The sequence below is a fragment of the Balaenoptera ricei genome, chromosome 6 (assembly GCF_028023285.1).
Source record: "Balaenoptera ricei isolate mBalRic1 chromosome 6, mBalRic1.hap2, whole genome shotgun sequence".
In the NCBI taxonomy this organism is placed as follows: domain Eukaryota; kingdom Metazoa; phylum Chordata; class Mammalia; order Artiodactyla; family Balaenopteridae; genus Balaenoptera; species Balaenoptera ricei.
In genome coordinates, this window is record NC_082644.1 from 110,520,509 (window position 1) to 110,643,703 (window position 123,195).

The 123,195-nt window shown below is 44.9% G+C and overlaps 3 protein-coding genes across 5 annotated transcripts in view; 1 reads left to right on the forward strand and 2 right to left on the reverse strand.

Annotated features, from left to right (window-relative positions):
• LHX6 (LIM homeobox 6) overlaps positions 1 to 3,061 on the reverse strand; it is a 22,989-nt gene extending 19,928 nt beyond the window's left edge. For both annotated transcript variants that reach the window (XM_059926560.1, XM_059926559.1), the window contains exons 1-4: positions 2,914 to 3,061; positions 1,688 to 1,759; positions 1,114 to 1,296; positions 637 to 758 (exon numbers count right to left, since the gene is read on the reverse strand). In XM_059926560.1, the coding sequence (XP_059782543.1) occupies positions 637 to 758; positions 1,114 to 1,296; positions 1,688 to 1,759; positions 2,914 to 2,997 (461 nt within the window). In that variant the 5' untranslated portion in view covers positions 2,998 to 3,061. The remainder of the gene's footprint in view (positions 1 to 636; positions 759 to 1,113; positions 1,297 to 1,687; positions 1,760 to 2,913) is intronic.
• An 8,891-nt stretch (positions 3,062 to 11,952) lies between these two features.
• Positions 11,953 to 34,459, reverse strand: RBM18 (RNA binding motif protein 18). The gene is made up of 6 exons (XM_059925541.1): positions 34,251 to 34,459; positions 31,442 to 31,570; positions 24,121 to 24,247; positions 21,079 to 21,165; positions 18,975 to 19,060; positions 11,953 to 15,570 (listed from the first exon to the last, which is right to left on the reverse strand). Exons 2-6 carry the CDS (start codon positions 31,552 to 31,554, stop codon positions 15,411 to 15,413), a joined length of 573 nt encoding a protein of 190 aa, XP_059781524.1. The 5' UTR covers positions 31,555 to 31,570; positions 34,251 to 34,459; the 3' UTR covers positions 11,953 to 15,410.
• Positions 34,213 to 89,978, forward strand: MRRF (mitochondrial ribosome recycling factor). 2 transcript variants are annotated; one of them, XM_059925539.1, is made up of 7 exons: positions 34,213 to 34,472; positions 39,248 to 39,459; positions 45,994 to 46,149; positions 50,129 to 50,247; positions 57,523 to 57,614; positions 80,054 to 80,213; positions 89,409 to 89,978. In XM_059925539.1, the coding sequence occupies exons 2-7, from the start codon at positions 39,276 to 39,278 to the stop codon at positions 89,484 to 89,486; spliced, it is 789 nt and encodes a 262-aa protein (XP_059781522.1). In that variant the 5' UTR covers positions 34,213 to 34,472; positions 39,248 to 39,275; the 3' UTR covers positions 89,487 to 89,978. The 2 variants fall into 2 exon arrangements, with proteins under 2 accessions (XP_059781522.1, XP_059781523.1); XM_059925540.1 differs by lacking the exon at positions 39,248 to 39,459 and having other exon boundaries at positions 34,222 to 34,472.
• The last annotated feature ends 33,217 nt before the right edge of the window (positions 89,979 to 123,195 follow it).

Genomic DNA, 123,195 nt, shown 5'->3' on the forward strand with positions numbered 1-123,195 from the left:
GGGTCTGAGTTGAGGCGGAGCCGGAGACCGAGGTCGGGAGTTAGATCGATGAGCTTGAATATGGGTTCGGATCCGAGACCGATGCGAGGCTAGTGCTTGGGGCCGGACCAGACTCGAATCCAGCCTCGAAGCCGGCCGGGGTCAAAGCCGAGACCAGAGCCAGGGCAAGAGTCTGGAGCCCAGCTCAGGGTCCTGCCCGGGAGAGACGGCGGCTTGGCTGGAGTAGGAGTAGGGTTGGAACCCAGAGCCGGAGCGCACCGGAGATGCAGCCAGGTCGGCTGGGATACGAGCGGATCGGGGCAAGACGGGGACATCAGAGCTCGACCAACGCGCTGGAGGTCGGAACTTGAGCCTGAGACTCGGGCAGGATCCGAGACCGAGCCAGAGACGCGACCAAACCCGAGTGGGCCACAGCAACCGGAGGCGGATCCCCGGCCCGAACCTGTGCTGGCACCCGCGCTCGGCCTGGAGCTCCTGCTTCGTGGCGCCGAGAGCCGGTGGGCTGGGCCCTCGCGGCGCGCCAGAGCATTCGGGACGCGGGGGCTCCGGAGCCAGAGACAGCGCGTCGCAAAGGCGGCCTCCGCGCGCCGGTGGCCCGCCGGCGGCGACATTGCTGGCCCAGCGGCCGCAGCCTACCTGAAGTAGTCCATCTTGCAGAAGATCTCCTTGTTCTTGATGTAGCAGCTGTTCTGCTGCCTCAGCGACGTGCGACACACGGAGCACTCGAGGCACCGCACGTGCCAGATGAGGTTGTTGACCTGGGGAGGGGGCGGAGATGGGGGGGCGGCTCAGCGCGGGCCTCTTTTCACACCCGGCCCCAGCCTCCCCGGGCCCATTTGCAGACAGATACGCCGGAGCTCTGAAGGTACATGGGACTTCCCCACTTTTCCTCTGTAACACAGACTCAGGGAGGTAGAAATCAACTCTGCCCATTTTTCAGACAGGAACCCGGGAGCGCAGAGAGACGCTACGATTTGCCCGAAGCCACGCAGTCAGGCAGGGATGAGCCACGTTTCGAATTTAGTGGACCTGGCGCCGGCGTCGTTTCCCTGCAGTCCTCTGGGTTGCAACCCACACCCCGCCAACACACGCAACACTCCGCCCCTGTCTCACCTTGAGCAGATATCGGTCCAGGATCTCGAGGCCGCAGCTGGAGCAGATGTTCTTGCCGGCAGACGGCACGGAGGAGGCGGCAGAGGGCGGTGAGCAGACAGATGGCGTGCTGGGCGTACAGGGAGAGGCCCGACCCTCGTCCTTGTCCAGAGGGCCTGCCAGGGCCTCAGCGTCCGACTGAGCCTGCAGTGGGGAAAGAGGGAGAGCCGCGCTCTGAGCTGAGGGCTAAGCCAGGTGCCCAGCGTTGCTGCTGCCTCGGAGACAAATCTGGGGCCTCAGTGAACCAACTAACAACGAAATGCCCCCTAAACGACAAGCCACGGACTACAGGACAGCAATAGAAGGGCCTACTGGAGAGGACAGGACGGCGCCAACTTTTAGCACGCGCTTCCTAGGTGCCAGGAGCGGTCAAAGCTCACATTCCCGGCCAGAAAACCGAGGCTCAGAGAGGGGCGGCGCCCTCCGGGAGTCCCCCAGCGCACGGGCAGCTGCTCGGGGCCGGAAAGCCGGGTCAGCTCCCCAGGGCCCGGCCGCCGGGAGACCGGGGGCCGAAAGCAGGGCCGAACGAACTCACCATGGCGGGCGGCGCGGTCCCTTCAAGGCAGCGGGTGGTCGCTTTGCAGCCGGACCCTGGCTGGGCCATCACCTGGGGGAGGGGGGAGGGAACGCAGGCAGCGGCGGCTGCAGAACCGGCTCCGCGCAGCCTGAGCCCAGCGCCTCCCCGCGCCTGTTATATAAACCGGCGCGGAACAATGAGTCCTAACTTTGTAGTGGGCATTTAAAGCCCTTCCCCACAAAAGCGGTGTCTCTCTAATGAAGCAATTTGAATTTGGATTGGATTTTTTTCCCTCTCTCTCCCCCTCTCCCTGCACTTAACCCGTGGCTCTTGAAGTAATCGCTTAGTTCCCTTGCAATACAAGCCTCTGAGGGGGGAAAAAAACACGCGCACACATACAAACTACCTGCAATTAGAAATTGTCGTGAATGCCCAAGATAAGAGGTAGCCAGAGTGTCAATTCCAACTGTCAATCAGTGAGATCCATCAGGCCGCCCAAAGAATTGCAAATTTGATTTTTTAATGGTAGTAATTAAAAATCGAATTTTTTCTCCCTCCACCCACCCCCTTCCTCGCTCCCTTCTCCTCCTCTCGACACAAAATGCAAAAAGGAGAAAAGAGAGAAAGAAAGAAAATAAAAAAGAGGTGGGGGGTGGGCGCTTGAGGAAAATAAAACCGAGAGCGTTGGGAGCATTAGCCCGTCCGCCCCGCGCGCGCGGCGAAATCGGTGCGGCGATACCGACTCGGATTCAGGCGCCTTTCGCGGGCCAGTCGGAGGGAAACCCAGAGCAAAACAGGGGCTAGATCGGGGCCGAAACGGGACCAAAAAGAGAAAACGGAGGCGTCCAAGAAGAGGAAAAAGCACCCTCCAGCCCCTCGGAGCGCCCGGGACCGGCCCCGCGCCGAGATTCTCAGCCTTGCGCCCGCACAACCCCCGGCGCATTGGCGCTATCAGCGCCTATTCAGACGGACAATACCCGCCTCGCCTCCTCTTGATTCGCCTGTGTCTTTGCTAAATCGCTTTTTGAGAAATTCCTTCAACATTTGCATAATGTGTTCCCGCTTTCCGCGACCCCCCCCTCGCGCTCCTGCATGCTCACACACTCACATACACACACTCCCAAGCGCACCCCAGCACCCCTCCGCTCTGCGGCCGCCCGCCACCCGGCCCGGCCCGATTGGGTCTCGGCCCCTGTCCGACCCCGGCCCGGACGGCTCACCCACTCGCTCTCTCGCTCGCTCACCTGGTCGGTGGCGGGGCCGCCCTCGGCCGGCAACCGGCAGCCCTCGGGCAGCGCCGGGGCGGCGTTCTCATGCTTCCAGTACATGGGCCGGGGAGCCGCGGGCTCGGCGGGCGCGCAGCGCGGAGAGCCGCGCCGAGGGGGGCCACGGCCGCAGTGGGAGCAAAGGCTGAAGCAGGAGCAGGAGGAGAGCGGAGGCGCCGGCCCCGCCGCCCCGGGCCCGGTCCCAGCCGCAGCCGCAGCCCCCGCCCCCGCCCCTAGCCCCGGCCCGTGCGCAGCCCTGGCCTCCCTGGCTGCCTCCGCCGCCGTCTCGGAAGAAGGTCCCGACAAACTTGGAGAGGCCCCCGCCCCCTCCTTCTTCTCCTCCTCCCGCTCCTCGTAGTCCTCTCCCTCCTCCTCTCCCTCCTCCTCTCCCTCCTCCTCTCCCTCTTCCTCTCCCTCCTCCTCGTCCTCCTCCTCGTCCTCCTCCCCCTCCAGCTGCGGCGGCGGCTGCCCTGCCGCTGGAGCCCCGCTCGGTTCAAGATGAGTCATGCGTGACCAATCCCCTCCCCGCCAAGGGAGAGTGAGACACAGCGAAGCAGCGACCCAGAGATACACACAGACATATAGACACACAGAAACTCAGAGCTGCTGACGGAGAGACTCAGAGACACGCTGACACACAAAGGCACCCGCAGGCACACACGCACCCAGCTCTCACCACCGCCCCTCCCTCAAGGGGCACCCACAGACCTCAGGCACAGCCCCACTTACTGGTACAAGAGGGACCCATGGTCACACCTTGGGCCGAGTTGAGTTTCATATCAAGTCACACATTATACTCCGTTGATGCAATCCATGCCTCCTACGTTTGTGTACATCTGATGCAAATGATGACCTGTTCGCATCATTTACAGGAGCACAAGACATCTACACATACTCACACACCTGCGCAGCTGCCTCTGCTCCATAACAACTAAAGAGCACACCAGTTCCTCAGGGCTTGGGCTACATCCCATCCTAAATGGGATTGGGCTGGGTTGGGGGGCGTGTTCCCCTGAATTCTCCAGGGAGGGATTGCCTGGGACACCCCCTTCTTTGCAGAATTTGCTGAGCTATCCAGTCTAATGCCATCTCACCTTCTCTAGGGTTCTACTGATAGTGAGAGAAGTGGGGAAAGCAAGGAGGCCCAGGCATTTAGATAGGAGACACAGCCCCCAAAGACTCAGACACAAAAGCCTCAAACTCAAAGACAAGGCCTTACACACACTAACACACTACATACACACACAAGTGGACACTCACAGCCTCAATGCCCTTCCCACACAAACTGAGCTTAGGGAGACATGTAAATATACATCATCTTCTGAAAACAAACATGCACACTTAGATCTGGCCCTACAGACACTACACACCCCACCTCCACCAAGTCGCACATACCAACACCTCCCTAATGGCCCTCATTTACAAATGTAAACACCCCACACAACTGTTCTTACATGTGTACACACATCCATAGTTAAGAGAGCACAGACTCCCATGGAGCTCCATACACATTGAAAACCCCGTGTCCTCGACTCAGACACCCTCAGATATACACACATATCCCTACAGATGGCAAGGTAACCATTTATAGTCAGAAACAGCCTACACACCTCTGCAGACACAGGATTCCCAGTAGTCACGGCTTCAGTCATGCACACACACAGGCACATCCTAACAGACACAGGCAGACAAGGGTATCTGCCCTCCAGTGTAATACTAAAGACTCACACCTGTATCCTCGAAAGAGACAAATATCTGTTTTTTTTACAGACACCAAGGTACACGAAAATGGCCCCAGCCTCAGCCAATGGCATTTCCCACCCACTGCATTTCCAGCCATTTATTGCTCTCCGATACAGACATTCAGAGTGAAAAGCTTCTCTTCGGACCCTAATCATTTTTTTAATATATAAATTTATTTATTTTATTTATCTATTTTTGACTGCATTGGGTCTTCATTGCTGCGCACCAGCTTTCTCTAGTTGCGGCGAGCGGGGGCTACTCATTGTCGTGGCTTATCTTGTTGTGGAGCATGGGCTCTAGGCATGCCTGAGGCATGGTAGTTGTGGCATGAGGGCTCAATAGTTGTGGCTTGCGGGCTCTAGAGCACAGGCTCAGTAGTTGTGGCGCACAGGCTTAGCTGCTCCTGGGCATGTGGGATCTTCCCAGGCCAGGGATCGAACCCGTGTCCCCTGCATTGGCAGGTGGATTCTTAACCACTGTGCCACCAGGGAAGTCCCTGGACCCTAATCTTTTCTACTAAGAGCACAATTGCAATGTGAAAGCTGGTGCATACGCACACACATACACACACATACACACGCACCCTCAAACATCCACATGACCACAGACGAACAACATCCTCCTTCTCAAATATCTTTTTTGAACATAATAAACCCAGCAGCCACTCCTTGGTACTTTACTCCAGGACAGGCTTAACATTTTACAATCATGACCTTTTTTTTTTTTTCATAATAACCCTATGAAGTAGTGTCTCTTATTGTACCCATTTCACTGATGAAGAAACTGAGGTTCAGAGAGATCATGTGATACCTCCAAAATGGTGCCACATGGCTACTAATTGTCAGGTCCAAGAACTCAAAACCAGATTCATCTGACATCAAAGTTTATGCTCTTGATTTCTAGGCTACATACATGACCATGTCCACTCTATGCATACACACGGACACACATGTGCCCACACACACACACACACATTTTCCATATTATCCATCAAAAGACCTGGATATGACTCCTGGCCTCATCAGTTACGGGCTAAGCTTGCTTTGTCATCTTCAAAATGGAAATAATGGTCAGGCGACTTTATCTCCTTGTTCTCCTCCCCTCTGGGTAGCTGGGGGAAGCGGGAGGTCATTGAACATTATATGAAGCTGCACATATGTCAGATGTGTGAGTGCAGAAGGACTCCAGGAAAGAAGAGGCCATGAGGATGGTACTGGCTTTGCAGGCAAGAGGTGCGGAGGAGGCTTGAGCTAAAACGAAAGGGCATATGAAATATGGATGCATTCATGGGAGAGAAGAAAGTATTCCAGGTAGAGAGATGACGGCCAAGATTCAGAGGCTGGACAAACAAGCTGTTGTTGTCCTATGAGAAGGAACGTGAAGGATTCGCTCCCTAAGTGGTGGTGGTGGTAATAATAATAATAATAATAAAACTACTGTTTATTGAGCACTTATGTGCCAAGCACTGTTTTACATGCATTATCCTCTTGACCCCTTGCAATAACTCTGCATGGAGGTTATATTATTATACTTATTTCATAGTTGAGGAAACAAGCTTACAGAAGCCTCATTTCAAGCTCTAGCACTCAGACTCCAGAACCCAAACTCTTACCTACTACGCAATTCTGCTCCTGAATTCTGATATGGCACTCAGAAAATCAAAACTAGAATAACAGGCATTAAACTTAGTAGGGAAGCACAAATACTCTGGAGTCAGACTGCCATGGTGCCAGTCTTGACATTGCCCCTTACTACCTGGAGGACCCTGGACAAGTTATTCAGCCACTCTTCAGTATCAGTTTCTTCATCTGTAAAGTGGGAATGATAGCAGAGTGCACTTCTTATGCTTGTGAAAAGTAAGCAAATGATTCATGTAGAAGGGTTCAGAACCGTGCCTAGCACACAGAAAGCAACCAATAAATATTAGCCATTGTTACTATGGACTGGCTGCCTTTTCCAGTTGTTATTCTAGTAGGTGCCACATCAAAAAAAATTTTTATGGAGGAAGGCAGGGCATAAGTCAACCAAAGAATCAAATATTCTCCTGAATAACTGCAGAACCATTATTCCAACCCAGGGCTTGCCTGACTTCAAAGAGGACAGAAGTGAAATTGATTTGAAAGAGAAATCTCTTCCAGCAACTCCTGACTCCAGCAGGAAAGAGAGTCCGGATAGGAGTGACCTTGGCAAAATCAGGATTAGCAAATTCAGTACATTCTATCAGAATCCTGGGGTTCTTCCTATGGGAGACTGTGGGCAGGTCACTTAGCTTCTCTGAGCCTCAGTTTCCTTACTTGCAAAAAGGGAATAACAGTACTTACCTCTCAGGATTGTGGTGACAATTAGCTGTATATTAAAAACTAATATTTTAAAAGTGTTGCCTCTACTTCTGGCACAGTATAAGCACCTTACGTGTATAACGCCATCAGTAGTCCACATATATAATGTCATCAGCATCCTGCATGTACAACGCCCTAAGCACCCTGCATGTATAATGTCTTCTAGTTCTCACCTCTGTCTTTCTCCTGGTCACTAAATAGGATGTGGTCATCCCATCCCCTGGGGTGAGTTTTGCAATCCTCGTCCACCTGAGTCACGGTCCAAGATTTGGGTTTAAAAAGAGGCTTCATTAGTAACTGGTAAATTCTGTGGGAGCACCCCCAGCAGCGGTTCCGCCCCACCGGGGAGTAATTCTAGGAAGGTAATGTGAGCTGGGGGAGGCTGGAGACCCAACTTCACATTTATTTACTCTGACAGCTAAATTGGTGAGCATGGGGGGACATCAGATGAAAGGCATTTCAGAGTAAATACTAAATACAATATTTAAACATATAGGTTGTGACAAATGGGAGGAGGTGACAGGAAAAGACACGGGCAGCACTCCCCTCCCTGGCTCAGGACCCAGTCCTCACCTGTCACCTTCCTGGGCACTTCCTGTTTGAGTAGAGGAAAGAGCAGAGGATGCGGTACGGACCACATGACCCTAGGCAAGCAATTGACCTCTCCTGGCCTTGGCGTCCTCATCGGTAAAATGTGTGTGTGTTATTTGAATCAGATGATTGTGGAAGTGATGGAGAGACCACTAGCCTTGAAGTCAGGTAGACCTGAGGTCAAATCCCAGCCCAGTCACTTCCTGGCTGGGTGAACTTGGACAAGTCACTTATCAGCTTCCTAAACTATGGGGATAATAACCTCAGAGGGTACGTGAGATAATCAGTGTGCAAGGGCTTTTAGACTTCAAAGTATATTGCAAATGTGAGCAGCTGTGATCACAAAGTCGTTCAGTCCTCTTTCAGTTCTGACGTCCACTGTGTAAATTCAAGTCAGCAGACATTTATGAAGCACTGACTCTGTGCCAGGCTCCAGATGAAGCACAGGAAACAGTAAACCATGAGGAGCCCAGTCTACAGGGTGAGAAGAGAGCCAGCATTTGCAGTGTAGCAGGACAGGTGCTACACAGTGGGGAGCACAGGTGCTAGAGAAGCAAGGAGGAGGGGCATTGAAACTGGCTCATGGGGTAGGGATTAGAAAAGTCATCCTAGAGGGGGTGACCTTTCAGTGAAGTCCTCAGGGATGAGTAAGTCTGAGGCAGGCTAGGGCTGGGAGGGGTCGGATCAGGATGGAGGGTGGGTGCCCAGTCAGTGGTTTGCTGGGGCAATGTTGGGAGATGAGCTGGGGAGGTGGCTAGGAGCCAGATCGGGGAGGCTGAGCGCTGAGCGGAGGAGCTGGGATTCCTCTTGAAAGCTATGGGTCTACGAGTCAACAGTTCTACAGGAAGCAGCATCCTGTCCCTGCAGACGCAGCATGGTGCAGTGGTTAGGGAATCTGGGTTTGGAGTCGGGTCGCCCGAGTTAACACCTGAGTCTATTACACACTGGTTGCGGGACCTAAGGTGGGTGACAAACTCCATGAGCCTGAGTTTCCTCAGCCACAAAATAGGCCTTGGGCTTCCCTGGTGGCGCAGTGGTTGAGAATCTGCCTGCTAATTCAGGGGACACGGGTTCGAGCCCTGGTCTGGGAAGATCCCACATGCCGCGGAGCAACTAGGCCCGTGAGCCACAACTACCGAGCCTGCGCGTCTGGAGCCTGTGCTCCGCAACAAGAGAGGCCAAGATAGTGAGAGGCCCGCGCACCGCGATGAAGAGTGGCCCCCGCTTGCCGCAACTAGAGAAAGCCCTCGCACAGAAACGAAGACCCAACACAGCCTATAAATAAATAAATAAATAAATTAGAAAAAAAAAAAAGGCCTTAACAGAGAACCAATTTACAAGTGCTGTGATGATTCCAAGAGAGCAAGATGAATCTCTGAATTGAGAGGTTGGCACTGGCCTGGCATCCAGTAAGCACTCAGTCACCGAGTGCCATAGTCATTGTAAGAAGAGGGTGTAATGGGGCACAGGAGGCTCTAGCTAAATGGGATGTCCTCAAGGGGCTAGATGTCCCCTCCTCAGAGAATTCTGCCCTGGCCACACTGTTTGAAATGAATCTCTCTTATTAATCTTTTTCCAGCAGAGGGTAGATGAGGCTTAAAAGTAGGCTAGCCTGGGATAAGTCTTGTATAGCATGCTAAGGCATTTCAACTTCAAAATATAAACTGTGAAAGGCCATGGTCAAACTGCGGCCTTGGAAAGATGACTTAAGCAGTGGCTTGAGGATAGATTTGAAGGGGATGAGTCCTTCCCTGAGTCCTGAAGACACTGCAATAATCTAAGGGAGGGGTGATGAGACAGCTTCAGGGACAAGGATGGAAAAAGGGCATATAATGAAAAGTTAATTATTATATGTCACTTTATCATGTTATATATGATCATATATTATATACATTTATAACTATACATATAACAATAACACATCCAGTTTCCTAATCTTTATATATTTAAGCTGTATATGATATTACATAGGATCATATATAAAATATTGATGTAATATATGATTCTATATAACAGCATATATAATTTTAATATATAAAGTTGACTATTTAGGAGACTGGATTTGGGGAGTGGGGGAAAGGAAAATGTCAAAGAAAACTCACAGGTTTCTAATTTTTAATTTATTTTTAATAAACATTATGTTGTTCCCAAAGACAAGGAACACAGGAGCAATTGGGGAGCGGCAAGGGGGAGTAACGAGCTCGGTTTTGGTTCGGGTACCAGGGGAATATTCAGGTGGAGGTGCCCAGGAGTGAACCGGACAGATAGGTCTGTAGCTCAGAAGAGAGGCTGGAACTAGCTCAGAAGAGAGGCTGGAGCTAGCTCAGAAGAGAGAAGGGAACTTCAGAGACATTAGTGCAGGGATGGCAGTTGAAGCCAAAGGAGTTGAACATTTCCAGCATCCAGGATTAACTCCACATACAGAAGAGAGTTGACTGGTGTACTTTCCGAGTTCATGGGGAAGCAGCTTGTCCTCAAGGCTCGTCTATTTTCAGTGAGAATCATTTTTTAAATTATAAATAAATAAATCTCCAGATAGATAGAGCGATGAGTCCTAAAGCAGAACCAGGCACTTAAGAAGCAGAAAGGCAGTGGACTGCCTTGGGGGGTGTGAGGATGGGTAGGGAGGTGTCTGAGAGACAAATGGGTTCGAGGTGCACGGAAGAGACTTTGCAAGTAGAAGGAACATCTTGTACAAGGACACGGGGAACTGGGAGATTGCGTGGCGTTGGGGTGTACAAGCAGTTTTGTCTGGTTGGGGGGAGAACATACATTGGGGCACACTGCAGAAGGCCTTGTACTCCTGGCTTATCCTGTGGGTAGAGGTATTCAGAAGTGTCTTAACTCCTCTTATGATTAGCTCTCGTGATCACTTCACTGGGCTTTGTTCTCCCTCCAACACTCTTCTTAAACCTTTTGCCTGGCTAGTGTTTAAACACCCTTCAGTGCTCAGCTCACCTGCTGCTTCCCCTGGGAAGTCATCTGTGCCCTCACCTCCCTTTCCGGCTTGGTTAAGTGCCCAACTTCTGCGCTTCTGCAGCTCCCAAATCTTCCCTTTCTCAAGGCACACGATAGTGCACAGGGACCATACCTCCTCATCTTTACACCTTCCACGCCTGCCATGTGTAGATGTTTGAGGAATGAACCGCTTTCCTTTTGCTGAGGTCGGTGGCCAGAATTTTTTAATGGGGAGAGGCCTGTTTTCAGCGAAGGTAAACTTAATTTTGTTTTTTAAGGTTAAATTTTAAATTCTATTTCTGCCTTAGAAAGGTCACAGGGCATATCAAAAATAAAATGCCATTCTGTATAATCAGAAATCCTAGCCAAGTAAGACTGAAAGCAGAGGAAGGAAGATGCAGCCCCATGTCCTGGGAGAAATTCTGAGAGGTCTGTTTTTTTTTAACTTGGGATTCAAGTCTCTCTCCAGAGACCATTAAGGAGAGCCTGCCTGAGAACGAAACTAACCCAGAGGAAAACACAATCAAGAGATAGACAGATTCCTGACCATATCATTCGAACACCTGGTCTTTTTAGTTCCCTGAGCCAATAAATTTCCTACCAGAAGGTAGCTGGAGTAGGGTTTTTGTCACTTGAACTGAGTCCTGACTAACCTGCTTGCACAGCTGGGGCTAGAACACCAAAGCTCTTTGGGTCTTAAGTTTCCTCCTGTACAGTGAGGGAATTTAGCCTGCACTTGTATCGTTTTTTTCAGTAGAGATGCTACTAGACTTGGACAGCCAGTTAGGGGGCCAGAGATGTGATAAGGAACTGACACCATTCTCTCGCCTCTGTGCTGCTTTTATTCTCTGCTTTTAACACCGGAACTGTTGACACTGCAAAGGTTTAGAAAGACATTTCCACACATGGAATATACTTTAGAGCAGCGGTTGGCGAATTTTTTCCATGAAGGGCCAGATGGTAAATATTTTAGGCTCTGTGAGCCATACAGTCTTTGTTGCACTAAACTCTGTAACTGTAATGGGAAAATAGCCATGGACAATATGTAAATGAATGGACACGGCTATGTTCCAATACAACTTGTGGATACTGAAATTCAAAATTCATCTAATTTTCATGTGTCACAGAATAGTATTCTTGACTTTTTCCTCAACCATTTAAAAATGTAAAACCCATTCTTAGCTTTGTGGGCTGTATGAAGAGGGCACAGGCCAGTTTGCTGATGCAGCACCGGACTAGGATTCGACCTAATGTTCTTCCATTAACTACATGATCCTGGCCAAGTCACTTTGTCTCTCTTGGTTTGTGTTTTTTCCATCTGGACAGTGACGGGGCTACTTGGGATGGCCTTTCAAGGTCCTTCAGTTCTCAAGTACCACGATTCTGATTTTTCATCAACAAATATTTATTAGGCATCTATACATACCCGGCATTGTTTTCAATGTTGGGGACATAGCAGTGAATAGAAGCTCCTGTTCCCATAGAACTTACATTCTAATGGAAAAAAAAAGAAAAAGAGAGAAAATGAGTTTGTATACGATGTTGGGTAGTGATAAGGGCTATTTAGAAAATAAAGAAGGGGAAAAGGATTAGGAAGTGACAGGGCTGTGCTTTTAGAAAGGGAGGTCAGGTAGCCTCTTGGACATTGACCTTCGAATGGAGACTTGAACAAATGAGGGAGTGTGGGCTCTGTGAACAGCCAATGCCAAGGCCTCGTGGCAGGAGCTCCCTGTACTCAAAGAATAGCAAGGCCAGTGTGGCTGGAGCACAGTGAACAAAAGGGATAAATAGGCTGTAGGGTCAGGTAGGTTGTCAGCGACAGGTCATTTAGGGCCTTTGGATTTAGGTCTTTGGATTTTATTCTAGGTGTGATGGAAAGCCCTTGAGAAGGGAATGGCACACTCAGATTTGGAGAGGATAGCTTTGGCTACTGTGGAGGCAGGGAGATAATTAGGAAGGTACTGCAACAGCCCAGGCAAGAGATGACAATGGCTTGAACAAAAATGGTAGCGCTGAAACGTGGTGAAAGTGCTTGGATTCAAGACTTTTTCTTTGTTTTTTCAAGACGTATTTTGAAAGTAGACTTGGCAGGATTTGTTGGAGGACTGGGTAGGAGGAGCAGAAGAGAAAAAGAGAAATCAAGGATAAATATGATGGAATCAAATCATGTTTTAGGAACATAATGATTACATAAAGGAAATATTTAACATTAACTTGTAAGGTAAGAATTAATCCTATTCTTTTATATAGTAGTATTAAAAAAACACAGATGTATTTGGTGATTTAGAAATTAACTGTACATACCTTAATAGACAAGGGACAGCTCTAGAATACCTGGTTTTAAAAACTTTGGCTGTTGATTTTTGATATGCTTTGAAAAATCTTTCCTCATGTGATTCTTTTCCCTAATACTGAGATGCCAATTACAGAAAATCAGCTGGGTAGGGTTATAGTTTGCATTTGATAAAATAGGAGCTGAGATTAAGAAGATATTTCCCTCAGTTCTTCACTCTTGTATAAATCAAAATTGTGACTTAATTTTAGCAAAACAGTAAACCAATAAATAATTTTAAAGTACAGGTAACTTCATAACAGTTGACCAAGTTAACACTTATATTTTACAAGCGTTTCATCAAACCGCTTTCAGCATATTTATGACACACACATTTATTCTTTTGAAACCCCTACTGTGAAAGAGGGCCTAAGCACATTATGATACTTCAGGGGACTTCCATTAACAACTTCTTTTCAAATAGATTTATAGTGAGAACAGCTAGTCTCTTTTCTCATCTCTAACAGAAGTAGGCAGGCAGAAAAGGTGGACAGAACTGCCTCTGAGGTCTGAGAAGGCACTTAGAAACAGCACCCCGCCTGGACACACTGGCCCACGTCCTGAGGGGAAACAAGCCTCCCCGAGAGCCGTGGTCTTCACTGCAGGAGATGGACGAGAGAAGACACAGCCGCAGACACTGTCTTGCATTTATTCACACAGAGGAATAAGAATCGGTACAAATAACAAACATTGCTTTAAATACAAATAAATAGCTCTGGTTTCTAAAGGAAACAATTCTAGATAATTCAAAGTTAAGTATTTTCTAAGTTCCTATTAAAAATAGAAGACTATTTTGCATTAAATAAGTCCTACTCCACCATAACTCTCTGAGGACTTAAGGATAAAACGGTGAATTCTATGCTCTCAGAAGTCACCAGAAAAATGGGAGATAATGCTCCTACCTCCCTGACCTATCCCCCAAATGGAAAGAGAGTTACTTGCATCTTAGACTGAGCTCATAAACGCAGGAGGTATTTAACATTTAAAGATATCTGAAAAGTTTTACCTTGGGAAAGGTGATAAGAATTTCTCTGAACCAGTTCTGTGAATTCTGAAACCTCACTATGCTGAAGTTTTGGTTCAAGTGTCTTAAATTCATTTATGCTCATAGGAAGACTTAAGTTCCTATAATGAAAGCTTCCTCTTGCTAGGAAAAATGACGGTAAACAGTCTGTACTCACTAAGAGTGGCACGTTGGGTAACAAAATGATTTACCTGGTAAAGAAGCAACGGTGCTGCCCAATGAAACAGTCTGTCAACCTTGCACCAAAATGACCAACCAACACTGCTGACAGAAACACACTCCCAAATCTGTTGATTTCTTTTTCTTTCTCTATTGTTATATTTAAAATGTTCACAGAGGCAAAAAATATCCGGGGAGAAGTAGGTTCTACACATGAAGAATCGTTTTAAAGTCATGCAGTCTTTCAAGCCTTTAAAAACCACATAAAACATGAGGTCATTACAATCTCGGTGCCAGAGCAGTGCCTGCTCCATTGACTTTCTGTGTCCACTGCATGTCCCCACCTCACTCCGCATAAGAGAATTTGATTTCTTCTACTCAGACCTCTACACAATTATTAATAAATAATATGTCTGTTAGAGATCAATATAGCAATGTTTAAGTTTTCAAAGAAATTTTGCTTTTCTATTTAGACTGACCATGATACAATTCCAAATAGAACATCCTCATGCTATTAAAAACAATCTCATGCAATAAATGCAATTTTAAAAGTCCCATATTCATAATGACATTTGGTATTATAGAGGCAGGATTATTTAGATTCTTAAAAAATGATTCCAGTAGAAAAACTGGATTTCCAAACAGAACTTCCACTGTGGTATAAAATGCTAAATTTCATTCTACAGTTTTGTCAATGCAAACAATTTTTTAAGATACACACGTTTTCTGAGTTGGGATTTTGAAACAATAAGCATAATTCTTAAACAATTACCCCAACATTTGCTCAGAGAAACAGCTCTTTTTGCCAAGAACCTTTTCTTTTAGTCCAGTTGGAGGGATTTCCATAGAGAATTCTGGAACAGCAGTTCTGAACATGATTCAAAAATCTCTCACTTCCTTCCCTGTCTTTTACTTCTTCTTTATGTTGTAAAGACACTTGAGTACAGAAAAATGTTTTTTTTTTTTTAAGATGGATATTAATAACTTAAGTTTCCTGATTTAAATAGTAACATTTTTTATGTTTGCCTTTCTCTCTGGCATACTATATAATGTTTCTGGAGTTACAAATCCAAACAAACCAGTCAACTAGAGCATCCCAGTGTTCAAATCACAGTTTTGGATACAATCCTATTTATTCTGGATGATGCTCAATTCCACACATACTTCAGGGGAGAAACATCCATAAGAACATCCAAAGACGTTATGTTACCAAATTCTAACATGTGACTGTGCTCTGTCGGATAGTACCATTCACAGCTACAAGCACAAAGGCAGAGGATTTCAGGTGTGGAGACCAATTTGCTTTTGCTGTTATGGTAATTCATAACCATCATCTTCGAGATTTCCAAGCTGTTCTAGAATAAGGCATAGTCCTTTTTTTATCTGGTGGCTTGAAGTAGGAATAAACAGGTGCTGCTGGATACTCTGCATCTGGGTTTTCTGCCATCATTTTCAGCTTTGCTTCAATGGCTTTTATCTTTGCAGTGACACTGGAAAAAGGACAGCAGAGGATCAGAGTGCGTACATTCAGAGAATACCTGTGTCTTTCATCTTCTTTGTGCCTCTTAAGCATATCAGAGTAGCAACAAGATATTCAAACACAAACATGCAAGCATTTCCTAGAAAACACATATAAAAACAATTAATGTTCTCATTTCAGGAAAGAGATCAAGTCTGGTCCCTCTATTAAGTTTTTTCTGTAAGACACTGTTAGAAGTACTTTGCATATTGCTACATTTAAACCTCAGACACCAACACTGATCAGCATCTTAGTGTCTGTAGATAGTAGGCACTCAAAAATAATTCGTGTAGGAATTCAAAGCAGAGTCTGGAAGAGATGTGTACACTCATGTTCATGGTAGCATTGTTTTTTTCATGGTAGCATTATTCACAATAGATAAACTGTGGAAGCAACCCAAGTGTCCATTGAAGTATGAATGGATAAGCAAAATGTGGTATATACATATGCTACAATGTGGATGAACCTGGAGGACATTACGCTAAGTTAAACAAGCGTTAAAAAGTTAAATACTGTATGATTCCATTTACATGAGGTACTTAAATGAGTAGTCAAAATCACAGAGACACAAAGTGGAATGGTGGTTGCCAGGTGCTTGGGGGAGGTGGGAATGGGGAGTTAATGTTTAATGGGTGTAGAGCTTCAGTTTTACAAGAGGAAAAGAATTATGGAGACAGATGGTGGTGCTGGTTGTAAATTATGAATGTATTTAATACCGTTGAACTGTACACTTAAAAATGGTTAAGATGGTAAATGTTATATTATGCGTATTTTACCACAATTAGAAAAAATGGAAGAAATGATTCACGTAGGTTATATTCTTCACTTTGCAGATAAAGAAAACAAGGCATAGAAAGGTTAACTTGCCCAGTGTTATACTGCTAGTGAGTGGCAGAGTTGAGATTTGAATACAATTGGACTCCAGAGCCATACTATGAGCTATTATACTGTACCACCTTCTGAATCACTAAATAATAATGGAAAAAAAATCCTGGAACTCCTACAAAGTCCCTGTTTACTGACAAATGTGTGTTTAGGCTATCATTTACAGAGTGCTTACAATGAGCCAGGCAGTGGCCCAGTATTTTACTTATATTGTTTCTAATTCTTGCAACAATATTGCAAGGGTTTTGATCCACATTTTACAGGTAAACAAATGCATAAAGGTAGGGATTCACCCAAGGTTCACACAGCTAAGAAATTCTGGAGCCAGGATTCAAGCCCAGTTTATCATCAAAGCCCTTGCTTTTTCCTCTCCATTAGGTTGGGAGCTGCGTAGCCATGTATTAGAGAGAAGGGGTGAGGAGACATTGCAGAAGTTGTGAGGAATTCCCTTCTGATCAAGGTCACTGCTATCCCTGGACCAGAATGCAAAGCACTTAGGCAGAGTATTTTTTGGCCCACGGCTCCCTTTATTTTCCATTCTGATGCTGTCAATGGTCTACAGCCCGGGACAGAAACTTGGGAGGGAACGTGCACATGGCCTTTTAGAGATCCTCAAAAGGCATACATCTGCACATACTCATGATTTTACACCGGCAATGTAAAATTAAAAAACTAAGTTGCAATAAAAAAAGAACCCTGAGGTCGCACTGAGATGCATTCCAGCACCTTTTTCCATTAATGGAAAATTAACAGCCAGCCATTCATTCTGTATGAGTCACAGGGAAAACAACCTTCTCTAATTAGGCATAGATGTTAATCGAAAGATGTAAACTGAGGTTCTCTGGATTAAAAAATAAATGGAAAACACCAGGCTAGATTATCTAGTAAAAAGAGCAAACAGTGAAAATAAGAAACTAAAGACATGTTCACTGTACCATGGAGATCACCAAGCATAAATGCAGTCGTCCCTTCCTAACAGGAGTTAGATTTATGAAAACCTCCATGAAACCAATCTGTGATCAAGGAGGTTTAATCTCATGGGGAAAATAGGATAGCCAAAATAAGTTCCCAGTGAATCTACAGAAGTCATTGGTTAGGGGAAAAAAAAAAAAAAAAAATTGGGAGTATAAAATAAAGCAGCACAAAATTAAGAAATATCAATGATATTAGACAAATTAGTTGACTATAAAATTAATTTTAATTTACCAATTTTATCGCTCCTGAAAACATTTCAGGATCACCTTCCCCTGCAGTTTAATGAGATGCTTGTACATCTGTTTTGTTTGGTGCAAATATACAGGAATGTTTTTTTTTTCCCTGTCTGGCCTTCTGTCCAAATAGGCATCACTTTCCTGACTTCGTGACATTGTTGATTTCTTTTTTTTTTTTTTTTTCATTTTTATTGGGGTATAATTGATTTACAATATTGTGTTACTTTCAGGTGTACAGCAAAGTGAATCTGTTATACAAATATATATATATCCACTCTTTTTTAGATTCTTTCCCCATATAGACATGTTGATTTCTGACCCTTATGGAACACTGATGCTCTTTCACATATCTTCTTCCCCTCCCCTGGAACACGCTTTAGAACAGTAGTCCTGCATTTACAGCCTGGAGTTTCTTTGAAGCAGTAATTAAAAGACTGAATTTTGAAGTCCAGTAAACCTGTCTTTGAATCTGGACTCTGCTATTTGCTGAGTGATCTTGGCCAAGATATTTTACCTCTCTAAACTTCAGTTTCCTCATTTGCAAAATGAGTACAACTGTACTTTTACCAGAAGTTTTATAATTCAATGACATACGGCATGTAAAGTGTTTAGCACAGAGCCTGCTTCATAGTAAGCTCAACAAATCCTGGCTTTTGTGATTGTTACCATTTCTCCCTCGGCTACGATGCAAGGTAAACCCCTCTACTTCTGCTCACCCATCTACTTAACTTCCGCTTTCTCTACTCAACCCTCAATTCCTTCTGTTTTGAATTAACTCCAAGGAAGGAAATGATAATTTGTACTTACTAGAACCAAAACTGTTATATTTGCTGAAATGGTAGATAAAATTAAAGTGCTACAAACCCGAATTGTGTATAAAGGAACTCATAGGTGGGGAGGAATTTGTGTATAATGACAAACGCTGAAGATAATCAAGGCCTTATTAAAATGCCTGTTTTGATGGCAAGGACTGAATCTGATTTACCTCTGTATTCCCAGTGCCAAGTATAATGGCCGGTACATGGTAAGTACACCCAGCCTCTTTTGAGTGTATGAATTCTGTAAATGGCTGGTACACACTCTTAGGGGTGTGGGAGGAGGTGAAATGTATACATTCTGGAGACTAACTGAACACACTTCTCAGCGTGTCAAAAGTTAGTAGATTCCACTCTAAATTAAGAGTCCGAAGGTTTACTAGAACCGGAATGAAGGTTAGAATGAAGAGATGGCTCAAGCTCTTGCATACCTGCTTGCGTCTTCCTATAGTACACCTCCTTACCTTAGGTTAGACTGAGCGGGCTCAGTGCTTGAGGATGGCTCAAGACTAATTGGAAGGACCTTATCATTCTTGTTATGATCGTATCTCTGCAAGTAAGAAAAAGGCCAATTACTTCACCTGGGCAGAAACCAGCCCTCTACTGCAGGGCATGTGTTCAGAAATCCTAATCCCATCAGTGTATCGTTAGATTATTTTTCGACAATCTTAGGACTGCTTTATGCTTAGAATTAATGTAGACGTCCAGACAGTTTTGGCCTAAAAATTATAAACTGAGAAATTTAGAAGAGGCTTCCCATCTAGCCATTAGTCCTCCTTATTTGGTAGGGAAAGAATTTCAGTCTTTAAATTCAGATGGTACAGATACACAGCAGGATTGCCCTCTCACATTCTTATTCTGTCATACATCACCTCTTACAATATTTATTATGCTTTATTCCAAGCACTTTAAAATTTTGCTAGATTTTTGCAAAGTACCAACCATAGCATTCAACTCTTAACAGATCTAAGTGGAGAAGAAAAGTAGTAACAGCTTTCAGCCACTGATATAGAAAACATTCTCCAGGAAGAGTAGTTTATTTGATGTCAGATAATTACATACTTCTTTTAAAAGGTAAATACAGGGCTTCCCTGGTGGCGCAGTGGTTGAGAATCTGCCTGCTAATGCAGGGGACACGGGTTCGAGCCCTGGTCTGGGAAGATCCCACATGCCGCGGAGCAACTAGGCCCGTGAGCCACAACTACTGAGCCTGCGCGTCTGGAGCCTGTGCTCCATAACAAGAGAGGCCGCGATAGTGAGAGGCCCACGCACCGCGATGAAGAGTGGCCCCCGCTTGCCACAACTAGAGAAAGCCCTCGCACAGAAACAAAGACCCAACACAGCCAAAAATAAGTAAATAAATTAATTAATTTTAAAAAAAGAGTAAAAAAAAAAAAAGGTAAATACAATATTAAAGAGCAATCGGGAGCCTCTGGTGGAAAAGACGTGTAAGAGAAGAGAACGGCAGGGCACAGAGATTCTCAAATGAAAGAACGAGGGATGATTTATTTCTCTTGCATGTCTTTTCAATGAGATGCAGAATGAGAAAATGACAGCCAGTCTGGCAAATGAGACTTGATTTTCTTTTGAGTAAAAAAGCATTTGGTAATTCTCTTTGCTGTTTCTATTTTTAAAGGCAATGGGTCCTAGAAATTGAGAAGGCTCTGTGATTACCTGGAATACTCATAAAGATCCAAAGTGTCTGAGCTCTGTTTTTCAGCTTGGACACTGAACTCAAATGTCTTATTTCTGTGACGCTTTACTGGGAAGCTTGTTGGGTACAGTCTCTGATCAAAACTCATGCTCATTGAGCTAAAGACTGAGGCTCCAAATCTAGTTGTCACAAATCTTTTTGCAGGCAGCTCTGTAAAGACCACACTGCAGGAGGAAAAGAATCAACTTTCGGGATTGCTCCAGTGCACATACTTCACCTGTGCTGGCTGTAACAGAAGACTGTTCTTTTTTTTTTTTTTTTTAAAGCGGTTGTAGCTTTTCCAGTGCATTTTCCCAAGAGAACAACTAGGAGATGAACACGGCAGTTCACCACTGCTTGGGCCTTGGAGTCAATACAGACACTGCAAAGTCCCACAAATAACTCTTAAAATCTCTGGAGTAAGGAAATGTCAGTGCTTTAAGCACTCTTACAAACTACCCATTTCGCAAGCATTTAGAATAAACAATTCAAACTCTCCACAGAACTGAGAGGCTGGGAAGAGTCTAACAACGCCTAAAGCAACTAATTTTAAAAATAAATACATTTTTTCCTCCAAAGAACAACCCCCACCAAAAAAATGATAGAGGTCTGAGTATACATATCAGTCACATGGAAGAATCAATCAAAAACAGAATCTGTGGGTATGCGGAGAGAAACGACGAAGGAACTTAATCCCTCCTGAGATGTTTCTCAAAAGAAAAATCTGGCAACACACATGGTAAATACAAGTAGGAGACCAGAGTATGGCTGTTCCAGATGTGCAGAGGCTCGGATGCAAATGGGCAAGTGGACAACTGTCTTTCGGAAGCTTCAGTTAGGACGAGCTGGTGGTCTTTCTAGCCTGTTAGACTTACCTTCACTTGCGCGTGTGCCCATCGCACCACCAGCTTCTTGGACAGAGCCAGCTTGCCATTGAGACACTGGATGGCTTGTTCTGCTTCCTGTTCGGGAAAGGGATTAATGTTAGTCAAAGATTCAAATGCCTCACTAGCTTTGATGGCTGAGTTTCTAACTGTTTTGTTAAACAAGTGGCAAAGGGTTGACAAGAAAAAAAAAAAGGCAGAATAGTAAAAAGGGTATGAGTTTTTGTAATCTCAGTCATACAAAAATTCAAATCCTGGCTCTGCCACTTACTGGCAGCGTAATATTTAGCAGGTCAGTTAATCTCTCTGGATATGATCTTTTTCACCTGTAAAATACGGACATTGCTTGTTCCTCAGTGGTCATGAGGAGTCAAAGAGCGCATGTAGAGCACGGAGCATATGGTAAGCACTCAACCAACGTCAGCTTATTAGCTGACTATTGTGTTGCCTGTTGGGTGATACCTTTCTACATACTTCTGTTAGTTACAGTAGCACCTACTATGTCAAGAAACTGTACTCCCCCAGGGACTCTGAAACTATATCCTGGACTAGGGCTTATACTCCCTGAATCCAAAGTGAGAAACAGTAATGGCTTCAAAGGATATAGGAGTGAAGGAAACCAGGCCGGAAAAAGCAGGAGTGAGTCAAAGAGACTACGAGCAAGGTATCTCTGTGGGCCAATCTCTGCACCTGGTTTTCAGAGCCAGAACTTCCCTGACCCTTTCCCCATCAGATATAGGAGCAACAAAGTTGAAAGGAATTCCTGAGGCTGGGTAATAGGCACTCTAGGACATTCCCAGGAAGCCTGGCTGTACTTTTCCATCCTGCCAAGCCTTCTCTGCTCCATTTGTATCCATGAGGCATTCGGCCAAGCGTAATCCACGTTTACTGGGAGTGAAGAAGCCCTTAAGGAACAGGAAGAGGAACAAGGAGAGTCCGAGGCTCAGTGTAGGACATTCCAGTCTCGTTTTCCCAGTGACTCTCTTATTCCTCTGGATCCTGCCAGCATGACATCCAACAAATATCTGAGTACCTACTATGTGTCAAATATTCATCACTGGCATCCTTGCCTCACTATGGCACGCAAAGTTAGAAGGACAGATGAGACATTTTATTCTTAAGTTTCACTTAGTGAATTAGAATTTACATGACACTCTCCATTAATTCTGTAGCATCAACAGTCATAAGATGCCAGCAGGTGATAAATGTTTTAAAAAATAATTTCCCGTCTCTGTAACTTGTTTCAAAATTCATGTTTCCAACAATATTATTAAATGCCAAATGTGTTTTCATATAAATTCTCACCTATTCTCTCAACTTCCTAAAAGGTAAGGAGGGTGTGTGTTTTTAATCCCCATTTTTAGATGAAAACTGGGTCAAAATAAGTTAAAGAGACTTGCCCAAAGTTAATAAATAAAAGAGTCAGAAATAACAGGCTTTGTGACTTCGAGTTTAGTGTTTTTAAACCAGCATCTATCCTCAACATGACCACTGATTTTAGTTGTCTGTAAACATCCTCAACGTGCTCTATCATTAGGAAAGAATAAAGTATTCTAAAATGCTAACTATATAGAGCACATTTTCAGTTCCCTCAAAAAAAACCTTGAACAATTAGAACAATAATGAATCACTTACTGCCTATCACATTTGCAAAAATAAGGGGAAATTAAAAAAAAAAAAATCCCCAGCACTGTTAAGGACAAATGACACTCTCAGACAGTCTCAGAACATACTGATACATCATTTCTTGAAGGCAATTTGGCAGTCATATTACGAAGAAAAATTGTGGCCTTTGTTGACACCACTCCATTTCCATGAATATAGTAAATATGTACATAGAGCTAAAGAGATGTTCACTGCACTGCTGACACATGTGGAGATTAGTTAAGTAACTTACCATATGTTCACAGAATAAAATATTATGCAGTCATCAAAGATGACACTGGTTAGTTTTTAAACTGAGGTCTAAATAATAAAATGTATTATAGATATAGATCAGTGAATTTTTACATATATCTACAGCTACACCAGTGAAACCACAATATGACACAGAATGTTATCTTGATGTGTATTAGATGACAGAAAAAATTTTAATTTACTTTCAGTGGTAAATAGGATATATGATTCTGTTTGTGTGTTATAAGCTGCACGTTTTTTAAAAAATTGTGTACCTGTGTTTGTGTGCGTGTGTATGTGTATGTGTGTATGAATGTGAAGAAAGAAGAAGGGACTACAAAGATATACAACTAAATATTAAAAACAGTGATTATTTCTGGGTTTTAGGCTGATAAATGAAGTTACTTATCTATATTTTCATCTGTAAGAAACAGGTATCACTTTTACAGTAAGAAAAACATCCAAATACAATTATTATTAATAAAACAGTAACTAGGCAATGTTCTCACACATGACTAATAAAGTTATAGAGTTATAAGCAGCGTCTCCATATTTAATAACATTCAAATTCAATTCCTTTATCAATGCATGTCCTCTCCAAGGACTAAATTTTAATCCGGATACATGGATACATCACGGTTGAAGCTGGACGTTCTCTTTCTCCGTATATATTCAGATTTGTCCACATTTATTCTGAGACATTGAGAAGAAGCATACATTTTTAAGAAATAAAAATAAAAGAGAGTTTGTGGGCGGCTCTCCACAGACAGGGAGGGCTTCTGCACCACGGGGCAAAACTACTGAAAGAAAAGGAGGCTTTGTTGGCCAGCCACTAAAGGAACAAACACAAGAGAACAGGGAGGATCACGTCCATGTGCTTAATGTGGGCATCCCGAAGCATCTGGTCAGAAAAGTAGGTCAGCTGCCTGAGACTGCCAGCCTGGGGACGGGAGACTTTGAAAGCTGTTCACTAATTCAGTTTTTACCGAGGATCTCCTTTAGGACTCAGAGCACAGCACACAGAGATGAATCAGACATGGCTCCTGCCCACAAGGAACTGCTATTCTAGTAGTCAAGAGGGATGCACAGATAATTATGAGAGTATAAGTCCTGGGAAAGGGGGAGAAGTTCAATTACCTGCTTAGTTTCAAAGTTAACGAAACAGTACCCTCGAGGCTGTCCCTCCAAAGCACCTGACTTGTGGAAGAGGAAGTCGAACTGCTTCACCGTGCCAAACCTCTGCAGGAGCTTGAGAAGGTGGTATCTATGGAGAAAGAACAGCCCCTGAGACACTCTGGGAATTTGGTCAGCCTGCGAGATAAAAGCAGGAGATAATTTACCCCAGGGATAAAATCTCACATCACTGCCCCCTGCCTTCCTCCAAACTGCCGTGTTAGTTTATTTGGCAAACAGAGTTGTTTGCCTCTATTTGGAATGGGAACTAGAATTGTCATGGCTATGCGTCTGTCCAACACAAAAATACCAAACAAAAAAACCACACCTAGCAAACAGCTGTCTGGCCCACAAGCACCATTTGTTTTTCTTTTGGAGAACAGCTCAAAAATAGTGTCGATTTATTTATTTTCAATTTCCTGGCAATGAAATAGTATTTGTGAATAACTACAACTCCATCAGAAACACACACCCACACTCCAAATGCAAAAGCCAACCCTACCTCAAAAATAAACAAAGTAACACATATACATTCACACAAACAAAAAAACAATCCTGGAAGACTTCCCCATTAGCTTTCACAGTTAATCATTAGCCCCAAATTGCACTTGAGACAAATTCTGCCAAAAGCCAAACCACAGCTAGTGGCACTTCCGTAAGTGCTTGAGAGTTTCCATCCCTGATGTGACCGAATGACAGGACAATGTGGAACCGCAACGTGATGGAGGCTGGTGTCACACAAGGCAGGGGAACCTGGCCGGTCCTATAAATCATCCCACTGCAGGTAACTACCCAACCTCAGTTGCTTCAATATGATTTATGTTCTGGAGTGTGGCTGAATAAAGAATCTAGCTGGCCAAGGAAGGCATTTACTCCTGGCAGGAGGTTTACCCCAAGCTCTTGCTTGCCACTCTGCCCCTCACCCTCTTCTTGGATTCCTTTCTCTAAAACTTACTTGGTTTCTATAGAGCTTTTAAGTTATTCAAACAGATGTGGCCTTAACAGGTTGCTGTGGCCAATCTCAATTCCGACTTCGTCATCTGATGTGAGGGTGAGACAAACCAACAGCTCTCCCGTTTCCTTTTCCTTTGGCCTTCCTCCTGGCATCCTCCACGCTATTCAAATGGAGTCAAGGCTTTCTCTAAACAATGCTGTCCCTGTGATACTAAAAAGGTATCAGCCCACATGCTAAAACTGTTATTACTGGGAATTCTACCCCACAGGGAGTCAGTAAAGCTGTCTTCACAGCCACATTTATATTCACATTGTTTTCTAGAAGAAAACTCATCAAGATTTTATTCTTGAGTAAGGATCTCCTTTGGGAGGCAGAAAGATATGAAATGGAGCATAAGCTACACTAAATTTGAGACTAATGCACATCAACAAGCAAGCCCATTATCCTGGATCAGGTCCTGACACAGTGGAGCAAGGAAGACATAACACAGGTCTTATACTGGGGCAGGGTGCAAGGATCCCAAGGCATACAGTGGATATTAATCTGGTCTTTAGATCCGTTTTGAAAGAGAAAACAACCATAACGCTCTAGTTTCCGAACTCTCAATTCCTATCACGATACCTCAACTGCTGGTGAGAATGAATGAGGTGATTCTTCAGGGGAAAGGGAGACACCTAAAGTGCAAATTTCTGGTTTTACTTAGTTTTCTGAATATGCTTACAGCAAGGGTGGGTCTCTCAAGTGCACAGACAGATGGGCTAGAAGAATCTCTCTCAGGGTCTTTAATTCACAGCTGCATCTTCCACTTAGTATACCCATTCAAACCTCAACACTGCACCAGTTGCCATAAATGGTGGGTCAAATCTGTTTTTTAAAAAACAACCTAAGGGCTACTGTGGGCCGGTCATCTTTTCATTAACTCCATTCTGCTTAATAGCAGGAAGGTAAGGCGATCGGCATTTCCTAGGAAATGAATTTTAATTTACTCAGGGAAAGAAAAAAAAAAAAACTCCGACAGATTATTCTTTGAAAAGCTAACAAATGCGTTCTGCCCGAGAAGTGCGACCTTAAGATTCCAGGAACATCTGCTTAGGTCCGTGTCTTTCAACTGCTCCAGGATTTCTTTCCTTGTTTGATAATTTCTTGAAATTATCGGAACACCGAAACAAAAGGAATGAAATGTTTACTATTTTGCTTCCTGGAGATGGGGACTGCAAGCTCTGATAGTGAAAAAAGCCTGAAGAATCTTGCTTTCACATCTGCAAGCACTTTCATCTGCTGCTGAAGTATGGGAGAGCTCACTACTCATCAGAGCCTTGCTTCACTTAATGAAAATGTGGGCCCTGCAGCCTGCGGGAGCCGGAGAATTAGTACACCAGTCCCATACATATTTCTGCAACATAGTCAGTGTTTTCTGTAATGGGTCTTTAAAATGGCCTTCCTGCCTAATGGCACAGAGGGAATTAGTCTATATGAATTAGATTAGGTTAAGACAGACACTTACAAATGTGTCAAGAATTGTAATATTAGGCACTTGGACTATCCAAATGAATACAATTAAGTCTCTGTCTTCAGAGACCTGACATTCTGGTTCGAGGAGAGAGAGATGTAATCAAACAATTTTAAAACAGTGTGAAGCTTGCACACAGAGGTATGTACGTGAGCACACAGATGAAGAGGACCAACTGCGCAGGGAAGGTGGCAGTTAGTGAATACCCTGTGTAAAGACATAAAGGTGAAGACGACGGATCCATCGGCAGACAGTGGGGGCTCTTAGACAGTAAGAGAAGAGGCTGAAAGGCAGGCAGGGGACAGGCTGTGAAAGATGTTGTGTGCAGGAGGGAATCTTAATGTGATGTTGTAGGTACTAGGAAGCCAACGAAATGACATCTAAGATTCTTTTTAATGCACAATTTGTTTCAGAGAAAATTTTTTTTCATAAACTTACAGAAATTATTATGTGGTGGGTCTTTATGTTCTATGCCTTATATGTTTTTAAATGGTCTTACTTTGTTTCAAATTTAAATAAGCAAAGAGTAAAGGCTGTTTTATGCAAATCAATGCATGAGAAGCAGCACAGGTCATGGAGGAAAAACAAGGAATGGGCTGAGAGGGAAGCGGGGGTGTCTTCAGGGGGAAACACTCTGTTCTTACATGTTCATGCATTTATAATCCCTTGAGTTTAGCTCTGAAAGTCTGCATCAGAAGGACATTTCCCCCCAGGTGGCTCTCCACTGCTTTTAAGTTTACTTAATACACGCCAGTCCTGACCTCCTCCTCTCCACAAACTATGCCTCTTTCCAGCTATTCCGCTGGACGGTGTGGACATGATTCTTTTCCATTTCTCAGGCAAGAGACATCAGGATCATCTTTAGCTCTCCACTCCTCTTCAGTCACCTTCTTCATCTCGCAGACTCCACCCAGTGGCCTCCAAGTTCACTGTCTCTATCTAGGTGACGTTAATGGCAGGTCCGCAGCTAATCTTCATCTTTAGTCTTTGCCCCTCCTGTTCATCCTAAATACTGATGTCTGATTTTCCTACTAAAACATCACTTTCATGATGTTGGTCTCCGGCCAAATACCCACGAGTCTCTTCTATGTGAAATTCAAACTTGTCTGAATAAATTTTATAGATCCTGTCTTAATCTGATAGCATTCTCTCTCTCCAACTACTATTTTCATTATCGTTTAGTACTCAACCTCCCCTTCAGTCAAAAAGGTCTTCCCGATATTCGACTCATCCATAACAATACTTCTTATTCCTACTTATATTCCTTTATTTATGATTCACCCTCCATCTAGAATGTTCTTTCTTTTAGAATTTCTACTGGCTTTGTTCTCTCTCATACTTCTCCTTATGCATAACGCAGTGGCTATTAATTTGGCTTTCTATACAGCACATTTAATATTTAAAAAAGAAAGCAGTACTAACCCTTTCAGAAGAAACCATGGTATGGAAAATAGATGTCTAAAGACATTAATTTGTTCAGCTTCTCTATTGACGGCACTAGTAATGATATTTAAAGTTGTTGTTTTTACTCTTACAGTTAGACTGGGTCCCATAACATTTAAAGGAAGTCCTTACAATGAAAAATTTAGAATAGAATACTTCAGGTTATGACTGTCCAGTTGCATGGATTGTTAGAATATTTGTGCAAAGAGCCCTATATTAGGTGCCAGGAACTTAGTCCTATCATTAACTACTTAAGTGAACTGAGTCAACTCCCTTTACCTTTCTTTACTTATAAAATAGGGAAATGTTGTCTGTTCTACTTGCCTCACAAGATTGTTACAAGCTTAAATAAGAGGAACTGATGAAATATTAGAGCTAGAAGACATTTCCAGAGCATTTAGTTGAACAGTCTCACTTTATAGGTAAGAATTATGAGGTACAGTATAGTTGAAAGGAATCCAAATATAGTGGAAAGAACACAGGCTTGGAATCTGCTACCTCCATAAATAAGAGCATGTCATCATTCCCTTAAATCCAGCTCTCTAAGATCTATTTAGTTATACAGGAACTTAGTCCTATCATTAACTACTTAAGTGAACTGAGTCAACTCCCTTTACCTTTCTTTACTTATAAAATAGGGAAATGTTGTCTGTTCTACTTGCCTCACAAGATTGTTACAAGCTTAAATAAGAGGAACTAATGAAATATTAGAGCTAGAAGACATTTCCAGAGCATTTAGTTGAACAGTCTCACTTTATAGGTAAGAATTATGAGGTACAATATAGTTGAAAGGAATCCAAATATAGTGGAAAGAACACAGGCTTGGAATCTGCTACCTCCATAAATAAGAGCATGTCATCATGCCCTTAAATGCAGCTCTCTAAGATCTATTTAGTTATACAGGTAGTCCCGGCACGTCACATGGTCCTAAAGCGGTCAGTATTGCAACTACAAACTGAACAGAGTGCCAGGGCGCTAGGCAGTCCGTCAGCGATGCGTATTCTGTTGAGAAGAGGCTGATGGACATCCTACTATAACTTGAGCACAACTCAGATTAGTAACAGGCACACACACACATAAGATGAATAGAATTATTAGGAAATAAACTTTGAAAAACTGAGTGGAAAAGGTTTTTTTCTTTAAAAAACTTCTGTCAAGAGTCATTAGAACTTTAGAGATTTGGATTCAAATATTTTCTGAGATTGGACTACAAGCTGGGTACACATGTTCACACAAGTTTCATCATGTAGCCCTTCAATGTTTGGGAATGACTGTATTTTAATAATTAGTCTAGGTCCATCGTTACCTACATCTTGAAAGGAACAGGATCCAGAAGTTTATGTACTTCAAAAACTTGGAAGAAAATCACATATTTCTACAAGATGAGACCTACCTTACTATAATGTTAGGTTTCTTTGCTGTAATTAAGTAAATTCAATGAAGTAACACTATGCATTTCATGCTAACCGTAAGCTACAATTGGTAGTTATGTCATTAAGAAGAAATTTAATAAATCAGTTTGTTTATCGAGAAAATATTTTAAGACAAGGAATCCATAGATGAACTACAGCAGAAATGACCTCTGGTGACACAGAGGTGGGAAGTCACAGGTGGAGCCAGCAAGGCCCTGATCTGTAGTCTAGTACTGGATGTCCACCTTTGTCCTGGTATGAGAAGAGCAGAGATACCAGTGGGAGAGTTTTTGATTCCATGTTCCTGTTAATGCTCTAACTAAAGAAAACATTCACATACTCCCACTTATGACATAAACTGAGGTGGCAGATGCCCATGTGAGCCTTCCTGTCAAGCAGCAGGATACAATTATAACACGAGTATCATTACAGGGCACCGCAGCTACAACAATGAGCATTGTTTCCACGCTCCAGATTTCCATTCAGACAAGAAGCGGTGGGAATGGAAGCCACTCTTGGGAGCATCCTCTCACAGCCCGGGTTTTAGATGATGGAAACAGCTTCTCTGTTTAAGTCCCTCATTAACTGAGAGCTTGGGCAGGTTCACACATTCATCCTCAAAGCCGTAAGTCATAAAGAGAGCCAAAATAAATGCACAGTCTATATTTAAGGGCCCTCGTGACCAAGGTAACATAATTAGGGGGCAACACACCTTAAATACCATCATAATTTCTAGAGGGACCCAACAGTGTCTGCACTTAGCCAATTTGAGCTTGAGCAGGTTTAAGGAACTGAACATTCTGTCATGATCCTGATATGTTAGTTTACATCTCTTTCCTCTCTCATAATCCCAACCCTGTTATACACCTCCTCTCACCCCAGACTCCAACAAGCAGATTCCCTTCTTTCCTCTCTCCTTGCTTTTAACACTATTCCACAGGGAATAACTTCTAGGACCGAGGCTGTAACCCATGCTTGCTTTAAGCATTGACCCCAAATGGCTCAATCCACTCACGGTTGGCTATCCTGCCACCAACCACCACCTGCCCCTACCGAACGACTGGGGGAAGGAAAAACCTCTCAATTCTCTCTGCTAAGGAATTTCATTCCACTATAATATCCACAAAGGAAAGAGTGGGGAGTCAAGACAATTCAATTAGCTTTGTCACCATGGACAAGGCACTTCCATCTCTTGGGCTTCAGTTTCCTCTGCTGTAGGACAAAACAGCTGGAATATATCAGAGTCTTTCAAGGGTGCTCCACGAGTCCTATAAGTGATTGCCAAAGAAAGGGTGACTGCTGCCCAAAGGCACTGGGTACACCTTGTCCTCCCTTTAATCAGAGCAACTCTGAGCTTTTATTTTATATCTAGGTTCTGTACTTTAATAAGACAAGGCTCCTCAGATTTAGAAACTTTGAAAACTGCCTAGCATGGCACTTGGCACACAGTAGGCACTCAAATCATTTAACAAGTGAATGAAAACCAAAGTGACTGGTGTATCTCTAAGATTCCTTCTGACTTTCCTTGGTTCCATGGCTGCTTAACATGAATTAGAGTCAAGTGGTACCTCTCTGCCTTTTGTGAAAATACTGATACTTCTTCTGCTTGTTCCTTCATTTTGGGGAACGAAAGTATGCCCATGGCTGGTTTTAGGAAATAATTTCCTAGTCACTGGGTACAAGGATTCGAAATAGTTGAAAATTAGGAGAACATCTTAGGCAAGCAGGAAAAACAAGTAATACATGGTTTAAAGGGTATCCAAGTCTGTGTCTGTGCAGTAGAAGAGTCCAAATGTAAGAAAAATGACAAGATGACAGGCTAAAACAACATATTCCCTTCAAAGATAATTAAAACATAAATAAAAGGGCCAAAATATAGCCTATATCCCTTGAAAATGCTTCTGAACGTCCTCAGCACAAGCATCCCAATTTTGTAGGTAATGAATTAAAATATCTTAGACTCACTCTGTGATTTTGGGGTCCAGGTTGCCAATCCATAACCGGTGCCCTTCCTGTAGGGAACCCTCCGAAAGGATGGACGCATTCTCCAGGGGAAGAGTTTTGGTTTCTGCTTCCATCAATCTCTACGAAATACTAAAGGAAATGTGAACATTCAGACAGGAAAGGAGCAACATGTTGTGAACATGAGACTTCAAATTCAATTCAACAAACATTTATTCAAGGAGGGCATGCCCTGGGCAGTCCTTCAGAGGCTTCAGTTATTCCACAAACAGGGCCCCAGCACCAGTTCCCTTGGGACAGCTCCTCCGGCAGCCAGAGAGCAAAAGCTTCCATTTAAGGTGAAAGGGGCGTGGTTCTGTGTGTAGAAACTAGTTTTTCTCTTCTGAAGCCAGAGGCGGACTGGGCAGGAGGCCAAAGTCTCTACTACTACATGATACTCCAGTTCAACAACCGTCACCCAAAATAAGCCTTGGAAACCACCAGAAAGTGAGTCTTAATGACACTTAAGGGTATGGGTGGGGAAGAACAATAGTAAGTAATCAATTAGCTATTATCATGTCTAATATTTTGGGAGACACTGGGAAGAAGAGACTAACTTGCTCCGTAGTTATTCCAGTTCCATTATTTACTAGTTCTGTAACGGTGGGCAAGTTACGTAACCACTCTGTGTCTCAGTTTCCTCATTTGTAAAATGGGGATAATAAACAGCTATGCAGATTCACTGAGTTAACACACCAAAAACATTAAGAACAATAAACGCATGGCACCTAAGAAGCATTCAATTAACTTTAGCTTAAACTATTACCGACTTAGTTCCTGAAATGTCTCATCTCACAGCCACAAAAGGAGGATGAGGGTTACGATGGAGACAGTAATGTAACGAGCAAAAACCTTGCGGTCAGAAGGCCTGGTTTCAGATTTTGGCATTTCCATTGGCAGTCACTTCACTCTTAGCTTCAGTCTCCTCACCTCTACATAATAAACTTTGCCCTACTTATAACTCAGAGTTGCTGAGAAGACCAAAAGTGACACAACAGATGTAAAATAAAGCTTTAATGTATAATGTGGTAGAGGAAGAAAACTAAAAGGGCTGGGAAGATGGCAGGCTGTGACAGACTTTAGAACTCCCTGCTAGAGAAAACATGTCCTGTAAAACCAGAAGTGCCTCCGAGATCAGTGTTGCAGGAACTGTGTCTTAGTAACAACAGCTGACATACTGAACACTGCCATTACCTCTTATTCAACTCAGCGCAGCTTACACAGGCTAGCACATAGCAGCCCCTAAGGTAATTGTTTGTTAAATGTGTTTATCTACCTCCACACATAAGGGTATTTTTCTTCCTCTCTCATTCACATGTTCAATCTGTTCCATAACGTGAGACAAGCAACTAATAACTGCTAAACCCTGGGCTATGTGCTGAAAATAGAGAGATGAACAAGCCATAGCTCTTGCTCCTACTTCCTGGGACAAAGGTAAAACAGGCATAAATAGAATCCCAGGTGTGAAAACTGGAGAGGAGAAATATTTTGTCCTTTCCTTTCCTTCTACTTACAGATCATTCATTCAAAAAATGTTTATAGAGCCTCTATTTTCCAGGCAGTGTCTAGGTACTGGGGACTGAGCAGTGAACAAGCAAGGTCTCTGCCCTCTGGATGCTTATATTTGGAAGAGGGGCAGGACAAGACAAAAGCAAAATAAATAATCAAGATGTAATTTGTGATAAGTGCTGCAAACACAGTTAAGCAAGGGGATTTGACAAAGTCTAGGGATGGACTACTTTAGAATTAGTGGAATGGGAAGACCTCTATAGGAGATGACATTTGAGATGAGACTTGAATGATAGAACCTTCTGATACTAATACCAACAGGAAATAGTATCACACGAGGGAACCATTTTTAGTGGGAAGAGTGCAGGATATGGGGCCAAAAGATAGGCACTCAAATCCTGGCTTTTGCACCCAGTTATTTTGTGACTTTAGAAAGTCATGATTGACCCTTAAGTGTCCCGTCCTCAGAAAAGCTTTCCCTAATAGAGCAGAGCATCTGGTTAGTCTCTATGACAGCTACCTTTTTCTTTCCACATAATACTAGCTCAATGTGTCACATACTATTTTATCTTCTGTTTCCCTCACTAGAATGTAAGTTACTGGAGGGCAGGGCCTTACCTATTTTGATGATTCTATTCCCGGCACTTAGTACACTGCCTGGCTCCTGGCTGGTACTCAGTATTTACTGAATGAATGAATGAAACAAGCCACTTCCCCACTCGGAGCCTCAGTTTCTTCCTCCTTCCTACAAAAGGCGTAATTATCCCTATCTCAAGGGTTGTTATGAGGCTTAAATATGACAATACACGTGACAGCTCGGCACAGCACTTTTTGAGGAACGGTAAAGTGTGGTAAGTGATCAAGATGCCATACGACAATCAAAATCCTTTGGGTTCGCAATGGCGACAACCTCTTATATTCACAGAATTCACAAAACGCTCCCGCCCACCCCCCCCTCCCCCGCTGAGCTACAACGACCCTGGAAGCCACGAACAGTCATTTGGGGAAACTGAAGAGCAGAGAAGCAGGCGCTTGTTCCTAAAAGCTAATGGTAACGGTGGGGTCAAGCCTGGAATCCCGGCTTCCCGATCCCCGGCCGCGAATTCCCAGATGCGATGGGTCATTACTCGGATTGTTATTTCCGGGCCAGCAGCGGGACAATCCGGGGCGGGGCCTGAGAAGCCGTCTCTCTAGGGCAGCCTCCTCTGGGAGCCCCTCGCGGGGCCGGGGCTAAGGTGCAGGGGCTCGTCGCGGCCGGACTCACCTCGTCACCTCGGCGTAGTCCCCTCGGCTCATGCCCCCAAAGCAAGCCCCGACTCCGCGGTCAGATTGCCCTCTAGACGCGTCCACTTCTGCGCCGCCAGCTGCCAGGCCGCCCGTGACGCACTACGCCTGCGCCGCCGGCCCGCCCCGTGACGTCACGACGCCCGCGCCGCCGCCGTCGCCGTCGTCGTGCGAGTCTTCCTAGTAGACTGGGCGCTAGCTGGTGAGTGGCCTCGGCACGGCCTCGAGGCGCGCGCGGGGCCCGGGTGCCAGAGATCTCTACTCAAGGACCTCTGGGGGACTGAACACTCGGACGCGTTCCATTCGAATCCGGCTTGACCTTTACGGCTGGGGGCGGGACCTGCTGATCAGAGCGAGTCTGGGGGCGGGGCTCATCTCATCAGCTAGGAACTTCCAGGGTGGGAGGCGGGGCTTACTAAATAGTGGCAGCTACTTAGTAGCTTGCTACCTGGCTGGAGCATTTAATTTTCATAACAATCTTTTGGGGGTAGGTTTTTCTTTTTTTATAGAATTAAGTCCAGACCCTTTATTTATTTATTTTTTTGGCCGCGTGGCATGTGGGATCTTTTCCCCAACCAAGTATCGAACCCGCGCCCCTTACTCCCAGGGGAGTAGGTATTTTTAATCCCCCATGCTGGAGAAAGGGAAGCTCAGAGAAATAACTTCATCAGGGTCACGTGGCTAGTGAGTGATGGCGCCCAAATTCCAAAGCCTCAACTTTTAACCATTACTCTGTGCGGCCCAGTGGCAAAACAGTTGTCATTTGAATAGCCCTTCTGTATCTACAAAGTGCTTCTGCATCTCTTATTCGATCGTCCTGATAACCCTGATAAATATTATTGTCATCTACAGATGAAATTGAGGCCCAGAGATTTTGACCTATCGAAGGTCACATACCTAGGAAGTGCTGGAACCAGCACTCTTTCCCAGGTCTTCTCTAAGTTTGATGCCTTTTTCCTGTCACCCCACTCTCTTGCATTCTCAGAATCTTGGAGAGCTTTATAGTTAGAAAGAATGAAAACCTAGTCTGACCCTTCGTTTTATAGTTGAGGAAAGAAAACCTAGGTAGAAGAAATGACTTGATACAAGTCTCAGGTCATCAGCAGAGCTTCCACAAGTGCTTTTTGAATACAGGGTAGTTATGAGTCTAAAAAGGATGGCTGGCAGGGAGTGATGAGATAGGAATATTGGAATGCAGCCCTCCTAGCTCTTAGGCAAAAGCTCTTTCTCCACTTGTTAAAGTGTCTCATCCTTCCTTTGGCTGTGCCAGGGACATGATCCTGCATAGAGTCAGATACTATAAATGCCTTCATATGGCACTGAATTTAGAGAACATGCCCTATTATCTCTAAGTGAAAAATCTGGCAAACCAAGAGATAATGGAAGCAGTGGGAAGTAGAGCCTAGGACCTACTGTCTGAGGCTTAGATTTCAGTTTTGGTGCCAGCATCGTGACCTGGAGGAAGGACTTAATCTTTATAGACTTTGGCTCATGGATTCTTCACATTTATTCAGTGTCTCCTGTGTTCAGGACTGTGGTAGGGACTGGGGATGCAGCCATGAACAAGACAACCATAGATTAGTCCTTGTACTGCCTATAGTCTTACGAAGGGAATTAGACAATGATCAAATAACTACACAAATATTAACTGATATTGTTAAAGTAAGTGCTATGAAAAAGTACAGGGTGCTATGAAAGTGGGCTATAGGACGTTTGACCTGTTGGGCTAGAGGAGATAGCCAAGGAAGGCATCCTGTGAGGAAGTGATGCTTAAGCTGAAATCTGAAAGGAAAGTGTGCGGTAGTTCATTAAAGAGGTGAGGGAAGATCATTCCAAGCAGATTCAACAGTATTTCTGAAGACCCTGGAGCAGGAAGAGTATTCAAGGAAATGAAATATCAATTTGCTTATTTGTAAAATGTGGGTGATTATCACAACCCTGGTTACTGTGAGAACCAGGTAACACGTGAAAGTATTTTATATAAAACAAGGGCCTGCGTGTGTGCACACCCACATTTATAAAAGTCTACGTATCATAAACTAATATACAGCTGGATTGGTAGAGGTTGCTGGGACAGTGGATAAACCAGGACTTTGTGTTCCTCATCTATTTCTTTACAAAATTAAAGTGCACCTTCTATGAAAAAACAGGAAAATTCAAGTTTTGAGAACTTCGACTTTGGATAAAGAACATGTGCTTCAAGTAGTTTTTAAAAATGTTTCAACAGTTGGAAAAATAATGCCAGTAATTATACTGCCTTATGTACACAACCTAGGATAGTGGTTAAGAGCACAGACTCTGGAACAAAAGTGCCTGAAATAAAATCTTGGGCAAATTATTTATCTTGTGCCTCTGTTTCTTTATCCGTAAGATGGTTATAATAATAAGTACTTATCTCCTAGGTTATCATGAAGCTCAAATGAGTTAATATATACAATATATCACTTAGAATTGTTTCTGGCACATAGTTATCACTATATGATTATAAGCTATTGTTTCATTATTATTGTTATAATTACCTTTTTAAAGGCTCATTAATATCACCATGAGAAAGTTGCAGTGGAAACTGTAGCTCAGAGAGGCTGATGATCTCCCTAAGGTCACACAGCTAGTAAATGGGCAGACTGAGATTACAGTTTAAGACCGCATCCAAAGGTCAGATATTTCCTGCTGCATTTTTTTTTCTGAGTGTAGGTTAATTTTGTTGTATAATACTTGGGCTCCCATAATGGTTCCTTTCCTCGACCTTACTTCTCTGCTGAACTGAGTGTTAATATGCATGTTCTTAAGGTAAAGGGTCCAAGGGATTGCCTTTATTGACCTTCCACTTTGAAGTTTCCTGACTTCTGTGCAATTAAAATCTACGCCTTAAGCATTTCAGCAGTGTGGTTTATTTATAGAGTCGTCTTCCGGTTCACGTGTACCGGGTCTGCTTTTGGGTGCGTTTTCTGTCAAAGGTTGTTTATTTCTAAACCATTTTGATTTCCTGTTGCTTTGTGGATTGGTATTGTGACCTGCAACAGGAACACCAGGAAACCTGTCTTAGTGAAACAGCCAGATTGAGACCCTGTAGATTAAAAAAAAACACACTATATTATACAGCCATATTTGGATATAAGTGTGGGTTAGGCATTGGCTATATTAGGCAAAAACCTAGATATAGAAACCTCACTTAGAGGCACATTTCTGTGAACAGTTTTGCTGCTACAGGGCAGAACTATTAGCTCCATGCCCTTGGTCAGTGACAGTCTCTTTGAGCCTCAGCTTCTACATCTATAAAAAGGAGATTATTATACTATCTTTGTGGCATTTTTGAGAGGATTAAATGAATAATATGGGTAAAGCAGGCAGCCCAGGCCTGACCTCCATTAATAGTAGGCATTAATAATGTAAAAGGGGAAGATTTTTTATTTTTTTATCTAGCTTTGTCTTTACTGACGTCCACACACTCATCACTGACATCTAGCATCTCTTGCTATTAAAAATTCCATCGGGAGAAGTTATTTGCCTTTGTGCAACTCATTTGCTTTTCTTTAAAAAAATAGTGGTAATGATAGCCAGCTTTTATTAAACAGGTACTATATTCCCGGCACTCTACTAGGTTTTTAATATGCATTCACTATCTCATTTTGCTTTAAGAGCAGGATTATTTTTCTCATTTTGCAAAGGGGGAACGTGATGCCCAGTAAGTGGAATCAATTGCCCAAAGTTGAAATTTATATCCAGATGTGACTGACTCTAGGCTTCCTTGTACTTTAGTAATGACATGTACGATTTCTTTGTTGTGTCTGACCCTGGCATGGAAGTCTTTGAAAGGAAAGGTGACAGCGGTCAATAGGTACCCTTTTGGGGAACTCCTGCTGTCTGCTAGAGACTGTGCCAAGTGTTTTACTTACATTAACCTATTTATTCTTCCCAAACCTAGGAAATAACTATAATTATCTCCATTTTACAGTTGAGGAAATCAAGGTGCGGAGAGGTTCAGGGGCATTTAGTCACCATTTAGTGGTGGAGATGGGATTGGATTCCAAGTCTTCTGGCTGCAAAACCCATGCTCTTATTCAGTCTGTTATACTGCATCAAAATTCTAGGATGAGATTTGTTATTTTTTTAATGAGATTTGGGGCTGTTTTTCAAAGATGGTAGCTTCCAAGTATTTGATGCTAATTGTGCTTAATTTTTAGCTGAGTAATAATAGCCAGATTCCTGGCAGAAGCTATTAATGCTACATTTGCCAGTAAGCTAGAACTGTGTTCTATCCCAGAGGTAGCTGTAGGCTCTAGCATCTTTTCCATGGTCAAAGCCCTCAGAAGTATAATGTGTAACTTGTGTTAACACCAAGGAGGGTGGCATTTCCCAGAGCTTTAGTTCTATAACATGGAAGACCTCAAACCTCAGCCATGCTTCAGACTCACAGTCAAGTGCGTTCTAATTGGTAATCAGTGCATAAGGAACCAAAGAAAATTTTAATTAAATGCTGTTGTGTGAATTTTCCAGTCATTTTATGCCTGTTGAAATGATTTTATTTAGTTTAAAGTCTTCTTCCAGTGATCTGCCCTTCCTCTTTATAGTATAACTGTATCAAGATTTTGTGCCTTTTCTCCTATAAAGGTTTAATTACCATCATTAAGGATTTAGTCTGCTGCGCATTTACTTAACTCTGTTCCCTGTGTGCTAAGGGGCATTTGCTGTAGTGGAAAGAGCATGGCGATTTGGAGTCCTACAGACTGTGAGCAAGTTGCTTAAATCTCCATGAGCCTCAGTTTCTTCGTAGTATAAAATAGGGCTAATCATATTAAGTTGTACAGATGTTGGGAGGATGATTAGGGATAATGTATTTAAGTTACCTAGCACATACTCAAAACTGATTGATAGACTCTGCTGATAGGATTTGCTTGCTAACTGGTACAGATTATTTTCTGAAGTTGTAATAGGGTCTGTTTTACTTTGATCTCCTTTTTGTCTTGTTATTTTTAGTGGGTGTTCACAAGAATTGTCTTCAGTCATGGCCTTGGGTTTAAGGTGCTTCCGCTTGGTCCACCCTGCCTTTTGCAACTCCCTTGCAGCCTTGACCAGACCTGTTTCAGAAGTTATGCTGAAGACAGTGAGTGGAAGACAGAATGACCACGGCCAATACCTGGCCTATCCAGCTGTACCAATCCGTCATTTCGCTACCAAGAAAGCCAAAGGTAGAGGCATGACCTCCTCACCCCTGTCTTATATTTAGCCCTTGAATTATCATAGCTGGAAGGGATCTCAGAGATGTTCTGAATTTCTCCCCATGCCTCATGAGGAAATGGTATCTCAGGTGGTTCCGTTGATTAGCTTAAAAGGTCACAGGGACAGAGATGGTATTAGAACCTGTTTTCTCATTGCCATGCTGCCTCTTTTGTTATTATGGCTCAGAAAATGCCTAATTTCTTTTAGATTTAGAATTAGAGGTATAAGTGCCAAGCAAATCAGAATACTTGTGGCAGGGATCAACATGCCTTCTCCTGATAGGAAGATCTACTTTGGAAATAATATTAAAAGCAGAAGGTTGTTGGGTGAGGAGATATTAGAGCCGTGGATTTAGATGGTTGATCTTAATGGCTTGTGTCATCCAAGAATGAGACCTTGATACAACTCAGGTCTTAGCTTAAATGTCGCTTCCTCAGGGAAGCCTTCCCTGACCTCTTAGGCTGGGTCAGGTCCCTTGTTACATGCATTTGTGCACACTGTCACTTTACCTTTGATGTACTTAAGCACAGCACTCATTAATTAGTTAATTATTGTTTGTTATGTCTTCCATACTGGACCCTGTGAGGTCTATGACTTTCTTGTTTAGCAACTAACAGGGCCTGACACATAGTATGTATCAAAAAATTTTGTTGAAGGAATGAATGAGTGACAGAAAATTGTCAAGCAGACCTGCTATTTGCAGTGGTGGGTCAGGGAGTCCACTCCTAAGGATGGTGCTTGAAATACCCTACTGCATATTTTTCCCACTGCTTTTCTTTTACGGTTTCATGCAGACCTTTTCCTTTTCTGTTAATAGGAAAATTAACAAGTTGCCAAAAGAGCTTTAATGCATAGAAGCCTTATATTCAGTTAATAACTTTTGATCTATAGGTTGCATTATATTGTTTTAAATTCACATACATTTAATAATTTAATTTGATCCTTATAATTATCCATTGAAGGAATTGTAATTATCCAGTGAAGAAATTCTTCTAATTACCTAGTGAAGCACAGATCTCACCGTTTTGCAAATGAGGAAACTGAGGTCCGTATGTAAGACGTTTGCCCATGGTCATATCGAGGTAGTGGCAGAACTGGAATCCAGGTCTCCTGACGCCCACAGCATTGCAGTCTTCTAGTGCGCTAGATGTTAGCTGCAGCGCGTAAGCAGCATCTTTTCATATTTCATTGGCTCTTCAGTTTTTGTCTTCTTTGATTGCCTCTTCAAAAGTTGGTTGTTTGATGTTTTCCTTTAGATTTATTGGATTCTTTCTATATTAGGAATGCTAATCCTTTGTTGACTGTATATGTTGCAAGTATCTACTTTGCCTTTTTACTTTATGATGTCTTTCATTGAACATAAGTTTCAATGTAGTCATATTTTTCAGTTCTTTTATCATTTTTGCTTTTTCTGTCTTACTTAACAAACCCTCAGCTATCTGAAAGTCATAAAGCTATTCTTCTGTATTTTCTTCTAAATCTTTTAAAGGTTTTTACTTTCCACATTTGGGTTTTTAATCCATATGGAATTTATTTCTGAATATGATGTGAGGTAGGGAATCTAATTTTATTTCTTTTTAAAATGGGTAATAAGTGTGTCAACCTCACTTATTGAGTGGCCTTCTTTACTCCCAGATTTGTAATGCTTCCTCTGTCATATGTCAGGTTTCTTTATATGTATGATTTATATCTGAGTTCTTGATGTGTTGAACTACTCATCTCTCCCTGCACTAAATTCCTTAGTGCCTGAATCACAAGTCTTGAATCTAGTGGTACAAATCTTTCCCCTCAGAACACGCTAGCTTTTTCTTTTTCTTCTTCTTGGCCTTTTGCTCTTCTCTATGAAACTTATATTGTCAGGTTTTCTCCATAAAGGTCTTGCACAGTTCTTTAATCAGGTTTATTTCTAGGCTATCATCATTTTTGTCACTTTTGTATATGATGTTTTTTAAAGTAAATTGAGTGATGTACACAGAAAAGTACGTACATAAATTGTAAGTGTATGGCTCAGTGAATTTTCACAAAGTGAACACAACCATGTAACCATCACCCAGATTAAGATATAGAACGTCACTTGTACTCTGGAAGTTTCCCTCATGTCCTTTTCTGTTGTCACCCTTCAAAAGACAGCCCCCTCTCTTGACTTTACCACCACAGATTTGTTTTGCCCTTTTTGAACTCAAGATGTATTCTTTCATGCCTGGCTTCTTTTGATAGCAATCTACATGTGAGATTTGTCCATGTTGTTGCCTGTAGTAGTTGTTGGTACATTTTTATTTCTTTATTGTACCCCAGTGAATGCGTACCACGATTTATGTGTGTTTTCTATAGTTGATGGATATTTGAATTGCTTCCAGTTTTGAGCTAAAATAAATAATGCTGCTATGAACATGCATTTTGGTGCCCATATGTATGCCTTTCTGTTGGGTGTATACCAAGAGGAGGATTGCTGAGCCTTCGGTTATGCATATATTCAGTTTCAGTTCAGTTTCAGAACATACAATTCTCCAAAGTAGTCATGTCAGGTTACACTCCTTCCCAGAGTGTTTTAGCTTTCTATTTGCTAAATACCCACTGTATCCTTGTGAGCACTTGGTATGGTCAGCCTTTTTAATTTTAGCCATCCTGATGGGTGTGCAGTTATATCTCATTATGGTTTTAATTTATATTTCGTTGATGAATAATGATGGTGAGCACCTTTTATTTGTTTATTGGTTATTTGGATATCCTCTTTCCAGTCTTTTGCCCATTTTAAAAAATTGACTTGTAAGAATTTTAATGTATTCTAAAGATAAGACTTCTGCATATATATATGTATTGCTGATAACAATTGCCTTTTCACAGTGTGTTTTTAGTGAACAGAAGTTCTTAATTTTAATGTAGACCAGTATATCAATCTTTTTCGAGTAGTGCTCTTTTTTTTCCTTTTCAAGAAATTTTCCCCTACCTTAAGGTCATAAATATATTCTGTATTATCTTATAGAAGATTCATTGTTTTAAGTTTATATCTTTTTAAAAATTGTGTGTTCTATTTGGTTGCTGGTGAATAGGAATACTTTTTTTTTTCTTTTTTGGCCACGCCATGCAGCTTTCAGGGTCTCAGTTCCCTGACCAGGGATTGAACCCAGGCCACGGCAGTGAAAGCCCAGAATCCTAACCACTAGGCCACCAGGGAACTCCCCGATTTTCTTTTTGTTCTTGAGTTAGTTTTAGTAAATTATATGTTTATAGGAAGTTCTTGGCATAAAGTTGTCCATAATAGTCTCTTAAGATTATTAAAATCTCTACTGTTTTGGTGACTGTGTCCCCTTTTTCTTTCTTAGTATTATTTATTTGTGTCTACTTCCCTTTTTTAAAATAATTAATTAATTTATTTATTTTTGGCTGACTTGGGTCTTCGTTGCTGCACGCGGGCTTCCTCTAGTTGCATCGAGTGGGGGCTACTCTTCCTTGCAGTGTTCAGGCTTCTCATCTTCACTTGTTGCAGAGCATGGGCTCTAGGTGCGCGGGCTTCAATAGTTGTGGCCCGTGGGCTCAGTAGTTGTGGCTTGTGGGCCCTAGAGCGCAGGCTCAGTAGTTGTGGCGCATGGGTTTAGTTGCTCTGCAGCATGTGGGATCTTCCCAGACCAGGGATCGAACCTGTGTCCCCTGCATTGGCAGGCAGATTCTTAACCACTGCGCCACCAGGGAAGTCCCTACTTCCCTTTTTTAATCAATTATTTTTGACAGAAGTTTGTCAATTTTATACACCTTTTTAGTAAAAGAGCTTTTAATTTTTTTGATCTCTCTTTTTAAAAACTTCATTGACTTCTGTTCTATATTGTTTACTTCCTCCCATGTTCTTGTTCTTTTTATATCCTTTGAGCTGGACAGTTAGTTCATTAATTTTCGACTTTTGTTCTTTTCTTGTAAGCATATAAGGCTGTAAATTTATAAATACAACTTTAGGTACTTCCTACAAGTTTTTTATGTATAGTATTTTTATTATTGTCATTTAAAATATTTTAAAATTCCACTGTGCATTTTTCTTCAGTCCATAAGTAGTTTTGAAGCTCAGAATTGTTATATCTTTCTGGTGAATTTTTTCTCTTTTTATGAAGTGCTCCTCATTGTTTCTAATAATGCATTTTGTTGTAAAATCGATTTTGTCTTATATTAATATAACTACACCAACCTTCTTTTGATTAATATTTGCTAGGGTTATAATTTTCTCATGCCCATACATTAAACTTTCTGTGATCTTATATTTTTGTAAAATCTCTTGTATATATTATATATGACTAGATTAAAAAAAATCTTACTGAGAATCTCTAACTTTTAACTGGTTCTTTGGTCTGAGTACTTGTATTTCTATTATTTTGTACTACCTCTTTATTGAGGTTTTCTTTGTTTCTTCTTTTCTCCTTTCTATTGGATTAATCAAGTTTCTTTATTCTTCTTTTTTCATCTCTGCTGATTTGGAAGGTATACATTCTATTTCTTATTGTTTTGGTGGTTACTTTTAATTTCTTTTTTATGTTTTTATAAAAATAAAGCACCTATGGAAAAGTGCAGCTATCATAAGAAAATAGCTTGATAATTTTCACTTATATAATTTTTACTTATGTAATCAGCACCCAAACCAAAAACCAGAGCATTCCCAGCATGTCAAAAGTGCCCTTTTGCTCCCTTTTAGTAACTTACCACCTTCTACCCTTTGCAGGTAACTATTATTCTAACTACTAATGATATACTGTTTATTTGTTTATCTGTTATACTGTTTAGTATATGTTATTGTATCTGGATTTTGCACTGTACAGTCTGGATTCTTGTGTCTAGCCTCTTTGCTTAACATCATGTTTGTGAGATTCATTTAAATTCTTCTTTGTAGTTATAGATCTTTTCTTCTTACGGTTGTATAGTATTTCATTCATAAAGAATATTTATCCATTCTAATATTGATAGGCAGAACTTAAAATTTTTAACATGCATACTTGGTTTAACACTAAAGTTGATGTTATTTCCATTGTTTCTAGCTTCTGTTGTTGCTCTTGGAAATTATTTCTAGCTTCTATTGTCGCTATTATTCTAAATTTTGATCCTTTATGGATAATTTGTCTTTTCTCTGGCTGTTTTCACAATCTCTTTGTCCTTGGTTTTCTGCATTCACAAAATGTAGGTATGAATTTACTTTTATTATCCTGTTTGGAACTTGTGTTTCTAAATCTGAAGATTCACCTCTTTCATCAGTTCTGACAATTCTAAGCCATTAGCCTGTTAACTTAAGACCAGTGAGATTTCAAGCAAGATGGTGATACAAGCAAATAAATGTTCAAAAAAAAAATCACTCTGCTGCTAACTGGTTGGTTACTTTGGGCAAAACATTTAAATGGCTTGTGCCTCAAATTTCTCATCTGTAAAACGGGGACAATAATAATCTCTGTTCTTCCTACATCAGAGAGCTGCTTTGAATATCTAAAAGAAGAATGTACTTGAAATTGCATTGCAAACTGTAATATGGTATACAAATAGCTCAGGATCTAGCTCACTGTAGATGTTCAATAAAATTTGTTGTATACTTAATAAATAAACTAGTATAGGATAATATTATTTAAATATTTTTATTCTTTTTCTCCTTCCCACACCCTCCTTAAAGAAATGCAAGACTATTTGTAATACTCACGGGAGTGATCTATGCATATACACATTATAGATGCATATGAAAAATCGCTATGATGGTTTAGATATAAATTAGAATTTTATTCAGTTCTCAGTATTGTTGCTTTCTAAAATATAAGCCATTGTCACTACTACCGGCGGTGTTTAATGTTGCTAAACTACTGTTGTTTTTTTTGTCTGTACCAGCCATCAGATACTTTGCATATCCTTGTCTTAGGATTCATTTTTAAATGAATTAATATATTTTATGTATCTCCAATTACATTTTATGAAGACAATTTAATGGAAAGTTCATGGGTTTAAAATTAGGCACATCTGGGACCAAACCTTGTCTTTACTATTTCATGACCTTGTGACATTAGGCAAAGTCACTCTACCTTTCTCATCTTCTGTTTATTTTTCTGAAAAATAAGGAATTCATTCACTTATGGAGTGTCTGCCATGTGGATAGTGCTCTTTCAGGTATTTGAATTACTTAATTTGTATCCTTGCAGCAACCTGGCAGTATAGATATTATTCCTGTTTCATAGGAAAGGAACCTGATATCAGAGAAGTAGAGTAACTTGCTCAAGGTCATAAAGGTCGTATGCATTATAGCCCATATTTTCACCTGGATGTCTCATTATAAAATGTGTGCCTTCACTAATATCTGAGAAAGTGCTTTGTATGATGCTGGGTCCCAGGTTGACAGTAAGTGTAGGCTCTTTTTTAGGGCAGTGACAATGTTCTGTAATTTTCCAGCACTTGGCTTTTTTCCCTGCACATAGTAGGTACTTCTTAACTCATTGTTTATTGTCTCTGTTTATGCTGCTGTTTTTTTAATTCATTGAATGTTGACTTTCTAGCCAAAGGGAAAGGACAGTCCCAAACCAGAATGAATCTTAACACTACCTTGGTTGAGGATATAATCAGCTTGGAAGAGGTGGATGAAGAAATGAAGTCGGTGATAGAAGCGCTCAAGGATAATTTCAATAAGACTGTCAATATAAGGACCTCACCAGGTTAGTGACTGAACCTGTGTTTTGGAGAGGGGCATAGTGGCAAAAACATTGCTTTGGCACAGCTGGATTTTAGTCCTAGCTTTGTCACTTACTAATTGGTGACCATGGGCAGTTACTTTACTTCTCTGGTTTTCAGTTTCCTCGTCTAATTCCTACCTTCTAGCTTTGGGACGGGTAGATAAATGAGGTAACATGTGCAATGGTTCTAGCACAGTGCCCAGCACATATTAACACTACATTTATCCATTTAGCAAATACTTGCCTACTATGAACTAGGCATTGTGCTGGTATACAGTGAACAAAATAGGTATGGTCTTTGCTCTCATGGAATAATACTCTCAAAAAATGGGAATTTTATTATTGCTGTACTCTATACACTTGTAGGTATTTAGTCTCATAGTAACTGACATCTTTGGTCTGATTTTTCCAATTTGTCCTATTTGGCCGTTCTTATCGCTTACTGGGAACTAACTGGCTGCAGACCTGCCCACCTGAGGCATTTCTGTACCCCTGAGTTTGACCAGGAAGATTCCGTTTGGGTTAATAACTTCCTGAAAGTGGCTTTCCTAAGTGGGAAATGTCAGAACTGTCTAGGAGAACTGTTTGCAGATGTGATGGAAGAAGTGAGTTGTCAGCTAATGGTGCAGGCAGGCAGGAAAAATCCAATTGCTGTTAAATTGGCCTTTTGGAAATTGTCATCATCCTAGAGTCAAGCCTGGGACCCCCTCGGAAAGTATCTATGGGAGCTTGCACTGCTCCCACTCACATCTTGCTTGGGGTAGTTCACAAGGAAACTAGAAAGTATTTCATGAACTTGTTCTTAAGAAAACCAAGTGAAAAGTATACGGCTTCATTTATAAACACCAGCAGAAACAGAGTTCAGAGACGAGATCCAGTGTGAAACCAGAAGACCATTCCGTCATTTGTCAGCCCTGGACTGGGGCATTTCTGCCTTTGCTGACAGTAGAGCGTGCCATTCAATCTCTCCCAACTGTTTATTTTAAACTTGCTTATTATTTTAGGTATGAAGCTGATAAAGTGCTTTGTCTCCCCTGTGCTTTCTGGCCTGTTAACATTCTGCAGCCGAAACCAGAGAGCAGTTTGAGAGGAGCTCAGGGAGAAATGTGATACTTAAAATTAGCCAGCAAGCTCCACTCTTGTTGAACTTAAAAAGATGATGGGCCTGGAAAGAGGTTGGGAGTGTAATTTGTTAAATGTTAACCTCTGCGAAAATGAGGGGCAGGAATGAGGCTGAGGGAGATTCTCGCTGGGGACAGATTGAGGGAAAAGGATTTGATGCATTATGTCGATACGGATTTAGGGAGTGGGAACCACCACAAGTGCGTACTGAAAAGCCCATGTTGGGACTTCTGTGGCAAAGGATCTTTTGGCAAATCAGGAAGGCTGAATTAAGATCCGTTTTCAGAAGGCCTCCCATTGGTATTTCCTCTTTGCTTCTTTCTCTTCAGGGTTATGTCTGTGCAATGTTCTGTGTAGAAATCTGGGCCATGAAGAGACTAGGTGAAACAGGCTAAAGACTTAGCCAGTCTTTTATTTTATTTTGTTTTATTTTTTTGCCAGATTCTTTCATACCATCTTTCATTACTATCTGAACCAGCAGGCACTTTTCCTCTTACACGTCCATCTACCAGCAATTTCTGTCTCCAAGATAGTTGATTGCTTTTAATAGTTGTCTAAAATACAGGTTTATTTCTTTGTTCATTCTTGTCCTCTCATTCATTCATCCATCCATCCATACATTGATTTATTCATCAAAGCATTATTGAGCACTTATTCTGTGCTGATTAATAGATGCTGTAGATACAAAGAGAAAAGACATTGTCCCCACCTTCCAAGAGCCTAGATCCTAATGTGAAGGGATAGACAAGTAAACCAACATGTGTAAAACCATATAGCAAAGCAGAGTGGTGAAGACCATGGCTTTGGAGTTGATCAGACCTGGGTTTGAATTCAGGCTCTATTATTAAGAGCTTTTGTGACCTTGGACAAGTTATACTCTGTGCCTCAGTTTCCACATCTGTAAAATGGTGGAGCTGTCTCATAGGGTTATTGTGATAATGAAAGCAAATAAATTACAGAAAGCATTTAGCACCATGTCTTGCCATGGGAAGTGTTCAGTAAATATTGGTTGCCATTATTGTAGAAGTGTGCATAGGATCCTCAGGAGCTCATAAAGGGTTTGTAATCCAGCCTAGGAGGTCAGACAGGATTTCTGAGATTAGATACAATCATAGCTGAGTGTTAAAGAGTGAGCAGGAGTTATCTGAGCAGAGAAGGGCATCCTCAGTAGAAGGATCCTGAGGCAAGAGAGAACAGGCTGTATTAGAGAAATTGTAAGTAGGTTAGTTTGGTTAAAATACAGGAGAAAGTTGAGAAGTAATAATAATAGCATTTATTGGGCACTTACATATGCCAGGACACAATTATAAGTGCTTTCCATAAACTCTTTCATTTAACCCTCATAACAACTCTGTGAGAGAAGTATGATTTTAATGCCCCATTTAGAAATCAGGAAACAGACGCCCAAAAGGTTGAAGGGACCTTCCTAAGGTCACACAGTCAGGAAGTGGCGGGGTTGGTATTTGAACCCAGGTCACTGGTTTTCAGAATCATGGACTTTTCCAGATTGAAGCCAGTGGTGTCAACAGCCTTCTATCTTGTGATGGTGAATTGAGTACTGTGCTTCAAATCAGATCTTTGGGCCATGGTATGGTACTGCATTATTCTAACAACAATTTGCTGGGACAACTCCCAGTTTGTTTAAAAAATTGACCTCCAGCCCCCGACCCTTTACTCTTTGTGTATCAGAATGAGCCATCTGTGAGTGGTTCTTAACGTGAATGGTAAGGTTTCCTTTTAGTTTTCATTTGCATAGGAAATCAGGGAGTTTGAATAACACCCCTTTTCCATCTGTAACTATATACTTGCCTTCTTGACAAGAAAATTTTGCCCAGGGTTTTCCATAATTCAGATAGAGACAAAGATCAGATCCAGGATAACAGTGAAGTGGTAATAGTTGGTGGGGTTTTTTTTTTGTTTTATGTTTTTTGTTTGTTTTTCTTCCTAAAAGGGAATCTAAGTGCCAAAATCAAGGTGGTATCAGGGAACAGTTCCAAACCTGGCTGCATGTCAGAATCATGTGGTGATCTTTAGAAAAACTACAAGCTCCCCAAAATCACAGGCTCCCAAGCCCCTGCAGAATCAGGCTCTCTGGGGGTGGGACCCAGGAATCTACGTGAAAAAGCTCCCTGGGGATTCTGATGCACAACCAAATTTGAATTCCACTGATAAGGGAAAGAGCCTTGATTAGAATTGGAAGTAAGCACACCTGAGTTGGAGCTTGGCTCTTGCGCTTTTTCCTTTGGTTAGCTCTGTGATTTGGCCCATTTAACCTCCCCAAGTCTCTTTCTCCGGTGTCAAGTGGAGACAGTGATAGTGTTACAGACTAGTTGTGAAAACTAAAAGGCCTAATAAGTGGTAACTATTTTTATGTTTATTTTTTGGTGCCTATGGTATACTTGCTTGTTTATATTTAGTTATATTCCTCACTTTAATCCTGTAAAGTATTTTTTAATTGAATTGGAAACCGAGGTACCGAGAACATGACTAACTTGCCTGAGGTTTCATGTTAGTAAATGGCAGTGTTGCTGGAGGGGTGACCAGCTCTTTCCAGTCTCAGCTCTCAAAGTCACGTGTCACAGGAAACCGCTCAGGGCCAGGCAGACCAGGACTGTTGGCTACCCTGGTGCTGGTAAGCAGTTGCAACCTAGTTTTGTCAACATTTCAAAGCCCTTTCCATCACATGACACCACTGCTCCTGTGGAAGCCCCTTGAACCATCTTGCCACATTAGTAAGGGATCCCTAAACATTAGCCAAATCTGAATTGATAGAGACTTAGATGTGGGGCTACCGAAGTCCTTCTGAATTTGAAGACCCTTTATTTCATTTTTCTTTTAGGATCCCTTGATCATATCACTGTGGTAACTGCTGATGGGAAACTTGCTCTAAACCAGATTGGCCAGATCTCCATGAAGTCACCACAGCTGATTTTGGTGAATATGGCCAGCTTCCCAGAGGTAAGGTGGCCTTGCTAAAGGGGTCCCTCTCCATGGTCTCTTTTGGAATGCAGGAGGCTGAGTCGAGTCAGGAGAAAGTGTTCCCTCTAGTTTGGGATGAAACAAGAGAGAAGGCATAATAATGGGAACTTAAGGATAAGAAAAGCTCTCTTCCTGTTTGTAAATTCCTTTTCTGTTTAACTCAAAACACTATAGAGGCCAGGCAAGTAATTTGAATACTGACACGGGCCCCATCTAAGACAAACAGTAGTGGCAGCGCAGTGATGGGAAGGGCTGGGGTAAACTGTGGCTGCTGTGCCCTGTCTGAAGGGAGCAGCCTTTGCCCAGCTCCTGCTGATGCAGAAGTGCAGGCCGGGGAATTAGATATTACCAGGTGTTAAGACGTTTGTTTACAGAAGAAGCCAGTGACCCAAATTTTTATGTAAGATCTTTGTTAAATGTTGATAACTAATTCCCTTTTTTGTGTGTTTTGTTTTAAGACTATGACAAAACCTAATGGGCCATGTTTGGTCTGTGGGCCACCAGTCTGTGACTTTTGCATTAGTATTTGGAGCAAACCTTCCAGGAATTCACATTCCTTTCAAACTGGACTGACCATTGCAGAATATTGCACAGAGCACAGTGCTTCCAAGGCTGGACGGTGGGTTGCATTAGATCATTGCAACCCAGAGGCTATGATTTTAAGTCTGGTTGAGGAAGGTAAACGGGTTTTTCCTTACTGGTCCAGTAAGAATTGACCTGGATCGGGAATCACTGAGGACCTGGAATCTGGTCCCACCTGTCTCGCCAGCTGGCTGTTTGCCCTTGTGTAGGTTGCGTTGCTCTCTGGGTCTCCATTTCCTCATCTGTTAATATGAGGTAAAGGAATCTGAAGTCTCTCCCTATTCCGATGGTCTGTTTCAGCAGTTCTAGCCCAAAGACAGAGACCAAAGTTGAAACTGCTGGATTTGACAAACTGGGTTAGAGATATGAGTAAGAGAAAGCCCTTGCTGTCAGCAGGCTGTTTCAAATAGGAGGGCTCTTGTAGCTGATGTGCTAGGTACATTTGTGAGGGGTATTACTCACTACTCCACCAATCTATTCTCTATACTGCAGCCTGAGCGAACTTGTAAAGATACCAACTGGATTATGTCATTCCCAGGCACCGAGTTTATCAGTGGCTTCACGTAATCTTTAAGTAAGAGATGACTGTGGCCTAGAAGGCTTTGCATGAAATGGCCCCTGCCTGTCTCTGCAGACTCTCCAGTCTTGTGCCACTGTCGCCCTTGCACACGGCTCTAGCCACACTAGCCTTTCAACTCCTCAAACCCTTTGCATCCTCAGGGCCTTTGCGTATGCTCTTTCCTTTGCTCGGAACACTCTTGTCTGGCTAATTGCTACTCATATTTTGGATCATAGCTTACATATTACTTTCTCAGGGAGGTCTTCCCCAATCTACCCAATCTCAATTATTCCTCCACATTTACCACTTTTATACAGCACAGTTCTTTTTCTTCATTGTACTTGTCATTATCAATAGTTATACAGTTATTTACATCTTAATTTTCCAGCTCACTTTCACTAGATTGTAAGCTTGGAATGTAGGAATCATATCTAACTTGCTCTAACTTACACCTAACACTGTGCCTGACACATGGATGCACTCAGTAAATTTTCCTCAAATGGGTGAATACTTGTCTTTAGGTTGATGGAAGGGAGACACTCATTCCTGGTGTTACCGAGGAGCAGAGTAATGGACAAAAAGGGAACTGTCAGCTCTTTCCCTTTCTGGCCCCTCTGAACCACTGAGGCCTCTCTGCCTTGTTCATCTAATCCCACAGGCACTGCGGGCCAATTTAGGGAATAGCCTCCTAATTACACAGTTTGAAGACCTCATCAGGCAGATTGCTTTTCAGAGCCAGCCACTTCTGTTATTAAATAGCAAATGGCATTCACAGAAGAAGCACCTGATTGGCCACCAGAGCATCTTATGAGGCAGGAGGAGGTATTAACAGCTTAATTTTTTCTTAGGAAGTTGGAGTATATCTTAATTTTTCAAGCAAAGCATCTTTGCCATTTCTCCAAGTTGAAATTCTGTGGGTTTTGGAAAAAAAACATTTACAGTCATCTCACTAGAGAGGTTCTTTACAAGGACAGAGTGAGGAAGTGTGAGTTACATTGTCTTTTGAATTCCTTTATCTCATCTGGTGTATATATTAAACAAATAGCTCTAACTAAACATTTCCTTCCTCCAGTTTAGAAGCTGTCCATGCAGTACCCAGGTTTATAGCTTCAAAATGCTGAGCTAATCCTCACTGTGTTTATATAATTCCTTTCTGTTTCATATGCCGTTGGCTTTCTTTTCAAACCTGAGCATTTCTGTGTCATGCCGTAGAGACATGATGCAGATTTACATGCAGAATCTTTTCAGATGCATCAAGGACAGAAAACTGCGTTGCATTTGTTAAGCATGTGTCCTGCTTGATAAATGATGCAGTTGCTGCCTTCCATAAACTTGCCTGCAGCTAGAGTTAATGATTGGAAAAAAAGAAGGGAGTAAAAAAACCACAGCATGATTTGAACAAGGCAAATGAAAAAAAATTCTGCAGGCTCCATTATTGCTCTTGTGGCAGTAAGAAAGCAAATGTGCGCTGAGCGTCTACGGTGTGACCAGGCACTGCTTTCTCATGTTTTGCTTCATGTGATCAACACAGATACTCTTTATTTTTTTATTATTATTATTATCTTTATCATTAAAATGTGTTTTTATTTATTTATTTTTTAACATCTTTACTGGAGTATAATTGCTTTACAATGGTGTGTTAGTTTCTGCTTTATAACAAAGTGAATCAGCTATACATATACATATTTTTTTATTATTATTATCTTTATCATTAAAAAGTGTTTCTATTTATTTTTTAACATCTTTACTGGAGTATAATTGCTTTACAATGGTGTGTTAGTTTCTGCTGTATAACAAAGTGAATCAGTTATACATATACATATGTCCCCATATCTCTTCCCTCTTGTGTCTCCCTCCCTCCCACCCTCCCTATCCCACCCCTCTAGGTGGTCACCAAGCACCGAGCTGATCTCCCTGTGCTATGCAGCTGCTTCCCACTAGCTATCTATTCTACATTTGGTAGTGTATATATGTCCATGCCACTCTCTCACTTTGTCCCAGCTTCCCCTTCACCTTCCCCGTGTCCTCAGGTCCATTCTCTAGTAGGTCTGCGTCTTTATTCCTGTCCTGCCCCTAGGTTCTTCATGACCATTTTTTTTTTTTTAGATTCCATATATATGTGTTAGCATACGGTATTTGTTTTTCTCTTTCTGACTTACTTCACTCTGTATGACAGACTCTAGGTCTATCCACCTCACTACAAATAACTCAATTTTGTTTCCTTTTATGGCTGAGTAATATTCCATTGTACATATGTGCCACATCTTCATTATCCATTCATCTGTCGATGGACACTTAGGTTGCTTCCATGTCCTGGCTGTTGTAAATAGAGCTGCAGTGAACATTGTGGTACATGACTCTTTTTGAATTATGGTTTTCTCAGGGTATATGCCCAGTAGTGGGATTGCTGGGTTGTATGGTAGTTCTATTTTTAGTTTTTTAAGGAACCTGCTTACTGTTTTCCATAGTGGCTGTATCAATTTACATTCCCACCAACAGTGCAAGAGGGTTCCCTTTTCTCCACACCCTCTCCAGCATTTATTGTTTGTAGACTTTTTGAGGATGGCCATTCTGACTGGTGTGAGGTGATATCTCACTGTAGTTTTGATTTGCATTTCTCTAATGATTAATGATGTTGAGCATTCTTTCATGTGTTTGTTGGCAATCTGTATATGTTCTTTGGAGAAATGTCAATTTAGGTCTTCGGCCCGTTTTTGGATTGGGTTGTTTGGTTTTTTGATATTGAGCTGCTTGTAAATTTTGGAGATTAATCCTTTGTCAGTTGCTTCATTTGCAAATATTTTCTCCCATTCTGAGGGTTGTCTTTCCATCTTGTTTATGGTTTCCTTTGCTGTACAAAAGCTTTTACGGATGCTCTTTAAAATTAAAGTTTATTCCATTTTATAGATGAGGAAACTGAGGCTCAGAGAAGTAGAATCTCTTCTGCAGGTTCACGCTGTTGTGTTAGAGCCAAGATTTGAGCATGGGTCTGTTGGACTCTAAAGGCTGTGCTCCTTTCACCATCCATTCGTTAATTCCACAAATATTTTTTGAGTCCCTGCAAGTCAGCTGTTGACTGGAACCTGGATTGTCAAGGATTTGTTCACCTGTCTACAAAAGTTTCATCGTCTTTTGTCCTGTAGCGTAGACATGCACATAGACGCGAATGAGTTAGATTTATTAGTTTAAGAACAGTAATAGCAGACATTGCTAATTGATCGCAGCACGCTTGCGTGCCTGACCCCAGGTGGGGTCTGTGATCTTTCTCGACCCAGTACTCCAAGCAGCTGCAACCAGTGAGTCAGTGTTATCACTGGAGAGCAGCCTCCTGGTGGGCAGCCCTTCAGCGAGGGGGTAAAAGCTAGGAGAGGGAAATGCGATAGAAGTATATGCCTTTTTGTCTGAACCACGAGTAGTTCGGAAGTCACGTTGGGAAAATGACTATAATTCCCTGAGTTTCTGTATCCTTCCATATCAAACTAAAATATACATGTTTAGAGTATTTTAGAACTACCTCTTTTAGTAGATTTTTTTGCAAATGAAACCTCTCTTGGTTCACATTTTTTCTGCATGTGAAAGGACACAGAACATGTATAAAATAGTATAAAATAAGGGTTTTTTGTGTGTGTGGGAGAGTTATAAACATGAAGTGAAAGTAAGTAGATGAGTTTTTCTAGCAGGTCTGAGTCAGTGCATTAATATACTCACTCAACCAGCTTTTACTGAGCACTTACCACACACTAGGCCCTGAGCCTGGGACTGGGAATACATAAATACTGAGACATAGTTGCTGCCCAGCTTGGAAGCAGCAGTGGGTACTCCCTTGCTTGCCTGGGAAGGCTGTGTGGCAACACTTGGGTCAGAGTGTGGAAGGAGGGTGGTGGTGGTGGGATGGTCCAGCTGAGTTATCAGTCAGTCAGTGAGAAGCTTCAGAAAAGGAAGGTTAGGAGACTTGAAATCAGGCCGCTCCTTCAAAGTGGTCATTCTCCTTTTATTGTTAACTTTAGAAATCTGTGTTTCATTTTATTATGGAAGATGGCAGTTTTCTTGCAGAGGAAAATTTCATTTCTTCATCCAGCTCTTTTATTTACCTTGGCCATACCCTTTATACACCAGACCTAGTTCCAAATTCTTTTTGACTATTAGAAAAAAATCAAATTCCCTGTGCCACAATTACTGAATACATTGAGCTAGGGGGTCTGGAAGGTAACAGAGACAAAGTAACGTCACTGGATGGAGAGTTGAGGAGCGAAGTCTCCTCTTAACTCTGCCGGTAACCGGAAGCATGACGGGCGAGGTCTTCACTCCCTTGCTTTTGGTTTTCAGGGACTGTATCTCTGTATAAGGGATGTGACCTTTACCAGCAGGTCCCTGCATTCGTAAGGAAGGGACTGTACCTTGTTATGTCCCAGGTCCCTTCCAGCTCCAGTAGTCTATGGTCAGAGGTACATTTTAAGAATTTGCAGTGTTAAGCAGTGGACACACTGTTAAATTCTGTAGCCCGAGGGGATGGTTTGTCTGCATGTGGAATGCCGGTTTGTCTTTTTGACCTTATGATAATATGTCATGTCCCTGTAGAATTCAGGTCATTTAAAAATGAAATGGATGAGGTTTCTAGGCACTCCCTTAAAAAACAAAACAAAACCTGGAAAAGTAAAATAGGTGTGCAACAAACCCCATTTATTTAAACCAGAAAGTCTAGGGAGGAGCTCAAGGCTGGGAATTGGCTCTGTGAATCCAAGCAATGTGGATTGGCTCTGGTCAAACCTAAAATTCTTTTGAAAATGTCAGAGGCCTTGTTTTCATGAATTCCACATTGTCATGCCAGTGAAATTATCTTTCTTCCACACTGCTTTCTTTTATGCTTTAGGATTGCAAGCCAGGTGTGGTTATAATGTTGCTTGAGGTGAGATGAGGCACTTGGGGAAATCAGTGTACCAGTGTGCCACCTGGCACGTTAGAGAGCAAGGCTGTGTCAGAAGAGACCCTGGAGGATGTCAGGACAGCAATGCATCAGGGAATAATATTCAGTATTCTGAAATAAGCCATAATGGAAAAGAATATGAAAAAGAATATGTAGAACTGAATCACTTTGCTGTACAGCAGAAATTAACACAACATTGTAAAACAACTATACTTCAATAAAATAAATTAAAAAAAAAAAAAAAAGTGGGACTTCCCTGGCAGTGCAGTGGTTAAGACTCTGCGTTTCCACTGCAGGGGGCATGGGTTCGATCCCTGTTCGGAGAACTGAGATCCTGCATCCCGCATGCCTCGTGGTGCGGTCACAAAAAAAAAAGACAGCAGTGCATCAGCTAAGTGATGATATCAGCTCATCGTTATTTGGGGGTTTTGTGCGTTCTTCATTTATTGAATACGTTTATATAATAGCACCCCTTGCCTGGGTGTTACAGGCACCCAGGCACAGAACAAGATGCATGGCTCATGTTGCCTCATTTAATCCTCTTTGAGGTACAGTACCGCAGGGTCTCAGATTACAACATGGAGGCTCAGAGAAGTCAAGCTTGTTGCCCAGGGTCACATGGTTAGTAGAGCCGGGATTTGAGCTGAGATCTTTCACGCTACCTTTCTTGGTGCACACACCAGCAGAGATTCATTGCTCATGCCAAAACATGAGTGAGGTTGGTGTGAGCATAGATGCGAATGAGTTAAATTTATTTACTCATTTCAAATCGGCACTGGTATATTTTGAGTGTAAAATGTCAACTGGAATTTTTAATGTATAAAATCTTTCAGCTGTCTTTACACCAGTCTTTGCACAGATCAGCCCTCCTCCCTTGAGGATTTATTGTGGTTTTGATCTGTGTTGCCTCAAACCATTGAAATCTTTTCAAAGAAGCAGAGCTGTTTTCTTTTTCTTTTTTCTTTCTCTTTGCTTTTTCCCTCCCGCGGTACACTAGTACCAGGAGTGGACATAGTTTGCTATTCAGCTTGATCAAAGCACTCTACACCAATGTAACTTCCTGATCTTACTGGTAACAGAACTAAATGTTTCCATGTTCTGCCAAGATGGGTTGCCAGTTATCGATGGAGGGCTTGCATCTGGTAATAATTATTTACTAATTCTGTTTACCTTTTGATCTGGTTTTCAGTGTACAGCTGCAGCTATCAAGGCTATAAGAGAAAGTGGAATGAATCTGAACCCAGAAGTGGAAGGGACGCTAATTCGGGTACCCATTCCCAAGTACGTCTGGCTGAAATTCACATATTTTGACGTAATGGGGCAGTTGTCTTTGGAAGGAAACCAACACTCCATGATCCTGTTAGACTGATAGTGTACTTTACCTTTACGTCTCATCCTGGCAGACTCCAGCATCTTTTGAGATCCGGTTTACTTATTCAGATGCAGCAGTGAATCTGACAAAGTTCTTGTCCTCATGTATTTTACATTCGGATTGGGAAGATAGGACACATAAATAGAGAAAGTCATTCCAAATAATGAAATGCTGTGAGGAAAGAGAAGGCAGTGTGATCCATTAGAGAGTGCCTTGATGAGAGTGATGGTGGCAGGGACAGCTTTAGCTGGGGAGGACTCTAAGGGAAGTCACATTTTGACTGACAGTTGAATGATGAGGAAGAGCCAGCCTAGGGGAAGAGCTTTCCAGGCAGAGTGAACAGATAGCCCAAAGGCCCGGAGTCCGAAAGATCTCGACACTTGTAATCTCTAACCCAAGTTCCTTGAAGAGTCATTTTCCCATTAATCCTCACTTGTTGAAGAATTTTAGGCATAAGAACAGAATATTGTTAATTACGTAAATATATAGAACTTAGAGTTTCAAATGCATAAAATGTATGTTTATTTTTAAATTAAAAAAGCAATGATAAGACCTTGGTGTATTTGATGAAGAGAAAGCCATTGTGTCTGAAACTCAGTGAGGGAGGGAGAGAGTGGGGCTGGGGGTGATGGGCTGGTGAGAGGACGGTGCTCTAGGCATTACAGGCCGTGGTGAGGAGTGGGGGCTGTGCCCTCATTGTAGTGGGCAGCCATTGGAAGCACTTAAGCAGAGGAGTGATATGATCTGATGTTGACTTTTTGGAGGTCTCTCTGGCTGCCAATTAACAAGTGGAATGTAGGGAGACAGGGCAGACGCAGGGAGCATAGTCGGGAGGCCACTGCAGTAGTCCAGGTGAGATATAAATCTTCTCAGATTCCATAGCAGGCAGAATCAGTTTCTCCTTCTGTAATCTCATTTCTTAGTTGTTTCTAAACCCCTCTTCCTACACAGTGCCTCACATCTAGCAAGTCCCAAATAAGTGTTGAATTCATTCATTCAGTCACTCAACAAATATTTATTAAGCACTAACTACATGCCAGGCCCTTTTCTAGTTGTTGAGATAGGGCAGTAAACAAACAACAAGAAGTCCCCATCCTCCCAGGGCTTACTTTATTGTTGAGTAGGCACAGTAAAAAGAGAAACAAATAAATACGTAATGTAATGTTAGGTGATGATAAGGACTATGAAGAAAAATAAGCAGGCTAAGGGGATAGAGAGAGTTGGGGGTTTTATTGTAGGCAGGAAGGTTCAGGAAGGAAGTGATGTTGGAGCAGAGACCTAAGTGAAATGAATGAATGAAGCTTCCAAATAACTAGAAGAGAAGTGGAGTGTGACACTTGCTGAGTCATTATGTGCCACACATCGTCCTGTATTCCTTTATAGAGATTGCCTCATTTGTCACGCAATCTCTGTAAAGTAGGTTTTTCCCCAGGTGTGGAAATTTAGGCTCAGAGAGGTAAAGTAATATCTCTGAGGTCACACAGCTTATGCTGAAGCTGAGACCTAAACCCAGGTTTAGTTGATTCTAACGCCTCATGATGTACCCATGCTAGCAACAAGAATTAATACCAACACTGAGAGTCCAGGAACTTTCCCACTGAACTTGTTTCTTGCTTTATGGCCAGAAAATGGCCTCCTTATTCCATTGTGTACTCGGTACTCTGTAAGTCAGAATTAACACTCTGCTTTGAAATCATGTTAATTGGGAGCAATATAACCTAGGGTTTAAGAAGCAAATAAACCTGAGTTCAAGTCCAGTACCTGTTTGCTTGGTTAGTTCATTGATTCGCTTAGCAAATTTTCTACAAATGTGTTATGTTCCAGCCTCTGTGCTGGGTGCTGGGGATGTATGTGGACCTGATGTTTGCCTTTGTGGAATTCAAGGCTGTGCCGGGCCCCTTGTTTATATTACCGGCAGCTTACTTGTGGAATTTACTCTTACCCATAGTTTATAGATGAAAAAATTGAAATTCAGAGAAATTAAGAGACTTGCTGAAGATCACATGGCCAGTTAGTAGCAGTCAGGACTTGAATCCTGAGTTTTTCTGTTACCATAGTCCGGGCTCTTTCTCCTGCACTCTCTATCTAGATGGGTAATTCTGGAAAGTGCCACGTGTACTCATGGACATCAGAAGCAAGACTTGCAAATGGAATGGATAGTAGTCAGCAGCTTTACTTTTTCGTTCTTGCTCTCCTGTCTGAAATCTTGGAAAAGCCACTTAACCTCCCTGAGCCTCGGGTTCCTGATGCACAGGCTGGAGGGGTTGTTCTCAGTGGTCGGCCAGGTCCCTTCTGGAGCTCCAGAGTGCTGCGATGCTGTGAATTTATGCCGCTAAATGCTCGTTGCTGACTTGGATTCTTCTTAGAGTGGCCCATTGTAGATCATGTGTTTCTTTCAAAGAGCTCGTTGATATAATGTGCGCCTCTGCAGCCCCACACGAGTTAATGATTGCCCTTGTGCCTTGTATATGAGTTTGAAAGATCAGTGAGTTTAACTTGAATTTCCAAAGACACGGGGATCTGTTACATTATATTTTGCATTATTTTATGTTGGTTAATGGGTGTAATCCAAGAGAAAGTTGACGGACCAAAACCGTCTGCTCCTGCAAACCTCATTTTTTATACGCTTTCTTCCCTTTGACAAGGTGGTAAGGTCATGAGGCCCCTCACTGAATTATACGTTTGGTACTTTTCCAGATAAAAAATGAATGATCTGTTCTTTATTATGGAGGCTGTGTCATGTGAGAGGATAAAGGCTGATTTAGATGTAAAGAGGACCAAGGTTTTTATTTGGTTTTGGCAGTGACTTCCATATGACTCTGGGCACGTCACCCTAACAGCTTGCTGCCTTCTAGCTCCGTATTTGTAAAATAAATGAAATAATACATAATGGTAGCTAGAGCTTTGGTGAGATTAGCAGAGAAAATAGATTAAGTAGCGTGATCTCCTTAGAGGAAAGAAGCTATATAAATGTAAGATACTAATACTATTTCAGGAGACGTAAATTTTTCCATATATACATAATTTTACTTTAGGAGAAAAGGAAGGAGTGAGGAAGGGGACTGATATGTTGAGTACCTACTATGTGCCAGGAACTGTTAGGTGCTTGACATATACAGGAAAAGTGGAAAAGTCGAATAACGGTTAAATTTGTGCCTTGGTATCACAAAAGCATGAAATTGAGTTCTGACTCTTCTGCTTTTCAGCTGTGTGACAATGGCAACTGTCTCTACCTCTCTGAATCTCAGAGAGCTCCTCTGTAAAATATTTATGGGACTGGCCTTACATAGTTATTGGGAGATTTCAGTGAGATAATGTGCACAAAGCTTTTGATGTTTATCAGGCACCCAGTTAATGCTAGCAAATGTTCCTTCATTCCTTTTCATAAATAGATAGGCACATCCCTCCCTTCAAAGGATGGGGAAACTGAGATTCCAAGAGGTAAGGCATTGGCTCCAGGTCACACAGCTGGTAATTGGCAAAGCTGCAAGGAGGAAAATAACACACTAAAGCTTATGTTAGGAGTTTGGGAGGTGGGAGGGAATCAGAAGCATAAATTCCCATGATCAGTTTCTGATGATAAAATTTCCAAGTTTAGTTCTATAAAAATTTACCTTTCCTGGTTGATTGTGGTTCTTCCTCTGCCTAATGATAGTCTGCAAGTTTGCTTTTTTGCCTTCACTCTGGATGTTGCCCAGAGCTAAGTTTTATTTTCAGTTGCAACAGATCTCAGCTGGTACCTCACCCTCATCACACTCCTCTGATTCTTATATTCTTATTTAAATGAGTCTACTGAGTACGTGACTCTTCCTATAATCTGCCTCTGATCATTTTGGGAAGTAGGCGGAGAATAAATCCTAAAGCAATAACAGGTCAAACTTGGAGCCTGGGTGGTGCATATCACCAAGCCTTCTTTTCAAAGCCTCTGCGAATCCAGCTGTGTGTGGCTGTGTGCAAGTTTTTTCCTGGCTTTCCTCAGTAAAATGACATTGGACCTCACTGGCTCTGGGTTACATTCGTCCGCAGTGACACTGTGTATAGCTTTTGTTTTCTTCTCTGGCCAGTGTTCTTCCATTTAGAGCAGTCCGTCAACTGGACGGATTCTTTGAACATTCCTGTTAATCAAGATTCACTGAAATAGTTTCTTCTATTTTTCTTTCTTATTTATGTAATCAAGTTCTGGGTCCTATTTATAAACCACCTGCACTACAGGTGTAATGCCTGGAGGTACTGTGCTGAATGCTTGAGGGTTTCTCCCTGAATTCTCACACCACCGCTCTGAGGTTGGGAGACTGCTCTTATGCCCACTTGCCCGATGGAAGACCTGAAGCTCCCAGGAGTCAGTGCCCGCTGTCATAGGGCTACCAAGGGGCAGAAGCACGATGGAACTCAAGTCTTATTTACTGCCTTTTTCCCTGTTTTCTCCGGATAGCAGCTTTTTCTGGTATATCAGTCTTCCACTTCTTAATCAGGGACCCTGAAACGTTTTGAGCAGTTTATTTTGATCAGAGGCCCCACCCCATTCACATCTTCATTATGCCCCCAAACAAACAAACAAATACTCCCTTACTTACTGTTTTACCAAATATTGATGAGAAAACCACACAAAGTAGAATGAGGGTGCTTTGGTTTGAGAGCACTGAGTTCGTGTCTGGCTTTAAAGAAAGCTGTAAGGAATCATGAATTCACCGAAGAAATCAAAGTGCTTAAGGTTGACTCATTCCCCCGCGAAGTTGCATCCTTCCTGTATTGTCCTCCTCTTTCATTATTCTTGTCAGTGTCTGCGTTGGTTTTACTTTAAGTAGGATTAAATAAAAAAGTACCGGGCTTCCCTGGTGGCGCAGTGGTTGAGAATCTGCCTGCCAATGCAGGGGACACGGGTTCGAGCCCTGGTCTGGGAAGATCCCACATGCCGCGGAGCAACTAGGCCCGTGAGCCACAATTACTGAGCCTGCGCGTCTGGAGCCTGTGCTCCACAACAAGAGAGGCCGCGATAATGAGAAGCCTGCGCACCGCGATGAAGAGTGGCCCCCGCTTGCCACAACTAGAGAAAGCCCTCGCACAGAAACGAAGACCCAACACAGCCATAAATAAATAAAAATAAATAAATTTAAGAATCCCTTCTACTTGCTCATTGAATAAAATTTAAAAAAATAAAATAAAAAAAATTAAAAAGTACCTCCATCCTATTCTCCATAGGGCACTACTTTTAGCACGTTGATTTTCCAGATTTTTTTCTGTGCAACTTCAGACACGTGTAAATCTCCTTCTCCATCTTTCTTATAATGGTATGGGATTATATTACACGTACTCTTATGCAGTTTCTTTTCTTTTCTTTAAAAATTTATTTATTTATTTATTTTTGGCTGTGTTGGGTCTTCGTTGCTGCACGCAGGCTTTCTTCTAGTTGCAGTGAACGGGGGCTACTCTTCGTTGCGGTGCGCGGGCTTCTCATTGCAGTGGCTTCTCTTGTTGCAGAGCACAGGCTCTAAGCGCCTGGGCTTCAGTAGTTGCGGCATGTGGGCTCAGTAGTTGTGGCTCGCGGGCTCTAGAGCACAGGCTCAGGAGTTGTGGCGCATGGGCTTAGTTGCTCCACGGCATGTGGGGTCTTCCCAGACCAGGGCTCGAACCATGTCCCCTGCATTGGCAGGCGGATTCTTAACCACTGTGCCACCAGGGAAGTCCCTGCAGTTTCTTTTTTTAACTTAACGTGTCATTGCTCTCTCTGAGGAGAGTTCTTCCTTACTCTTTTTAAGGGATACGTAGTGCTTGCATGTTACGTATAACATTAAAACGTTCTCAATTGTTGAGTATCTTGGTCATTTAAAATTTTTTCTCGTTTACTAACAGTGTCGTAATGATCTCCTAAGGATCTTCCTGTTCTTCTGCTGGGAATGGGAAGTGGTAGAGGCGGGACCGTAATTGGGGAAGAAGTGAATGGAATGTGGGGGGACTTGGTGTAGCTTTTGTTCCTTGATTGTCTCAGTGCTTGTTTGCACCAGTGTGCTGCATATTGCTGAGCTTCTTGGAGACATGGACACTTCAGGGCCAAACAACCATCTGCAACACACCCGAGTGGCCCCTCCAGTGGTCCTCAGACCCAAACCTGACGTCACTCTCTTAGGAAACCCCATGGATATTTGAAGGGCCTTCCTGGCTCACTGCATGGCAATAATAATATTAAGCAAAGTGACTACTTACTGAGTGCACACTGTATTCTAGGCCTTATGCTGTATTACTTAAGTCATTCTGTTATCCCCTGTTTTTTATACATGAGCTAAGTAAGCCTGAGAGATGTTAAATAACTTGTTCAAATTCATTTAGCTAATAAGGATAGAATTGTGCAGGATTTAAATATGGGTCTGCTTGACATCAAAGTCTATTCTTAACGTCTATGGACCTCTGAGAGCACTTTTTCTTTTTGTAATAAGGGGCAGTAATTGGTATTTTAAAATTTAATTATATACCAACCCAAACCATGTGGAGCATAATTGCCAAAGCTCAAATCAGGATGCATAATCTGAAATGAATTTATGTGCCACTTTTTGGTGTGAGAAGCACTCTGGAATATAAAGTATTTGTCTTTTTGTTTTTTAAACTTTGGATTTATTTATTTATTTATTTATTTATGGCTGTGTTGGGTCTTCGTTTCTGTGCGAGGGCTTTCTCTAGTTGCGGCAAGTGGGGGCCACTCTTCATCGCGGTGCGCAGGCTTCTCATTATCGCGGCCTCTCTTGTTGTGGAGCACAGGCTCCAGACGCGCAGGCTCAGTAGTTGTGGCTCACGGGCCTAGTTGCTCCGCGGCATGTGGGATCTTCCCAGACCAGGGCTCGAACCCATGTCCCCTGCATTGGCAGGCAGATTCTCAACCACTGCGCCACCAGGGAAACCCCTTTTTTTTTTTTTTTTTTAGGTAACTTTATTGAAATGTAACTTACATATAAAACATGAACCCATTTCAAGTGTACATGATGATGAATTTTGACAAATATAGGTCAAATATATATCTTGACTGTAACCACCATCTCAGTCAAGATATAGACCAGTTCGGTCATCTTGAAAGTTCCCCATGACCCTTTGCAAGTCATCTGGCCCCAGGTGACCACTTAACTGCGTTTATGAGAATATAAAGTTTTTATGCTGAAATGTGAAACTTCTAGAGTATTTGTAAATTTATTCAGCAGATATTTATTAGCACCTACTATGTGTCAGGCATAGTTCTAGACATGGAGGACACAGCGGTGAATAAGCTAGACAAAGCCTCTGCCTTTGTGGAACTTCTACTGGGGAAATGGACAGTAACACACACATGCAGTGTGTGTGTCAGCTGGCCATATTTTTCTCTCTGTGGAGAAAAAAAATAAAGGATGTCATAGATGGGGGTAGTGAGCCGGTGCAGTTTTAAGTAGTGTGTTCACGGAAGGCTTCGGGGGAAGGTGATAATTGAGCAGAGAGCTGAGGACATGAGAGAGCAGACTAGGCTTATATTCAGCACTAAGGCAGAGGAAGCAGCAATTGTAGAAGCCCTGAGGTGAGGGTCCACCTAGGGTGTTCAAGGAATAGTGAGAGCACTCATGTGTCTGTAGCAGAACAAGGGAGGGGAGAGAAATAGGAGATGAGGTCAGAGTGAAATGGAGAGGCCAGTATCATGTAAAGTCTTTCTATTAGTCAGTGTTCTCCAGAGAAAAAAAACCAACAGGATATATATACATCCATACACACACATGTATATACATACATATATGTAGATAGATTGATGTATGTATGTATATGTGTGTGTGTGTGTATAAAGAGATTTATTATAAAGAATTGGCTCATGTGAATATGGAGGCTGACAAGTCCCAAGATCTGCAGTCTTGGGAGACAAACTGGGGACCCAGGAGAGCTGATGGTGTGGGTCTGATCTGAGCCTGAAGTGCCTGAGAACCAGGAGAACTGATGGTGTAGTTCCAGGCTAAAGGCCAGGAGGCTTGAGACCCAGGAAGTGCCGATGTTTCAGTTTGAGTCGAAGGCAGGAAAAAACCATTGTTCCAGCTTGAAGGCAGTCAGGCAGGAGGAATTCCTTCTTATTCAGGGGAATTCCCTATTATTTTTGTTTTAATGCAGGCCTTCAACTGATTGAATGAGGCCCACCTATATTAGGGAGGGCAGTCTGCTTTACTCAGTCTATTGATTTAAATGTTCAACTCATCCAAAAACACCCTCATAGAAACACCCAGAATAATGTTTGACCAAATATCTGGGCACACTTGTGACATATAAAATTAACCATCATAGTCCTAATAGACCCTTATAAGGATTTTGGCTTCTACTTGGAGTGAAATGGGAAGTCTCTGGAGGATTTTGAGCTAGGGAGGGACATGCTCTGATTTAGGTTTTGAAAGGGTCATTCTGCCTGCTATTTTGAGAATTATACTGTAGGAAGGCGAGGGTGAAAGCAGGGACTGGTTAGGAGCTATTGTAGTAATCTAGGTATGGTGCCTGGACTAGTGTGGTAATGGTGTTGGTTAGAAGTGGTCAGATTCTGGGTACATTTTAAAGGAAAAGCTGCCAGGATTTGCTGACAGATTGGTTGTAAATTTAGGAAGAAGGAACTCAAAGATGACTTCAAGGTTTTTGGCCTGAGCAACTGGAAGGATGGAGTTTCCATTTACTGAGATAGGGCAGATGTGGGAGGACAGGCTGGGTGTGAGGGAAGAGCAGGTTTTGTCCATATTTATTTTGAGATTCTACTAGACATCCAAGTGGAGAGGTCAAGTAGGCTGTTAGGTATGTAAGTTTAGAGTTCTGGTGACAGGTGTGGGCTCAAGAGAGAAATCTGGGAAGCATGAACATGTAGAAGAAGCCATGAAATTAGATGAGATTATTTTAGAGAATAAATACAGATAATGAAGAGAAGGGTTTGGGAACTGAGCCTTGGACAGTCCACATCAAGGTTTATGGGTCAGGGTGATAAGGAGGAACCAGCAAGAGAGACTGAGAATAAGTGACCAGAGAACTAGGAGAGTGTGGGGTCCTGGAAACAAAGGAATTGTTTTAGAGGGGAAGGACTCATCAGCTACACCAGATATTGCTGACGGGTCAAGGAAGAGAAGGTCTAAGAATTGGTCATTGGATTTAGCAACATGATTTATTTATCAGTTAATCTCTGGGTATAAAGGAAAGCACAAGGGCTTTGGGGTAAGACAGACCTAGGTTCAAATCCCTGTTCTCTCATTCTCTGGGTATATCAGCTTGGGTCCTCTGAAAACAGATGCCAGGACAGAATTAGATGTGCAAGAGATTTATGGGCAGAAAGGCCTGTGAAAGAGACAGGGTGCGGGTCTGCCACTGGTGAAGAAAGGAGAAGAGGAGGACTGGGTAGAAGACGCCTCACACTGCAGTGCATTTCTGAGAAGGTCAGCCGGGCTGATGGGGCGTTCCTGAGCAAAGATTGCCCATCAAAGGAGTCTCTGTGCCACGGGTGGCCATTGGCTGACAGAGGCCTGGGGAATGTGCTCACTGTAGTGACCTTGGGCAAGTCATTAAATTTTGGAAACTTCAGCCTCCTTATCTGTAAAATGGGCGTTATTTCTATGATTTTTTTGAAGAATAATGGGATGTTATGTGTGATACTCCTAGAGTGAGGCCTGGTGTGTCATAAACTTTAATTCCTTTTTCTTATAGTATTTGTTATTATCTAATTCTCCTGGTTAAGGAGTTCTTGGAAACATTCTTTTTCTGGTTATTTGGGAGTAAAACCAGCGATATTTTCTTTCTGTTTGTTTGCTGACTGCTCTTTTTCAGTCCTTAACACTCTCTTTCCCTCTCTTCCTCACTAACCCCCTCCCCCAGCCCCATGTTCATTTTTTTTTCCTATCTTTTCCTCCATTTTTAGGGGTGGGAGGAGTTGAGTCATTATGTTGTAATTATCTTGGAATTTAAGTTGCTCAGGAACACTGTAGTTTGTTTGTTAATGAGCACTTGGTTTGTTCTTTGAATATGAATTATGGTGACCAAGACCTCCTGGAAGGTATATCCCAAAGAAGAAAATCCGCTGACTAGTCCTGCCTGTGGTGTGAGATTTGCTTAGTATTTCTGGAAAGGCCAAGGGACCTTGGCTCTTCTTGACACCCTCAGCCCACTGAACTGCTCCCCAAGGCCTCACAAGTGTTGGATAATTGCCATCATTGGCTCCCACTTTTCCTTCAGGCGTTGCTAGTGACGATAGACCTTATGCCTAGGCCAGGCTCCTGCCCTCAGACTTTGTTCCAAGGTGACAGCACGGAGGAGAATTCTCCTTGGGATCGGACCAGGCAGTTTCACCAGATTACAGTTAAAAGCCCTGGGTTGTGGTTCTCCTAGGCTGGATTCTCTTTCTCAGGTGTTTTTTCGCAGCACATGCTGATGTACAGCCTCTCATGGACGGTGACCAGGTTTTTCTAGGGAGGGCAGCTGGTACGGCAGGGTAGCAGGGTCCCCAGGCTGCGTTAACAGGGAGGGGTAGCTGCTCTTCAGCCAGGGAGAGCTGGAATTGATACCTGGGGGAGCCAGGGTTACAGTCAGAACAACCTGAATAAGAGAACCAGTGAAATGAGGTGTGTGACCTCAGGCTAGTTACTTCAACTCTCTGAGTCTCGGTTTCCTCAGCTGTAAAATGCGGTAGTAGCAATATTTACTTTTCTGAAAAGTTATTGGGAGAAACTCTTGTGGGGGATAAAGGGGAGAGGGAGCAGGAGTAGACAAGGAGAGCCTTTAGACCGTGATGCAGGTCTGATACCAGTGAAGAAAGGAAAGAAATTCACTAAATGAGAAATAATGTTATTTTTAAAATCTTCCTTATCAAGTTAACTGTTGTTGCTGAGCGTTCCCGTGACTTTTTCTGCGTGGTGATTGTTAACTGTTATGGGGAAGCAGTTACTGCCATCCCACAGGTGAGGAGATCGAGACATGCTGCCTGCCATTAAGCTTTCCACCTAGGAGACAAGTACTGTTCAATGACGAGAACCAGATAGGCATATGGCATCTTTTAATAGCTTTATTGAGATATAATTCACCCATTTAAAGTGTATAATACAAAGGTTTTTAGTATATTCAGAGTTGTGCAACCATCACCACGTTCAATTTCAGGACATTTTTCATCACCCCACAAAGACACCCTGAACCTACTAGCGGTCACTCCGCACTTCACCCCAAATCACCCTCCTAGGGATTGCTCTAGGCAGCTACTAGTCTGCTTTCTGTCTCTATAGATTTCCCTATTAACATTTTATATGAATGGAATCACACAGTATGTGGTCTTTTGTGACTGGCTTTTTTCACTTAGCATAATATTTTCGGTGTTCATCCATGTTGTAACATGTATCAGTACTTCATTCTTTTTTATTGCCACATAATATTGCATTGTGTGGATATGCCACATTTTATTTATCCTTTCATAAGCTGATGAATATTTGAGTTGTTTCCACTTTTTGGCTATTACGTATAATGCTGCTATGAACATGCTTTCAGTTTTCTTGGGTATATACATATGAGTGGAATTGCTGGGTCATGTGATAACTCTGACTTTCTGAGGATCTGCTAAACTTTTTCACAGGGACCACACATTTTACATTCCTACCACTAATATTTAAGGATTCTAATTTCCCCATCTCCTTGCCAGTACTTATTGTTGTTACTGTTATTGTTATTATTACCATGCTCGTGAGTATGAAGTGGTATCTCATTGTAGTTTTGACTTGCATTTCCCTAATGTTAACAATGTTGAGTATCTTTTCATGTGCTTGTTTGCCATTTGTACATCTTTAGAAAAATGTCTATTCAAGTCCTTCACGCAGTTTTTAAATTGGGTTGTTTGTACTTTTGTTGTCGAGGTGTAGGAGATCTTTATATGTTCTGGATACTAGACTCTTATCAGATATATTATTTTCATCTCTTTAATTATAAAAATAATACACATTTATTGCAAAAATTCAAATCCTACAGAAAAATAAAAAGTTATTTTATTGTTCCCCAAATATTCTTCCCAGAAGTAACTGTTGGTAAGTTTAATATATATCCTTCCAGATTTTAAAAGATGCGCACACACACACACACACACACATACACACACACACACACACGTACATATTTAGTTTACATAAACGGGATTAAGTATCTGCAGTGCCACAACTTGCTTTTTTTGTCTTAACAGAATCTTCTGTACATCTTTTCCTGGTGATCTCATTGTTTTTGTGCCTGCAGAGAAGTACCGTTTTGAGATGGGTATAATACAGATGAAGAAACTGGGGTTCAGAAAGTTAAGTACTTTGTTCAAGGTCACAGATTAGTAAGCAGAGGAGTCATTATTCAAATCGAATCTGTTTCCAAAGCCCACGTTCCTGCCACACTATCACATTGCTCTGCGGGCTGCTGACCTGGAACCTCCCTCCTTCTAGCTCGGTGGCCTCTTTGTCTAGCTGCTGTATCGCTTTGTGGATCTCGTACCAGGGATAGTGTGTATAAGGTGCACATTCTAGGAAATATTGATAATACCGTTTTCTTCCATAACTCGCATACATATAAACCTTTAGTGATGGTGAAAGAAGAATCAGAGGAGACCGCCTAATGACCTCATTCGGGCTGGGGCAGCCACCAACTGCGTTTGAGCAACTGTAGCTGCTTTTCCAGCCCTTTTCATGCCCGCTGCCTGTTCGCCATCGCTGCTTTCCAGGGCCGTTCATTCATTCATTCTGCTGGAGGACTTCCAGTACAGTACGTTGTTTGTCTCGACTTCCAGGCCTGGCGAGCCTCCGTGCAGTTTTAGGATGGCTGCTTTCTCCTCACCCAGCCTGTGGCTTTTTACGAGAGCCTCCTACTATTCAGGTCCCAAGTGTGTGGAATGGGGGCCCCCTCCCTGCACAGATGTTCTGTTTGAAACACACAAGAAAGTGCAATCAGGAATCAAGAGCGGAGCATGGGCTGCGGAGAAAGTTGCCATCAACACCCGTGCAGAAGCTGCGCCCAAAAGGGCAGCCTCCTCCTCCCCCTGCCCGTCTTCTGTTGTCACCCTCTGTGTCCTGCACCTACTTACAGAACCTGGCAGTTGGCCGCTGGAGATCAGCTCACTGTTCTACTGCCCACCTGTAGGGACTCGCTTTCTCCTTTCTCCCCACTGTGCTTAGACTTGTAGGGGAGCCGGAGGAGTAGCCGTGAACTGTGTGTCTAAGCAGGCCTTGGTGACCGAGCAGTGCCCTCCACGTCCCTGCAGCTAGTAAGATTAGCTGCTTAGATTTGTCTAGCACCAGCAGGGAGACCCGGAATTCACGAGTCAGGCTGCACTGGGCTCAGATCCCAGGTCTAGCAGGAACTTGTTGTGTGGCCTTGGGCAGGTTACTTGGTCTGTCTGAGCCTCCCTTTTCTAATCTGCAAACACCAGGTAATAAGGCCACTAATGTCATAGGAATGATGTGAAGGTTCACTCAGCTAATGCACAAAGTGTGCGTCACCCCAGATCCTGGCACGTGGGAAGAGCTCTGCAAATGTTAGTCATTGTTCGAAGGCGAGCAGATGGCACTGGGGCTAGAGGACTAGGCAGTTACCAGTGGGCCTTGCTGCGATCATAATGTTTCCTCCTTCTCTCCCCATCTTGCTTTATGTTCTTCATAGCACTTACGTGTCGGTTTATAGACTTACGTGTACTCTTTCTCTCCTTCACTAGAATGTGACTAGGCCAGTTTATTTATCTCTTGGTAAAATAAAATACAGTGTGTGTTTGTGAAACAAAAAAAGAAGACTGTGATTAGGTGGAGCCTCGTCGGTTTTGTTCATTGCTGTATCCCTAGACCCCGAAACGGGGGCTAGCATGTAGTAAGGGCAGTAATGCAGTCAGTGTGCCCACTGCTGTGCCAGGTGCTACTTGTATATTAACTGCTATATTCATAACAGTCTTTTGAGGTAGGTATGTCATTACCCCTATTTACAGATGAAGACGCTGAGTCACAGGGGAGGGGAGTCCTTTGTGCCCAGTGTTACACGGTTAGTAAGGGGAAGGACAGGCGTCTTCCTCAGAGCCTGGGCCTGTAGCCACTCTGCGCTGCTCGCTCTCTCTAGTGGGAGACTTCACTATTATTTTTATTACTGATCTGATTGACAGCTTTTAAAATAGTCAGTACCTACATACTCAGAATTCTTTAACCATCATCTGTCATTCGCTCTTAACACTAACTGTGGAAGAAGAAAGGTAACATTTTTATTACTCCCCCCGCCCCCATTTACAGGTGAGCAAACAATAACAGATAGTGTTTCTTGAACATGTCACCGTGACCGGCACATTTAGTAACTCTTTTGATCCTTACAACAATCCCATTAACTTAGTGGTATTATACACATTTGACAGATGGGAACACTGAGGCAAAGAGGTAAAAGTACTTGCCCAGGGCCATACGTCTAAGAAATGATAGATCTGGGCCTCAAACCCTGGCAGTCTAGCTTCAGAGACTGTTCTCCTAAACACTTCAGTAAACACCCTTCTTTGTGATCTAGGGAGGAAAAGTTAATTGTCCACAGTTACCCAGCCTCTAAGTGGCAGAGCTGGGAGTGGAAGTCAAGTCTGCCTTGACCGCCAAACCTGTGCTCTTTGTCCTGTACTCGAGAGCTGAGGTAAGAGTTACCTCCACGTATCCCTGGACTTGGGTTTCCAGCCTTCTATGGTGACAGGGAAGGAGAACGTGAGTGACTTCTTCAAGGTCACTCAGCTGCGAATGTGGAGCTGTGACCCCTGACCTCAACCTCGTCTCTCTTTCCACCATGCTGGGCTGTATTTCAGGATGGCATGTCTGGTTTAGCCAGGCCTCAGTCACCGGACAGGCCTTTGAAAGCAGGTGCCCACTTGTGTCCCCAGAGAAAACCGAAGGCACTGCTGATGGTAGAAGTCCTTCCAAAGTGTGTGTGTGATTTCCTTTGGGCTAGAAGGACATCTCGTGTCTTTATGAGACATGTAAGACAGGCTGGTGAGCTGGAGGGGGGTGGGGTAGGGTGGGGATGGGGGGTGGTGAGGAAAGAGGGGAGGGAGAATTGTGTCCCTAGGAGCACAGGAAGTCTGGCCGGGCTACACAAACAAAAACATTTCCTTCGGGGCCAGCGGCCCCAAGGCGTTGGGCAGCGCCCACCAGCAAACAATAAAGCAGGCCTGTGTCTGCTGCTGATTGCAGGCCGGTGCGCTGCTGGCGGGGAGTCCCCCAGCAGCCCAGCGCGGAGGCGGGCAGCAGGCTTTCTCTTGGTGGAGCTGTCAGAGATGCGCTTCCACAGGCTGTTTGTTCCCTGGAAGTGGGACACCCTTCTCCCTCAGCCTCCTGCCTCCCGTGGCCCCCATGCCCGCTCTCACTCTTCCCGTTCTGCCCCTCGCTGCCTACTAGCCACTCAGTAGCCTTAGTTCCTAGTGACTGAATCCTTTTTGACTGCCTTCTCCCCCAACCCTCGCATCCTGTCGTCCCCCAGCCTTGGAGATTCTGTAGTAAGGAAAGTGGCCACCCTGTATTGAGCTGCTGCAGTGCGTACGCACTGGCCGTGTGCCGAGCCCTTGCCGCCAGCATTTCATTTAATCCTTGCTTCCGCCCTCTTAGTAATATTCTTACTTCTATTTTACACGTGAGGAGACTGAGTCAGGAGAAGTTGAACAGCACGCTCACGGGTCTGAAGCTAACAAGTGGCAGAGCAGAGATGCCAACTTAGGTCTTCCTGGCTCTAACACGTTCCTTTCTACCTCTTTAAGTCCCCTTTAAGTGACCAAAGATCCTTTTGAAGTCTGACATATTATATTGGGCTGGCCAAAAAGTTCATTTGGGTTTTTCTATAAGATGTTACGAAAACCCAACCAAACTTTTCTGACCAGCCCAATAACTGGTTTTTACTGCAGTTGCCACGCTGAGCGTAGCTTCCTCTGATGTACACCTGATGAATGGCTTTGCACGTGTCCCGTTCTCACTGAAACCATAGGAAGTATCATTTCAGTCGGGGGGACTCTCTGCTTTGTGAGTTACCAGAGGGGCATGCCCCTCGGCTTATTGTTCGTGGGAACATGCTCAAGGAATTTTGCAGGAAGCCCCCATCCAGGATGTTACTGGAAGACCCGCCTGATGGAGTTTGTACAAACAAAGTGTGACCCTCCCAGCTCAGCCAAAACCCCTGCCTTATGCGGGGAGGCTCTCTGACCCTGGCGGAAAAGGCTACTGTCTTCATCACCCAGCCGAGAAGCCGCTACAGGCTAGGCCCTGAGCTCCCCATCCGCGGGCCTAGAGGCTTCTGGGCAGACTTTTGCCATATCCTTAGATCTGGTTTGTACATTGGTTTCTGCACAAAATACAAGTCTGATCACGTTTCCTCTGCCTCACTCAGACGTCTGTGATATCCCATGTTATTCTTAGAAACAATCTACTAAGACTCTTTCTTTTTCTCTCCTTTTTTTCTTTTCTTTTTATTGTGGTGAGATATACATTAAAAATCTACCATTTCAGTTATTTTTAAATGTACAGTTCAGTGGTATTAAGTACATTCACATTGTTGTGCAGCCAATCTCCAGAACTCTTTTCGTCTTGCAAAACCATAACTCTGTACCTATTGAACAACAACTCCCTGTTCCCCGATCCCCCAGGTCCGGGATGATCACTACTTTACTTACTGTCTCTATGAATTTGACTATACCAGGTACGTCATGTAAGCAGAATCATATAATATTTGTCCTTTTGATTCTAGCTGATTTCACTTAGCATAATCTTTTCAGGGTTTCTCCATGTTGTAACGTGTAGCAGAATTTCCTGCCTTTTTAAGGCTGAACCGTAGTCCACTGTGTGTACCTACCCCATGTATGTGTCCCTTCATCCATCAGGGGATCTACTAAGCCTGAATACGGCATCGAGGGGCCTGCGTACTAGTCTCGCCCTTGCCAGCCCTGCCGGCCTCCTCACTGGGCACAGTCTTTCTCCTCTGCTTTCTGTGCTGCAGCCACGCTGCCTTTCTTCAGTTCCCCCAGAACTTTACCTGGAAAAAGGCCTTTGTTTTACACGGGCCATTCCTTCCAGTGGGAATGATCTTCCCTAGCTTCTCCACTCTTCTTCATCCTAACTTGAATATCCCTTAACTTAAGTATCTTCACGTTTTCTTCTGGGGTCCCACAGGAGAGCTTGCTCAGCCTCCTTTCCCCTGCTTATTTTCATAGAGCTCAACATGTCTTTATTATGCTTCTTACCACTGTAACTTATTGATTAACTGTGCATGTGTTTGTTTAATGACTGCCTGCCATGCCAGACTGTAAACTCACTCTGACATAGTGGCTGGAATGCAATAGGTGCCCAGTAAATAGCTGCTGAATGAAACTACAAACTAAGTGAATGAATTAATACCAGAAAGAGAAAAATTCATGGCTATATGCTGGGAACATTTGGATTTTTAAATGTACACAAGCTGTTAAATTACTAGTCAGATCTCAAAAAGTCATCTTGCTGGAGCACAGATTGTTTGCCTTGTCATCTCTCTGTTGATAAAAACTTCCATGAATAAACTGTTCATTATTTGAAGATGCCTCCGTAGTTGCCAAAACATAAACAACAATAGCAACAAAGGCAGCTTACATTTTCTGATTGTTTCTGTCAGGCTTTGTACTGTGTACTTTCCATATATTATCTCACCCAATCCTCACAAGAACTCTGAAAGGTAGATGCTGGGGGTTTTGTTTGTTTATTTTCAATTTCTATTTCCAGATGAGAGGACCAAGGCTCAGAGAGTTTAAATCGCTTGCTTAAGGTCACTCAGCCAGTAAGTGGCAGGTGCAGAAGTGGAGGGGCATCAGGGTGGGATGGAGCACATCCCCTCCCCTAGTGCCCTTCCCCTCACTAACTGAAAGAGCTTTTTATCTGTTTTTTAAATGGGGCCTCTGCCTTGGTTTTCTTTGAAGCCAGGGTTTTGTGGCTAAAGAAGAATTTGAAAACTCCAGGTCTACAGAACAAATTTGACCCTGATGCACCTTTTTCAGCCTCATGCCTTCCTGCCGTTACACCTCCCACTGTGCTTCTGCCTGGAGTGCCCTTTCCTTCCTTCTGCAGCTGATGAGTTACTGCGCGTCTCTGGGGCATTTTCCAAACCTTGAGACAGAATGAGCTGTACTCTCTGCATGCTCCTCCTGCAGAAGGCCTGTGCATCTGTCCTAGCAGCAGTCGTGCTCTTCCTAAGTAGTGGTTGACAAGTTCGTCTACACTGCTGGACTGAGCCTCTGGAGAAGTTGGACCAGGCCTGCCTCGTCTCTGGCGCTCCTCAGCCCAGCCCGGGATCTGGCAGGGAACCCCGGGGCCTCAGCCAGTGCTTGATGAGTGAATGCATGCCAAGTGCAGAGCCGGTGCTCAGAACCAACCGGCTGAGCCCAGAGCCTGGAATACAGCTAGCCTGTACTCACAGAACCCTGTGAATGCGAGATGGAGACGATCAGATGTATTAATCACTGGTTTGGAAAGGAATTAAAATATTTCCATAATATAGTATGTTTCTTTTCTAAAACAGATGTGCCCTCGTTGTTTCATGAGGAAGTAATTAAGTGTGTTTGATTAAAACATTCATAAACACGGTCAAATTTATTCAAGGCTACTATATGCTGCTATCTTTATTGTTGGTACTTTATATATGTTGTGTGTGCATCTCCCAATCAGAGAGTTTTTATTATCTTCATTTTAGAGATGAAGAAACTGAGGCTGAGAGAGATTAATTAGCTTGCCCAAGGATAGTCAGCTTCTGAGTGATAGATACAGGAATAAAATGTCTTGTCTTGACTTCAGAACCAGTGCCTTTCCATCATCCTGACTGCTTCTGATCTTGTAACTTGGATACCTTCGGCTCAACACCCGGAACCAGCATGCAGAGATGGCTCTCTTCCTCTCAGCCCTTCCTGTGCCTGGCGTCCCCTCCCCCCCCTCCCCCCCCCCCACTGCACTCCCCTCTCCATTTCCTTAGACTATTGCCTCTGTATTTGCATCCTGAAACTGAACTATTTTTGTCAATGTCAGTAATTGAATATTATTATGTATGGAAACTGGTGTTAATAGTGTAGTAAGGTCACATTTACATTAATAAATATAAAAAATACACTTTATTAAGGCCAAATTATGTATATTATGAATTTGTTTTCTTTATATAGCCATTTATTCTTAAGGGTTTTTTGAGTCCCAGTTTATATATTTTTGAATGTGTGATTTTTTTTTCTCCATGTAAAATATAAATATAACAATGTAGTGAAAAAGAAGTTGGTTAGATAAATTTTTTATTTTATTAAAGATTGTCTAAAAAGCAGGCTACCTATTTCAAGTTATATATGAAATATAAGATTAAAATACTTCTCTGTAGAGAAGTTAAAAGGTTTCTTACAGACTTAGATGCATTTATTTTCTGCCCCTCCTAGTATTTCAGCAGGATTAAGTTTTTTGAATCAGTGGATCAAGTTTTAATTTTCCTGTTCCTTCCTTATACTGACATATGCTTTGGCAGAACAAAAAAGAGACCTAAACATGTCAGCATGATTTTTGTTCAATGAATTAAAAACCATAAAAGTAACAAGATCTGATCCAAATCCCTAAACTCCTGACATGGTGGTTTTGTCCTTTTCAGTCCCAAGATTCATATTACTGACTTTGAAAAAAGCTTTGTGCCTGGAAGCAGAAGTTACAGCAGCAGTGCATAATTTATTTGAAATAGATTGCAAGGGGTAGGCAGCATGGAGTAGTGGGAAGAATACAGGCTAGAAAGTTCTGGATTTGAATCCCAGTTCTGTCACTCAAGCCCATCTGTGTACCTCAATTTCCTCATTGGAAAATGGGGGTTTTAGAATCTAGTTTGATAAGTTGTGAGGTTCAGTGAGGTAAAGTACTCATGTGGCATTGAGGGGCTTAATAATGGTAGTAATCAGGGTTATTTTTATTTTGAGAATGTTTTAAGAATTTGAGAATTTTGAGAATTCAAATAGCTGGATCCAGAAGGATTTATTTATCACATAGCTGTTCCACTTTGTCCTCAGAGCTTATTCTTTCTCAAAATTCTTTAATTTTTTTTCTCATCCTATCAGGAAAAAAATACCAGATAAATGCCACTAAATCTTTAACACCTGTTTGTCACTCTTTCACACGGAACATATATACCCAGAACTTGGGATTATCCTTACTGAACCAAAACCACGTAAATTTGAAGATCAGGAACCATTTGCCAGTGATCTCCAGTTCAGGACCCAGGAGGCAGAGGAATTTTTTCATACTAAGACCATTGACTTTTGAGACAGGCCAGCCTAGGTTTGACTTTGTGTAAGATAACCAAACTTCTTTGGACCTTATTTTCTTCATCCATAAAATGGAGTTCGTGATCTTACAAGACCCTCTGTGACACAGCTTTCCAGCCTCTTTTCTTGTTACTCCCTTCTCTGTTATCTGTGCTCCAGTCAGTTCCTCGCATGAACACGATCTCGTTGTAACTTAAAGCCTCTGTACAATGCTCTTTCTTCCTCCTGGAGATCCCTACCCGTACTGGCAACTTTGCCCTCATTCTTTAGATCCTTGTGGTGTATTAGTCAGGATAGGATGGGCAGTGCTGTAGTAACAAGCAACCCCCAAATCTCCATGGCTAAAACAACAGAAATTTATTTCTTGCTCATGACGCATGGGGCACTGTTCATCATAGTCTCTCTGGGGCCTAAGCTGATGGAAGCCCCCTCTCAACTTGCACTGCGGCCAACAGAAACAAATGTGGTGCAGTGCACGCTGGCTTAGAAACCTTCTGCCCTGAGGCGACGTCCATTCTGCTCACATCTCATTGGCCAAAGCCAAGTTGCACAGCCACACCAAACTTCAGAGGGGATGGGGAAGTGCCTTCCTACTGGAAGGAATAAAAACCAGGATATTAGTGAACAAACCTAATGACTACCATGCTTAGATATTATTTCCTCAGGGAAGTCTTCCCTCCCCAAACTGACCCCTCCCCAAACTCAGACATGCTCTATTGGAAAGGTCTGTTTACTTAGCTCTCTCCCTAGCTAAGCTGCCTCAGAACAGGACAGAGGTCTGTCACCTTTATCGTAGCACTTTGTACAACCAGCACTCTGACAGGTGGTAGGCACTCAGTGCGTACACGACCAAGGAATGAAGGCAGGACAAACATGCTAGACTACTTTGCTGGCTTGTTGTGATGATTACATGTGAAATAGGAATAACAACTGCTTCATACAGTTGTTGTAAGGGTCAACTTACAAAAACGTATAAAGTGCCTGTCGCAGGCGTTTATAATAGGCCTTCAATGTGCTCCTTGTTGTTATTATGATGAGGATATTAATCGTAAAAATAACTGACATTTATTAAGCATTTTTTTTTAAAATAAATTTATTTATTTATTTATTTAGTTTTGGCTGTGTTGGGTCTTCGTTTCTGTGCGAGGGCTTTCTCTAGTTGCAGCAAGCGGGGGCCACTCTTCATCACGGTGCGTGGGCCTCTCACTATCGCGGCCTCTCTTGTTGCGGAGCACAGGCTCCAGACGCGCAGGCTCAGTAGTTGTGGCTCACGGGCCTAGTTGCTCCACGGCATGTGGGATCTTCCCAGACCAGGGCTCGAACCCGTGTCCCCTGCATTGGCAGGCAGATTCTCAACCACTGTGCCACCAGGGAAACCGCTATTAAGCATTTTTAATGTGCCAGACACTCTCATGGGTACTTTATGGAAGTTAACTGGTGCAGTGGTTCTCAAATGTTGTGTCTGGGTCAGTGTTGAGGTGATTCACAAGTAATTTGCTATAATAATAGTTAAGATTCTGAAGGTTGCTGCTTATTTGTTTTGGGTGATTTAGAGGTATAGAGACGATGCTATTTCTGTAGCATCATTATCCATTGGCACTGCTTTCTTTAGTGGGAGACAAAGGGGTGGAATTATAGCTAATAGTTGCTTCCTTTTATTGAGCACTTAAAATGTGCCAAGGTCAGTGCTAAACAATATACACGCATCATCCCATAATCTTCACACCACCCGTTTAAGTCAGGTACTGACTATCCCCATTGTACAGATGGGAACTCTGAGGAGGGGAAGTCAGCTATGCATCTAGTAAGGGGCATGGCCAAGAGTTGACTTCAGGCCTGCCTAGACTCCCTGGCTCATGCTTTTAAGCAACACTCTTCTTACTGGCTGTTCTCAGCTATCTCACCAGGAACTTTCCTTGACCTTGAGCATCCCCATGGGCGTGTGTCAGGAACGTGAAGACCCTCCACCGGCAGAGAGTAAAGTTACAAACTGCTGAGCTAGTGGACAAAGTGATGTTGAATTCTTGGCTGGCTGTTAATGCGTGGGATGATTTTGTTGAATGTTCTTTTGTCTTTTATCAGAGTAACCAGGGAGCACCGGGAAATGCTGGTGAAACTGGCTAAACAGAACACCAACAAGGCCAAAGACTCTTTACGGAAGGTTCGTACCAACGCAATGAATAAGCTGAAGAAATCGAAGGACAAGACCTCGGAGGACACCATTAGGCTCATAGAGAAACAGGTACTGTTGCCAACAGATGTAGGGCTTATGTATCTGACCCAGAAAATCACTTGTTCATGTCTGAAGTGAGGAAAATGAAAACGGAATACTCCTAGTTCTTTCACTGATGTGATCGGTATTGGCTGAGTCTCTGTTCAGGACCTGGCCCTTCACTGGACCCTGGAATAAAGGAGGAGGAGAGGAAGCTGCTGACCTTCCACTGTGTTCCAGGCTCTAAGCTGAACGCTTTGCAGCACTTCATTTATCCTCGTCACTACAAAGCTGTGAGGTGGGTGGTGAGGAGACTGAGGTCCACAGAAGGTAGATAACTTGCCCAAGGTCCCACTGCTGGTAAATGGCAGCAGTGGGATCCAAACCCAGCAGACTGATCTCAGAGGCTATACTCTGATGCTCTCCTGTCTATGCTTGGTTGTCTGCGTGTGGAGAATTGGGGACTTGGCACTGTTCTTAGTGTGCTGAGTAGTGGCACTTCAACAGGTCTTAAAGGAGCTACTGGAGTGAGATAGTGAGAGGCGAGGGGGAAATGTTGAACAGCATGTGTAAAGGTATGGTGATGGAAAAGAACACCATTCAGTTAGATAACCGTGGCTTGGACCCAGGTTGACACTGGGAATGGACAGAGAAGACAGAGTGGCCAATTCATAGCAGGTCTTGTATACCAGGGTGAGGAGTTTGAACTTTAACACGTCCAGAGGTTCCCACATTGGCTCTGCATCTTTATCAGTCATCCGTGGCCACAAGAACGCCGTGTAGCAAACTACCTCGAAACTCAGTGATTTATATATCAAGCGTTATTTCTTATTCTTGTTTCTGTGGGTCAGCTGGGATGTAGCTGTTCTAGGATGGGCTCAGTGTACTTGCCTTCAGATCTTGGATGGGGCTCAAGTCTGCTGTACATCTCTCCGATCTTCTGGAGTCAACAAGCTTCCCAGGGCATCTTTTCATGGCAACAGCAGATACCAAGCACATAAGCCCACCTCCTCAAGTACATTTTAAGCACTTGCTCTTGTCACAACCCACAGGCCAAGCAAATCTCACGGGCCAAGCCCAGCATCACTGGGGCAGGGAAGTATATATGTTCATGGAGGTCTGGGGGAAGGAGTGAATACTTGTTGAACAATCATCTAATCTAATCTATCATCACAGCATTCCAGTCACTTGAGGAGCTAATAAAAATATGTATATCCTCCCCTCCCCTCCCCCTCCACTCCCAGAGACTGAGTCAGTGAGTCTGGGGTGGGGCCTAGGGATCTGCATTTTAAAATGATCCCCAGGTAATTCTGAAACAGGAGCTCCCTTGAACGATTATTTTTTCAGACAGTGGGGGCCTCACACTTGTGTTCAAAAGATGACTCTGGTGGCTGGGTGGAAAACGGATGGTAAAGGACAAGACTGGAGGCCCGGAGGCTGTTGCAGAAATCCAACCAGGAAATGATGGTGGCCTGAACTTGAGTGGTGCCAGTGGAATTAAGACGGGAAGATGAATTTACCCGTCTTGAGGAGATAGAATTTTTAATGTTTAGCATAATATAAAGGGCTTTCCCAAAGCCTCCTCGTCCACAATAAAAGCATTATCTTAGGAAGATTGAACCGGAGTGTGGGCAGGATGGGGAGTAAAAAGGGAAGCTGCGGGAGGCTGGGAGAGCCGTTAGGGGGTCATCAGGAGGAGGCCGTAAACTGGCTAACTACTCCCTTCTCTTAGACTTGCAGTTAAAATGCTAGTCGTCGACCAGGCCCAACAGTCACCCAGGGGAGAATTTTAGATGGATGCCTGGCCCGCTTCTGCATTTTCTGATTCAGTAGGTCTGCCTAGGAATGTGCATTTTTAAAGAACTCCCAGGTACGCGAAAGCAGACAGGAAAGGCAGTGACCTGGAAGCACTGCCACGTACCCCTGTAACGGCACCCGCGTTAGAAAGAGGTTGTTCCGCACTTGATGTCTTATAACCTTGGAGAAGTTACTTGACTCCTTGGAGTCTGTTTCTTCTGTACAAAGGGATTTGTAATTCCGCCCTTGAAGGGTTGCCCTGGGATGCTAGAAGCACCATTAGAGTATGTGACACCTAGCCCCTCGGAGCGCCCTTCCTGACCTCTTTGTTCCCTCCTCTTTGCCTGCATTAGCTCACAGAGGTTCACAGACTAGCCCGGCCTTTTCTGAGCACTGCCCAGGCCTTGTAAGAGTCCAGCTGGGGCAGCTCCTTGTCTGTCTCCCAGGGGATTCCATCGCTGCAGTTGACTCTTGGCCTTTGTGTTGCTTCCTGGTGGTGAGCCTGGTGGTGAGGCCCCAGGACCTCTGGGGCCTGTCAGGCTCTCCTCACTCAGCAAGTCTGGGCATCTGCCTCAGGGACCAGAGCCCACGCTCCTTGAAAAAAGGAAGAATGATCAGATATCCAGCAATCTCCTTTTTCTTTTTTTTGTAATCTGTCTTCTTGTACTTTTAAAAAAATTATTGAGGTAACATTGATTTATAATACTATATGTTTCATGTATACAACATTATATTTCAACTTCTGTACACACTACAGTGTGGTCACCACCAAAAGTTTAGTTTCCACCCGTCACCATACAGTTGACCGCCTTTACCCATTTTGTCCTCCCCCCTACCCCGCTTCCCTCTGGTAACTACTAAATCCATTCTCTTTATCTGTGTGCTTGTTTTTGTTTTGTCTGATTTGTTCACTAATTTTGTTTTTTGGATTTTTAGTTTTATTATTTTTTTATACCAGCGGTCTTTTTTTTTCTTTAAATTTGTTTATTTTTCTTTTTGGCTGCGTTGGGTCTTCGCTGCTGCGCGCGGGCTTTTCTTTACCTGCGGCGAGCGGGGGCTCCTGTTCGTTGCGGTGTGCAGGCCTCTCGTTGGATGGCCTCTCCTGTTGTGGAGAACGGGCTCTAGGCATGCGGGCTTCAGTAGTTGTGGCTCGTGGGCCCTGGAGCACAGGCTCAGTAGTTGTGGCGCACGGGCTCAGTTGTTCCGCGGCGTGTGGGATCCTCCCGGACCAGGGCTCGAACCCATCTCCCCTGCATTGGCAGGCGGATTTCTATCCACTGCGCCACCAGGGAAGCCCCTATACCAGCACTCTTGATAAAACCTACTTGACAAAGATCTCACACGAAGCCTTCACTCATTAGCACCTGCCTTTTCACCTTTTTCTTCAGATTAGACTTTTTTATTTCATGCTTATTACTGTTGATTATTATTATTTTCCAAAATGAAAATAACTTTATTAGTTTTTTTCTTATACTAAACTAATAGATGTTTAGTGTATATTAAAAAAAAAATTAAGAAGAAAGTAATTGCAATCTCATCACCCAGAGATTACCCTTGTTAACATTTTCTTGCAGGCCTTCAGGTTATCTCTGTAAACACATATGTAATATTACAAGAAAAAGGATCATACTATATATATTACATGATATATCCAGTGCAATAATCTTTATTAAAGATATTATCACTTAAATATTAGTTCTTACCATTGTTGTTAATAACTTTATTTACTGTCATATGGTTAAAAGTTTGCACAAGAAAATACTCAGTTGGGACTTCCTGGGGGTCCGTGGTTAGGACTCGGCACTTTCACTTACAGGTTCCGGGTTCGATCCCTGGCTGGGGAACTAAGATCCTGCAAGCCATGTGGTGTGGCCAAGAAAGGAAGGGAAGAGGGAAGGAGGAGGGAGGGAGGGAAAGGAGGGAGGGAGGGAGGGAGGAAATACTATTACTGTTTTATGTCTAACCTTTATGCATTTTTTTTCTCCACATATCTAAGTAAAGCCACTGTAATGATGGTCATTCTTATTCTTTCATTCAGATAAGTGTTTTCTTCATCCCGCACTGAAGGGATACGTGAAACAATGTTAACATTTTTGGTAATGCCTTCAAATGGGGATCATTTTGTTTAACTTCTTACAGAAAAGCTTGAGTAAAATAAATATTAATTGTCTTTTTGCACACTTCATTTTGTTCTTTTTCCCCAACAGAAGGCACGGATCTGGAGTTTTGGGTGCGATTTTTTTTGTTTTTATTTTTTATTTATTTTTTTTAAATAAGCAAGGCAGGGGCTGATTGTTGCTGATTGTTGCTTTATCAAAAAGTTTTGGTTTTTTTTTTTTTAATTAATTAATTTATTTATGGCTGTGTTGGGTCTTCGTTTCTGTGCGAGGGCTTTCTCTAGTTGTGGCAAGCGGGGGCCACTCTTCATCACGGTGCGCGAGCCTCTCACTATCGCGGCCTCTCTTGTTGCGGAGCACAGGCTCCGGACGCGCAAGCTCAGTAATTGTGGCTCACTGGCTTAGCTGCTCCGCGGCATGTGGGATCTTCCCAGACCAGGGCTCGAACCCGTGTCCCCTGCATTGGCAGGCAGATTCTCAACCACTGCGCCACCAGGGAAGTCCTCAAAAAGTTTTTTTTAATATATTTGTTTACTTTGTTTCTGAGCAGTGTAGGCTCATTGTAGAAAATGTAGAGAATTCAGAAGACTGTTCTTAAAAATGGAGAAAAATTCACCCCATAGTCCCACATTTGGGGATATTTCTCCTTCCCCCCTCCCCTTTTTTAACTACATAGTTTTTAACATGATTGAAAACTTATAGTTTACATACAATTTTGTATCCAGCTTTGTATTTTCTGTTTAGCATTGACTATTAGCATTTTCTTTTCCTTAAAAAAACTCTTTGTAAACAGCCGCATTCTGATGGTTGCAAAATAGTCCATCTTGTGGTTATACCATAATTCACTTTCATAAGCCCTCTTGTTGGACATTTAGTTTGTTTAAACTTTTTTTGTTATAAATAAGGTTGCAGTGAATATTTTTATAGATAAATCTTTGTTGAAATGACTTCCCTAGGGTAGAGTGTCATGTGTGGAATTATGGCACAAAGGGAACGCATATTTTTAAGGTTCTTGATACTTGCTGTCTAAATCACTTGCAGGGTGTTTAGAATATGTGTATGTTAAAAATTTTTTGCCTTTCTAATCCCTAACATTTGAACCTAGAATTTTTAATGTGAACTTAAAATGTTGCTCATCTTGGAAGTATTGTTTTTACTTCCACACTCCACAGAAAAGATTTAGTTATTCTTTCTATAAATCCATAAACCTTTCTAGAGGATAATATGGTAGTATATACCAAAACCCATACAATTTCTGATTCCATTGACTTAAGGATTTATTTAAAATAAGTTATCAAGAATCTTATCTACAGCGGTGTCCATTGATGTATTATGTATAATAGAAAACTGGAAACTGTCTAAATTTCTGATAGTAGGAAAATAGCTTGTTTTACATCCATTCGCTGGAATCCCTATATATAGACAGTTATACTTTACAGATACAGTAAATGTTTTCGGAATGTATTTTTTTTTTTAAGGTAGGTTACACTATAATATTCCATTTTTATAATGAAAAAGTATCATGTATGTGAAAAAGTTGGCAGCTTATTTACTTCAAAATGTTAATGGTGGTCATTTGGATTATGAACAATTGTAATTTTATTCTTTGTGAAATTTTCTTTTTTTTTAAATTTCCAAAATTCTTTTGAGTCAGATTTTTTAAAACTGTATTATAAAAGTGTTTCATCTTTGGTATATAAGAATGAAAGGATTCAGTTGTAGGTCCTATTCCTGCAGTCATGTCTGATCCCCACCTCTCCTCTACCACCTTCCCAGCCCCCAGCCCAGGCCATCTCTGCTGAAGAAGGACCAGGGTCTTCCCACTTGGGACTCTGACATCTGTCAGCCTGCTGTTTCACCTTCACTTTAGTTTGCTATAAATGGGTCTGCTGAACATTAAAGCACTTGGCAGAAACCACCAGTCAATCTGGCCAAGATCCTTTCACTGCCGCTTTTTTCTGAGAAACAGAGCCGCTCTGAAGCGAAGCTGGGTGCTAGTGGGGCTGAAGGGCTCCTAGCAGACTGTGCAGGCAGGCAGGCAGGAAGGCTGGACTGAGTGAGGCCGTGGGCGGGAGCAGGACCCACGGGCACTGTGGGCGTTCTGAGCTTTGCTACCCAGGCCTGCCCCGGGGGTGCACTGTGTGCTCTGAACGGTCTCCCTTTTCTGTCTCTGCCTTTCATTTTCCTGAACATATAAGGAGCCAGCGTGATGATGATGATGATCATGACCATGACAGTGACGATGATGTTGATGATGACGTGATCATCTTCATGAGGCAGCATGTTGTCATGGAAAGGGCTCTTGCTCTGGAGGCAGACTGGGCTGGATTCGAATTCTAGTCTCACTTCTCAGCTGTTAAGGTCAGCAAATGGCTTCACCTTTCTGGGCCTGTTTCCTCATCTGTAAAGTGGGAGAAGTAATGTCTATCCCACAGGATTGGTACGAGGACCAAATGACACAACGTACTTCTAAGTAGCTAGTATGGTTGCTGGTCTTCAGTAATTGCCCTCTTTGTCCATCCTACTCCTCTCTCTGTCAACTTTATGGCTTTGAATATGGGAATGAGATTAACTGTTTTAATGAGTCTAGCACAGCCTCCCTTGAATGAGGAAGGACTAGGCCAGGTTCTGTGGGCTCCCCAAAGGGAGTAGCAGCATTAAACTGGCAATCAGGGGTAGGTGAGTTCTTGGCTCAGTCATACCATTGACTTTTTATGTGATCTTGGGCAGGTTAGTTAACATCTTATGCCTTGGTCTACTCCTCTGTAAAATGGGGATAATAGCTGTCCCACCTGCCTTATAGTATAGGTATGTAACGTTGTTGGATTTGAACAAAGTGACAGAGGACAAAACATTTCTGCATAGTGTGAACTACTGTGCAACTGTCAGGTGAAATCATTAATATTCACAGTATATTAAAGGGAGATAATAATAGTATTTAATACATTTTGAGGGTTATGTGAAATAATGCATGTAAAGTTTTTAGCCCAGTGTTTGGCTCCTAGTAAATGGATGCTGTTGTTGGTATCCTTGTTGTTGTTAATCATCGTTATTTTAAGATGGGAAAGATGAACTTGCAGGTGGACTGTCCCAAGGGCACTTTGTGCCTGTAATATGGCAGAGAGTTAGTAAATATTTTCATCAATTGATTAATTTGAAAAGAAGTCAGAAAGTGATAGTAAAAATCAGAGTAACACAAGCAACATTTGCATAGCAAATAACCAGTTTAAACGTACTTGTATATTCATGGTTTTGTTTAACCCTCACAGTTACTCTCTGAGGAAGGGACTAGCATCCCCATTTGAGAGATGAGGAAACTGAGACTCAGAGTGGGAACTTGCACGTTGTCACCCCACTGAGAATTTAACCCATGACCCATGTTGTCAGATTGTTCCCGTAGGTCCTCTTCCTCCCCCCAGTCCCCGTCTCTGTCCCCAGACACCATTTTTCCAGAGGAGGCTTGCAGCCCTTGTTCCTGGCCATCCCAGGCTGCCACCCTGCAGGTGCTGAAGTGCTGCTGGGCACCACGCCACACCCCATGCAAGGCGGCTGCTCGGGGTGGGGGCACAAGAAGCCTGCCAAGGGTTTGTGTCGGCTGAGTGAGGAGGCCCAAGCGGCCGTTTCACGCTGGTCCTGTTCCGGAGTGCCCAGCAGCCCCAGGGGAAAGCCTTGCTCTCCCCACTACAAAATATGCAGCTGCTGCTATGGCAAGAACCTGGCTGTCTCCCTGCCTGGGACCAATTGCTCCAAATCCTTTCCAGTGCACTTACTTCCCAGTTCCTGGCCAGGGCCTGTGGTCTGCAAGTAAAGATGTCAAACAGCCGCCGTGCTGCTGAGCACACAGATCCTGGGCAACACGCAGCCCCTTCAGAGTTTCCTGCCTGAGGTTCCTGCCTGAGGCCCCTTTACACACGAGAGGGAGGCTGCAACACTCACTAAATTTTGTACTGTGTTTTGCTTTTCATTCTTTGAGGGAGTATATGTTTATTGCAGGAAATGTGGAGAAAATAGAAAAGCACAGAAAACTAATAATTATTCATTTAGCAAATATTTCCTGAGCACTTGCTATGTACTAAGTTTTATGCTAAATGTGACAGATACGGACATGAATAATACATTTCCTGCCTTCCCATCACTAGAAGATAATCACTATTAACATTTTGACACATTTTCTTCTAGTTTAAAAAATATGTGTATTTTTAACGTATTTGAGATCATTTCTACTATGTATATACACATTTTGTATTCTGCTTTTTCTTTAATTCAAGGGTAACATGAGCATGTTTCCATGATATTATAAATAATATCTTGAAACATTATTTCTTTTTCTCTGATTACGAAAGCAATCCAGGCTTGTTATAAAACAGACATTTCAGAGCTATATACTGGAATGTTATTTATATTTATACCCTCTCCATGAGAAATAGACAGTCTTAACCCTTTTTAACGGCTGTATGTATTCAATTACATGTGCTGTCATTTTAAATTTTCTGATTTATGATTATAAGCTTTGGTATATATCTTTGCATATAGAACTTAAGAACATTTTCTCGGATCCCATTTATGTGGTAATTTCCCAGTTGAGAGAGTTTGGGGTTAAAAAATGGTAATAAGAACATTTGCATCAATTTGAATTCCTATCAGTGATATGTGAGTTTATCCATTTCACCATAGCTCTGGCACTGAATATTATAATTAAAAACCACAACATCAAATTTTGTTAACTATGATAACTAAATTATATCTTGTTTTAATTTGCATTTCTTCAGTGTCTATTGAATTTTCCATGTTTGTTAACCAGAGGTACTTCATCTTTTTTCAGTACTTTTTTTCTGCTTGTCTGTTGGGATCTTAATATTCTCCTTATTAATTGGTATGAGGGCTTTATATAGCAGAGTGTCTGAGGTGTAGGAAATTCTAGATGTTCATTAAGGGACAGATAAGACTGGCTTCTCTGCTCTCTGTAATAATAGTTAACTATTTTGGGCTGTGCAGTCAGACTGCCCGGGATTAAAGTCTGTCATTGCTGCGTTCTAGCTGTGTATCCTGAACAAGTGATTTTAACTGCCTCGGTTTCCTCATCTGTGAAATGGGGATGATAATACTATCTCATGGTATCTATTTCTTGCCGTTACGAGTCAATAAGCGTATGTATACGAAGTTCTTAGTACAGTGCCTGGCTGGGATGCAACTCATGTGAGCTTTTGTCACCATTATTATTTCCCAGATAACCTTTCATAGTTCTGGAATATTTCTTCCCCTCCCCTTCTCAGCCCCAGTTATCAGGTTGTCTCATTTTGTGTTTCTGCAGATCAGCCAAATGGCCGACTACACCGTTGCAGAGCTGGACAGACATCTGGCAGTGAAAACCAAAGAACTCCTTGGATGAAAATCCCCCAGGGGCCAGCAGTGCTCCCAAGCCCAGTTTCTAGTGGATCCCATGGGTGGCAAATTGGCACCTCTCCACCCCATCCACATGGAAGGCTGTCACCGTGCACTTGTCAGTCCTTGGAAGGCCCAGCCTTCCAGTGGGACACTGTTGATTCTCTTCCTCCTGTCCCCTGTCCACCCCATCTGCTCTGGACCTTCTGGCCTGGGTGGCCCTCGGAGAGTCTCTGTTGCTGACAGAGGGCCTTTACTTGGGCCATTTGCCTTGACTGTGACGTCACCGAGCTGTCAGGACCATTGGCAGGCGTAGCACTGCCTGCTCCTCATCTTGGGAGCCTCCTTTTCAAACAATTAGTCAGGCCCTGTCCCCACCTTTGAACTCTGCTTGGGCCAATGTGGGCCTTCACCTGTGCCTGGCTACCTTTGCTAGAGGCCCATTTTCACCAAACAATAAAATCTAAATAAATTGATTGGAAAGAATAACAACCGCAAAGGATGGAATCAGTCTGAATTAATGATCTCTAAGTACCTCTGCGTAAAGCATCCAGAGCAGCGCTTTTGCCTCTGAGTCATCACACATGCTCTTTCCTCTGCCTGGACCATTCTCCCGCTCCTCACCTGGCTGGTCCTGTTCATCCTTGGCTCTCAGCTTGGATAGCACTTCCTTGAGGAAGTCTTCATTTTTCCCCCAACCTAGGACGCCTGTTATTGGCTCTTCTAGCACTGTCCACTGCTTTTATCTGAACCTTAATTGTTCTTTTTGATAATTAGTCTGTATGTTTTTAGTTTCCTTAGAAGTTAGCGTAATGCCTGGAACACAGTAGGCATTCAAATGTGCTGTGAATGAATTGCACATAGTAGCTACTCCACAAATGCTGGCTTCTTTTCCTTTCTTTCTGGTCTTAACACGGTTATTCTGTCATTTTCTACTCTTTCCTTTGTCCTCAACATTTACTTGGTAATGAGATCCCTGTCCCCAGGGCCTACCTGTTATTGATGGACAAGTCGTTTATTGTGGCTCATCTTTGGGTACTAGGTTAAGTTAGGTTTTCCCCCCCAGTAATTTTTTTTTCCTTTGTTCTTTTGTTCATTCATTCATTCATAATATAGCCATCATGAGCTAGATACAGTTCTAGGTAATATTTTTAATCTTCACGGTAAACTCACAAGATGCGTTATTATCTCCATTTTAGGAAAACTAAGACCTGACAATATTAGATAACTTGCCCAAAGGGTTAGAGGGTTTCATTATTCATTGTCAGTCTCATTCTACAGAGAGGGGAGAGCTCAGAGAGGTTAAGTTTTTTTGCTTGGGGTTACACAGCCAGCAACTGGCAGACCTGGGAGTCACACCGAGGCCTGATCTCAATCACGTTCTCCTCCCACTTCGTCCTGCTGCTGTCACAAACGGTGAGCACCAACACTGTGCCAGGTACTGTGCTCTGTGCTGGGAATACAAAGATGGGTGAGATGTGACCCCTGTCTTTGAGAGGTGCATGGTCACTGGCCTGAGCTGCTGTCTATGATGTCTTGGGTGGAAGGTAGGAAGTTTATTCCAGTTCTGCCAGATGTCTGCCTTTAGAAAGGAACCCACTCTGGCAGCAGCAGGGCCTGGCTGCCTTCCTTCGAAGCAGCATCCAAGTTATCATTGCTGTTTGACTCCTCTCAGACTCTGTCCTGTGCGAGAGGTAATAAGGGTTGCACTTCTCCCTCTGCTTGTACTTGCAGAGCAGCTGCACGACAGCCAGCGGGATTCAAGGTCAGAATTAGGTCAAAGATGAAAGAAGCGAACCGTAATCTCCTGCCCCGCTTACCTGTCCTCAGTCCAACCCCATTCACCAGCCCTGAGCAGCCATCACACGATCGGAAGTCAGCTGGGGGAGGGACAGGGATAGAAATAGCAATCAAGGAGCCTTTTTTGGAGTAAGCCACATGGCAGGGGCTTTGCAGCAGTCTTTTGTGAGTGGCCGAAATCCCCCAATCACTGCAAATGTGCTTCTCAAAGATGCAGGATTTTTTAATAAACAGAGGAAATGATAAATTATGTTGTAACTCCACTCCAAAGGCATTTGGTTCTTAACAGCCAAATCCTCTGTAGTCTTTAAATAAACAAAAACTTATTTGGTGAACAGACCGGGGAGGGGGGGTGGGGGGGGTGGGAGGAGGCGGGAATGAAAGATTTTCTGTACTTGGGTTCCACATGTCAACAATTTCTCTCCTGTGTGTATGTTGGCCAAAGCCGTATATCATGATAAATGAATAAAGGAAAACCTGGAGCCCAGGGCGGTCAGACAGCTCAGCAAATGGCTCTCAGCTGATTGCTCTATTTCAGCTGACATTTATCAAAGAGTTTCTCTGCTACTCTGTATGTCAGGCCTGCAGTGGTGGCAGGGACAAGAGTGAGACGACCTGTTTGGATGTGCTGAGGAATGAGTAATGCTGGAGCAATTCATTCTCCCTCCTTCAGTCTCTCTTTCAAAAAGAAAAGCTGGGTATGGAAATTCTCACACTTGCCAGGAGAATTAACCACCTCCTCTATTCAGTTCAACGGCTTTCAAAGTCCCATGAAAAATACAGGCCAAAGAGAATTTGAGAACTTTTTTTTTCTGTTTTTTTTTTTCTTCTTTTCTTCTACATGTGTGTGTGTGTGTGTGTGTGTGTGTGTGTGTGCTAAAATTACAAAAGGTATGTAAAAAGTTAAAAGAGACACTTATCACAAGTCCTGAATCGTACTCCCTTTAACAATTAGATGTATATACTTCCAGACCTTTCTCTATGCATGCATAATTTTTAAAAAACAAGGATGGGAACTATTCTTTTCCTATTTTGAAGCTTGCTTTTTTTTTTCCCCAGCATATCATGGCCATCTAGCCATGTGTGAACAAGTAGATAAAATTCATCCTTTTTCATTGTAATACAGTATTCCTACAGTATTCCACAATAAGGATGTACTGTAACTTATTTTACTATCACTCATATGATATTTTAAAAAATCATTTCACATGCATTGGAAGATGTTTCTACTTAAAAAAAAAAAAATTTTTTTTTTTTTTTGAGAAAAAAGAACCCCTAGTCTAAGTTTATCTCTTTGGTAAGTTCTGCTCTTTATCTCTTTGGTAGATTCTAGTCAGCCTCAGACTAATGTATATTAAGTGTCTCTCTGCACCAGGTACCATGCTGAACACTTCACATGCGTTACTACATTTAAACTTCCGAACAATCCTAGTTGGTGTAGGTATTACTCCTACCTGTGTTTACATATTGGAAAACTGAGGTTCAGAAAGGGTATTTAACTTGCCCAAGGTCACACAGTAAGTGCCAAAGTGAAGTTTGAGACTCAGATCTGACTTCAAAGTGGGCTCCTGGTCAGTGTGCTTCAGTTTGTAAGTCTTCACTGAGCACTTACTCAGAATGCACCCAGCACTCTTCTGGGCCCTGAAGGTGATATAAGAGAAGCAGAAAGCTCGCTTTGTTAAAACAGAAAGCTCTTTCTGGTAAAGGACTGCATGTAAAACAGTACAGTGGCTGGCACGTGGTAAACACTGAAGAAATGGTAGCTCTTATGGAGCCAGTAAAGATTACATATTTATACCTCCCGTTTGACCGACTCTTCTAGAACGTGTCATAGAACCAGGGAGCAAGCGGAAAGGCCACCCAGCAGTGAATAATGATAATAACAACAATAATAGTATTGACAGCATCAGTAACTAATGTTGGCTAGGTGCTTTTTCATTTTCAAAGTTCTTCTACATCCTTTATCCCATAGAAACCATTGGACGAAGCTTTGCAATTTCTTTTGCTCTAATAATGGTCAGTTTTCATGATGTGTATGAAAAGGTGTATTCTCTATTTTGGGGGGGGAGTACAAGTTTTGTTACATATACAGGAAATGTATTTTATAGATTATGTTGTTTGGATTTTCTGTGTTTTTACCGATTTTTTGACCCCGGATGAGACTTGGACTGAAAGTGGTATGTTTTAGCCTTTTGTTAACGAGCACCTCTATTTCTTCTTGCATTTTCTGTAATTTCTGCTCTGCGAAAGCGCTGCTGTGTTGTGGTGCTGCAGAGATAGTCTGACTCTTATCTTCTTCGCCCATTCAGTGCCAGGAGTCTGAGTTCTGTCTTGTCATATATCAAGATCACAGCCCTTGCTTTCCTTTTGCTTAAGTTTGCTTGGTGTATCTTTCCCATTCCTTTCTTTTTAGCCTTTTTGAATCAGTGTTTTAGGTGTATTTCTTTTGTAGAGTTGGGTTTTGTTCTATGAACCATTCTAAAACTCCTTTCTTATTTTTATCTTCATTTTTAATTGTCGTAAAATACACATTACATAAAATTTGCCAATTTTAACCGTTTTAAAGTATACGGTTAAGAGTGTTAAGTACATTCACATTGTTGTGCAACCAATTTCCAGAACTCTTTTCACCTTGTAGAACTGAAGCTCTGAACCCATTAAACAACTCCCATTCCTCCTCCTCCCAGCCCTTGGCAACCACCATTCTACCTTCTGTCTCTATGAATTTAACTGCTCTAAGTACCTCATATAAATGGAATCACACAGTATTTGTCTTGTTGTGACTGGCTTATTTCACTTAGCATAATGTTGTAGCGTGTGTCAGAATATCCTTCCTTTTTAATGCTGAAAAATGTTCTATTGTCTGTATATATGAGACTCCTTTCAATAGGTGACTTCAACCCATTTATATTTATTGATAATACTGATATGTTTAGTAGAACCCATTTACTCTTTCTGTGCAATATTAACACTAGGTGACTTGGTGGGGGTTTTTTGCTTATTTTTTAAAATTTAGTTTTTTTTTTAATACAGCAGGTTCTTATTAGTTATCTACTTTATACATATTAGCATTAGGTTGAGAAGTGTTGCTTCTGCAGAGAGGAAGTTACTGTTTGTTGAATGAATAAATGAGTGATGATCCTTTTCTCTTATATTCCTTTCTTCTGGTCTCTGTTTTTTGTTTTTGTTTTTAATTTATTTTTGGCTGCGTTGGGTCTTTGTTTCTGCTTGCAGGCTTTCTCTAATTGTGGTGAGTGGGAGCTGCTCTTCTTTGCGGTGTGCAGGCTTCTCATTGCAGTGGCCTCTCTTGTGGAGCACGGGCTCTAGGTGCGTGGGCTTCGGTAGTTGTGGCACGCAGGCACAGTAGTTGGTGGCTTGCGGGCTCTAGAGCGCAGGCTCGGTAGTTGTGGTGCATGGGCTTAGTTGCTCCGCGGCATGTGGGATCTTCCCGGGCCAGGGCTCGAGCGGGTGTCCCCTGCATTGGCAGGCGGATTCTTAACCACTGTGCCACCAGGGAAGTCCCTGGTCTCTGTTTTAATCCATCCTGTGCTGTTAGGTTAGATCAACCTGAAACATAGCCTTTATGATGTCACTCTTCTACCCCAGAACCTTCCATGGCTCCCCATTGCCTGCTAAATTATGTCCAAACTCTTCTCCCTGGCATTCAGTAACTTCTGCAGTCTCTCTCTTTAGCTGTGATACACCTCCCACGACTACTCTATTAATACAGCTAGTGCCTATGCTGAATGGAATTATTAGCTTTTCTAACATTTTGTGCTGCTTTCTTTCACCTCCATGTCTTTTCTTGGGCTCTTTTCTTTGCCTGGTGTGTGCTCCTTTAAATCCCTGCCCAACCCAGTAGGCAAAATTTCTATCTAACCTTTAAAGGCCTTGGTCCCACGTCCTTCCTTGCACCAACCCATTCATTTCTCGAACTATTCCTCCTCATCCTGACACCTACGTGTGCGTATTGAGCATCTCCCCTTGGATGGGCCTCATGCACCCGAACTCCGCCGGCCCTGCCTGGATTGCACGTGCCCCCCAGGCTTGCTCCCTGTCCTGCGTTTCCTCGGAATGGCATCACCTCCACCCAGGTGCCAAGCCAGGACATCAGGAGCCACCTGGGCTCCCCCTCCCTCACCCCCTCATCCAGTAAGTCACCAGGTCCTGTCAGTTCTGGCTGCAAAGTGCTCTGCTTTCCTTTCTGGGTGCACCCTTGAGTGGTGTGAAGCACCCTTGAGTGGTGCGACCCCGGGAACAGATGTGGCACGTGTCCCAGGCGGGCCTTGCTGGGGTCTCTGGCCCCGCCTCTGAGGCAGGTCACCACTGGCACTAGGTGAGCCTTGTGTAAGGCCCCTGAAAGGAAGCCCCCTGATTTTTAACCTCCGGTCCCCTGACTAGCACAGTGCTGGACGCAGAGCAGGTGTTAAGGATGTGTTTGTCCAATTGTAACGGGCCTGCCAGGCCTTGAATACAAATGAAGTCAGTTTATATCAGTAACCCAAAGTTTCTCTAATCACTCTCACCTGCTTGCTGAGACCTCCAGCCTCGTCTGCTGAATAGGCCTCGGGAGTTTCTGGGCATCTCCTAACGGCTTCCTCCCAAGCGTCCAGGATCACCAGCACCCACCATACTCCTCTCCCGCCCAGGCTACCCTTGCTGGCGCCTATGGCCACGAATGCCACTTAAGCGGGCTCGCCTGTGCTCCTACTGGGAGTGTCAGCTTCGGTGACAAGAGTGCTGGCTCCCGGCCTTGGGATGCCTGAAGCATGTTAGGTGGGGTCTCTGAAGAAAGGGGGAGAAGTTTCCTTCCCTAATCCCAGGCTGCCCTCGGGATCAGCTGAAATCACCCCCTCTTTACTGTTAGGAATAACAAGTCCTGGGCTTTTGCTATGTATTAGGCAACTCTAGAGCTTATTAGTTTGCTCATTTTAGAAATGAGGAAACATGAAGCCCAGAGAGGTTAAGTTACTTGTTCAAAGACACACAGACCAGAGGAAGACTTAGAACACAGGGAGTCTGGTGTCTGCCCACCTCAATACATTATTTTAAGTAAGAGACCAGAGGGGCTAGAAAGGACCTTGTGAGGTGCTGAAGTGGCCAGTGAGAGCTCGTGGGCTGTCCCAGTTTTGCCCTTTCCACCGTCAATAAAGGTCCCGCCACTTCCCTATGGGCACCAAGGAAGGGCTTGGACAAGATCAGTGGTTTCCACCTCAGCCAGAGAACCACTGCTGCTCCCTGACAACATTTGCACACATTTGAGGCAAAATAAGTAAGACAAAGGCAATGTAGCGAATGTTTCCATAAAGTTAAATTTATTTAACTTAAAGGACTATTCTGTATTCTTACATCTTGCTCTTTCTACTTTTGTTTTTGGTGTTAAAATATTCTTTCTCTAATGGAATGGTAAGAAGTTGGTAATACTAAAAAAAAAATCCTCGTTTAGAAAACTCAAAAGTTGGTCACCTTCTGTTGGTCCCCTCCATTATTTGTTTTTAACTGTACCGATGCATGAATCCCAAAGTCTGGGAGCTGTGGGACCTCCTGCCTACTCCTAGAGCTGACACCCCCAAGGCTGTCATCCCAGGGAAGCCGGAGCTGTAACCTGGGAGAGAAGCGAGGGAGGGAGGCGGTTTGACCTTTGTGGGTGTCAGGGACCCGGTGGGTGAGCAAGCAGTGGCTGTGAGGCAGAGGTTGGAACAGGACAATAGTCAATCAGCAGGGTTCAGAGACCCTCCAGGGAGGACGGATGAGCAGGGAGAGGTGAGTCAGAGAGAGGAGAGAGGGAGACAGAGACAGACAGGGAGAGACAGAGAGATGCACGCAGGGCCAGAGGGAGGGAGGGAGAGGGGCAGAATCAGAGACAAAGACACGCCCGCCCGCGTGCACACATGCACGTGAACAAGCACCCGGATCAGCAGGTAGAGCCAGATAGAGACGGTCATAGAAACAGCAACAGATGGTGACAATGAGACCATTAACAAGTATTCCGAAAGAGAGACACTCGATAAGCAGAGACAGACACAGAGGGAGCTAGAGAAATACATACAAGGAGAGAAAGCGACAGAAAGCTGGGGAGAGGAACACAGAGAGATGGTTTAAAAAAATAAAAAGGAGGGCTTCCCTGGTGGCGCAGTGGTTGAGAGTCTGCCTGCTAATGCAGGGGACATGGGTTCGAGCCCTGGTCTGGGAAGATCCCACATGCCACGGAGCAACTAGGCCCGTGAGCCACAACTACTGAGCCTGCGCGTCTGGAGCCTGTGCTCCGCAACAAGAGAGGCCACGATAGTGAGAGGCCCGCGCACCGCGATGAAGAGTGGCCCCCGCTTGCCGCAACTAGAGAAAGCCCTCGCACAGAAACGAAGACCCAACACAGCCAAAAATAAAAATAAATAAAAAAACAATTCTGTACATATTTTAAAAAATAAAATAAAATAAAAAAGTAAAAAGGAAAGAAAGAAAAGAAAAATGGAAAGAGACACACACCTAGACGCAGGCTAAGCAAAGCAGACAGAGACAGAGAGGGGGAGAGAGTGAGCCAGGCGGGTGGCTTTGCCGTGCGGGGGGCCCCAGGTTTGCAGCGCAGGGTGTGGGTGGAGGAAGAGGCAGCACCAGCCGGGCCAGGGCTGCAGGGACCAGATAAGGACGCCTGCCAAAAGAAAGCAGGGGAAGGAAAGACGTTTACGAATCCCTGGGGGGAGAAAGCCAGGGAGGCTGCCCCAGGCCCGGGAGAACAATGGGTACTTGACTTCAGTGGGTCATTAATGAGACAATTAATGGAAAGAGTAACAGAGGGCTCCCCAGGGAAGACTTGGAGAGTGGATAAGTGGAATTATTGTGAAGGCCGTTCGGGGCGGGGGGTTTTAAAGGGGGGGCCTGTCCCGACAATCCCAGATGTCCAGCATGCCAACTGCAGATTCCTGGCCTGAGGCATGGGACCTCCCCCAGCTCCCCGCTGTGCCCTGTGCCCCCCCACCCTGGACCCCTGCCAGCCCCCAGATGCGGCCCTGGCCTCCCTGTCCCATGCTTTTCCTGCTGTTGCTCCCTCTACCTCGAGTGTCATCCCTTGATTATCTGCATCCGTGGAAACCCTACCCATTCCAGGGATGAATAAATGTGGTGCATCCATCCAATGCAATGATGAGTCAGGGCCATATGTTTCAATAAGAACAGGGCTCCCAAAACATATTCTCACGGGCAGTGGAAAAAGCAAACTGAGTCATAAACAGTGTGACACCACTTATGTAAATTAGAATGACTGGAACACAAAGCAGTTCTTTTTTAAACTATGCCTGTCTTTATTTTGCATTATAAAATGATCTTTTTAAAGGGAGGGTTGTGAAGGGATACTTCCCAAATTCATAATGGTAGATTGCTACTGGGGGGTGGGGGGATGACTTAAAGGATACCTAACGTCGTCTCACATATATAAATATAGCTGAAAACTTGACAGTATGGTAACTTGGGGTTGTGAAAATAGAAGTGGTTGTTACCTTCTTTTCTGTCTTTTTTTTTTTTTTTTTTCTTATACTTAAGAAAAATTTTTTGAGAGAGACAGAGACATCCTGGCCATCCTCCAGACCCAGCTCAATGCCACCTCCTGCAGGAAGCCTTCCAGGAACTCACCTCCCAGTCAGATGTGGTCTCCCTTTGCCCCGGTGCCAAACTCTCAATTCTCAAAGCACTTTCCCTCTTGTGTTTCCCTTTGTGACTGTGTTTCCCATGGACTATCTTCTGCACCGGGCTCCTGTCAGCACAAGGCCGGCACAGAGGTAGTGCCCAGGGATGCCTGTGAGACTGAACCTCACTCTCCTTCCCACCGCTATAGGATGCAGCCCACCAAGCTCTGCTCACATCTTAGACCCAACACACAATTGGTGTTAGTGGTGGGGGGTGGGGGGAGGGTCCTGAAAGTCAAAACATGGCTTCCAGAATGGGGATCTAGGGAGGGGAGCAGCTGCCATTCAAAAATGTTCACGGAGGAAGGAGGAGGTCTCGTTTGCTGTGACCAGAAAATCTTCCCACCCTGGTCAGCTGACTGTGGCACCATTGCTAACAGAGCCTCAAGCTAGAGTCCCAGCAGAGTACCCCCTTCATCCCCAGTGGGGCATAAAGGCATTTGGCTCCTTCTACCCAAATCTACCCACTAAGCCCCCGAATTCGACCCAGTGAATCCCAGTTGCTGGTAAAATGGAGCCATTGTGGAGGTGGCAGGAAGGCCCACTCCTGGCCCACCCACCCGGGCAGACATGGGCCCATCCATCACAGCAGCGCCATTTACTGAGCAATTCCTCTATTCTGAGCTACGGTATCTAATTTAATTCTCACAATAACCCCTGTTTTACAGGGGAGGCCTTAGAAAGGCTGACTTGCTCAAGGTCACAGGATGGCAGTAAGGGTTAGAGCTGGGACTCCAGTCTCGGGTCTGGGTGGCGGGGCTCCTTATTTCTAGGTAGCTCCCTCATTGTACAAAAGGGGATACTGAGGCCCAGAGAGGGAAGAACTCATGCATTAACAGCGTAAGTTGAGTGCCAGAGCTGGGACTTGATCCCAGATTTCCCGACCGCTTACCCGCCCACCTGCCCCAGGCTGCCCAGTAGAGTCTACCGAATAGCAGGATTTTTAATCCACTGGGCTCGGCAGTGTCATTATGCCTTCATGGGACATAAAACTGTAGGGTTTGGGGAGCAGGGAGGGACCTTGGAGATCATCTTGTTTGATTCCCTCTTTGTCGTGATAAGGAATTTAAGGCCGAAGGAAGGCAAGTGACTCACAGGGCCTCTTTGATGTCAGGAAGTCCAGGCCAAAGAAACCAGCCTCCCGACCCACGGAGTCCCTTGGTTTCTCAGAACATATTGACCCCAACTTTAAAGCCCATTTTAATAATCGGTACCTTGGTAGCCAAACCCGGAGCAGATTGGAAAGTATAAACTAGAATGTGGAGGAGAGCATCGTCCACACTGAGATATCTGTTAAATGCTGAATACATGAATGAATGAATGAATGAATGAATGAAGATTGAATGAATGAAGATTGAATGAATGGCTGCCAGGCTGATTTCTGCCTCCCACCTGGTTTCCCTTCCTCTGTCAGATTAATCATCTTAAACCAGCCTTTGCTGTGACGTGGCCCTGCTCAAGAGCTGGATAGCTCCCCATTGCCTGGATAACTGAATCACCTCCTTCGTTCCTTCATTACGGTGGAGGCCCCTCCGACCCGTTGTCCATATGGTGAACTGTTCAAAATGCAAATCATGCTGCTCCCCTTCACAGCTCCCCATAACCTCCAGACAAAAGCCCCAGATTCTCACCCCCAGGTCTTAACTGCAAGGTTTGACTTGGACCGTCTTTCCAATCCCACCTCACAGCAGGCTCTCCCTTCCTCTGGCTCCAGCTGGCTCTGGCTGTGACTTCTCTCAGGTGCCCACACGTGCCTGTCGCTTCAGGGACATGCCATTCCCCCTACCTGGGGCACTCCAGACCCTGCCCCACCTCGCTCACTCCTATACATCCTTTAGATCTCAACCTAATGTCACCGCTTCCAGACAGCCTTCCCTGACCTCCCCAGATGGAATTCATACCCTCCGTTGGCAGTTCCCCACAGCCAGTCGTCTGTCCCCAGCACCACACCATCCCATTTGATTATACCTAACATCTTCAATGCCTGTATTCTGCCCAGACTGTGAGCTCCAAGTGGGCAGGGTCTGTCTTATTCACCAGCACGGGCTTCGTGCCGGAACAAAGCCTGGCACACGCTGTGTCCTCAATAAGTATTTGATGAATGATTGAAAAAATAGATTTGGCTCTTTGTTGAAATTGATTTATTCATTCAACAAATATTTATTGAGCATCTACTACGTGTCAAGCATGGTTCTCCACACCCCACAGTGGTGAATAAACCACCACAAAGTCCCTGCCCTCATGGAGCTTACAGTCTACTTGGAAGAGGCAGATATTAGAGAGATAAAGAAATAACACAAGGCCAGGCATAAGTGCTATGAAGGAGAATAAAGCAGGGGCAAGGGAAAACCACTCAGTGTGTAGGTTTGGTGAGAGGTTGCCAGTTTCGATGGGGTAGTCAGGGAATGCTGCATGGAGGAGGTGACATTTCAGTGATGAGCCAGGGCTCCTGAGAAACACAGAGCCTCTGCCTCCCTTGGGCAGGCTGGGCCCTAGGGTGTGTCCAGGCATGACAGTCCCAGATCCCCAAACCCTCCCTGCCTCACAAGGGCAGAAGCAAAAGGAACCCAGAAGAGGACCTTGGCCAAGGTTTTGAGGCGGGTGTGGAAGCCCAGAGCTGCTCTTCCCAACAGCCACGATTGGGCTCTTTCTGCATGGCGAGAGGCGGCGATTGCTTTGTGCACCAAGGACTCGGCTGATTGTGGCCGGGCGATTGACACCCACAGACCGCGGCCGCCAGGGTTTACCGCGCACGCCAGCCCCGCGGCGGGCCGTGCGCAACGCGGCAGCCCAATCTCGCCTCCTATATTCAGAGTTGATTAGACGCTATTTCTGCCTGGATTTTCAGAAGGCTCAAGAGCTTTTTTAATCACTACAGTGGCTCATTACGGTTTTGCAGTGACACTCATGTCCTTCAGTTCTCTTCTCAGATTAGATTCTATAGTCAGATGAATATTGGATGATTTCATTACATACAAATGCAATCAACAGTTTTGCATAAATTTCTTCTCTTTTCTTGAGTTTCAATTGACCCCAGCACCCATGGTGGCAGGCACGATCCACATGCAAATGAGCTGGGTTTGCAGCCGAGGAGAGGGGCCTGCAGGAGGCGGGCACTCACACCAGCCCGGGAGGGAGCCGGGATGGCTCAGGTTCGGGAAAGGGGCCCGGGGGGGGAGGAGATGCCGCCGCGGCCAAGGCGGGGCACCCCCTTCGGATGATGTTCCTGCAGGTAAACTGAGGCACGGGGCTGCTCAGAGCCGGGCAGAGAATGGAATGTGGAGTTTCAGGCCCGGCCTCTGGGCGGGGAGGCGTGCCCTCGGGATGCTTGGGGCGGTGTCTACTTGACAACTGGTGTGGACATGTTTCAATATTTTTACAACTGGCAGGACCTTAACAGTGCATTCCAGCTGAATGTTAGCTCTGACCCGACGAAGGCTGCTGCTGTTGCTGGTGGTAGTAGCAGTATTATCATAATCATCATCATCATTCCTCCTGGCGGGCTCGAGCTACTGCCCTGCGGGCGATCAGCAAAAGTCTAAAAAAGGCACACAGGAAACTTGGGAGCCTGGGGCAGCTGCCCTTGCATCACTTTCTTGATTTCTCTCCTTCTCTTTTGGATGAAGGGGCAGGATATTCTCAGAATTGGGCCTGGGAAGGCTCCCAATCTCTCCCTTATCTGGTGATGGAATCCTTTCCACCACCTGCCTGTGGACGCATCTGGCAGCCTGTGCTTGTTCTCCCCTGGGGCTGAGGAGCTCCCTGCCCGCAGCGAGCCTGGTCCGGCTTTCTCAGCTCCTTGCTGACCAGGTGAACCTGACCCCGTACCCTGGGCCCACAGCCCACCTCTGCTCCCTCCTCCCTCTGACCCGTGACCCCCTCTGGGGTCTACAGTGGGGACAGTGCTCTGCTGAGTCACCTTTTCTAGGGCTGGGCTTCTCAGCTCCTGCAGCGTGTCCTCCCAGGAGGTAGCCTCCAGCCTCCTGCCAGGTCTGTCCTCCAGATGCTCCTGGTGGCTGAGACAGCCATGGTTCATAGTCCAGGCCTGGACGCAACACCAGGCATGAGGCTGGAGGGTAACGTGGGGCTGAAGCTCTGTGTGTGGTCAGGGGACCCAGGGCCAACAGCTGTGCACCTCTCAGGGAGCGGGCTGGGGGTAGGGGAGAACCAGGAAGGGAACAGGATGTTCGGGCCTGAGGGTCGGCCAGGACAGGGGTCTGTGCATCTCAAACCTCACTTCCTTCAGATAGGTTCTTTTTTCAAAGCTCCCATGTACACAGACATGGCACAGACAGTGTAGGATCAGGGAGCCAGAGAGAGGCATGTGGATGCCCAAGTGGTCGGGTTCCCATCCCATCAGGGATGTGACCCAAGCTTCAGTCTTCATCATGGACACAATGGAACCTTGAAGTGGATAGAGCCAGAGCCACAGCCGTGGGCATGGATGGGACACATCTGTGCTACCACAGCCCCAGGCTCAGGCCCTTGCCTATCACTGCCCTCCGCTCCCCAGAGTGGGGTTAGAGAGATCCAGGAGTCTGAACAGAAGCAGCGGAGCCCTGTACTGCTCCCATGTTGCTGGTGGGACCACTGAGGTCCAGAGAGGGGAAGGTCAGGCAAAGAGCCACACAGCAGGAAGCCAGAGCCTCCTGACACCGTCTGAGGCTGCTTCCCTGCTCCCTCTGGCTGCTCCTGAGGACAATTCCCTTGCCATTCTGTCCTTCTGTGCACAGTCACGAAGGGCCCTTCTTCCCCAGCTGAATGGATCCACCCCTCACTGCCTGTCTGTCTGCCGTCTGCTGCTTTTCAGTCTTCCCAGGCTCTTCTTTCTGTTTGCATCTCTGTGTGCATTATTTTCCCTGTCTCTCTCTGTCTTCATCCTTGAGTCTGTCTCTCTGTCTCTGTGTCCCTTCCTCCCCTTTCTCTCTCTGCCCCCATCCCTCTTCCCATCTCTCTACATCTGACTGCCGGGTCCCTTCGCCAGGCCACATCTGCTCCTTGCTCTCAGCTGCTGTGTGACCAGAGCTGGCCTCTGTCTGGGGTTGGAAGATCTGAGACCCCCTGGGCTGTCCCCCTTAGATCTGTGGTCCCTGGAAGGACGAGGTTGGGGGAGGGGGTTGGTTTCTGAACTCTTTGGGGCCTTCCTGCAGTGGCCAGCACTGGGCCATTCATTTTCTCTCCCAGGCAAGGACAGCAGGAAAGCAGCCATCTCTCTTTCATCACAGAGCTATTCTCACGCCAGCCTGGGAGAGGGGGCTGGGAGGTGGAGGTGGCAGTGTTGAAGAGGGCTCCCATTGATTCCGCAGTCAGGTGGGGGTCATCCTATCCAGGCCCCCAACTTTCAGCTGCCGTCTCTGGTGGGCTCCCCCCGTGGAAGCTCCATGACTACCCATCTTCCCTCCAGGTCCTCCTGGCAGAATGTACCTGGTCCACCAACCCAGTGGAAATCTGGTTTGCACCCACCTCGCCACCTTTCCCTGCTCACCTCTGTCTCACCCAGGCACAGAGGAGTGCTTTCCCCTGATGGACCTGCTTTCTGACTCTGTGCCTCAGTACATGCAGGGCAGAGAGGAAAAGGCTGGGCTCCAGAGGCTGGCAGGTCGGTGCCGAATCCCAGCTCTGCCGCTTGCCAGCTGGGTTGTCTCAGGCAAGCGACTTAACCTCTCTGAGTCCAGTATCTTCCTCTGCAAAATGCAGATAACACTCCTTCCCTTGCAAGGCTGGCATGAGGACCGATAATTTATGTGAAAGTACCTGGTCCAGAGCTGGGCACAAAGTAGACACATGCTAAAGCATTTGTTGTGAAAAAATCAATGTGTAAATAACAAATGAATAGTAGAATTGAACCTGTATAAGTGGGGTGTGGGGAGGGAATGCCAGGTGTCAGGAATGGCACAGGCAAGGGCATGGAGGTAAGAGGTCTTGGAGAGGGACCAGGGAGCCATGAGTGCTCAGTACAGATGCAAAGTCCGAAATCCCAAAGGGAAGTGTCAGGTAGCAGGGATGGGAATGGTCAGAGGATAAGGAACTTGCTGAGAGTCAGTGATGCACCAGGCAGCTAAGAGTAACTGTAGCAGCAGCTGTCAGGAGTAGAGGCCCTGTGCTGAAGCATTTACAAGCATTAGCTCATTTAATCTTCACAACACCCCTGTGAAGGAGATACTATTATTATTCCCACTTTACAGATGAGGAAACTGAGACCTGGAGAAGTGACTTTCCTGGGTCACACAGCTAATAATTGCCCCCACCAGGATTTTTTTTTTTAATACTCCTTGCTATGAACTGAACTGGGTCCCCTCAAAATTCATATGTTGAAGCCCTAACTTTCTTTCTTTTTTTTTAAAAAATGTTTATTTATTTATTTATTTTCTTATTAGTTATCTATTTTATACACATTAGTGTATACATGTCAATCCCAATCGCCCAATTCATCACCACCCCCACCCCCACACACCCCCTGCCACTTTTCCCCCTTGGTGTCCATACGTTTCCCCCTTGGTGTCCATACGTTTTCTCTACTTCTGTGTCTCAATTTCTGCCCTGCAAAGCGGTTCATCTGTACCATTTTCTAGGTTCCACATATATGCGTTAATACACGATATTTGTTTTTCTCTTTCTGACTTCACTCTGTATGACAGTCTCTAGGTCCATCCACCTCACTACAAATAACCCAATTTCGTTCATTTTTATGGCTGAGTAATATTCCATTGTATATATGTACCACATCTTTTTTATCCATTCGTCTGTCAATGGGCACTTAGGTTGCTTCCATGTCCTGGCTATTGTAAATAGAGCTGCAGTTAACATTGTGGTACATGACTCTTTTTGAATTATGGTTTTCTCTGGGTATACGTCCAGTAGTGGGATTGCTGGGTCATATGGTGATTCTATTTTTAGTTCTTTAAGGAACCTCCATACTGTTCTCCATTGTGGCTGTATCAAGTCCCCACCAGGATTTGAACTGTGGCTTAGTCTGCCTCCGAAGCTGGTCCCTAGGCCCCTTCCAAAGGAAGGACCGCTCCCCGCAATCTCTCGCCTGGTGAGGCCAGGTGAATAAAAAGGCTTAAAAACACGTTTGGTTAGTGAAGGAGAGTAAAGAAGGCATAATTGGAGGGCCCAGATATCCAGAAAATAGATGCTTGGTGCCAGTGAATCAGGGAAGACTTCCTGGAGGGAGGCAAGAGTCATGGCCCAGAAGTGAGGCTGAGGCGGCCCTGCTGGGGGTGTGGGCGTGCTGACACAGGGTGACACAAGAGCACAGGGGCTCTGCTACCGGGCAGCGTGGGGCTCTTGACCGGATCTGCTTTCTACTGGAGTCCGTGTCCTTGGTCCCACCTGGCCCGGCTGGGGCCTTCTCTTGCTAGTCCCGAGAGAGTGGGAAGGGCAGGTTTCTGACTACTCCAGACCCGAGCCCCATTCCCGGCTCTGCTACGCTCTTGTTGCAGGGCCTTGGCCGAGCTGCCTCCCCTTTCTGATCCTTACTTTCTCCACCTGTGAAATGGGACTAACTGTGCCCACAAGCTGGGTGCAGCTGCAGGTCAGAGACACGAGCACAGCTAGCACAGGGCCAGGTTCAGAGGAAGCGCTGAGCCATGTCAGCTCCTGACCCCCTCCCCAGGGCCCCCAACCCCTGGAGCAAGCCCAGACCCCCAATTCAGAGCATCAAAAGCCAAAAGACAGGGTGTGTGCTGCTGTGGTCAGACTCTGAAGCCAGACTGCCTGCCTCTTTCTTGCTAGGTGCTCTTGAATATTTAACCTAGTTCTGTAGTTTCCTCATCTGTAAAATAAAGATTGTACCAGCAGCCCAGAAGCCCTTATCTAAAACCTGTGAAGTCGGATGGTTTCAAAGCTTTTCTGATTCTAAAGTCTATTACAGAACACACCCCATATACTGTACAACCTCCCCATGGGGTCTGGGGCATTTCTTATAATGAAATTTATTCACATTTTTTTTTTTCAACAAAATGTGTGAATATTCATACCAGGTAGTGAAATGAAGACCAAAATAGTTTCTCCTTAGTTCAGGTCACCAAACCTATGTAAAATCTTTTGATCACTGAAGGTTGTAGGATGTCAACATTGTGGAGAAGGGATTGTGGGCCTGGAGTATTGGCCTCACGGGGCTGACATGTGGATAAGATCAGTTACTACACACAAGGTGTTCAGAACCACGCCTGGCACACGTGAGCGCTCACACATGCTATACAGTGGGTCCCTCCCCTGCTCCAAACCCTCCCATGACTCCCATGTCCTCAGGGTAAAGGGCAAGCAATTTCGAGGGAGGCCCTCTGTGATTGGAGCCCTAACTCCAGCGTCAGGGCAGACCCCGCATACCCTAAACTTTAGCTTCATCAGCTTTTTTCAGTTCCTCGTACACACCGGGCTCTCTCTCTCTGCAGCCTGTTGCACTTGCTGTCTTCTGCCTGAAATGCCCCCCTTCCAAACACCCTTTCTTAATTGTTTCATCCTGTAAGTCTTACAGCCTCACCTAAGCAGAAATCACATGACAGGAGAACTGCCGGTCTCCTCCACTGGCTGTGACCTCTGGGAGAGCAGTGGCCATGTGCACATTCTTCTCTGGCATCCAGTTTGCGTGAATGAATGAAGCTCCTCACCCATCAGTGGCGTTGCCACTGACTCGGGGACTGAATACGTGCTTGTTGAATGAATAAATGAAACAGCTCTGGAGGGAGGATCCCACCCCCATATGCACCCCAGGAGAAGATTCTTGGAATGTTCTTCCCTTCCCCCACCCATCCAGGTTTCTTAAATGATTTTTTTAAAAGGGACCCAATCCATGCCGGGGGCCAGCAGGGCCCCCAGGATCGAAGGGCTGGGGGGAGGTGGCTTCAGTACATTAGGCAGAAACCACTTGTCCGGGGTTGGTAGAGGCCTCTGGAGCCCAGGGAGCAGGAGGCGGGGGGAAGGGGCCTCCAGCACTCTGGACAATTGCTATAAAATAAACTCCATAATCAGGTAAATGCGTTCGTGCAGGGGATGGTTCCCGTGCAGCTGCAGGCGTCCCCCCAGGCCCCGGAGGGGACCTGTCTAATCTCAGGGTAATGAAAACATGGGTCCAATTATGGTGGAGGGCCGAGGCCCGAGCCGTGGATGGAGTGGGGAGCTGGGCCCCTGGCAGCGGAATTAGAACATTTAAGCTGTCAGGCCGAATCCGGGAAAGGCCTGATTACCTGGCCCGAGAAGGGGCCGCTTTGGTTTGGTGTCGACTATAATTTCCTGGCCACCAGCCGTGAAGCCAGGGGCCACCTTTTCTCCTCTGCGATGGGGGTCCAGGCCCTGCATCTCTGGCCTCCACCCCTCCAGACCCACTTAGAGACCTTAGGCTGGCCTGGGTCTCCCAAGCTGCCTGTGCGGGGCAGAAAGAGGAACAGGTACATGAGTGACACGTGCTGGGTGTGTGTAATACCTGGACACAGGTTAAGGAGGGTGTGTGCCCTGGCCATGTGTGAATGACACAGGCGCAGGCAGTGGATAGGGAACAGGTAGTGTGGATATCCTGGTTCTGCATAAATGATGCATGTGTCTGTGTGGATTACGTGCAGCTGATCCAGCACCGAGGTGCGTGGGTGACTCATGCATGTGGGCTGTACGTACAGGATACCCGTGTGGACATGTGCACATAGGGCTGTGGCTACACAGGTTATATGAGGTGTGTGTTCACAGTTGTATGTGCTGGTCTGTAAGTGCCACGAGAGCAGGGATCAAATTTGCCTTGCTTGATTGCTGGATCCTTAGCACCTAGCTGGGTGGCTGGCTGGGTGGATAGGTGTTGATTATATAAATGCTGAATGAATTCACATCTGTGTGATAGGTACATGGGAGATGTGTGATGCATGTATTAACAGTAGGAGCAGATGGAGTCTGCATGGTGTGTGTGCCTGCTGTGTGCGTCACTTGTCCCCATTGTGTGATATGGGGGCAGGAGTGGTGGAATGCTTCGAGGGCCTGAACTTGAACTGTGTGGCCGCACAGACCTGTGCTCCAGGCCTGCCTCCTCCACTTACAGGTTGTGTGATCTCAGTCAATTCGTTGAACCTCTCTGAGCCTGACTTTTCTCATCTGTAAAGTGGAAAATAACAATAAACACAGCAAACTTTCACTGAGCACTTACTATGTGCCTGGTATGGTACTATTATTTTCATGCATTATTATCTTACTGACGTTTCACAATAACCCTAAAAGTAAGTACAACTAGTGCCCCCATTTTACAGATGGGGAAACTGAAGCTCTCAGAGGTTAAATAATGGTGAAGCCAGGATTCAAACCCAGGCAATCTGACTGCAGTGTAAGCTTTTAACTGCCGGGTTAAACAGGTAGTACCTATTTCGTAAGGTTGTCCTAAGATAATCCAAGTAAAGCACCTAGCACTGTATCTGGCACATAGTAAGTATCCTGTAAATATTATTACTATTATTTGCACATGATACATGTGTATTGGATGTATAAACAGGTACAAGGCAATATATGGGAAATGTGCATACAGTATATTTGTGTGGGAGAGACTTGTTGTGGGAGAGACTTGTGTAGGTGTGTTTGTGAGAGGGGATAGTATAGGCATCCATTTACGCAAGGTTTATGATACATGTACTCGGGTATATGCTTATGTGATATATTTTACATAATGAACACAAGATGTAAATAAATGTGTTATGGCTTATGATATTGACAAGTGGCTTATGAAATTAGAAAAATTACATACTTGAGGTGTGTGATATATATGAGCCTGTACATGTACACCGGACCCTCTATTTGGGGGTTGAAGAATATATGTAGAATGGTGTAATGATGGTTATTTGGGTCCAGGCATGGTGGTAGATGTGTACATGTGCACACAGCACAGCACATTTGTGTGCGCAGAGAGGTGATACATATAGATACAGATATGCATGTAGTAGACATACACATAGACGCAATGTGATCTTGTACGTGCACATGTATGTGAAGTGCTTACACATGGGGTATATATAGGCCCATCGATGTAAACAGTGCGTGGGTGTGTAATGCACAGACTTGGGGGTATACTGCATATCCTTTTGAGATGTATACATTTGTTTGTGATTCATGTTCTGTGCATCTTTGCTCAAATGTCGTCTCCTTGGTGAAATATCTATAACCATCCTATTTAAAACAGACCCTATTTCCCATGCCAGTCCCTTCTATATTTTCTCCAAAAAAGTCTCACTTTTGAATACACAATATGATTCAGTGATGTGTGATGTTCACTGCTTTTTCCCTCGCTGAAGCCTTAGCTGCAGGAGGCCGAGGGCTTCTCTGGGTTTTGCTCACTGCTGAATCCCGGTGCCTAGCACAGGGCCAGGCGGGCTGGAGACCCGCGGGCGTTGGAGACCCGCGGCGCAGCTCCGTGGGGGCCTGTGCAGGATGGAGTGCACAGCACGGCCGGGCACCTTGGCGGACCCACGGGAGCCCCGTGCTCTGCGCGCGTGGAAGGGGCAGACGCCCACCAGCTGCCGCCGGGCCAGCGCCGGGCCGCCTCCGCCCCTGCCCGCGGCCCCTCCCCGGCCCCCGCCGTATCCCGGGGCGCGACCCGCCGTACCGGCGCGGCCGGCGGGGGCTCCGGCCCACTTCCCGGCGGTCGCGGGGCGGGGAGCGGGCGCGGGGCCGCGGCGGGCCGGGCGGCAGGAAGCGGCGCATTGTTCGCGGGCCGCGGCCCGGGGCAGGGAGTTCCCGGCCCCGCGCGGACATAAAAGGAGAAAGCAGCGCCCGCCGAGCAGCCGGCCGGCCAGCGGTCCGGGCGCCCGGAGGAAGCGCGGCCCCGAGCTCCGCTGACCCCGGCATCCGCTCCGGGGAACGCGCCCCGCCCCTGCGGCCCTCCAGCCCCGGGTTCGAATCCCGGCTCGCCGCCGCCTCCCGAGCCTGCGTTTCCTCCCGTGTGAATGAAAACAAGCCCCTGGAAGCCCACCTCCGTGAACACCTCAGGCGCTCCCCGCATCCCGCCCGCTACCCCTCCAGTTTGCTTGTCCCACTAAAAACCTAGCCCTGTGCCGCAGTCCCTCGAGAAGAAAAGGTACGCGGTGAAATCCGGGCTGCACGGGGAATGTTTTACCTACTAAAGAACGCCCACCACTGTAGCTTGAGCAACACCCATTTGTGCAAAAGGCGCTGCCCATGACAAAGGCCCGAAAAGACCCTCTTCAGGATGGAACTTGGGTTGCAGGCTCTGTTACTGATGGGGAAACTGAGGCCTGAAGGGGAAAGACTCGCTCAAGATCATTACAGAGACAGTATCCAGCAGCCTTTTTACAAATAAAGGGTCTTTCTCCTAGTGCTTACCAGTACGGCCGTTTTTGTGATTGTCGTTGATTGTAAGATTGATGAAATGAACACAGAGTTACTGGTGTGTATCTTTGCAAAGCGGCTTTCCACTTGCTACTCATTTGATCCTCCCATCCTCTCTGGAGGTGGGCAGAAGTAAACCGCAGCGCAGGGAGGTGAAGTGTCTTGCACAAGCAGGTTGGGGGAGGGGGAGAGGGGCTTGTCCCTGGTCTGTTTTAGGAGATGTTAATCCCTACAACTCTGGCACCATACTCTTGGGTGGGGATGTATTTGCGGAAGGGCTAAGATCTAATCAAGGCAGAAAAAGTAAAGGATTAGCAACCCCACCCCGTTCCAGCCCAGGCCACTGCAGCCCACAGCACTGAGTTTTACCCTCCAGGCCTGCATAGTCCTCTTGCCTCTTTGAAGGAAAAGGTGAAATCTTCATTTCAACAAGGGCCCAGAGAGGTTAAGTGACTTGCGCCGGGTCACAGAGCAAAATGGCTATGATGCAGAGGCCTTTCACTCACAGCCAGACCTCTCTTTCTGGGGAGAACCCTCTCCCTGGGAGAGGGAGTCCTGAAATTTTGGAAACCTGTCCTGGGGTGCCTTCACCCCCTGGGCCAGGAGATTCTGATTATGGAGAAACGGCCTTCCCTCCACCCCTGCCCCCGCCCAGCCCGGGAATCCTACACCGGGGGTAATTGAGATCAGATGCGGCTGTGACCCACAGAATGCTCCCCAGGAACCTGGAAGCATTTATTGTCTGGAAGAGAGTCCAGGACCCACTCTAGGCCGCCCTCCCTCCCTCCCTCCCTCACTGCCTCCTCCCCAGGCGGCTGAAGGTGGATAGAGGCCCTGAGGAGCCTCTGGTGCTGCCTGGGGGTTAGTGCAGCCGGCCTTGATGAATACGACTGCTGAAAGCGCCTTCCTGGCTTCCTCCTTCCTGGGGATACGGTTACAGGGGGCCAGACTTCCTGCCCAGCCGGCCCAACTTGCAAGTGTGGATCTGCAGGCTCTCCAGGCCAGCAACTCCACAACTCCACCCCCCTCACCCCAAGCAGGGGCACCGACAGGCCCCATCTCATTCAGAGCTCAGCTCAAATGTCACCTCCTCAAGGAGGCCCTCCCTGACCACCCTATATGAACTAGCCCACTTACCGGAAGTCTCCCCCTGTCACTCCGTTGAATTTTCTTCATGTCACTTATCTCTAGCTGGTAGGGTCATATGTTTTCTTATAATAATGTTTATTTCCTTCCCCCCTCTCCCCCCGCCACCACCAGAATGTGAGCCCTGTGAAGGCAGGGACTTTCTCTGGTTCACTGTGGCATCCTGGGGCCGGGAACTCTGCCTGGGACACAGCAGGCGCTCAGTAAATAAAAGCAATGAATTGAACCCCTGCCATTGGCCTCTGAGCTTGGAACTTGACCTTGAATCTCTGCTCTGAGCTGGTTTGTCTGTGTCTTAATCTCACTTCTCTGGTACAAGCTCCAGCTTCTGAAGCTCACTCTCCTGCCTGCATTGATTGCCTCTACCTCCCATCTGGGAGCTCCCAGCTGACCTCTGACCTCACATCTCTGATCCCTCTTCTTTGCTCTCCCCTCCCCAGCCTCTGCTGTGTGACATTGGGCAAGTCTCTTGCCTTTCCTGAGCCAGCAGGATTCTTCTTCAAACAAAAGCTTACATAGGAGCCCAGAATGTGAGACATAAAAGGGTGAAAGGCAGGAAGGGGACCTGATCCCTGTGTGCCTGGCTTTTGCCATGTGCCCTCCTGTTGTCCCCAACACAACTTTGCAGTTCCCTACAGCTTTGAAGAACCCTGTAGCTTGAAAACCCCAGAGTCGATAATTTCTCAGTCTCTTTTAGCTTCATAATTCCACAATGCCATTACTTAGATGTCTGTCCGGTCTTCAGCGTTCACTTAGTCATTTATTTATCCATTCATCAAATATGAATGGGCCACAGTTGTTGCCAGGATTTGTACTCATCTCTGCTCTCCAGTGTCTTGTGTCCAACTTCTGGTCCCCTTCCCTCATTCAACAAGCAGTCTGGGAGCACATTTCACGTGCCAGGGCCGTGAAATCTTAGAGGATTTGGGCAGGGTGGCTGCTGACCAATACGATACCTTCATGTGACCTTGGAAAAGACACTCCCTTCTGGGCGCATGCAGCCTTGCTGGACCCCAGCTTGACAACAGAAAGTGCCCTTGAGTGAAGAAGAAGGTGACTATCTTCTTGGCAGACAAAGCCCCGCATTTGGGCAAAGGCTGGCTGGATTTCAGACACCTCGCATCATGCACAAACTTCACAAGTGGCTCCATGGATGTGTGACCTGTGCTTGGTTTAATGCTCTACTGTAACTGTTGTGAAATTTTAGACAATTTTTGAACGAAGGGCCCACTATTTCATTTTGCACCGGGCCCTGCAAATTACCTAGCCAGTCCTGATCCTCCGCACAGTAGGACCACACAGAATGGGGGAGGGGAGGGGAGGGGAGTGAAAGAAGTCACTGGAGAGAGAGGGAGTGAAGGGGCTCGAATGCCAGGTTGAGGGGCCTGGACTATCCTCTGTGTGGCTTGGGAGGGTCCCTAACCTCTACTCCAACTAGAGTAGATCAGTAAAAATCTGTTCTGTTTTGTACATGGGGTGGATGAGGAGCGCTTAGGATTTTGTTTGTAAAAAAAAGATGTTGCCTCTACAGATATGTTTGGAAGCCATAGCTATTAGGGTTAGAAGCCAGAGAAGGAGTTAGAAGTCCCTGCCAGCTTCTGGATCCCTTGAAGGGCTTGCAATCTTTACAGGCAAGAAACCTGAGCCTTAGAGAGGGGCAGGTGTGGGTCACAGGCAGTATTAGAACCCAGGATTCCTGCCTCCTAGATCAGGGCTCTATAGATGCTGTACATGCAGGAATTCGGGTTCAGAACCCCCTGGATGAGGCCCCTGGCCCATTTTCCCCGGTCTTGCCAGTGGGTCTGCATCCCCAGCAGAGAAGTTCCCTTTTTCCTCCGCTAGACAGCCTTCCTGGAAAAAGGCGGCCTCTGCTACCACCTGGTGGCAACTCTGGGGTAGGGGCGGGTGTCACTTTGGCTCTGAAGCTAGCCGCAGTCCTGGTCCAGACAAGGGACCCTGTGTCATGGGGAAGGGACGGCCCTGTTCTGGGTCATTAACCCCTTCAGGACTCTAGGACCATTAGTAGTGGTATGGCCCACCCCAAATCTGTTCTTCCTCTGTTCTCCCCTGTCTCGGGGACTTAGCACACTAATTGTCTAATCCAGAAGCCTGGGAGTTACCCTCGGCTCTTCCTGCTCTATTACGCCCTAAATTCAGTCTGTCCCCAAGTCCTGTCAAGTCTACCTTTTAGGCAGACCTGGAACGTGTCCATCGCTCTCCATTCCCAGGCCCACGGCTCAGGTCCAGACACCATCTTCCTCACCTGGTCTGCTGCAGTGGCCTCACGTATGTTTTCTTCTCTCACTTGGACCTGTCTGCAATCCACTCTCCATGCTGCATCCAGAGGGACCCTGCTAAAACCCACAGCTACACACATCGCTCCCTGCTTAAAACCATCAATGGTTCCCCATTGACCCCAGGACAAAGTTCAGCCTCTTTACTGGGGAACCCTCTCAGGGAACTGTCTCCTGGCAGCCCCCCTCTGATCCCCCTCTGGCTCTCCCAGTTGGGCCTGGCTGCCTGCTCTCAAATCTCATCTGCCAACTGTGCAACCTTGGTCAGGTGACTTAACTCAGTTTCCCAATCTGGAAAACAGCCTTGATGGTGACTGTCCCTACTTCAGAGGGTTATCGTGAGGAGTCAGTGAATGAAGCTGCAGTAAGTTGGGGCCAACTACAAGGTCAGAGGTCACAGTCTGCACACAAACCTGCCTCACTTCTGACACCAACGGCAAGTTCAGGAGGTGCCCTCGAGTTGGATGATTCACTACAAAGACGAAAGGATACAGATGAAGATCAGTCTTACGACTAGGTACACGGGGCAGCCTCGCAGGTCCCCCAGCCAGCAGGGGCTGAGGCAGGACTCACACCTCATGGAGGAACTGGCACTCGTAGCCTCTTGAAACAAACTTACTGCCAGGGAAGGTGATGGCAGCTGGTCCACCTCCGAGGAGCCATCAGGCAGACCTGTGCCCTGAGATCCAGAGGCAGCAGCAGGGCCAGCGGGGAAGCCGGGGAAGCAGACTTCAGCTTCACATGCCCAAGGACCTTCCAAGATGCAGACTGCCTGGTGGGTGGGAGTGCATGAGCTCCAGCCCTCTGAGCTCTGTGCCTGGGCCGGGGACGTGGCCTGCCTTGAGATCCAGCAGGGGCTCAGATTCCCCCTCTGTCTCCCACCAGCTCTGCTGGGCCCAGGGTTGGGGTGGGGAGAGGGGTGCTGGGGAAAGGGGAAGGAAGAGCCAGCCCAGGCGGAGGTCAGCAGAGGAGGAGGAGGGCCCTGCTTTCCCAAGGCCTCTGGGAGGGAGCTGGACCAGGCTGAGCTGGGGGTTCTGAGGACCAGGGCACTCCTGGGGTTGGGACAATTCATGTGGGGAGTGACCTGCCTGAATCTGGCCTCTTGTGCGGATGGGGTGAGCTAGGAGCCCATAAGAAACTCCACCCTGAGAGCCTGCTGGGGAAGGAGCCGGGTCTAAGGATCAGGAGCCCCAGCTTCTGGCTGCTTCTCTGCTATGTGTCTTCGGGCAAACTGCTTCCCCCTCTGGGCCGCAGTCTCCTGATCTGTTTGGTGGAGGGTTGGGCCCTTTCTACAGAGAGGCAGGAAGCAGGGGCTTCGAGGAGGAGGGTGGAGGGTACTGGAGGTCAGGTCAGAGCCAGTCCTGGCAGCGTCTGTCCATGTGCCTAGAAACTCATTCCTCCCCCACCCCTCCCCTTCCCAGCTTCTCTCTGCCCACCACACAGACCGCAGACTTCTCTTTTCCTTTCTATTTTCAGACATCCTAGAATTCTGAGGAAGGCTGGCCACTGCCTGCCCAGGAACTCTGAGCTGCCGAGGGAGCATCTCAGAGCAGTTAGAGGTACAGCCAGTCATGGCTGAGGAGGAGAGAGCTGGGGCCTCACTTCTGGGCTGGAGCAGGGCCGCCTCCCTGGCTGGGCCTCGCTTGCTTCCTGCTGGAGCCCGGACTGACCAGGAGGCTGATGGGGGTGCGGCCAGAGAGGAATGCGGTCCTGGCGCTGGGCCTGTAGGCTCACCCTGACCGAGACCAGGACGGTCTTGGGGGGCTGTGCCTGGCTGGGCGGGGAGCCTGTGGCCAAGGGCCCAATGGCTGGATTCTGGATTCAGTCTGGCTAAAACCCCAGCCCTGACCCTCACAGGCTGTGGCTCTCTTGCAGGTGGCCAAAGCCTGGCTTCCTCCTCTCCCCTGGGCCCATGAAGTCTTCCCCGTTGTGCTCTCAGAATTGTGCTTTTGTGCTATGTTGGGTCCTGACCTCAAGAGGTGGGAAAGGTCGGGGTCAGTGGTGAATGACCCTCACCAGAGGGGCAACCCGGTTGTCTCTTGTCTCCTTTCTACCCCTCCCCACCAGGGAATACACTTTACTAAGAGAGAGACAGACAGAGTGACAGACAGGGAGGCACTGCTCTGAGATGCTGTGGGAAGGCACATAATTCTCTTGGTCTTGGAGATGGCTTCTGCGGTGGGTGCTACTGTCCTCCCACCCACCTCCCAGCCAGTCTGGTCCCCCACCTTCCTCCTCTAGGTTCAGAGTCTGGGGTCTCCAGCTCAGGAGGACCTCATTCTCACTCTGCTAACTCTGAATGATCTTGGGCAAGCCCCCTGCAGCCTCCGGGGCTCAGTTTCCCCATCCATAAAATGGGAAGATTGGCCTAAATTCCCTTCCAACTCTAGGGTGTATGGTTCTGATTTCTTTCCTTCTGAGGGAAGCAGTTTTAGCTCATGCATGAGTGGTTCCCAGGCAGCCCGGGGTGACTATGGTTCTCTCCGTCGGGAAGAGGCAGAGGGGATGGAGGGAGAAATAACTCCTCAGCTAGAGCTTAGTACATGAAGCAGATTGTACCAGAAATAGAAACAGAGACAGGAGGAGAGTCAGCAAGAGGAAGGCTAGCAACACGAGGTGGTAAAAGAGGAAGAGAGCGTCCAAGATAGAGATGATGAAACAGGGCCACCCACACAGAGAGATAATGACAGAGAGAGACAGAGATACAGAGACGAAGACTGAGCGATAAGGCAGGAAAAGGAAGGCAGGGCCATAAAGGAGTGGAAAGAGAGCTCGGTGGATGGGGCAGAAAAGCTAGCGACAGAGCCTCTGCTCCCTGGGGGTCAAGCCAGATCCTACTTTTGCCTGCAAGGTGCCCAGGTCTGGTGGCCCCTCTTCTGCCCATCAAATTTCTTCTGGGGCTGGGACCCTCCCTGCTGCCCAGTCTAAATGTCCGCCAGACCTCACCTCCGTGGGGGCAGGGTGTGCAGCGCTGAGAGCCCACACAGGCTTGAGGTCTCTGAGGCTTCATGGCCTCGGGGTTTCATGAATGGGGAGGGGAGAGTGGTGGGGAGTCAGAGATGAAGGTTATTATCTGTAGGGGGATGTGGTTAGCACAGGGAGAAAAGCAAGGAGGTAGATAGTCCAAAGGAAATTTTTCCCATCTTCTTGTAGATCAGGTATTAATTCAGTGTCTCACTATTTAGGGAAGGATAGGGAATCTGCCAATGGGGCAGGATTGGGAAGCAAGTATTTAGTGTCAGACAGAAAGAGGAAATGCAAAAGGAGAAGAATCGAGCTGGGTAGGGAAGGGTTTAGTTGAGTTGAGTTGTGTTGAGTTGGGTTGAGTGTGTTGAGTTTGGTTTGGGTGGATTAGAGTTGTGTTATGTCACGCTGGGGTGGGTTGGGTTGAATAAAATTTAGTTTGGTTGGATTGAATAGAGCTGGATTTGGGTTTGGCTGAGTGGACCTGAGCTGAGCTGATGTTCCTTGAATTGAATTTCGTAGAGTTAAACCGAGTTGGGTTGTGTTGAGATGGGTTAGTTTGGGCTGAGTGGAGTGGAGCAGAGTTTGGTTGAATTGGGTTGGGTTGGATTTGGGTGGGTTGGGTGGAAATAAGTTGAGCTGGGTTGACTGGAGTTGAATTTAGGAGAATTGAGGTGGGTGGAGCTGAATTAGGTTGGGTTGGTCTGGATAAGAACGTTAAAGATTCCAAGTGGACAGGAGCGAGGAGGACTCCAGCATAATGGAAGTTCTGCTGCCGGGGAAGAAAGGCGAAGTGAGACACCAACAAGGAGAGACCTGGTGAAGGGAAGTAGCTGAGGTGTGGTCCATCCCAGTGTTTCTCCAGCTTTCTACCGCTCTACACTTCCACTGCTATGGAGGCTCACTAAAGCTGTGACTTGAATCTTGGCATGGAAAGAACGGAATCTCATTGCATATATGTATGTGCCCAAATGTGTGTGTATATCCCCAGCAGTACCCCATTCTCTGTCTTCTGTTCCTCTGAGGCTCACCCCATTATCTGAGATCTCCTTGAGAGCACAACTCTCCAGCAGCCCATCTGGAGGTTGGCCAAGATGCCTTCTCATGAGTGTCTGCAGGATGGATGGAGTGAATTTGAAAGGAATCACAGAGCAGTGAGGTCACTCCTGTGTGCTGGGTGCTCGATACCCTGGGAGACACCCACTTCCTGTCCTGAGGGTTTAGATTTGGGGGCTCTGGGGTGTCCTCAGAGCCAGTGCTCCTCTCCTCAGAGAGTGGGAGGCTGTGGGCAGGCAGTTGGCCAGTCCTCACTCACCACCCAGTTCTTTCTTGTGGTCCTGCAGTCCTGGCCGCATGGCTGGGCCTCCTCGCTCCCCAACCCCTTGGTGAGTCCCATAGACACACACACCCCCCGCCACAGAGCATGGGCAGCCCCATGAGAGAGTCCCAGGTTGGATAGACGAGAAATTGGTTCTTCACAGCTTCGGGGGTAGGTCGGCCCCTGCCTGTCCAGGCCCTCTGAAAGCCTTCACGTGTTCATTCATGGCTGAAAAGTGTGTATTTGCAGGGGGTGGAAAATACAGAGAAGCCAGAGTTTGAAATTCTGGAGCTACAGCTGAACAACTGGAAGACCCTAGCCAAGTTGTCTCACCTCTTAAGTGAGTTTCCTCATCTGTAAAATGTGCATAACCTTCCTTTATAGAGTAAGGGAGACAATCAAATGAGATAAATATGAAAGTATTTGTAGACCGTATACTCCTGATTGTGTGTGTGTATGTGTATAAGCGATAGTCATTCATTCATTCATTCATTCATTTATTAGCTCATTTATTTAAGAAATACTGATACAGAGCTCATTAAGCCTCAGGCAATGTCCTAAGCATTTTATAAGAATTAACTTGTTGAATCTTTATAACAACCCTATGAAGATGGTGCTGGTGTTCTCCCCATCTTACAGATGTGGAAACTGAGGCACAGAAGGGTTAAGTAACTTGCTCGACACCATACAGCTAGTAAGTGGTAGAGCTGGGATTTGCACCTAGTCCTCTTTGACTCCAGAATGTTTCATTTGTTCATTCATCAAACACTTATTAAGTGCTTTCTCTGTGTCAGGCCCTGAGTCCACAGAAAAGCACCAGGCTCGGTCAGCGTGGTGTTCTGGTTCTCAACCAGAGGCAGATGTAGCCTCCTAGAGGGAGCACAGGAGGTTAGAAATGCATGGAGCAACTTTTGGTTATTGCCGTGACTGAGCTTACCATTAGCCGGCTAAACTTCCTGCCCTGTGTGGGGAAATCTTACACAAAATGTCAATAGTGCCCTGTTGAGAAACACTCAAGAAAACAGTACTGGCTTTGGAGTCATTCCAGACCTGGATTGAGTCCCAGCCCTGCCATTCCAAGATTTCGTGACTTGGACAAGTCGCTTCACCTCTGCGAGCCTCAACTCTGAAAAATGTGGTCTGTGAAGTGCCCAGAAGTAGCTGGCAAGCCTTGGTTGTTCAACAAACATGAACATCCTTTCCTGCTCAAGCAAACACCAGGAAGTACAGAGGAGAAGCAGCTTTGGATTCCAGCATCCCTCCAAACCCTTCTCCCTCCCTCTCCGGGCGGCTCTGAAGCCTGCCAGGCTCCGGAAAGGCAGGGGACCTCTCACCCCCATAGCCCTCCCCTCTTCTCTCCATCCAGGCTCACGGCCAAAGGCAAGAGAGCCTCCCTTCCTACCAGCCCTGAGGTTTCAGGCGAAAGCCACTTACCTCTCTGAGCCTTGGCTTCCTCGTTTGTCAGATGGGGAAGCGGAATGCTGCTGGACGTCAGTTGCCTCTGCCTGGCCTTCATCCCTTCCTTCTTTTGTACCCAGTTTTCTTTTGGGGGAACATCCCTCTCTCATTCTCAGTTCATGTGGGCACATGGTCTAGGACTGGCCAGTTAGAATCAGGACATTCCATCCTCCTGCTCACAGCATTTGGTTCAGGGATGGGCACATGAGCTAAGCTGGAGCAATCAGAAGTGTCCAGGAAAGAGATTCTCTTTTCATATGGGATCGGAGTGTTAGGACTGCGTAAGTTTGGAGCTGCCCGAGTGCTTGGGGAGCATCTGCCTGAGAGTGAAGCCAACAAGAAGGAAAAAAAAGATCAAAGAGAGAGAGACAGAGAGTCACACAGACAGAGACAGACAGAGACAGAGAGAGGGGAAGCCTGACACCTGGATGCAGCCATACCTGTCCCCAGTTTTTCAGCTTGGGAGCCAACTCTTCTCCTTCTTTTGCCAAAATCAGTTGGAATTGAGTGTGTGTCGGTTGTCATAGAGACAACCCTGGCTTATTCAGGGGCTAAAACACCTACGTCAGAAGGTTTCTGTGTGGATCAAAAGAGAAGATGATGTAAGTGAAAATGTTTTTCTAAACTGTGTATGTCTGAATGACGGTAAGTTATTACTGAGGTGCTAAAGCAGGAGCACACATCCCATGCGAGTGATGAGTCTGTCCAGTTTTATCTGAAAGGCTCCAGAAAATGGACTTCTAAGGCTCTTGCCTGAGAACTGAAGAGTTGGTTGGAAGTGTGAATTCTTGCCCCCTACGTTTTCAGTTCATTGGGTGCAGAGCTTCAGAGGATGAGATGCCCGTGCATTGGGGCACCACTGTTTCATGGGTGACTTGTTCCAAGGTTGGTCATTTTATGAGAGGCGATAGGACACAGAGGAAAGAGACTGGCCGGTCTGGGCAAGCCCCTGCCTTGTTCTGACCCTCCGAGTCTGACACTGAGTGGTGCTGGGTTGGACCTTGTCTCAGGGAGTGCCTGTCTCTGACCTGCTGTGGTTCTGCAATTCTCAGACCCTCTCCTGGGCCAAGCAAGGCCTGCTCACCTCTGGAGTCGGCAGCACATACCTGTTCTTGGGTTCTCTGGAGAAGCCACACGTCAGAAACCACAGCCCACACCAGAAAGAGACTCTTCTGAGTCTGGCAGACACAGCTGGCCCCATCTCCATTTCCAACTCCCTATCCCTCGCTGCTTAATCCCCAAAACTCAATTTCCCAATCTCCTTTGCAGGCAAGCGAGGTCACATGACGCAGTTCTGGTGAAAGAGACGCGGGTGGAACTCAGCTGGGGCTGCCTCTTCCCTTTCTATCCTTTCCTGCCTGGAACACAGGCTGGCGGACACAACGCATTCTGAGAGTGACGGCACAGAAAGATGGAAAGAGCCTGGCCTCCTGATGGCATTCTCCAGCAGCCAAGGGGCCTGGGCAGTTTACCTCTGGGCCTGTCATTCCAGAGCAAAAATCCTCTTCCTTTCTTTTTTTTTTTTTTGTTTAAGCTTCCATATTTGGGACTTTGCTATGGGTAGGCAAATGCATTCGTAGTACACTAAGCTAGCACCTGCCTGCAACCATTCTCTCTTAACTACTTTTTGGTGTCCAGAACAAGTTTTTTTCACATCTAGGACCACACTGACTGAATCGAATTAATTATTAATTAATATTAATTATTTAATACTACTACTACTACTAATTCCACCAGTAACGATCATTTACCAAGTATCTCCCGAGTGCCAGAGTTGAGTGGTTTTATCTTCACAATGGTCCCAGGGAATAGATATTATTATGGTCCTCATTTCCAGATGAGGAAACTGAGCCTCAGAGATGACATATGACTGGCCGCAACATTGAATATGGAAGCTGGGCTCCAAATCCAGTGCCTCCTGACTCCGAGACCCCTGTTCCTCTCCTTCAGCACATCTAATTCAACAGGCTTATTTAGTAAGTTGGGAAACTGAGGTCCAGGAAGGAGAAGAGTGACTTGCCCAAGGACCACACCTTCGGGGCCTCCATTCCAGGGCTCTTTCTATGACGTCCTGCTGCTCAGGGAAAGATGAGACTTGAAGGCCAGGCTAAGGGCTGGGGGCAGTGGGAGCTATTGAAGGTTCTCAGCAGAGTTAGGAGCGTATGTCACCACCAAAGGAGGACCTTGGAAGCGGCTCCTCTTCAACTGTGATGGAGGAGGAGGGGGAGGCAGGGACTGATATTTTCTTGCCCCAGCAACCTCCAGAGCATTTATTGTCCCTTCACAAGACAGTGGTTCTTTCCCAGCTCCTCCAGCTGTTCAGTCACAGGCGGCTGGGCCCCCAGATCCCAGGAGCTGATGTCTGACCCTCAAAGATTACTCAGATGGCTTGGGATTCAAGAGAGCCAAGGATGGAGTGAGGCAGGGAGTTACGTTGTAGACTTGACATCAAACAGACCAGAGCTCTGATTCCAGCTCTGCCGTCTACTAGCCCGTGGCCTTTAGCGGTCAGTTTTCCTGTTTACAAAAACGGGGACAAGAAGAGAATCTATCTCATGGAGCTGTTATAAGTTATAAAGGAGACGTTGCACCAAAACCCCTTAGCATGTGCTCTTCACCGCACAGTCTAGGGTAATCTTTGTGTCTCAGTTTCCTCTTTTGCGTAATGGGGATAATGCTTAATACTTTCCTTTTGGAGCTGTTGTGAGGATTTCAATGTGAGGAATGTGAAAACATTTC

Excerpts from the sequence above, each read along its gene's own strand:
- RBM18 (XM_059925541.1), bottom strand. The coding sequence starts at position 31,554 with ATGGAAGCAGAAACCAAAACTCTTCCCCTGGAGAATGCGTCCATCCTT. Across the intron at positions 24,248-31,441 it reads CTGGACCCCAAAATCACAGA|ATACCACCTTCTCAAGCTCC; the intron begins GTGAGTCTAAGA and ends CTTTCTCCATAG. Across the intron at positions 15,571-18,974 it reads CCCGCTCAGTCTAACCTAAG|TGTCACTGCAAAGATAAAAG; the intron begins GTAAGGAGGTGT and ends TCCTTTTTCCAG.
- MRRF (XM_059925539.1), top strand. The coding sequence starts at position 39,276 with ATGGCCTTGGGTTTAAGGTGCTTCCGCTTGGTCCACCCTGCCTTTTGC. Across the intron at positions 50,248-57,522 it reads ATATGGCCAGCTTCCCAGAG|TGTACAGCTGCAGCTATCAA; the intron begins GTAAGGTGGCCT and ends TCTGGTTTTCAG. Across the intron at positions 80,214-89,408 it reads TTAGGCTCATAGAGAAACAG|ATCAGCCAAATGGCCGACTA; the intron begins GTACTGTTGCCA and ends GTGTTTCTGCAG.